Consider the following 139,316-nt stretch of genomic DNA (forward strand, 5'->3'; position numbering starts at 1 on the left):
CCATGATCTAGTTGTGAGGTCTGTTGGAACAGGTTGGACTTGATGATCCTTGGGGTCTCTTCCAACCTTAGTTACTGTGATACTGTGACCAGCTTCACAACAAATGCTGGCCCTTATGGATTCCCAAACCAAGGCAGAAAGGTCTTGTGCACCATCTCATCTTGTCCAAGAAAAGCAGAGCACCACATGTTCAATTCTCATCAGTGTCAGGGGGGTTCACAACAGTGCTTGCTCTGAACAGGGAAGGGATTATTCACATTTAATCACACACAGATTGCAAGCCCATCTCAACTTGACCTCCAAGCAGCTGCTAACACCACTTTGTCAGCAGAAAGCCTGGAGGAGAAGAGCATCTAAAGGAAGATAAGCAACCCCTGAAATGCAAGAGGCTGCAAAAGGTGTGGTTTAAATCCCATAAGAGGTTTACCTGAAAGTAAAGACTTGACCAGACTTGCATTGTCAAGAGCATCTCCTAGGAAATAGGTGGTCACAGCATAAAAACATCAAGTCCTCTGCCTTACTCCTCTCACTTCAGGGATTTTGAAGGAAACAAACCCCTGACAATCTGAGCCAGTCTCCCTTGCTGGTGGTTGCTTCTTGTTTCTGCTGCCATAGAAAAGTTGTGAAGCAGGTGCTCTGTTGTAGCCTCTACACCCCCTGGCATCCCTTTAGGCCCTCATCAGAATTAAAGTGAACTCCTGACAGTGAAAGCAACTTCCATGCTGGTTTTGAGCACAAATACTGATTGCAGATCCTAGAAAGCATGTACACAGTGACCCTGCTTGATTACTTCCAACTTTTCCCTCCCCAGGAGGATGATTTTTTTCCCCCCTCCAGTTAGCAGAGCTTGATGCACCTGGCAGCACCCTTTAGTTTCAGAGATAAGAACTGGTCAATACAGGGCAGATAACTTCCCATTTTATGCTCTTATCTGAATTGTTAAAACTCATTAACTACTGCAAACCTTTCCACACATTAATAATACTCCAAATCACTTGGGGTCTGATGGTAAAAAGAAAAACTGATTTCCTCTCAGGTTTCCTGACAAGAATAAATCACAGGCTCACAGGGTGTTAGGGGTTGGAGGGGGCCTCCAGAGATCATTGAGTCCAGCCCCCCCTGCCAGAGCAGGACCATAGAATCCAGCACAGGTCACACAGGAATGCATCCACACAGGGCTGGAAAGTCTCCAGAGAAGGAGACTCCACAACCTCTCTGGACAGCCTGTTCCAGTGCTCTACAACCCTCACAGTGAAGAAGTTCCTTCTCATGTTGAGGTGGACCCTCCTGATTGCTCTGTGTGGAACAGACTCCATGCATAATAGGGAGGAGCAGATTTGAGTCAACGCTTCCTCACCTTTCAAATGTGTGCAGCAGGAGCTGCTGTGGCTGGAAGATGATGCTGCTCCAAACCAACCTGCATGATTCTCACTTGAGGGCCCATGCAAAAAGAGCTCCTGTTGTTAGCCAGGATGATTCACTGAGATTACCAAGACTGAGCCTCTCAAGAGCCCAGCAGAAGTCCCTATTGCATTAACATTTGAGTGGCCCTGACTCATCTCAGGAGATGAGTGCACTCCACGTACTGCACAGTGTTTACAGATTATCATCCTGCCACCAGTCCAAGGGCATGCCTCCCTCTCAGCAGAAGGAAAATCCTCCATCTGACAAACCCTGGTAGCAAGTTGAGGACCTTTTCCCCACCCCATAAACGAAAACAGAAGGAAAGCGCTTCAGAAATTTACTAACCAGCCCTCCCCCGCTGGAATCCACTCCTGGCATCCCAGCTGGATAACCGGCACCTTGGGAGTTTGCACTCAGCAGGGTGCTGGAGACGTCATCGCTGTGGAAAAGAACAGAGCAGATGACTTGTTTCATTCCTTCCTTTCATAACCGCTAGGAGGAAAAGAACAAAGGCTGCTGCTGGTCTCTTCTTCCGGGTGATTAGTGATAGAACAGGAGGGAATGGCCTCAAGCTGCAACTGGAAAGGCTTAGTCTGGACATTAGGAAACATTTTTTCATGGAAAGAGTGGTCAGGCATTGGAAAGTGCTACCCAGGGAGGTGGTGGAGTCGCCAGCCCTGGAGGTGTTTAAAAGGTCGTTTGGGGATATGGTTTAGGGGTGAACCTTGCAGAGTAGGGTTCCGGGTTGGACTTGGTGATCCTCAGGGTCTCTTCCAACCTGCATGTTTCTGTGATTCTGTGAAATAGGTATTTTTTAGAGGGAAGTATTTTTACAGTCTTGGTATTACAACCAGAACAGACAGGAAAAATGATTAAAAAAATAATCTGCTGGAGCCACTGGAGCAGGCAGCACAATACAGGACTGAGCAGACTCAGGCTTTGACTCACGGCTTGTGAAAGTCTGACACATCAAAGCAAGACAAGACTTACCCTTCATGGGCTGCTTTTCAAACTCACACCATCTTAATGCCTAAAAGCTGGCAACTTGAGAGTTTCATTTAGCTTGGAAGGAAGTGGATTGGTTTTGCCACCTTCCTGAACCACCTCCAAGGGTGCACACTGAAGGATCTGGGCTGAAATGCATACCCATGCTAACAGCTTGGCAGTATTTTGTCATAACCTCTGGAAATATGCCCACAGCAAGCACATAGTGTTGAGAACCAGGAGCTCTGTACCAGCAGCAAGCTCTCTGATAGCTGAATGTTTGGCAAGATCAGATATAGCAGAATAAAGACTCCGGATCCTTGTGGCCAAGAAGGCCAATGGGATCTTGGGGGGCATTAAGAGGAGTGTGTGCAGCAGATCCAGGGAGGTTCTCCTCCCCCTCCACTCTGTGCTGGTGAGACCTCACCTGCAATATTGCATCCAGTTCCGGGCTCCCCAGATCAAGAGGGACAGGGATCTGCTGGCAAGAGTCCAAGAGAGGGATCTACAAGGATGCTGAAGGGACTGGAGAACTGCCTGATGAGGAAAGGCTGAGAGACCTGGGGGTGGTTAGTCTGGAGAGGAGAAGACTGAGAAGGGAATCTGATCAATGTCTATAAACTGGGGTCTGGGAAGGAAGGAACAGGCACAGCCTCTGCTCCCTTGGATGCTGTTTCTTCTCACAGGTAATAAGTGGTAGAACAAGAGGGAACAGCCTCAAGCTGAGACTGAACATTAAGAACTTTTTTTTCATGGAAAGAGTGATCAGGCATTGACACAGGCTGCTTAGGGAGGTGGTGGAGTCACCAACCCTAGATGTGTTTAAAGGTCATTTGGATATGGTGATTCGGGATATGGGTTAGGGGTGAACCTTGTAGAGTAGGGTTCTGGGTTGGACTTGGTGATCCTGAGGGTCTCTTCCAACCTGAATGTTTCTGTGATTGGACAAGGGGCATGGGATGTAAACTCCAGCACAGGAGGTTCCACCTCAACATGAGGAGGAACTTCTTCACTGTGAGGGTCACAGAGCACTGAAACAGGCTGCCCAGAGAGGTTGTGGAGCCTCCTTCTCTGGAGACTTTCCAGCCCTGTGTGGATGCATTCCTGTGTGACCTGTGCTGGATTCTATGGTCCTGCTCTGGCACAGGACCTGGACTCAATGATCTCCAGAGCTCCCTTCCAACCCCTGACATCCCGTGATCCATTAAGAGGGACTGATGCACCTGTAGGTTGCTAGAGCAAGTATTACTTCACCTAGTAAAGCACACCCTAATGACACACTAGTGTCACAAAGCCACTCTGGTGTGCTTCAGCATTTCCCAGCCTTACATTTCATAACATTCTATCACCTATTCAAGATGCCTCAGTTTTACTTTGGGGGAACAAATGAGATTGGATCAGTCTAGGGGCAGTCTGTAAAGGTAAAACAAAAAGGAAAAACCTATCAGCTTGGAAACAAGTGAGAAGCCAAACCATTTCCAGCAGAACAGAAAGGACCCAGAAAGGCTGAAAGAAGTGCTAGAGGTGAGAAGTGTACCCTGTCACAAGGCAGTACCCACACTTCCTAAGCTGCTTGTTCTGGGAGCCCAGTACATGCAGTGCTCTCTGTTCCAAGGTTTGCAGGATTTCTGGCCTCCATTTTTTTTTGCAGTGCGAGTTGGAGCTGCTCTGATGCTGGTTTGATCACATTAAGGGTTTCTCAGTGGCCAGGCTGTAGCCTGCTGATCAGAATGTCACATGTTGAAGCATGAACTTTCTCTCTCCAGCCCTTGAACACTCAGCTTTGACCAAGGATATGTGCCCAAGTACAAAACTTATCCCTGCTCCTCCATCAGACAACAAAGGATGTTTGTCAGTTTGAGAGGTCAAAAAAACCCAGAAGAAATCTTTTATGCTTCTGAATAAGTGTTTGCTAGAGAGAAGGAGGGGGAAAAAAAACAAGAACTGGTCCTCATTTCACACAGCCTTATGAAGGGATCCATGGCATGCTGTAAATGCCAGCTCTCAACATCAACAGTTGCTGAAACAAAAAAAAGGGCAGCTATTAAATAAAACTGAAGTGTCAGGCCTTGCTGTGACTACTCTGTGCTCCATTCCCAAAGTACAAACTGCACTAGGCTTCATCTAACTATAGTTTTTATTTTCTAAAGAGCAAACTCCCCTAAGAGCATTTTCTTCTGCTACTCTAGTTAACTAGAGCCCTAAAGAGAAGGGCAGGGATGGAAAAGTCTTCTAAAAGCACCACATTAGGTAGCAAATAAGAAACTGAACTTACCCCAGCAACAACTTCTGCCCAAGTTTAATTCCTCCTGAGTTCATGGGGCCAGCTCATCCAGCCCAACAGAGCAGACAGCAGCAGCTTCCACCAGAACTCTGATTCTTGCAGCAGCTTTGTTAGACATTCTTCCTCCCTTTTCACTTGGTGTTTGTACCAAAAGCAAGCAGTAACCTTTAAAGCTGCAAGGGAGCAAATAAGAGTGTAAGGAGCCCAAGTGCTAGTGCCGAGTGAGCAGCTGCAGGCAGATCAGAATTCTATGCCAAGGGGAGTGTGTGTCCTTGCAGTAAGTTTGCAGGGGGATCAGTTTCCACCTAGCTTGCAGGACACTAAGGCAGCTGCACAGCACCCCTCCTGACTTGCTTCTCATCCCTGATGCCACATCTAGAGTTACCCAAACTTTGCCAGCTTGGGGAAAATTCCCCTGGCAATTAGCAGGAGCTGTTTCAGAAGGAAATCCATGCCTGGTTTCTCACAGGGAAAGCATGACTGTGTCAAAGCCTGCATGAAGGTCTAAGCAAGTTACTATCTGACAGTATCTTAAGCCCAGAAGTTAGTCTCCAGCTGCTGCACCGTACAGCATACTCTGCATGAACAGACCATGCTAGCACTAGTCCCACCACATGGAAGCATGGGGAGTTAGTGAGAAGCTTCACTTCAAAAAGAGCTTTCCTGCAAAAGGGTCTTATCCAAGTTCTTGAAAACTTGGATGGACACTGGAACTTCATGAGCTGAATGAAATCCTCCAGTCAGCCCACCAGAAGAGGGCTGATGTCCTGCTGAGAATGACTTCACTGTTAAAGAAACAGGGAAGTGCATTGATACACAGGAGTTTGTTCCACAGCTGCACTTCAACAGCACAAAATGTTTTGGGAGGACAAGGTTGGTAAATTGTACTCAGCAAGAGCTCAAGATAGCAGGAGAGCAACTAAAGCAAGACTATTCATCAAAGGTGGCAGTTTTGCTTTCTGGGAGGAGTCAGCCACTCCTCTAATTAGACTTCTAGACTGGAGCCATTAAGGAGCCCCAGGCTAGCTCCATTCTCTACAGGCCATGGGTATTTCATCCAGCATTTAATTTTTCTTCCACCACTGCCTTATCCTTGTTCCTATGAAGTCACAGTCAAATTTTGAAGTTGAGAGTAAACAAAATCTTAATATTACCAAAGCTGGTCTCCAGTTCCAGCTGACCTACCTGAATTCCTTTCTACCTGCAAGGAAGTGGTTACAAAATCAGCACTTCTTGTCTGGAAAGCAGCATACCTGGCCACTTCATGCAGATCTCAACTCACTAGCTGCTGAGGTTAGGATGGAACACTCTGGTCTCTATCAGGACATCTCTCTGCCCTTGCTATCACAGTGCAGTGACCAAGGGAGGCAATACCCTAATTAGAATTGTGCCAAAGCAGAGCCTGATGTTCACAACCCTGGAAGTCTCTTCTGGTTGCCATTTCAAGATGTTTTTGCCCTGTTCGAGCAGAATTCAGCAAGAAATGGTCTGGCTTACCACAACCTCTGCTATGTTGGTGTATTTTAGTAGAGAAGATGCTAACTGCAGCATCTGCCTCAGCACAGGACTGAAGCTTTTCCAGTCACATAAACACAACTCCTGTAGCATGGCCTCCACCTGTGACACTGTGCTGGTGTGTCCAGGGGAGAGACCACAACTCCATTTTTCAGGGAACTGCTAAGCCATCCAATTCAGGTGCTTTGGTGCAAGCTTCCCTTCTGCTGCCTGACCTCCTCAGCCATCAGATGAAGAAACCTGCTGCAGCTGCTGGTGGTGTGTTCCTACTGCCCAGTCCCCATCCCCAAGACATTGAGACTAGAACCACACGGTGGGTACTGCAGTTTTACATTTATAGTTGGACTTTTATAATATTCAAGATTAGCACAAGATTCATAACCATAAATTATACATTGTTGTTATCTAGGTACATAAAACGTTAATGATACATGGATTGGAAGTGGCACAAAGTAATGATACATCCCTGTTGGCATTCTCAAAGGAAGAGGTGGGTGATGGAAAGGCTGTTGGCACCGCCGTGGCACAGCGGCACCGAGTCGCTGCAGCTTGGTAACTCAGAGGGTGCTGCCTCTGCCCACCAGCCAGGGTCAGAACGTGGTGTGGCAGGAAGCCAATGCCAGAATCAGTTAAAGGTGCAAATAAGAAGTCAGGATTATGGCCCTCCCTACTGCCTCAGTGTTTTAGCAGTGTGTCCCCCTCCCCAACCCTGACGCTGTGCTCTTGCATCTCCAGTACTTTGGCAGCCCATGCACACTCCTACGTTCACTTGCCACAGAGAGCTGAGGTTTCTTGTGGTACCACTGGACCTCAGTAAGTAACATGCTCTCTTCTTGTTAAATAAAAAGGGATCTGGGAAGTGTTTGCTCTCTGGCATGAGATTTATTTTCTTCAAGTCTCAGATCTACTCCAGAAAATGTAGAACCGACTCCCAACAGCTTTGAACCCCAAAAGCATTATTGTCCAGGAAAGGAAACCTCCCCAGTACTCCTCTAAACATTCAGAGCACAAATATTAGACAGCCCATTTGCTTCTGCAGGTAAGACTGCAAACAAGGGGGCAGTCAGCTGCACACCAGGTTCCAACAACTCCTGAACGAGATGCTTCACTGAATTGTTAACAACCCTGCTACTTCCGTAGCTTCAGCTGAAGCTTTAACAACTTTGTGCCAGGCAATTTCCCAGCTGCCTTCAACAGGCTTTGCAAAAGAAAGAAAGAAATCTGCTCTCTTCCCCCTGGCCTCAAGCAGTTATTGCTATATGAGTTAGTGAAATAGTGCCTTAACTTCAGACAAGGGTCTCACATTGCCAGTAACGAAAGCTGCCTTTCAGAGGTTGAAATGTAACCGGACAAGAATCAATAAATAACAGTACAGGCATCCTGTTGAGGTCTCCTCACTCAGCTGGGCAGCAAGTGTGGTCAGCCAACAGAAGGTCATCTGTGCCTTTGGGACCATTGTACACTTCTTGGAGAAGTTAAAAAGGGCCAGGAGGGAAGAGAAGAGACAGTGGAGGCCTGTCAGAGAGCGAGTTACATGTTGAAACCATAAACGGGCGGCTGGGTGAATCCTGGCGCTGTGTATCCATATGGGAAGTTTGCCTGGGGAGGTACTGCACTGGGGCCTGCTGTTAACATCAGCTGCTGGCCTAGAAAAGCACGAGAGCAAAAAAGAAAGTTAGTTTCAGAACCCAAGTGCTGGCTGTACTGTGGGACAGGATTGTGAGGCTTTAGCTAAAGATCAGCCACTGTGCAAACACACGCCAGCAACTCGCTGTTACTCAACATGCACCACAGGGAGGGCACCCAGGCCATCTGCTCTTGCTGCTAGAAAACTACCAAAGCAAGGTAGGAATGGAAGCAAGAGAAGTATCAACTGACCTTGGAGGCATGTTAAAGTGGCTTGTTTTGAAGGGACCATAGGGAAAGCCAAACAAACCAATCCTATTTAACTCATGCATGTTCAGAACTGAAAGGTAAGCAATTCGAGTAAATAGTTAGGGCTGTTAGGTCTCAGTCTGGAGAGTGCTGCAGGCAGCCTCAACATAATCTTGACAGATTTGTCTTCATCACTAGGAACACACATGCCTCATGCACAGGTTAAATTCAGGGTAACAATTACTGTGAACCAGTCACATCCTTCCCTTACCAGCCACTTCTAGGTGCTTGTTAGGAGAATGCCTCTTCAGAAGGGCTTCTAAAGTAGCAGCACACCTGATGACAGCCATGGGGTTTTTTTTGGCTGCACATACCTTAAAATGGGTGAGCTAGAAAGCCAGTCTGCCTTTCTACTTGAGAAAGCAGAGACATTCCTCTTAGACAGGAAGAGCAAGATTAAATTTGCATGCTCTAAGTTATTCCTGGGGCAGTCCCTGTCCTGTTACCCTACTGAAAGGCTATTCCTGTGCTTAGAGTTCTGAGCCATGTAAGAGGAGCAACACTTCAGCTGAAGAGGAGGACTGTAAAAGAGATGTCACTTCAACAACTTCTGCAGTTCATCCAGCAGAGGCAACCATTCTACCTTCTCCAGTTTATCTTGACTGGAGGTAGTCATTTACATTACCTCCTTGAGGAGACCAGAGTGATAATAGAGAACCAATTAAAACCAAACCTTTCACCTACCAAATACTATTGGAGTGGGTTCAGTTACTTGTTCCTCTTCTTTTCTTAGGCTTTCAGAAGCATCAAGTTTATCCACCTACGTGGAAGTGAACAGAGGATACATGAAGGCCTTGTCTAAGCATTGCACCACTGTGTGAGGCTTTTCATGGTCCCTTAGCTCTCAAGTGTTTATCAGTCCAAGCTAGAGCCTATGAAAGTCTGCATGTTGCCAGCATACTGGCAAACCTGCCCTCCCAATTGCTTTAGGCTTATTGCAACTAACAGTAGCTCTCAAGTGCAGCCAAGATAATCATTACCTTCCAGTGAAGCACTTTTGGGAGCCCTGTTCTAGTCACTGTTAACTCTGTGACCCAGAAAACAAGCCCATCAGATCACCCTTCCAAAGCACCCTCTTAAGTGGGCTTAATCCATACTTGTCTATTAACTTGCAATCCCATGCTTACCTCCAAGTGAGAGCACCCAGATATTTGCAGCTATTCCAGACCCGTGAAGTTTGATCTCAGCTAGGACTACAGCCCAACCTGGGCTGCAGAGTACTGGTTTAACCTTATTAGTGTTTGCATAAGCTCCTTCTAGAAGAAACTCTAGAACCATCATGGAGAGTAGTCTAGCAGCATCAGTTTCATCCAGATCCCAGCACTGAGCCAAACAAAGCTCTAACTCATGTTAACGACATTAATGAAGGTACCACAGTGATGCAGGAGCCCTGCACACAACTCTGAACTGGGGGTGGAGTAACTTGAGAAGGAAACAGTGCCTGCCTTCTTCTCAGGGTTAGGAAGTTGTAATTTCCATAAGAGAACCATTGAGACTGAAGACTGCAGGGCACAAAAGTCACACAGCTTCACATCCCAAACCAGGCAGCACCCACATCCTGGGCAAACCTATGCTCAGTTCAGTGCTGCCATTCTGGCTACTCCTCATAGAATCAGTAAGGTTGGAAAAGACCTCAAAGACCATCAAGTCCAACCTGTCACCCAAGACCTCATGACCACTAAACCATGGCACCAAGTGCCACATCCAGTCCCCTCTTGAACACCTCCAGGGATGGTGACTTCACCACCTCCCTGGGCAGCACATTCCAACTGCAAGAACCATGGTCTGAGCAGTGCTGCAGGAGGGCTCTCTGTTGTACATTAGGGATGCTCTCTAGATGTGTTGTTTCACAGCTTCCTGGGCTTTTTAAGTCCTAGCACAGCTGTTGAGTGGCAGTGAGGCTTTAAGTGGTTCATTTCTAGCTGTCAGCCCCTCAGGGTAACACTATGTACTGTGTTACAAATGCTGTTCGTATTCCTACAGATCAAAGCAACTTGGAGCTGCCAGTTTCAGACTAGTTGTATTACTCTACTTATAACCTGGAATTCCCACTCTCTTCTGGCTTAGACTTTGCTCTTCATTGCCCCTAAAGCACTGGGAGGCTTTGAAAAGTGCAGTCACTCCCTCTCTTGGGCAAACAGTAAGCCTGCTGAGAGCAGGCATCCTGAAGAAGGCACAGGAGCAGCCCTCCAGGAAAGCCTCTACAGCTCTCTGCTTCCTCAGCTGTTTCCTAATGAGTGTCATTGTGTTTGTGTGCCAGGTCCCTTCTGGGACAGACTATTCTGTGCTTTAACATCATCTTATGCATAAAAGAAAGATCAGCTCTGGAAGAAAACCATACCCTGTTGATGAACTAGTCTGTTTGGGGTTGGATGGGATCTCAGGAGATCATTGAGTCCACCCCCCTGCCAGAGCAGGACCATAGAACCCAGCACAGGTCACACAAGAGCACATCCACACAGGGCTGGAAAGTCTCTAGAGGAGACTCCACAACCTTTCTGGGGAGCCTCTTACACTGCTCTGTGATCCTCACAGTGAAGAAGTTCCTCCTCCTGTTGAGGTGGAACCTCCTGTGCTGGAGTGTCTATCCCCTTGTCCTATCACAGGGTGCAGGTGAGCAGAGCCTGGGCCTGCCCATTCCTTCCTGACCCCCAGCCCTCAGATGGGTCAGATCCCTTCTCAGTCTTTTTCTCTCCAGACTAACCACCCCCAGGCTCTCAGCCTCTCCTCACCAGGCAGTGCTCAGTCCCTTCAACATCCTCATAGCCCTCCCTTGGACTCTCTGCAGCAGATCCCTGTCCCTCTTGAGCTGGGGAGCCCAGAACGGGATGCAATATTGCAGGTGAGGTCTCAGCAGGGCAGAGTAGAGGGGGAGGAGAACCTCCCTGGATCTGCTGGCTACACTCTCTGAATGACCCCCCAGAATCCCCTTGGCCTTCTTGGCCACCAGGGCACATTGCTGTCCCATGCAGAACTTGCTGTCCACCAGCACTCCCAGGTCCTTCTCCACAGGGCTGCTCTCCAGTAGATCACCTCCCACCCTGTACTGCTGCAGTTTATTCTTCCTTCCCAGGTGCAGGACTTATCCTGTTCAACCCCAGTAGGTTCCCCTCTGCCCAGCTCTCAGTCTGTCCAAGTCTCTCTGTATGGCTGCACAGCCTTCAGGTGTCACAGCCAAGCCTCCCAGTTTGGTATTGTCAGCAAACTTGCTGAGCAGACTCTGTCTGTCCCCCCCTCAATGTCATTGATGAAGATGTTCAACAGGACTGGACCCAGCACTCATCCCTTCTTTTGTACTTCTGCAGTTAGTTACATGACAGTTTTAGACACAGCACATTTATGAAGCCCATTCTCTAATTCCAGGTTTTGCAGTTAATTCCACAGACTAAATTAGTTCCACTGTACACCACTTCCACCATGCAGATTTCTCTTCTGGCAGGTTATCCTGCAGATTTAGTACAGGTGATCAGCTTGTAAATCCAACCAGCAGTCCTTAAACCATGATTCCATGCCTGAACCTCACATGGAGAAGTCCAGGTGAACTGTCTGTGGCCAGTTTCCCCTCAGTGGGATCTGAGGAGGAGGCAGCCTTTCAGATCTGTTCAAGTGCTTCCATTGTACCAGCAGGCAAGAAGTTGAGAGCAGCTTTGTACTGGTTTGCAAGCTCACCCTGCCTGAAAGATTGCTCACTTCAGGAATTTGCAGCACAGGAAGAAATTGTTGCATAGAACACATCCTGCTACTTGGCAACTGCTTCTTTACATCAGAACAGCACTCTCCTTGCCACAAGATATCTGGGATATAGTGAACAGGAGTCCAGACACTCAAGTCCTCCTCAATCACTTGCTTCTGTTTCTCCCCTGAAGAGGAGCAGTCTGGTTGGATTTTCAAGCTGCTTGTGAATAGTTATCCTTTTAGCATTAGAAAGTGAAGAGGAAATGAGTTAGAGCTAAATTACACTGCTCTGCTGGCAGAAGCTACAGCTAGATTCCTGTGAAAGAAACCTAGGATATTGAGGGACACAAATGAACACAGAGAGGTGGAAATCAGAGTGTCACCTTATAGAACAGCCCATCAACCTGCAAGAAAATGCAGAGGGGAATACTTAACATGAGGCAGTCACTTTAGATTACTCATTTTAATGAAGTTCTTTAATCTGATGTCCTGTGCAACCCTAAAGCCTTCTAAGGAGGGATCTTTACTTAGTAGCTTGGAGCTGTTTGAGACATTCAGGACCACACACGATCAGAATCTCTCTCCTCTCCCAGTGGAGAACTAGCTGTTGGGAGCAGTACCACAGCCAGGCCACACACAAAGTCCTGCTTTCCATTTTCTTAAAAATAGTCAGAAGTCTATTCCTGACTCTCTGTAAGCAGAAAACACCACACTTTGTAGTTACACAAGGTAAGAATGACACAGGTCACAGGATCACAGAGTTGTTAGAGTTGGAAGGGACCTCAAGGATCATCCAGCTCCAACCCCCCTGCCATCAGCAGGGACACCTCACACTGGAGCAGATTCTCACAGCCACGTCCAGCCTGGCCTTCAAAACCTCCAGGGATGAGGCTTCCACCACCTCCCTGGGCAACCTGTTCCAGTGTCTCATCACCCTCCTGGGGAAGTATTTCTTCCTAACACCATCCTGAATCTATCCATTTCTAGTTTTGCTCCATTCCCCCCAGTCCTATCACTACCTGAAACCCTAAAGAGTCCCTCCCCAGATGTCCAATCTAGATCTCCCCCCTCTAGCTTGGCTTCTCACCAAGGACAACAGCTATGGAGCTTCTCCAGAAAGCACACAGTTGTTGCTGTTCACTGTTAAAAGCAGAAGCTGAACTAGACTTCCTCTCAGGTCCCCAAGCATCTAGTTATAAATTTTGCTAGCTAGTCTAGTGACTAAACCCACAGAACTTCATAGAAGACTTTATCTTTGAGAAATACTCCAAATACATGCAAACCTAACACTAGTCATCTAGCATACTAGAAAAGTCTGGACTTTTCAGCCTGTGCAATACTCACTTTGGTAAGGTATTCTCTCATCACTTGGATGAAATAAGGCATTGCAAAGTCCATGATGTTATGCCTCCATGCCAACTCGAGGACTACATCTGGGTGCAGCAAGTCGTAACACGTGAAAAGGCAGGCTGCAAAGCATTCCTGCTTGCCTTCTTCCAGGAACCACTGAAGCAGCTTCTCAGCTAGCTCTGCATCTTTGGACTCTGCAGCATACTGCATAGCATCCTACAGAAAAGAACAATGGTCAGACTCAACCCTTGCCTGTCAGCGTCCCGTTCTACACCCTGTGTGCATGTTACTGCTAGCTGGAGAAGCTGGGTATTTGGCATACCATGTAATTAGTCTTTAACATCATCAGACACGTTCTGTAGGAGCCAAGCTACAGTACATACACTCAGTTCTCCTATTTTGAGGCAACCCAGACCACAGGCTCACAGGATATTAGGGGTTGGAAGGGACCTCCAGAGATCATCAAGTCCAACCCCCCTGCCAGAGCAGGACCATAGAATCTAGCACAGGCCACACAGGAATGCATCCACACAGGGCTGGAAAGTCTCCAGAGAAGGAGACTCCACAACCTCTCTGGGCAGCCTGTTCCAGTGCTTTACAACCCTCACAGTGAAGAAGTTCCTTCTCATGTTGAGGTGGAAGCTCCTGTGCCACAGTTAACATCCCTTGCCCCTTGTCCTATTCACAGGGCTTCTGCCAGTCAGGGAGGAAGGCTGTATGAACTCACCTTGTAGAGATGGTCTTTCTTGCAGAGCTCCACGCTCTGCTTCCAGCGGTTGTTGCCTTTGTAGAGGTAGGCTGCAATCCTCCTGAACTCAATCAGCTCATGCTTCTCCAGCCGCTGGGCCAGAGTTATGTTGTCAAAGTTATCATAGGCATCAATGGAGGCTCTCAAACCCTGTTTGGGAAGAGAACTGTTACATCGGCTTCTAGATGGTGAGATCCTGCAACAGTTTGCCCAGGGAGGTGGTGGAAGCCTCATCCCTGGAGGTTTTAACAGCCAGGCTGGATGTGGCTCTGAGCAACCCGATGTAGTGTGATCTGTCCCTGCCCACAGCAGAGGGATTGGAACTGGATGATCCCTGAGATCCCTTCCAACCCTGAGAATTCTATGATTGTAGGGGAGAAGTAGAGAAGCATTGTTCACCCAGTGTTATTCACCCAGCTTGTTCACCCAGTGTTATTTCATGCATCTCTCCAAAAAGTGGTGTGGTTTTTTCATCCCTCCCCCACAAAGCGAGGCGCTTGCTTGGTCATACTGACTTCACCTGACAAAAGAGAAGAGCTATCTTTAAAAAAATACCAAGCATGTCTCCCTAACAGCAGCCAATGAGCCACAACCCAATCTGCTCACAGAAGTACAGCCCAGCAGAATACACTCCTGCTATTGATCTTTGCAAATCTGTTCTGAGAAGCACTGTGACAGCTGCTGTTTGCTAACCAGGCTCTCAAGGCTCCTGCCTGCACACAGCCCCATTCTACCCCCACCATCACCACACTGCAGAAGTTACCTTTTACTCAAGGGAATCACTCAGATGGGGAACAACCAAAGTAGGGCCTCTTTCTGTTGGAGGAAGAGGAACCTCCCTCAGGCCCAGCAATCTATTTTGGAGGGCTCACCTGGTAATCTTCCTCCTCTGTTAGAAGGTTGTTTAGAGCTTCATTAACTCCTTTGTTGTTGTGGTTCTGGACTGAACGCAGGTAAGGCTTTACTAGGAGTAGCTGATTGACCTGGAATGAAGAGGTTTTCATTACAAGGACACCAATTCTGACACTGCACACTCCTGAAACTAGTTCCCACTTCCTATTACAAGAGTTTGTGCTTATGACCACATCAGGACCCCTCAAGACAAAGCATCTTGTATCTCCAGAAGTAAGATATGAGTTTCCCAGGCCAGCTATACCACCTCTTCCAGTGTTTCCTGCATCAGGCCAGGATTGGGCTGGTTCTCAGCTCTTTGTACAGGAAGCAAAGCTACCTGACAGATATCAAGCCTTTTTTTCCAGCCAAGGACAAAAGTGTCTTGAGCAAGAGGATTTCTTGTTCATCTACCACCTCCCAAACTCACCTTTGAGAAAAAATTGACTGTCCTGGTGTGATCCAGTCGTGGAGATAATACAAGCAGGAGATCGTTGATCAACAGAGGTTTGTAGTCTAAGTAGAATTGCAAGGCTTTGTAGTACAGCTCCACATTGGCCACCTGCATGGTGAGACCCTAGTTAATACTTCAAGTCAGTCTGAGGTGCTTAATTCAGGCCACTTAACTCAAAACTTACCTGACTTAAGTAAAAGTTTTGGCCTCCTTCTAGAGGCCATAAATGTTACACTCACATGCAGAACTCTTGTTCAATCTTTTGATTGCTTCTCATGCTATCTGCTCCTAAGACAGCAAAGCCACCAACTAACAGGGCAGTACAACCCATTTCTAACCCATCCACAGCTGAGAGATACTGGCACAGGAGGCCCACTACAGTTAATGTGACTGTTGGTTGAACTCCTGAAGGCAATAAAGGCTGTAGCCTTAGCCAGGCTTTAAGCTGTTGCCTTGGAACTCCTGAAACCAACAAGAAAGTGTTCAGCCTCAAATCTTGTCTAAACTACTCCAAATTCACTGTTTTATGCTGTGTTCAAGGAATTGCCCACCCCAGTTCTTACACTGAAACAGCTGGAAACATTTGCAGAGCTCTTTCAAGAACAGTTACAGCCTCAGACAGCAGTCAGCTCAAAATTATTAAGGAGGTTATGCCTCCTGCTTATGACCTATGATCCTGAGCAGTCTCCAAAAACATTCTGTGCTAGCTGCTGCCACTCAACAGAATGTGCAGCACAGCAGAAAACGCCTAGTGCAAGATCACATTAATTCTTGTGCTGAACTGACTGGAAGTTGTTTCAAGTAGAGCAGGAAAACTGAATAGTAGCTTAAGCAAACTCATTTTCTAACAGCAGTTCTGTTGTGCATTTCTGCCTCTGTTCTCGAAAGAGCTTCCAGCCCTTTGGTTCAGTTAACTGGTTGCTTACCTTGGCAATGATGTCTTTAAACTGCCCTTCTTTCCAGGCATCAGTGGGATGATTCATCATAGTAATTATTGCATTATCATACTCCTCATATTTGTCATAGAGGAATACAAGTTCTGCCCAGAGATGAGCCTGTTCTGCAGCTCTGAGCACCTGATAAAAACAAAACAAAAATCAGTTGGATTCACTGACAGCTTCCCACCTTCACATGCAGTGTAGCCACCTTGCTGCATACCTTTGGGATATTAACTCTAGACCAGAAGAGCTCCAGGTGTTCCCTCATTTTCTGAGGCTTGAATTTGGAGTACAAGATGGCAAGCTCAGTAAACATTCCCATGTGAGCACGCTCAAGGCCCAAAGCAGCTTCCAAAAGGCCAATCAGCTCCTCAAAATAGCCACGATCCTGGATGGTAGAAAGATAAGGATGAACAGCAGATTCATGACCAGATGGCACTTGAAGCAAATACACAGTTTTTTTAGCAAGCTTGAATTCAACTTGCTTTACTTTTCTCTGCAGATGAGCCTGCTTAGATTTGTAAAGACACAGAAACATGGAGTTGTTAGGCTTGGAAGGGACCTTAAGAATTGTCTAGTTCCAGCCCCCCTGCCATGGGCAGGGACACCTCACACTGGAGCAGATTCTCAGAGCCACCTCCAGCCTGGCCTTCAAAACCTCCAGGGATGAGGCTTCCACCATCTCCTCGGGCAACCTGTTCCAGTGTCTCACCACCCTCATGCTGAAGAATTTCTTCTTAACATCGAATCTGAATCCTGAATTTCTTTTGTCCCATTCCCCCAAGTCCTATAATTAACTGACACCCTAAAACGTCCCTCACCAGCTTTCTTGTAGGCCCCCTTAAGATATTTGATCCTAATGAGGCAACAGAATTGTAAAGGAAGGGGCAATGGAAACTGTCACCTCTTTACTGTAGGAAAACCAAAATGCAAGCAGCTATTAGGAAACGGAGATGGGAGAAGAATGAATTTAACAATCAGCCCCCCTAAAGGTGTTATCTGTGCCCACTTTGCTGGCAAGATGCAAGTATACTGCCTAAAGTCTTCTAGGGTGTTAAGAGTGCTCTAACCTGGTAGTAACTGATCAGCTCCTCAAGTTCATCAGCATGGATGACTATGTGTAAGCCACAGATCTGTGCCAAGCGGAATTCCTTCCCATCCACGCAGGCGAAGCAAACCTGTGAGGGAAGACAGCAAACAGTCAGCAGAACACTGCAGTGTTTAATGGCCTTATGGTAAAGGGCAAGTTATTTAACAGGGCTTTCCCCAAATTTGAGGCATTTCCATAATGCTTGTTCTAGGAATTAAAAGCCTCGAAACATTTGTTTTTATTATTGTGGTAGTTTCAGGCTGTGCCTGGAAAAATCTTCCATAGATCACAAACAGAAAGTGATAGAATGTAAATAAATCACTATTGGATGTGAAAAGGAAAATAATGATTAAGGTCTAGATAATCCCACTGGACAGATAACAAACATAGAAGCTAGTTGTGTATATTAACTTCCTCTCTTTTCACTTCCTTCACTCTAGCAGATGCTAGCTCTGGCTTCTGCTAGCTTTGCTGACCTTGCCTGCATTGCTTTGTTGTGGCCGAGTATTAACAAACAACACTCTGCTCTTTCTCTTGTCTCGTGTGTACGGGGGGGAGGAAGGGAGCAGGGAAGCTATTAGCAGCTGCCTGGTTTGTCCAGGCACAAGAACTGTATTGTTTATAAATTGCAAATATTGTACACATTCATTGCACTTCATTTCTGGATTGTAGTTTTGCTTGTCAATACAGCTTCTTTTGCTTCCAACTGAGCAGGTCTGGCAGTTTCATCTTGGGGGGAATTTTCAACCCACCACAATCACCTTGGGCTAGAGGACAGCTTCTAAAGCTGCAGACCTACTCTGCAGCCAGCGAGCTCCTGTCACAGCTAAAGCGGCCTGCTCAGGGGTAACAGCAGAGCACATTCTGCATTCGAGTTCAGTTACCTCCTTCCAAGTCCTGGTGCTGTTGGCTTTGCGGCCACTGTCCACCGCTGCCTGGTACTCCCCCAGGTGCACCAAGGTGGAAGCCAGGCGAGCAAAGTTGGAGACATTGTTATAGAGGAGCTTGGCTGCTTCGTACATCCCCTCCTCGTAACAGCGATCGCCGACCTGCATGAGGAGCCCAAGGCACACAGAGAGTAACAGCAAGAATCAGGGCTCAGAGGAGCAGCGAGCCAGAGGTGGGAGCTGTGGATCAAGACATACCTGTTGTATATGGGCATTATTAGGGCCACTAATAAACTCCTCCAGTTCTGACAGACGATTAGTTTTTGCCAAAGCAAAAATAAGTTCTGTCTCTACATAAGACTCTCTAGCCTTCTTCCTGGCCATCTGTAAGAACTTGACTAGGTCCTCCCAGTTATCTTGAAGAGAGAAGAGATATTCAAGATCCTCTGTTTAGTCACTCTGCATTGCTCACCTTAGGAAGCGATCTCAAAGAGCATCCCCACGGTGACACTAAGCCATTTGCATTTGAGTTAAGGAATTCCCTGCTAAACGCGAAGTCACCTTTGCATCAGGTTGAACTTCTTGCAACTCTGCCACAATCCAGCTGGCAAGCCCCTCTGCCACACACAGAGCTAAATAAATACATGAGACTGGGTTGTATTTTAGATGATAACACTCCCAAATTATCCCCACAGGAAGGTCTATCCGTGGTGTAGCAACACAGACAAGCTTGTTGACAGGAATCTCACTAAACATTGACTCATCCTTTCCATGCACTGACTGCTCCCTTTCCCTCTGAAACAGAATTCAGAAGTCTCATGAATCCCTGTGGCTTGATGAAGCTGCAATAACCCAGTTCACACCCAAACCATTTTAAGTTTGAGGATGTTTTGTCTTACCATTTCTATTAGCCGCTTGCACAACTTCCATATAGGCAGAGGGATCATCTGCCTTTATATAGGAGTCAATAGCTTCTTTCACCAAGTCCTTCTGGAGCTGTGCTCTGGCTAGCTGGCTCCATACTGCAGGCTCATTGCATCTCTCTGCAAATTCATAAGCACGGTCTAAGTTGCCAATGTGCTCAATCAGCACCTGTTTGAAATTGAAGTTGCAAGTTACAAATAAAGCTTTGTCCCATTGTCCTTTCTAACACCCCTTCAAGTGTAATGCTGTTTTGTGGAAGCAACATGAAGCCAACTGCTTTTAGAGCAGCCACTTCTGTTTGGCGTAGTAGAGGCAGAGAGAACAAGACTCTTGATGCTGCTGTTTCTCCTCTGCCTCACAGAAGCAATACCAGCCTAAAGACAATGCCTGGTAACATTTGTTTTTCATGCACCTTTCAAGTAGGAGTCTCCAAGACAGTCATTCCGAACCAAATGCAGCACAAACAATTCAAGCCACAACCAACATTTTTAGATTACTTTGACCAGGTCAGCTGCTGAAGCCATTATTTTGACTGTTTTGCTATATCATGTGGGAACCATACTCTTAAGTCTCACTAACTTAAGCGATAATGACTCCTTGATCGCAGGATGTTAGGGGGTGGAAGGGACCTCTGGAGATGATTGAGTCCATCCCCCTACCAGAGCAGGGCCATAGAATCCATTACAGGTCACACAGGAATGCATCCAGATGGCGCTGGAAAGTCTCCAGAGAATACTCCACAACCTCTCTGGGCAGCCTGTTCCAGTGCTCTGTGACCCTCACAGTGAAGAGGTTGAGGTGGAACCTCCTGTGCTGTAGTTTCTATCCCTTACTCCTTGTACCATCACAGGGTGCCAATGAAAGCCAATGTAACTACAAGCTTGCCCTTCTCCATTACCAGCATTCTATACCCTCATGAAGGAAACAGACCTCACCTGAATAGCTGAAGTATTAACATCAAATTTCCTAAATATAGCAAAGGCTTCTTCGTAGAGCTCATTGCTGATGGCAATGTTGGCGATGTCAGGGGCATCATAGTTGTCCAGCCGGTTGATGTATTCCATCACACGAGTGCGGTCAGCCTTAATGGCAGTCAGGATCAGCAGGTTCTGCAGATTCCTTGGGGTACCAGAAGACACAGGCTATAAGCAGTGCATGGCAACACCTGCTCTAGTGACACCCTGCTCAGGCAAGAAAATGCACCCACCACCTGCTGCCACTAGCAACAGCCTTTCATCCCCAGGCTGAGAAGCACCAATACTTGCCTCCGAAGAGAAAGGGCTTACAGACAGCAAAGTTCTCTTCTCTCAGCATCTCACTGCAAACTGCACAGTGTGAGCTAGTTCTGTTCTTAATGCACAGAACACTTCAAAATCTGCTTTTTCACCTGATTATACACATTCAAGAGTTCTCAGGTCCTGCAACCTAAACAAAAGGCAATGAACAGACCAAGCTTCTGGACAACACTATCCTCTTACCTGTGTTCACTGAATACAGAATTATCCAAGACAATTTTTTCCAGTAACTCAATCAGCTCATTAGGCAGGTCAGCAGTCATGAAAGCTTTCACAGTGACAGAAACCTCCTCAGGATCCTGTGTCTCTGATAAAGCTGTTTGAACGACCTGGATTTGAAGGCAGGAAAGCATTAAGTGTTTTCCACAAATGACAAATTTGCCAACCTATTTCAGAAGAGCTAGAAATTAAGGCTTCAGAGCTGTATTTGGTCAAGGCAGTAAGAAAGAGCTACTTCTGTAGTGGATATAGCTATTAACAGCACACCTTAGGTCTGTGTAGGAAACATTCACTAGAGGTAGGTCACTCCACAGGACAGAAAAAGTATCTTGCTGCTAACTTAGTTTTCTAACCAAGAAGGGAAAAATTCACAACTGCCACTCAGCCTCTTCGAAATTTCTGTGTGCTTTAGATGAAGCCTTCAGGGACTTTGGGGGGAAAGAATAACAGAATTTAGGGGATGGAAGGGACCTTGAAGATCATCTAGTCCAACCCCCCCAAACAGAGGAGGATCACACAGGACCACATGGAGGTGGGTTTTGAATATCTCCAGAGAAGGAGACTCCACAACCTCCCTGGGCAGCCTGTTCCAGGGCTCTGTCACCCTCACAGGGAAAAACATTTTTCCTCCTATTTCCTTGGAGCTTCCTATGCCTCAATTTCCACCATTGTCCCTTGTGCCGTCACTGGGCATCACCACGCTCTGCTTGGTGTCATCCTTTTGGCACTCATCCTGCACATCTTTATCAACATAAATAAGGACACCCCTGAGGCTCCTCCTCACCAAGCTACAGAGCCCTTAGCTCCCTCGGTCTCTCCTTGTAAGGAAAATGTTCCACTCCATTTTTGTGACTGCGCTGGACTCTTTCAAGCAGTTCCCTGTCCTCCTTGAACTGAGAAAGCTACTTTAATGCTTCACCATGTTTCTGAGACCTCCTGAGGTCTCCTCATACTGCAAGTTTCAGCTCTGTGCTGTACCTGGTCAATAAGTTGCCTCCTGAAGGGGTTGTTTTCTTCCAGAACATTTGCCCAGAGCTCGGGGTCCTTCCTGCGCACCAGATAGCGAGCCTCACTCTTGAACAGAGAGTTCTCATTGCACACCTGAAGGAGAAGTCACAAATATTGGTGCTCATGTTAAGGGTCACTACCACAAGACAGGTTTAGCTAGCTAAGAATCAGACAGTCTAGAAGACTGACTAGAACTAATTGCTGACCAGTGCTAAATGCCACAGACAAGTTCTTACCCAACCTCTGATCTGGAAGACTGATGGAAAAGGTCTCCAGCAGGAACTCTATAGCTTCTCTCAGTTTTGCCTGACACACAAATATTGTGACAGTGGCTTCAGAGTACCTATTTGCTTCTGTTTGAAGTGAAGACCAGTTTTAAGTCTAGAAAGGGAGCCACTTGCCTGGGCAGTGTTAAGTAGTGAACTTGAGGAATGGAGCTGGTGTTTAAAGCTAGAAACAGGTCACGGAACTGGTGTCATTAGCTTTACACCACAAGCGCTCAGAGCAGCAAGTGCCTGTCAAAGTGTTAAGGGTACAGAACAAATGTGAAACCTCTATAGAAGTACAGCAAGGAAGAGTTATGAGCTGAGAGCCTTTAAGTCCACTAGCTTTGATTTCCAACTAGAACAGAAACCTGAAGGCATATTCCATCTTCTACAAAGAAAGCATCTTTTGTAAACATTCAAATTAGCTCTTGCACAACCTCGTTGTACATCTATTAGTTGAGGAGTTGAACCCTCTTTCTTGTAAGGCAGAGGTCTGAAGAGTATTTTTTGCAGGTGGAAGATCTTTCCTCCATAATCAGAAACAGTTGCTCAGAACAGTTCAAGGCACAAACTGGTACTGGCAGGATTTTACAGTTAACCACATGGTTAAAGCTTATCCTAGCAAAGTTTCCTGGCACAACTCCTCAGAGCCACCTTCATATCCTGAAAAAAAGGTGCCAGCTGTAGACAGTTATCTTTTTACAGCTACAGAAGAGGTACTACTTAAAAAAAACCCCAAAACTAAAACCAAAAGACAACCCAGCTGCTTTGAGCTGCAAAGCCATTTACTTCCAGCAGCAAGCCTAGATTACACCACCACACTGTAGCTGGCCTTGCCAGGGAGCAGTGCTTGCTTCCTTTCAAAGAGGGCAAAGCCAGCTAGTTCTTGCCCCTACACAGCTGACATCCTTTGCATCTCCTAGCAAGGCAGAGCAGGGAGGAGGAGGATGTTTTCTTTCTCAGCAGCCACAAGCAGTACAATCTGGAATTCAGATGGGTTTAGAAAGCTCTGGGAATTTCACTTGCCCTTGAACTTCTGAGGGAGGTTTTAGAAATCAACATGTTTATGATAGGAGAGGAATGCTGTCAGAGTAAGTCCTTGCAGTTTGACTGTCAACATTTATTTTCCTCATTCCTAGTTAAGCACTGGAGCAACTCTAAGGGTCAATCACAAGAAGGGAAAATTACAAGCAGTGCTCCAGTTTCAGGGAAGTGTTTCTTTCTGCTGTAGAATCAGGCTAGATGATAGCCTAGCCCCTTCTGATCATCAAGTGTTCAAGGCTCAAAAAACTGTCAAACCAGAAGTTTAACAATAATTCATTAGCTGAGCCCAAAAAACCAATTTCATTTTGAGCAGTCAGTGGATGAAAGACAAGAGTGGTACCTTAAAGTTGCAGAGCTGTACAGTTTTAGCTCAGACACAGCACAGGAGTTCCTCATCAGGATAAAATAAAGTAAATGAATCCTGTTTCCACACAAGAAGAACCCTGCCTACCTCAGCTCCTAGGGGAGACTGCAAGACAGGATTCTGCAAGCAAACGGCCAGCTAGGCTTCCACTTCAGGCAGCAACCAGTTCTGGAACATGCCTACAAACAGAGCCTTGCTAACCTTGATGAGCTCCAGATCACACTGCCCTCTCTCATAAGCAATGCAGGCCAGGTGAGGGTCCCTCTTCTCACAGTATTTGCCAACCACACGGCTATCGTAGTAAGGGTTCTCGCGGAGGAAGCGCTCGGGGTTATTGTTGCTGTCAATATAGATCTTGGCCAAGGCGTTGTGAGTCGCTGGCTCTTCACAGCCTTCGTGAATCCTCGATTCCAGCCACGGCAACAGCAGCTTAAGCCTTTGAAGAAGCAAACACTTTAGGTTTAGAAGTCAGACTTGACAGCTGCCCATTAATAGTTAGTCTTCACAGAATCAACCAGGTTGGAAGAGACCTCCAAGATCATTGAGTCCAACCAATCATCCAACCCTATCTAATCAACCCTATCTAGACTCAAAGTGAGGAGAAAGTTCTTCACTGAGCGAGTCGTTCGTCATTGGAATGGGCTGCCCAGGGAGGTGGTGGAGTCACCGTCCCTGGAGGTGTTCAAGGGGAGATTGGACGTGGCACTTGGTGCCATGGTCTAGTCGTGAGGTCTGTCGAGACAGGTTGGACTTGATGATCCTTGGGGTCTCTACCAACCTTAGTTATACTGTGATACTGTAACCAGACCATGGCACTAAGTGCCTTATTCAGGCTTTCCTTAAACACCCCCAGGGATGCCGACCCCACAACTTCTGTGGGCAGCCTGTTCCAGTGCTCTGTGACCCTCACAGTGAAGAAGTTCCTCCTCCTGTTGAGGTGGAACCTCCTGTGCTGGAGTTTCTATCCATTGTCCCTTGTGCTATCACAGGGTGCAGGTGAGCAAAGCCTGGCCCCTCTCTCTGGACCCCCAGCCCTCAGACACTTAATAAATCCCGTCTCAGACTTCCCTTCTCCAGACTAAAAAGCCCCAGGGCTCTCAGCCTCTCCTCATTGGGCACATGTCTTTCAGTCATCCTTGTAGCCCTCCTTTGGACTCTCTCCAGCAGATCCCTGTCCCTCTTGAACTAGGGAGTCCAAAACTTGGATGCGATATTGAGGGTGTGGCCTCACCAGGGCAGAGTAGAGGGGGGAGGAGAACCTCCCTTGATTTCCTACACACTCCTCTGAATGCACTCCAGGATCCCATTGTTCATTCTGGGTATAGCAGGGTCAGGGAAGCCCAACACTGCTGCCTACAGAAGCCATTTCCATTACCGATTTCTCTTTTCCACTTCAGCCACCAACTCATCTGTTGAGAACTGGCCTCTAACCACCATGATCAAGTTCTTAATGACATCTTCAGAACAATCCACATCAAGAAGCCCTCCAACCACTGCTGGTATACGGCTAGGATTCACCTAGAATAAGCCACCATCAATGAAATTGGTTATTAGAATTATTAATAACCCACCCCCAGTCTTCTCTATGAGGCAGGGATAAGTTAACAGTTTTAACTGTAATGCAGAGAACTGAGTTTTAAGTTGCTAACAACATTGGTATACACATCCCAGGAAATGCTACACTTCGAGGCTTGAATAGAATAGGATTAACCAGTGTGGTGGTTTGAGCCTTAACTGGGAGTTAAGAGCTCAGATGGGGGCAAGGCTGAGAATCTCCTCCCCCACTCGCCCCTCCTCCCTCCCAACAGAGAGGGGGGAAAAAAGGAAGGAGCAAATCCACCAAATAATAATTTGGAGTCAGCTGGGAAGTAGAGAGGTAAAGAGTTGTCGTTAAACAATATATATATGTAACAATAACAGGTAAGGTTTACAAGGGCAAGGAACAAGGATGGATAGGAGGGGGACAAAAAAAAAAGAATACAAAACCAGTCTCTCTCTGAAGAGGCAGCAGGGAGAAGGATCAGGTCTGACCACATGGCAGAGGAGCAGGAGGGCAGCTGCAGTAGCTCTCATTCAGGCGAGGCAGGAGCCAAAAGGAGACCTAATAGCTGCAATGCTCTGCTTTTTATACCCCAGCTAGGCAGGGAGGGGGGAGTGGAACAGACTCAGCTGCCCTGAGGGGGGTGGGGAATGACCTTTGAGATAATTGAGTCCAACCTATCACTCAACACCATCTATCAACTAAACCATGGCACCAAGCACCCCATCCAGTCTCTTCCTAAACACCTCCAGGGATGGGGACTCCACCACCTCCCTGGGCAGCCCATTCCAGTGGACAATCACTCTTTCTATGAAGAACTTCCTCCTAACATCCAGTCTAAACCTCCCCTGGCACAGCTTGAGGCTGTGTCCTCTTGTTCTGGTGCTGGTTGCCTGGGAGAAGAGACCAACCCCCACCTGGCTACAACCTCCCTTCAGGTAGTTGGAGACAGCAATGAGGTCTCCCCTGAGCCTCCTCTTCTCCAGGCTAAGCAACCCCAGCTCCCTCAGCCTCTCCTAACAGGGCTGTACTCCAAACTCCTCCCCAGCTTTGTTGCCCTTCTCTGGACACCTTCCAGCATCTCAACATCTTTCCTAAATTATAGGGCCCAGAACTGGACACAGGACTCAAGGTATGGCCTAACCAGTGCTGAATCCAGGGGCAGTATGACTTCCTTGCTCCTGCTGGCCACACTGTTCCTGATCCAGGCCAGGATGCCATTGGCCTTCTTGGCCACCTGGGTACACTGCTGGCTCATGTTCAGCCTACTATCAACCAGTACCCCCCAGGTCCCTTCCTGCCTGGCTGCTCTGCAGCCACTCTGACCCCAGCCTGTAGCACTGCATGGGCTTGTTGCAATAGACGAAAGGCTTATTGAAAAGCATCTGTACTAGCAGCACAAGGATAAAGGACAGAAGAGATTCTGCTTCAGGCTACTAAAAGGTCAAACTCCTTCCAAGGAAGGAAAGAGTAAGAGCTTAAAACTGGATTCTCCTTACCTTCTGCACATAGATCTCGATATACTTCTGCAGGTTGTTGCGGTATAAGTAGAGCACCAGGTCATGAACAAAGTCAAATCGATCACAGACAATGATCAGAGGCAGCTGGTCGGTGAGCTTTGCCTCCTGTATTTTGGGGAGGGAGAGGGGAAGCAAACACAAACAAAAAAAAAAGGTGAGCAACCACTATTTGTTAAAGTGTTTTCAAAGCAGAAAAGTCTGACCAAGTTCCCCCAGTGCTGTAAGTCACAATGCCTTCACATTTAAGACACTGACTTCAAAAGCAAGTTACTCGCTAGGAGTTATCACTGAAGCCTCAGGTTCTTTTTGTGTGAAGAAGTGTCACATTAGGCCTACCTTTCTAACTTCAAAATTCAATTCCCCTATCAGTTCAGAAGTCAGCTGCTCAGACAAGCACTTCACACACAATGAAGTGTTATTAAAATCCTATTTTACCAGTCACAAAGCATACAAAGTGGTGTAGCACACATCTTAATAAGCTTTCAGTAGCCAGTATCCTTGGAAAAGCTCCTACTGAATACTTCAGCATTGTCTTTCCTTCTGCCTGCCTGGATTCATCTACTGTTAGGTGATAGTATTCATGAGTTTGGTGCAAGCCATTTTTCAAGGAGTGGTGAATTTGGGCCCTTTCTCCCCCAGAGGTAGCCTGGAATGGGATCAGACTCTTGTTCTGGCTACATAGTAGACCACTCACAGCCATGCCAGCTAAACCTTGAGTTGGTAATTCCTTCCATTAGAAGGCTGTAAGCAGCCTTTTGCTGCTACCCAGAACTACAGGGATCTGCTCAGCCCCTTGCACAGAACACTTGCCTTCAGAAAATTCTTCACCCTCTCTGGGTTATAGCAGTTGCTTTCACGGCAAATTCTCTCCACTTCCTTTATCTGACCAGTCTTACAAGCTGCCTGGATGTACTTGAAGTGAACATCTGGATCCTGGCTGAAGTTTACAATGGAACCCAAGAAATAGAACAGCCCTAGAAAAAGTCATGTGTTTAAGATAGTTAGGAGGGTAATGATGCAAGTGCAGACTGCAGCTTATGGTTTAGCTCACCCTTGCTGAGGAAGCAGCTTCCATTCAAGTGCAGGAAAAAGCAGGACAACTTTTCCCCTCTTTCAGCTTTCTTCCCAATCTTTACTCAAGAGGGTTAAGAAACTACCTAGAACAAAGCTACCCCTAGGACTCACTGTGATGATCTCATTTTGATAAATGCATCCTGAGGATGAGGTGCAGCTGTGTGACCTCTCCCATAAAAGCTACAATCATAGAATGGTCCAGGCCAGAAGGGACCTCTCCAAAGGTCACTCAGTCCAACCTCCCTGCAGGGACATCCCCAACTAGATCAGGCTGCCCAGGGCCTTGTCAAGCCTCACATTAAATATCTCCAGGGAAGGGGCCTCAGTCACCTTCCTGGGCTACCTGTTCCAGTGTTCCATCATCCTCATATTGAAGAGCTTCTTCCTGATATCCAATCTGAATCTGCCCTTCTCTAGTTCGAAGCCACTGCCCCTCACTCTGTCACTGCAGGCCCTTGTACACAGTCTCTCCCCATCCTTCCTGTAGGCCCCATTATTAGCTTCAGTCAAGCAGTGCTTCCAAGGAAGCTGCTTCCCTTCCCTACTGTACCTTCGTAGCTTTTGAAAGATTCAAAGAGCTCCACAAGAGACTGGGTACCAAGCTGCTCATGGTACTTAGAAGCAACTTGCACACAGAGCTGCAGGTTTTGCCTAATGTTGGCTGACAGCATGGCACGCAAGCACTCCACAGAGTCTTCAACTGAGAGAGAGCCAAAGAAGTTCACAAGCCACTGCAAAGAGAAAGAAACTTTACTTAGTAACTTCTACAGGATCTGACCAACTTCTAAGATGTGGCAACTCGGCAGAGTTTCCACCCTAGCTACTAGGGAGAAGTCTATGTGCTAGGATCAAAGAACTTAAAAGAAAGACACCATCTTTACAACTGCAAAAACACAGTTTGCATGCAAGACCTGAAATGCCCACCTGGGAAACCGAGGTCAGATTTAAGCCATCAAGACTATAGATGATGTTTTAATCACTAACTAGATACATAGTCTTGAGTCATAGCTACATATACTACTACGGTTCCTACAAACTGTCTTTATAGCAGCTGCAGGGACTTTATGGCAGCTACAGAAGTGCTACAGAGTATCTAAGTAAGCTTTCACTTTCTTCCTCTGTGCAGCAATCTTACCTCAGGATTCAAGAGGTGAGTGTGAACGACAGCACGTTTGATGTCATAGAGATCGGTGTAGTGCTCCAGAGCTCTTTGGAGCAGGCCTGCCTTCTCACACAGCTGGGCAACGTGGGCACGATCATAATGTGTAAACATTTGGTTCCCAAGAATGGCATCTGCAACCTAGGAGGTGACATTTCACATTCAGACTCTCAGAGGATTACAGCAGCCCAGTTTAGAAGTTGTTGAAAAATCACAGCAGTGATTCTTTTGGGGGGTGTGTGTGTCAAAGTATTATCTGACATTGCTAAACTGCTTCTGGATCTCAGCATCAAATACATGAAGCCAGTGCAGAGGAGGGCAAGGAAGCTGGGGAAGGGTCTGGAGAATAAATCTTATGAAGAGTGACAGAAGGAGCTGGGGCTGGTTAGTTTGAAAAAGAGAAGGCTGAGAGGAGACCTCATTGCTGTCTACAACTACCTGAAAGGACATTGTAGAGAGGCTGGTGCTGGTCTCTTCTCCCAGGTAACTAGTGATAGAACAAGAGGGAACAGTTTCAATCTGCAACAGGGTAGGTTTAGGCTGGACATTAGGAACAATTTTTCAGGGCAAGAATGGTCAGGCATTGGAAAGTGCTGCCCAGTGAGGGGGGGAGTCACCAACCCTGGATGTATTTAAAGGTAGTTTGGAGGTGGTGCTTGGGGATATGGTTTAGGGGTGAACCTTGTAGTTTAGGATTCTGGGTTGGACTTGGTGATCCTGAGGGTCTCTTCCAACATGAATGATTCTGTGATATTCTTGTGCATGCTGGCTACTGTCTCCCCTTCACTTCAGTAAGTTAAGAGGTCTTACCTGCGGGGCATGGATCAAATTCATTTCCAGGAGACGAGTCTGAAGGTGGCCTTCTGCAGGGCGGTTGTTTTTCAGGGCATCCAAGAGGAAGGATGTGCACTGCTGAATGAGGCTGTTCTCCATGAACACGTCCACAATCTGGGGAGAAGGGCCACCTTAGAGGAGGTCCACATTTATCTGTGCACAGTTATGGCCTGGCTGGAAAGGCAGCTCACCACAGAACCTAGTGTGCTATATCCTCTGTTTACAGAGGATTACTACCAGGCTAACAGACAAGTTTCACACTTCAGAGAACATAAGCAGCACATTACTTTGAGCTATTATGCCAGATTTTGCCACCCACTCTAGTTTTAACACAGCATGCAAATCCTGTCTCCTTGTTGGGGGAGCTCCTACATGAAAAGCAAAGACTTTAAGTAGCTTGAAATATTTAAATAATGTAAATTGTTGCCTTATTGCTCTTCCTGTTTAAGCAGAAGTTAGGCAGGCAGCATTCAGGTTGATTTGTTCATCTTCCTCTAAAGTCCCTGCACAGGCAGAGTTAATACATGCTTCGCTAAAGCCAACAGCAGGACAGCACACTTGCCTCTGAAATCTTAATGATAACCAAGCAGGACTAGAATAGTTTAGTCTCTTTTCTAACCAAGCCAAATAAAGACCTGAACTGACCTTACCAGGCCCCAGAATGGTTCCATACTATTACCTCTGTCTAGAAACCGAGATCAGTACTCTTGCTGTAGGCATCACCTGGTTAATGTTAGCCAGTGGCTCCTCATCCTGTACTAGCATCTGAGAGAACTGCAGGCCTTGCTCTGGACTGACTCTCATCACACTTCTCAGCAGGAAGATCCAGTCTGGGGTGTAGCCAACCTAGAGATTTCAGAAACAGACATGCATGTGTAGGAAGCTTTACACTTTTTTTTTAGCCTAGCAACTGCTGTGAGGTTGCTGTGCCCATCTTCCAGGGGTTCTCAGGCAAAAGCATTGCTTGTCTGTTCAGTATTCACCTACTACCTAGTAACTGAACTTGCTCCAAGGCATGAGTCTTGCAAGGCAAGAAAACTGCTAGAAACAAGTCATCCACCAGCCTGAAGACACTACCAGGCAAGGTCCTAAACTTAAAAGTGAACATCAGGCAAGTGGTTTTGTAATCCAGACAAGAGAAAAAAAATCTTATGAGTTTCAGAAGAATCCTGTGTTTATTCTCTAGAATAAGCCTGATCCAGTCCATTAATTGGTAATTCATAAAATCCTGCATGTTGTGAATGTAATTCTTTGCAGGCTGCTCAGACCTTAGTCATGCAGCAGGATGTGCATTGTGACAATGAGGAAAACACCGCTGCTCAATCTTACCTACTTAGCAGTTTGAAGTGACAGGAATCAAGCTTATCTCATGGAAGATAGCTGAAGAATGCACACACAAGATAGAGTCTAGCAGTTTGTGATAAACAACTTTACCTTTTTAGCATACAGCACTATTTTCTGGAACTGACCAGTTTCAGCAAAGCACTGGATCACTTTGTTTGGCACATTAGCACGAAGGTAGACACTGAGTGCAAGGGTTGGGTCAGCAGCCTTCACCAGGTCTCCCAGCTCCTCTGAGCACTCCAGCTGAAGTCAGAAGTGGCAATTTCAGCAAGCAGACAATTCAGAGATATATTATCAATGAAAGTATTGCTCACACAATTGTTACAAGGCAATAGAATTAAGCTGGGTGTCGTAGAATGATAGAATTGTTAGGGTTGGAAGGGACCTCAAGGATCATCCAGTTCCAACCCCCCTGCCATGGGCAGGGACACTTCACACTACATCAGGTTGCTCAAAGACACATCCAGCCTGGCCTTAAAAACCTCCAGGGAAGAAGGCTTCTACCACCTCCCTGGGCAACCTGTGCCAGTGTCTCACCACACTCATGGGGAAGAGCCTCTTCCTAACATCCAATCTGAATCTACCACTTGCTACTTTTGTTCCATTCCCCCCAGTCCTATCACTCCCAGACACCCTAAAAAGTCCCTCCCCAGCTTTCTTGTAGCCCACTTCAGATACTGGAAGGCCACAACAAGGTCTCCTCAGAGCCTTCTCTTCTCCAAACTGAACATCCCCAGCTCTCTCAGTCTGCCTTCATAGGAGAGGTGCTTCAGCCCTTTGATCATCCTCATGGCCCACGATGGAGCCTACCTTGTCTTCCTTCAGCCACTTCTCCAGAAGCTGCTTGCGGCCCTGCTGTAGGACAGGGCGGCACAGCTCCAGAGACTCAAATTTGTTCAGCTGCCCCTGGTCAAGCAATATTCCAAAGTACTGGAGCAGGGGAGAGGCCTGCCCAGGTTGAGCTGGTACACTCTGGAACTTCCTGATGGTGTCACTGGTACGCAGAATTCCCTGCAGGGGCACAAGATAGAGAGCAGCAAAGTTTAACTGGTGGAGGCTGAACAGTATCAGCTGACAGTAGGTGTCAAGAGGTACACAGAAGCATCTAGTCCTACATTCTAGCAACAAATGTTGGTAGCCATGGCAAGTCCAGTCTATGGTTGGAAAAAACCCAAACCAAACAACAAACCAGCAGATGCTCCTTTATGAGATAAAGGAGAATATATCAGTCAGCACAAGAACTGAACTGCAGAGGACTAAAGCTGGTCTTGCATCACCTTGGTTTTTGAACGCCAGGTACTGAAATGCAAGGGAGCTAAGCAAGGCCTCTAAGCTAGGCAAATCCCCAGGACTTCTAAACTTTACCTTCAGGAGTTAAATTACCTTTGGTGCAGAGGCAGCCACTTTAGCAGCATCTGCATAGCTTCCTTGAGCAAACAGTGTGTTGAACTTCCTAGCAAATAGCTCCTCTGCCCCAGCTAGATTGCTACGTATCGCCATACGCAGGCCCAAGTCAGGATTCTGGAGAACATTTGTAGCATAGTTCACTATGTTGTCTTCCTCAACACATACAGAAAGCACCTGGAAAGGTAAAAAAAAAAAAAGCATATTAAGTACTGTCCTTCCTACAACTACTACAAAATATAGCAACCATGTGGTTACACAGCCCATCAGTGAAGCAGCAGATTATCAGAACCCAAGTTCCTGCCCAAGCAGCATTGTGCTAGGAGAAATGAAGAACTGCCTAATCAGTTGCTTGCTTGCTCCCTTCTAGGGCTGTTGCATCAAGCCGCTCAATAGGTTTGTTACATTGCATCTAAGCTTCAGAAGGCTCCAAAGCAGAACACTGGGCTTGTTACCTGTCCTTTTTTGTTCACACCAATAATGCCTGAGGTAGGTTCATGAGGAGCTGTGACGAAGATCGTGTCGGCACTGATGCGGTTCATGTAGATGCAGACACCAGACTCCAAGTCGTACATGTGGATATAGCCATACTTGGTGATCAGGTAGATAACACCATGCTTAACTCCAATCTGCCAAAAGATCAGTTTTATTAGCCAAGACTAAGACTGTCAGGGTCAAGAGAGCTGCCTTTAGCCTAGTCACAAGACACTGTTGCAGTGACATGTCTTTGCGCTGACACCAAGAACAAATACAGCTTTGGGCTTCTGCCTTACAGACTCAGAGCAGCCTTGCTGGCCTTTTGGAGCCACAGCTCCACTGAACAGAGGCTGAAGGAAAATTAAAATCCATCTACAGCAAAGGACATCATCCTTAATGAGCTAGACTGAGCAGAAAACTTGGGGCACAACTATCCATTCCAGCCTAGATGTGTCACTGGAAGCTTCTGTTCAGAAATACTGATGACAAAATCCCACTCTCTTCCAACAAGGCCTCCCCAAAGCAGCAGCAGAACCTAAACCAAGCCCAGCTACTGAGTAGTCCAGTTTACCTGTCATGTCATTGAAAGCCTCCCCAGTTTAAAAAAAATGGTCTTCAAAGAAGTACTTTCACTTTGGAACAAGCCTTCAGATGTTTTGTTAATTCAGTCACAAGTTGGAGTACAGAACCACATGAACCCTGCCACGTAGACAGCTGCTTGCTTCACATGAGTTGAAGGCATCCCTTGGTTCATTTATGAAGCTATTAGACTGGGCAGCAGCTGCACGCTCTCAGAATCTGCTTTTCTTACAGAGTTTCTAGTTCTGCAGACATGCTAAGTGAAGTTTGGCCTCTCAAGGCAACCAGTCACATTCTTTCCTAAAAACCCTCCCATGAATGTCCCAAAATGACCTTTTCTGTGTCGCTGCTATAGGAGCTATGCTGATACAAGACTCCTTACTCTCTCGTAGTGAGATCTACTGTAGATGAAAAGTCACTTTCACGTGAAGCTACATCAAGCACCAAAACTGGAACTTTGAACTGAAGTTCACCAGCCAAAGCAATGTTAGATATTCTACCAGAAGACACTGTTGAGGCTTTTTGTTCTGGTTGATTTATGGGCTGGGGTTTTTTTTGGTGGGGGTTTTGCCAGGCCTTTCTGTTTGCCCTCTCTTCCCCCTCCCTTCCCCCACCCCCTTTATTTATTTATTTATTTAAAAATACAACCTCAAACCAACATATCTGGACAAATTCTGAAGCAGCCTACATGTTTGAGTGACTGTTTTAATGTCCAGGCTACCTCCCACAAATCTATTATTAACACCCCTCCCAGAACGAGGAGGAATGTCAGCAAAGCAATCTTTATGACACAGATAGCAGCTACCTGCCAGGCTACAAAGTTGATTTGGGGGAGGTCAAACATTTACCTGCATTGCCACAGGAAAGTCTGTCTGTGCCTCAGGTGGGAAAAACACATCAACAGCTTTCTTAACAAATGGCTGGTTTCCAGTAGCTGGCTGACCTACTTCAATTATGTGTAGCTAGGAAGAAAAGAATACAAGTCACAAGACTGCCTGCAAGTACAGCCACATGGAAGAAGCTCCTCTCTTCAAATATGCTACTGAGCTGTCTGCCACACTTGACTGAAGAATCTGCCCAATCCCAAACCACAATTTGAGGAGCTGTGCTCTAGTTATTTAATCAGAGGGAGAAGTTTTCCAGCACTTGTTAGAGTGAGAGTCATGGTAAGACCAAAACCCAAAAGCGTTCATGCTTCCTACACAAGGAGACTGTTTCTACACAGGACAATTAGTCCAAGATGGTTTGAGTAAGATTTGTCTATTCCTTTTTGCAGGACAAGCCTGGAAAGCTTAATACATTTGAGTGCTACCTCAGCTCTTCACAGACTGCAGCATATCAAATGCTACTGAATTCCACTATCAGTTTGGTACAAACGACCTGCCCACAGCACTGAGGCTTACCTAGTCCCTTTCTGTACTGAATTCAAGACATGAGGCTGCTTAATGATTTAACTTCACACACAAAACCCCACATGGACATAAACCAATGCTCTAACACCCTGAGCTCATTTCTCATTGCATCTACATTTGCTCTTAGCTCCAAGTTTCATGCAAGCATCTCAGACTTTCTGCAGTTTCTATCTACTGAAAGCAAGCATTTTGATGCTGACACATGGTTCCCCAGATGCTTTTCACAGGCCATGCACTGAACTGTGATCAGTGAAGGTCTGAGTACAGCGCTCTGCTACAGCAGAGCAGGGGAACAGTTGCAGACTTTACCTTGCCTCCAGCAGGACTCCTCACAGCAAAACAGAAGAGGGTAGAAGGTTTGGCATTTCCCTCTATTTTGAATTCTGCAAAAGCTGCTGCATGGCCCTCTATAGGTTGGGAGACTTTTCTATCAACTGAGTACAGTTGCATTGCACCAACCACACGATTTTGCTAGGAAAATGTAATAATAAAAAGAAAGGTCAGCTTTTAGAGACAAGACTTCACATGTTTATAACAAGAGGTTTGGGACACTAAACTAGAGAGCAGCAAATGCCCACCCTCCCCCTTATCCACCACTTTAACTGCATTATAGGTCAGATTATTCCTAGACAAAAGACACTCCTGAACTTTGGTTTCTATAGATCAAAAATTAAGTAACTACAGCAGCTATTAAGTCAAGTGGGGCCAGGCTTTCCTGACTGCTCATAGTATTCTGTTTCCAGGTAACTTACCTGAGCTGAAATTCCTATCAGCAGCAGCCATTTTTGGTGTTCATCTGTTCTGTAGTTGATGATTTGGCAGCCTGCAAGACTAGCATGTCTGTCAAACATCTTTTGGGGTTGGGATTCTCCCTCCATGCTCCAGTGGTAGACTGCTGTCTCTGTCACCAAGGCAACTGTATTCACAGATATCCATTTCCAGAAGATCACTTCCTCTGCCATTGTGTGGGCTTTCATTTTACTTTTCATCTCAATGTTAAAGATCTGAAGTGTTTTCCCAGCTAGTATGACAAAACCCAAGAAATATCAGAGATAGATTATCACCATGGCCAACCTCTGGTCTGCCTATTTACAAGCACCCTGTTTAACCCTCTACTCCGCTGATGTTACAGACAGGGTTAGGATCTTGTCAGATCCCAGCCTCCTTTGATACTTGACTCTTAACAGACTCCCCTCCCCACTCCCAACACCTCTACCATCCCTGAAGCACAAAGATCTACTTTTTATGGACACTTACACAGACATTCCAACAAGGGACAAGCAGAGACATTTTAACCATCTCTAAGCCATAGTTACAGGACAGCCTAAGCTACAGAGCTTGTGTCAGCTCTGGGTTTGGTATACCCAGTTATAGGTGCCTGGGAGATGTCATTCAATATCATCAACAAAGAAGGGCTCCAGTTTGTGCCAGTTTAGTAGCTGCTGTAGATAGTCTGGGTCCAGTCCAACAGCACAAGACTTGCAACAGCTCAAGACAGCCAAAGACCACAGCTTCCACTCTGTATTTCTGCCAAGCAAACTGTGTTCTTCACTAGGAGGAGGATAGGCTCTGTACAACAGTAACATGAGTGCTTATTGAAGAGGACAATCAGAAGGTCAGAAAGATTATAGAAAGGTTTGGAGCTTTAGCTCCAGTTACTCCCTCAAGATTTAGGTAGCTCCACTGCAGGTTTAAGCTTGATTTTAGGATTCCTTTTAACTACCAGAACCAGGTAGTAGGCATAGACTTAAAAATAATGTTAAGTGAGCCAAGCTACAAAGAATAAAGGGCTCTGTTCCTTTCAGGAAATCAAAGTGATGTTTTACTTCACTGCAGCTCTAGGAATATTGTTTTCTGTTCACAAGACACCCACTCAGACTGCTAGAGTATTGGCTTGTAATGCCATTATTTCTATCCAAATTTCTGAAGTGTTTTCCCTGCTAGTAACACTTCTGACTGTCAAGCGTAGATGTGCCTTCTGCTGGGAAGTTTTGATAGATGATTGCTGTTGGCCACTATAGAATTGTTGTTGAGAGACACTAACATCAAACTGATAGACATCTGAGACTGCTCTGTAACACTGCAGCTTAGATTTATGCAATAAACATCCCATTAGTATAATGTAGTTCTGGGAGACAACTCAAGGCTTTACAGCTACCACATGCAGCACTTATGTTCCCTGCATTAAGTGCACAAAGAACTGTTCACCTGACCAACTAGTTCCTGGGCCAGCTTGCTGGCATTCCTGGGACCAAAAGCAGCCTGTTTCTGCCCACCTTGCTCCAGACATGCTGTTGACTATATTCTACATATGCAATAAGCCCAGACCTAACACTCGTTGTAAGCTGATAGCTGGACACAACACATTTCTTGTATTGGACAACAATTTGTCCAGCAGTGGACTGGTGCTATCAAGGGATTGATTTTGGAACTGCCATGGTGTGCAGCCTTGCATGCAGAAGGCAGGCAAGTATTTCTGGAAGAACTCTAGTCATCATTTCAACAGGAATACCAGTACATCCATACAGAAACTGGTCCCAGGCTTCCCTTAAAGGAAGCAAGATGCCCTTCCTAGTTTTAAGAGCACAGAAGAAACTGATAATCTAGCAGAAAGAGCTGAAAACTCAGCTTGCCTATCATCTAGATTAAATTTGACTGTTGTGTGTTAGCCATGGCTTTATAAGCTTCACCAAGATGTAGGTGGCCAAAGGAGCCATAGCAATACAGTTTAACTTTGGCAATAACTTTGAAGTTCAGAGCTCAAGAAAATCAGTTATTTGGAGTGAGAACAGACTTTGCTATAAAGTCAGAGTGAAGGCAACTGTGACTTACATCCCAGGGAGGTGGTGGAGTCACCATCCCTGGAGGTGTTCAAGAGGGGATTGGACGTGGCTCTCGGTGCCATAGTTTAGTGGTCATGAGGTCTTGGGTGACAGGTTAGACTTGATGATCTTTGAGGTCTTTTCCAACCTTATTGATTCTGTGACCTACTTGAACACTTTCTCAGACCAAGATTCAAGGCAAAAAGCCAGGCTCCTACATAAGTTTTTCTGATCAAGCTACCAGACTGATCAACCTACTTCCACTATTTTCCACAGGTGTAGTCAGGTTTGAACACTGGCACAAGAATTTACTTTTCAGTTCACTGGAGCATGAAGTTTCTCCATTCCACAAAGAATGGAAGCATCCAAGTACTGCATTCTCCATTTACATTGACTGGGGAGTACTCTCAGTACAGGACAAAGCAAGAGAATCATGAAACACAAGGACACAGAAGAGACTTTGGTACACCAGGAGAATGCCACATGCAATCCAGAAATGAAATTGTGCATCCTGCATTTGTTTAAATCAAGAACCATTTCATTTCTTTTTCTGAGGGTGGGGTTTGGATGTTTATTGCTCAATAATCCTCAGATCATGAGCAACTCCCAATCACGGCACACAGTCACAATGTGCAACAGTTTTCACTACTGAAGCTTCAGTCAATCAGCAGGGAAAGCCTAGAATGACAGACTGACTTAAATCACAGAGCAGTTCACTGTAGTTCTGTTGATTATTTTGGGTGACAGCATACTGGTTAGGTAGCTCTAAACATCCTCTTTTCTACCCAACCCTTTGATTATTACATTATTGATAGAAGAGAAGGTCATTAAGCTTGCAATACCTGACAACACAGCTTTGCATGTCAACGTGACATCATTTACTCAACCTTTTTCTGTTCAGAGGAGAAGCTTATTCCCTCTGCATGGACAAGAGATGGACTCCTTTTGAGCAAGAAAAAGCTGTACTCTTCAAAGCTGATGATAACCCATTTAGTAGGTTAGTTTAAAACCAGAAAAGTTTCCTTTTAAAAGCTTGATGAAGCTCTGATAGTGTAGAGAAGGCACTTTCCTTGCCAATACTTAATGGGGTCCAAGATTAAGGACAGTGAACTCTACAGATCTGAAATGTTGGGTGTGTTTTTTTGGGCTTCCCCCCCCCCATTACCTTTACCCACACCCCAGGTAAGGCAGCCCTTTGCAGGATGTGTAAGCATCAGAGCTGAGTCAGATTCAGCTGAAGTCAAACATTAATAAATTAGTTTTCCCCTGATGTCAGTATAAGCCTGAGGTCAAAGACAAGAAGTTACAGACTTTGTGCCAGTTCTGAGGACAGTTATTTCTTGGACCCCTAACTTCACCATGATTTTTCACAATCAAAAACACACTGAGGCAGAAATGAATAGCACACAGGACATGCTAGCAGAGGTCTCTCATAAAAATATTGCAACTTGGTTTTTGTCTATCAGCTGTACTTCCATCATATAAACACACATACACACACAAACATTGAGAGCAGGCTCCTCTCTTTCACTCAGTACAGTCAATAGTCAAAGCAACCAAATGGTTGGTAACGAGCCAATGGAGAACACTTTCAGTATGGTACCAGGTGAGGAGTAAGATCTCCCACCTGGCTATGAAGTGAACTGTCAAATGGCTACCTTCAGTTCAGTACTTTTTATGAGATGAGACCATTCTGTACTACTGAACATAAAAAAATGTCATGACAAAGTTCACTCACCATCTGTTTAGATAGATGCAGGAAGAAAAGTACATAGTCAGTAACAGTTCGTGAAATTAAATACCAGAAGAAAAGAGCTAGAGATGTATTACAAAGAAAAATACTTGAGCTTCAAGTCCTACTTAAAGGTAATAACACTGGTAAGCAGAGTTCCAATCTGCAAGGCCTCAGGATTGCCAAACTCAACATGCTTGTACACTCAGACTTGCAGAATTACTGGACACTCTTATGACATTTTGGTGGCATCTAGTAAGCTCTTCAGTGCTAGGAGCAAGGGCCAGGACAGAGCAGGGACTAAGAATGGCTTCACACTCCTATTCCTCTATAGGAGTGTCCACTATGCTTACAACACCTGTTTAAAGGGCAAATATACCATATGTTGACCTGGTCCTCAGTGAGACTAGGAGGCTGCAGTGCCAAGCCCAAGCACCTCACACCTACCTGAAGGCAAATCATCCAAAGATTACTGAAAAAAATCCACTGCCAAAAATACCTCATGCAAGTTCAGGCAAGAATTCCCCATCCTCATTCTTAGAAAGTATAAGTAAATCTTCAGCTTCAGAGCATAAGTAAGCAATAGTACAGCTAAATAGTAGGTTCCAGACTGCAGCACTAAAGGGTTACTCACCTTTTAGAGCAATTACTTTGGAGGCTGGATTCATGATGGCACTTTCAGCAGAAATTGGCCGTCTGATGGGTGTGGTTGGATCACTCATGTCAATTATCACTACTTGTGCCTGCTCTCCCACTTTCTCCCTGATGCAGATGAACTTGTCAGATTCCATTGTTAGGGTGCTGAATCCAATGTTTGCTGGGTTAATGCCCAAGTTTTGGAGCTAGAAAGACAGGAGAGTGTTTTATTATGCTACTCAAGTTGAGGGTCTAAAGTCTCCTCCAGAAAGACTCAGGGAATCGTCAGGGTAGGAAGAGATCTCAAAGATCATCCAGCTCCAACCAGCCTGCCATGGGCAGGGACGCTTCCCACTTGATCAGGTCACCCAGAGCCGCATCCAGGCTGACCTCAAAAACTTCCAGGGATGTGACTTCTACCACCTCCCTGTTCCAGTGTCTCACAACCTTTATGGTGAAGAACTTCTTAATGTCTACTCTAAATCTCCCCTCCTCTAGCTTGGATCCATTCCCCCAGACACTACCTGACACTCTAAAAAGTCCCTCCCCAGCTTTCTTGTAGCCCCCTCCAGATATTGGTAGGCCACAATAATGTCTTCTCAGAGCCTTCTCTTCAAACTGAGCAACCCTTGCAGCCCTTCTCTGGACATATTCTAGCACTTCCAGATCTTTCTTGTAATAGGGGCTGCAGAACTGGACACAGTGCTGGGGTCTCACCAGAGTGGGGTAGGAGGGGGAGAATTGCATCTCTCAACCTACTTGCCACACTTCTCTTGTTGCAACCCCAGATACAGTTGGCTTTCTGGACTGCAAGTGTCCACTGGCGGCTCATATTGAAAGCAAATGCAAGATTGGCACAGGACAATGTATTATGGAACTACACTTTGGCTTCCAATTCTCTCAGTTCCACAGAGATACACAAACCTCAGCATTCAACTCCTAAAGACATTCTGAAGCTGTATTACTGGTGCAAAGGAAAAGGGGTTTTATCTGAAGCACTTGTGGCTAGAACTAGGTTAAGCAATGACAATCAGTAGCATCACCATTCCAGATTTAGCAAGGCTGGTAAATCTGGTATTAAAAACATAAGAAGCAGAACTACAACATCAGTGGGTCTTATGGAAAGACCTAATTGCCCTTATGCAGCTCACTCCCAGGAACGTTATGGAAGCAAGTCTGCACAAAAGGTCTCAAATGGCCTGTTTTCACAAGTGGGTTTGTTCCCCTTGCTTCTTGGAATCTAATTCTTACAGGTGAAAAGAAAGAAAGATAGATGTGCTAAACCATTCAGCCAATCCATGCCTCCTAACCTAAGATGGCATTTGGTTCAGCAAGGGCAGGGATCTCAATGCAGGACACCTCCCAGCCTTATGGCCAACTCTCAAAACATAACCTGTGCTCAATCATGTGACACTGGGAACAGAGCAGTTGCTCTTAATGTATCTTAATTGTGTGTCACTGAATGAACTGCCCTCGCAGATGGCTATTTCTCTTTTCCATCCTTTTTAGTCTGTTTCCATTCATTTCCAGCGGCAGGTCAGCAGGGGGCAGCGGCACTGAGTGTGCATCGCTGTTCCAGTGGCTCGGCAGTCAGATTTACCTGTATGTACTCTACAGAACAATAACTGCCACAAGCTTGAGCACCTGCTTTATGCCCCAGAGCAATGCTTTTCAAGCAGAGGAACTGTATCAGCTTCACTGAAGCTAAAGGGATTAACCTACACCGCTTTTCAGTGACTGCAAGTGAAAAATGACTGCCCTCGAGGAGTCAGGACAGAAACGACCATCATCATCGAGTCATTAGACTCCTTTGATAGGTACCACCGGGACCTAATAGACTAAAACCCCTTGGGCAACAAGTCCCATCACGGTGTTACAAGCACTGTTTTAGTGTATTTTGATGTGGCTGATCACGGCTTGTTACAGCTTCTGCAAAGCTACTCACTAAATCATAAATGGAGTATATAAGGGAGTTACCTCAGTGTGGTGTGTCAGGACTGTGCCCAAGAATGCCTCAGAAGTTGTTTGTTTTTCATTCAGCTCACTAATGAAGAGCTATTCAGCCCAGGAACTGCTAATCTCCACGCACTCAAGTTTCAGCAATGCAAGCCAGATATACGCATGTGTAAAGAGACCCTGACTCCCTCCCACAAGTCTCTCTCGGCAAAATCGAGCTCCATTCAACCCAGCACTACACTCCACAATTTGGTGCTTCAGTGCACACTAGTCAGCTTCAGTAGGTGCCATTCACTCTAAAAGAGAATCCAAGTTTTGGCACAAGAACATCAGAAGCTGCTTGCAACAAGTTTTGAAAACAAGTCCAGCAGGCTTCTGTGTCAGAAAGGAAAGAAGTTTCCATGTCAAGGCAGCTCCTGTGATTTTTGCATGTAATGCAGGAAGTTCTAGTAGCCAGCAAACCTGCAAGTTAGAGCTGCATCAACTTCTGTGACCTCAAACAGAGGAATAAATGGACTCCTAATTCCACTGTTCTTGGTCACCTGCTCTAGGCTGGACAACTTCCACTTATTGCAACAAATTACATGCTCAGAGTAGACACTTGAGCACTTCAATATTGAGCATGACCCAAGTCCATCCACCAACACAGTTCAGTCTAAGAGACTGATTAAATATTGCAAGAGTGGCCAAGAGTGTTAACTGCAGCATAGCCAAGTTCCTGCAAGTATCAGCCCAACTTCTCTTTACCCTTTCATGCCCTAATGCCCCTTATCAACACATACAGCACAGAACTATCTTCTTTATCAGCTGAAATGAAACAGATAAAGATCTTTGCTTCATTGATATCTAGCAGGCTGAATTGATACCAAACCTACTTCTAAGCATCTTCTAGATACCAAAAACTTGCTGACACCATAGAGAGGATCTATTATTTGATTCTCAAGCTGAATGATGACACACAGGTGACACTTAGGGTGAAATACAACTATTAACTGAGATGCAGTCTTTCCCCATTCTACTCCACCAGCATGGAAACTTTTGCTAAGAAATGAGTCAAGATGTTTTCACACAAGAGTTCTACTAAATATCACCCTTTCTAATGCATTTCCCTTTCTGTGGGCTGCAGTGATCCAGACCAGCTCAGATACTGATATTGCCAGTCTTCAGTTGGTTTCTTAAATGGGAACACTTAAGCCTAGCTTACTGTCTGACACTGACATGCCAATACTTGGGATCTAACATCAATTAAATGCTGGAGTCAGAAGAACTCCAAATTTAGGACCCCTCCAGTGTTCAGTAATATCCCACTTCAGCTTTCTCCCACACAGCTCTAGTGGAAATGCTTCTTGATGGTGATCATTACTTGTTCCTCTATGTCTGATGAGGATTAGATCATCCATTAATTGAGTCTCCCGACAACACCTAAGGCACTTCTTAATCCAGTCTCTTCCACACTTAAATAGGTGGATCAAGTCATGCCATTCAGCCCTACCTTTTGAATACGAGTCCAAAAAGTCATTTACAGCTTGCAAATATCCTGAGTGCTTTTAAGTCGACATGTCTAGCCAAAACAAATTCCTGAAAGCCATTAAACTTCAGCTCAGTCATGTCTATTGCACAACAGAGAGTATTTCTTAACAAGACATCTCAGACTATCCAAATAGAAAGTGTTTTTTCCTCCAGAAAAAAAGAGACAATAAACCTACATCCTTTACATCTGAAACCAAGATACCTTAGCTTTTCAATGATGCAACAAGACTCATAAAAGGCATCAAGAGCATGTTAAGCAAAGAGGCTTCCCTTCCTCCCCACCCCCCCATTAACTGGCTGTGCTCAGGAACCTGTATTAGTCACTTGGCAGAAAGCAGAACCCTGTCTGAAGCTCCACGTCTACCCATCTATGGGATGAAGCCCCCAGCTTCAGGCCTGAAGACTTTGTATAAGCAACAACTTACTCTGCAGGCAAGCAGAGATTTTTGCTGGTTAAAAATAAATAAATAAATAAAAAAGGCTCCAAATAGGACAAAGACAAGCTTTGAAGAGCAAACCAATGAGTAAGGAAAGGGAAAGTTTAATTTTAGATCAAGAACACTTTGTACACTGAATTCCAGGAGCATTGCATCCAGTCCATGTACCAGTATATTTAGTCTTCTACAGCATTTTTACTGTAACTTGCAGTTCCCTTGGAAGAGTTCAGTCTGGTCAGGAATTCATCATTCACTGCTTCAACAGAAACACTAGAGTTAAGAATCTGACTAAATCCCAGCAGCTTAAGTAGTGTGCACCAGTCCTTCACTGGCAGGGTTTGCAGCTGGTCAGCCCCCAGACAGACACAAACCAAGTCCTCACCTTAGTCCCCTCCCTTGCTGTGGGATGGAACTGTGAAACACTGGGGGAAGAACAAGCCAGATGCAAGGTCTTTATGAATGTGAAGGCTCAGCTAGAGCTGACATGTAAAAACAACTGCTCAATTGCACTGAAAAGGGAGTTAACCTCAACTTCATTCTCAGCTTGGCTACTGCCGCACCAAGACACGGATATCTTTCTCTTACTGCAGCTATTCTCCATCTTTCAGCTCACTTGGGACTCAAATTGTACATTCAAGTACAAGCTACCACAGCTTCCAAATTTAACGTGCACTGTGACTGGAAGCCACTCCTCCTGCACAGGCTTGGAGCTGCATTTCAGTCAGGAGGATGATCAACATAAGGCAAAATGAGCTTCACAAGGAATGTAAACAGTCTGCTGATCCCTAGTACTCCTCCAAATCTATGTGGACCAGGATCCCGGTTTCACTTCACACTATCATTTATCCACTTCCAGCTAGAGAGAGTGGGAGAGAAGAGTTCAGTATTTGTCACTGCAACTTTAGTTTCTCTGGAGAGCACTTTCTGCATGCTTCAGTTCCTCTTTACTATTAGTAAAGTACATGCAACTGTCTCGGGAAGATTCTGAACTTGAGTGAAACAGTGTTTCATCAGCACCAGGGCAAACCTGGAACTGAATAATTATGATGCTAACAGCTACTCTAATCACTTAGAGCCTTTTTAATTACATTTGGTGCAGGTATAAACAGTATGGATTGGCTTAACACACAAAAATATTTAGTGTAGGATCACAGAGACTGCACAGTTCCAAGGAATTGTGACTTCTTTGGATTTAAGATCATAAAGCAGTATGGTAGATCCATTACAGTTAACTTTTAAATATGATACTTTAACCAGGGCCAAATCAATTTCTTGGAAGTAGCATGGGAAAACAGGAGAGCAAGACAAAGCTGTTAAAGGTAAATATGGGTGAGAGTGAAGCATTATGAAGAGTGAAGACTGAATCTCCTCATTAATTCCCATGCAGCCAACAACAAGCACCACATGCTCATTTATTCCAGACTCTGGATGTTTACAACACAATAGTAAGCTAGAGATGATAAAACTGTACTGCAGACATCTAGCCAGAACAAACACTACCCATTCCCACATCCCTTCTGGTTTCTCCCACCAAATAAAGACACCTGCAGAAATATCACTAAGGAGGCTGACTGCATTCCTCCTCCCAGATACTACTAATCTCAGTGTCGCTTTATCAGAGTACTGCTTTGGAGCTACTGCATTCCCACTGCAGGGAGAAGCAGGAATGAGTAAATCCTGATTAATTTGGTCCTCTGTGCTAGCAGCAGGGGGACCCAAGGCTTTGCCTACTTCTCTATGTGGCCTCCATGCTGGGGAAAACCCCTTAAGCACAAGTTTAGTCGTTGCAATAAGATCAAGTTATTCAAGACCAAAAGCAGGTGGTAGCAAATAATAGAATGTGACTTCAGTACAAAACCCTCGGGAAGCTGCTAGCCCCCCACCCAAAACAAAAGCACTCCAGTGCTAACCCTGGCAATGCTGCAAGACACACAATCTCAGCCACCACACAACCAAACATATAATATGCAAAGCAGCACATTAAAACTTATAGCACTCGAAGTGTGATGTGCTCCAAACATTGTTGTACAGACCAAGAGGCAGCAGGATTGGCTACATTTGCTAGTTTAAACCGTAAGAACTCTGTGCCTCCTCCTCAGAAGAGTGACATCAAACCCTCTTTGCTCACAGGTTTCTTACTCAAGACAGCTGTAGTGTAGCTCTTCAGAATTCATTTGAGGTTACTGCAATCACCACTACACTGGACATAGTAGGGAAGGGAAGGAATCAACTGAATAGTTCTTTTTCACTATGTGAAGCTCTCCTAACTCATGACAGCCCTGAGGAGATAGTTGCCCGCTCTCCTTGCCACAGAGATCAGGTATTTCTGGAGTTCACTAATCTTACAACTGTTTCCTCAGACTAAGGCTTGTTCCTTCCAAAGTGACCAAGACAGTTCTTCCTATCAAGCAGAAAAAAACCAACCCACCACCACAAAAAAAAACCCAAAACCACCCACTACCCAAAGGGTGCTGGAAGGGGCAATAACCATCTCCCTGGCTGAAATGCTTGAAGTGGCACAAAATCCACAGTGATGTGTGATACCCAGCTCGCATTTTGAAATGGATGCCTGATTTGACATCAAGGGGCGGTGCAGAGGCAGAAGGATGACTTGCCAAGTCCACTTCCTGTTCTCTCATTCATTTAGCAAATTCCTTTAATTCCTGCCTCAAACTGCATGCTCCGAGACTGCTGTTCCCTCACTCCATTTACAGCCCTCCCTCGATACCAGTTCACAAGGAAACAGATAAACCGGTTTGTCTGTGCTGCATCCATTAGTCATGGATCTTTTCCAGTGCTGGCATTCGGGCTTTCACAGGATAGTAAGAACAAAACGATGTCATTTTTAGGGAGGGTTTTCTCATATTGTTGTGCTGGGATGAGACAGAGGCTGAGCGGCTTCCGAGTCCAAACGGTTTCTTGCACCTCATCTTCTTAATTTCCTTCCACCTGGCAGCGGCACAGAAAGAGGTCCCCAGGAAGCTCGGCGATCCGGAGACCGATGGCCGTTGAGGTGAAAGAAAAAGAATCCCTCGACCCCTCTTGCAGAGACACCGATCGCAGCTGAAGAGCCCCGCGGCGAGCAGCCCGGCCCCGGCCCGGCGCCTCCCCCTCCCTCAGGCGGCGACTGTGACTCTGCACAAATCGCGGCCGCCCCGCACGCCGCGGAGAAGCGGCCCCGGGGATGGAGCGACGGACGGCGGCAGGCGGCAGCCCGGGAGCCCGCACCGGTGGATCCCGCACCGCGCTCCTTCCCGCGGCGCCCAGCGGGACGGCAGCCCCGCAGCGGGCGGGCGGGCGGAAGAGAGGGAAGGAGAGAGAGGGTCTCCCCGCCACAGCGGCCGCGGGAAGGTCTCCGCCGGCTCGTCCCCTCCCCTCCCCTCGGCATGCCCCCAGCCCCGGCTAGGCCGCGGGCCCCACCTTGGCTGAGGGTCGGGGTGAGGCAGAGCAGGGGGAGCCTCGTCCCTGCGCCCCCCCCCCAGCTGCGCTCACCTGGAAATGCTCCTGGAAGCGAATGGGCAGTATCTGGGCCATGGCTAGGGGCGAGCTCCCCGGGAGAGGGGCGCGGGTCAGGGAGCGGCGGTGGCAGCAGGGCAGGAGCCGCTGCACCCCACACGGCAGCGGGGCGGAGGGGAGGGGGAGGCGGCGCAGGCGCAGTGCCCCGGCTGGGCTGGCGCCCCAGCGGGCTCGCCTCCCTTTTCTGCCTCAGCCCGGGGCCGCTCACTGCGGCGGCGGGATCACTCCGCACCTCCCCATCAGCTTGCCAGGGTCTCCTCAAATAGTCCGTTACCGCGGCGCCTCTTCCCCCTACTCCATCACCGCCCCTTGCTTATCGCCCGCCCTTCTCCTCTTCCGCCGCCTTCCTCTCTCCCGCCGCCCTCCCCAGTCGTCCTGAGGGGCGGGCCCGAGGAGGGGGCTTCGAGGGCAGGGGGGCTCCCCCCTCCGCGGCTGCGGTCAGCGGAGAGGGACGCGGGAGGGGTTGCGGAGCCCAGGTATCCTTCCGCTGCTGCCACACTCACGCGACTCGGTCCCCTCCCCAGCGCCCTGCGGTGCTGCCGCCCCCCAGCTCTGCTGCTCCTCACACGGACCCCGAGAGAGCCGCCCGGTCCCGCCGGTTCCCTCCCGCCTCCTCTGCAGCTGGCGGGCGATGCTCCCTGCATGGCCCCGGGGCTGAGGAGAAAGGTAGGGGGCTCAACGGCGCTGCTCTGCTGTGACCCTCGGTGGGCACTGGAGAGCGGGAGTAGGCCAGCGCCTGAGAGCCCTGCGGCCTGCCCCGCACCTGCCGTCGTGGCTGGTTGTGGTGAACAGCGATTCTCCTCCACCGCAGGTGGACACCGTTTGTTCCAGGCATCAGGGGAGCAGAGGGCCACACGGCCTTTGACAGACTGTCCCCAGGCTCAAGCCAGGAGAGCCAGGGCGGCCACTGCAGCTCAACAGCCCTAGGGAGCCCTAAGGGGCTCAGCCGGTGCTTGGGTCTGGCTGGGTCCTGCAGATCTTGGCGCGGTGCCACACAGGCGCTGCTACCTCCTGCCGTGCCCAAAGGTGAACCAGGAGTTTTGTGCCCAGCTGTCATGCGTGTTTGAAAAGCCATCCTGCTGTCCTGCCCTGCTGGGCTTCCAAATATAAAGAGGGTTCCTTCATGGTGAGCTGACATTGTAAAATTCCTGACTAACCCAGAAGTGCAGGGTCTGACATGGAAGTGGTGTATCAACCTCTTTTTTAAACCCTCACTCCTGGCCATCCCCTTAGCTTCAGATGAGGGAGGTGAAAGTGACATCACTGCTATTCTGCTTCTCCTAAATCACAGTAATCCTGATGGATGCTGCTATGGTGTTGCTAGCTCCAGTGGTTTTATCCCTGGCGTGGTGCTGGTGGTCACATTTTCCCATTGAGCCCAGTTCTGAGAAACAGATTACAGGAGAATGAAACTCTGATGTCAGGTTTTACAAATTAGTTTCTCATGCTGTGGGTTGCAAAGAAAAGGTAAGCAAGGCACCATCACTGCAGGTGTTTAAGAAGAGACTGGATGGGGTGGTTGGTGCCATAGTTTAGTTGATTAGATAGTGCTGGGTGATAGGTTGGACTCGATCTCAAAGGTTTTTTCCAACCTGGTTAATTGTAATAATTTCTAATCAAGGGACCCCTGAAGAGCCCAAACCAGAAGGCAGATTAAAACAATTCCAAATACATTAAAATTCACAGCTTTGTTAATTTTACTTCACCTCATTTGTTTTTAATACGTGGAGCAGGCAATTACCAAACCTGGGGTAGGTTTCCTAATGAATCATAGGCATGGCTCTGCTGAGACAGCTTGGTTCCTATTGGCATGCACAATTGTAGGGTGCAGCCATTGGGACCTCTTTGCCATACATGGGACACCTGAAGGTCTACAGCTGGACTGAGGAAACCCTGAACAGCTTGTTGAACAGGTGGCAGAAGGTGCTGGGACTGAGGTGCCACTAAAGCCCCATTCCTTGGGAAATCTCAGATCTGTAGCTCTTCCCAGAGGGTTCACAACTGGGCTTAGGCACCAAGGTCTGTTGTCTCAAGAGCAAGCAAAACTGGAGCTGAGGTGAAGGACAACTTTTCTTTGTTTGAGTAGTATCTAGTCCATAGGTCTCTTAGCAGCAGCTTACTTAGGGTGGGTTAGCTACAGCAGGCTCTAAATGAGGGCAAGCCAACAGTGCTGCAGAGACATCAGTGGGACAGCAGGATGTGATCTGTCACCAACCCATTTTGGTACAATCAGCTTGTTCTGTGTTTGCTTCTGTCAGCTGCCCTCCCTCACAATTGCTTTATGGATGCTGATTATTTCTATCCAGATCTCTAATTGCTAACTTTTCCATTCCAATTGATAGCTAACTAGCTCTGATTGAAAAAAAAAACAACCCAACAACCCACCACCCAAACACAACAATGAGCCAGAGCCTTTCACCACATATGTACATAGTCATAGGATAGGTATTTCTAAATCTTTTCTATTTTAGAGCAGATTGTGACAAAGGCTTGTCTCTGAGACATTTTTATGAGCAAGAATTACAAATGCACAAAAATCCTCATGTTCTGTGTGCAATCACAGTAGTCTGGCACAATGCTTGACATGAACTAGAGAGATCACTGGCTAAGGAGATCAAGATTCATTTAAAGTATAATTAAAATTAAGGGTCTGTTATATTTCTCCAATCCAGTTTTAATAATATAATGCTTCATGCCCACTCCCAGCTGGCCAAATCCTAATTACAACATCCCATAATTTCTGTAGTAAAAAAAAAAGAAGGTGGCATCTCACTTTTACACACAGTGCCTTGCCACACTTTTGTCTGCTGATGTCTTTCTCCTTTGTACCTTTTACCACCAGGCTTTGCTGGGCACGGGGCTTAGGTTCTTTGCAGGTGTGATTGGCTCTGAAGAGCCAGCTGATAGTGTTGGAAATTTTGACCCAAATTAAAAACAAATAATTGACAAGTATACAGAGGAGAAGTATTTTGCCACCTTTTCTCCACTTTGCAACCAGCTGAGCTTCCACAGCTAAAGACACTGACCCTCTGCACAGCCAGATGGGTGCACCCAGGTTTTAACTGAGCCTGGAAACTTGTTTTCTATATTTAGTTTGGGATCTCTCAATGGAAAGGCACCACTGGCCTTATTTAAGGTCTATGAAAAGGAAATGTAGAGAGTCTCAACTGTCTGCTGTGCACCTACCCCTCTGATTAGCCAACTGCTATGCTCTTCCTCCTTTATAAGAGGCAGAGCCATGGCACTGAGCAGCTGAGAAGGCTGCAATCCCTAGCAGTCCTTTAACAATGAAAATGGAAAAGTGCCTAGGAAATTTTTCTCTGTTTTCTCAGTGGTTGCTTTCCTCCAGATGTTTGGTTTTCTGGCTTCTATGGATGGCAGCCTGATGCCCTCTTCCAGTCTTTGAGAAGAGCTGCATGTTTGCCTTGGAGAGGCTGTCATTTGTATACAGAACTCTAAGTATTGTGCATGTTCCCAGTCTTCTGTCCCCAAGACTCAGCCAAGGAAGTCTCACTGCAAAAGCAATGTCCACAGATATGTGAAGGATGAGTGCCAAGAAGATGGAATCAGGCCCTTCTTGGTGATGCCCAACGACAGGACAAGAGGCAGTGGGTGGAAGTCAAGGCATGGAAACATGAGGAAAAAATTTTTCACTGTGAGGGAACACTGGAATAGGCTGCCCAGGAGGGTTGTGGAGTCTCCCTCTCTGCAGATATTAAAAACCCACCTGGATGCTTTCCTGTGTGATCTAGTATAGATGATTCTGCTCTGGCAGGGGGTCTGGACTGGATGATCTTTCAAAGTCCCTTCCAACCCCTAACATTCTGTGATTCTCTTAACCAAATCACAGTTTAACTACAGAAGTGTGGAAGTTGAAAACGAGGCACTAGCACACATTCTGGCTGCTGGGAGATGGCATCCAGCTGCTGACAGCAGGAGACCTGCCTGAGTGTGGACAAATAGAGCTCTTAAGTGACACACAGGCTGTGAACTGGACTTGCACATCCTTGCAGCTGACCACTACTAACTGCTGGAGAGCTGCTGCGTGTGGCACAGCCTTGGATGCAGGGAGTTTGATCCTCACTTTTTCCCAGCTGTGTGCTGACTGTTTTGCCTACATGTGAATGCAAACCTTGGGAAGCGCTGCAGCAGCACTCACAGCACAGAGATGACCTGATGAGCACAGGCAGAGTGTCACAACAACTCCAAAAGCTCTGGTTTGTTCTTGGAGACAAAATTGACATTTCATGCATCTCAAGGTCCTCACTGACTGCCCTGTTTGCTTCAGGATCCAGTTTGAAATTGTACTCCTTGTTTTTCAAACCACACCCTCACTCCTTGGACTTCTTTCCAGCTTGTCTCCTGGAGACGGTGGAGCCCTCCCCTTTCCTCTCTGCTCTCTCCTTCCAACAGGCTCCTCTCATCATCTCTCATCCAGAGCTGACTTCTTATACATCTCACAGTCATTCTCCATTTTAATGCAAAATTCCATTCAAATAATGTTCTCTTCCCCTGGAATTCAATTCTCCTTTTCCCATCTGCTCTTCTTCTTACTGCACACATACCTCTGGGTCACACAAAGCACTCTGAGGCTCTGGATGAGTTTCTTCTGTGTTTTTTTTTAAGTCATTGTGCAAGCTCCTGAAGAGCAGACTGGTAAAAATTGTAAATGTGATGTCTTTGAGGGAATGATTTGAAATGTAAAGATTCTCTTGCAGAGTTGTTCAGCATGTAACTGTTTAATATTTAAATTCCCTGCAGTTCATTCTCTAGCAGGAGAATGTCCTACACAGTTAGCACTTAAAGAAAGTCCTCTGTTGTGGTGGATTTAACTCCCGACATCTTCTTGGTCATTTTATGAATTTAGTTGGCTGTGTGAAGCCCCATCCCATACCCCCTGCTGGAGATGATAGATTCTGATAACATTTAATGTCAGAATGGACAGAAGTGTCTAGAGGCAGTGGAGGACTGGAGGTCTTTAGATCACCCCCATACATAGAATACATACATAGAATAAACCAGGTTGGAAGAGACCTTCAAGATCATCGTGTCCAACCCATCAACCAATCCAACACCACCTAAACAACTAACCCACGGCACCAAGCACCCCATCAAGTCTCCTCCTGAACACCTCCAATGATGGTGACTCCACCACCTCCCCAGGCAGCCCATTCCAATGGGCAATCACTCTCTCTGGATAGAACTATTTCCTAACATCCAACCTAAACCTCCCCTGGCGCAGCCTGAGACTGTGTCCTCTTGTTCTGGTACCGGCTGCCTGAGAGAAGAGACCAACATTCTACAACCTCCCTTCAGGTAGTTGTAGAGAGCAATAAGGTCACCCCTGAGTCTCTTCTCCAGGCTAAGCAACCCCAGCTCCCTCAGCCTCTCCTCACAGGGCTGTGTTCCAAACCCCTCCCCAACTTTGTTGCCCTTCTCTGGACACGCTCCAGCAAGTCAACCTCCTTCCTAAACTGAGGGGCCCAGAACTGGGCACAGTACTCGAGGTGTGGCCTAACCAGTGCAGTGTACAGGGGCAGAATGACCTCCCTGCTCCTGCTGGCCACACTGTTCCTGATGCAGGCCAGGATGCCATTGGCCCTCTTGGCTGCCTGGGCACACTGGAGGCTCATGTTCAGCCTACCATCAACCAACACCCCCAGGTCCCTCTCTGCCTGGCCGCTCTCCAGCCACTCTGACCCCAGCCTGTAGCTCTGCATGGGGTTGTTGTGGCCAATGTGCAGAACCTGGCACTTGGATGTGTTAAATCTCATGCCCTTGGACTCTGCCCATCTGTCCAGCCTATTGAGGTCCCCCATGCCATAAGGATGCATAATTTACTTGTAGCCTGCAAGCAATATGCCTTTGTTCCATTTCCATGTGAAGAAGCCATTGCTGTCTGTGTGCAGAGTGCTGACATTCTTGCTCTTGGTGCGTTCTGATGGTGACTGGGCTCCTCTCTGGACACTTGTGTTTGTGTTCTCCAGGGTCTGCATAGTGCAATTGCTGTGATACTTGCAGGGCAGCACAGGAGCTGAAACTGCATCTCCTCCAGCCCAGCCTTATGAAAACAGAGGTCTACTGGCCAGTGACGTAAGGCTGAGCAGAGGGCATAGGAGTCAACGTCTGTCTTTAGATTCGTGACAGATGGGTCAGTGCTACTTGCTACATCAACCTTTTAAGAAGCTGAACTCCTCCAGAGTGTTTATTCTGGCATCTGTCAAGTGGATAGATGGTGAACATGTTCTTTGAAAATATAACTAATGGAAAGGAATGAGGTAGCTGATATGAATCAAGTGTGCATCTGTTGCTAATTTCACTAGTTTCTGGAATAACAGGAACCAAGCTACCCTCATAAACTGACTACAGGAAATCTTAGTCTAATTGGTCTGAGTGGCTAAGTACCATTTAGGACCATGATTGGTAAATGTGCATAACTAGGATATGAGAATAAAAGGCTGGAAAGGACCTGAAGGGGCCTTTGGTTATTACCTCTGTCCCACATCAAGACTGAATGGACATGGGGGTCCTAGAGGACAGAAGGATAACCATGAGCCAGAAATGTGCCCTTGTGGCCAAGAAGGTCAAGGGCATCCTGGGGTGGATTAGAAGGACTATGGTTAGTAGGTTGAGAGAGGTTCTCCTTCCCTCTACAACTACCTGAACTACAACTACGTCTCTCTACAACTACCTGAAGGGAGGTTGTAGAGAGACGGATGTTGGTCTCTTCTCCCAGGCAGCCAGTACCAGAACAAGAGGACACAGTCTCAGGCTGCGCCAGGGGAGGTTCAGGCTAGATGTTAGGAAAAAGTTCTATACAGAAAGAGTGATTGCCCATTGGAATGGGCTGCCTGGGGAGGTGGTGGAGTCGCCATCACTGGAGGTTTTCAGGAGGAGACTTGATGGGGTGCTTGGTGCCGTGGGTTAGTTGTTTGGGTGGTGTTGGATTGGTTGATGGGTTGGATGCGGTGATCTTGAAGGTCTCTTCCAACCTGGTTTATTCTATGTATTCTATGTATGTATTCCCCTGTACTCTGCCCTGCTGAGACCACATCTGGAATATTGTGTCCAGTTCTGAGCCTCTCAGTTCAAGAAGGACCTCAGGGAACTGCTTGAGAACGTCCAGTGCAGAGCCACAAAGGTGCTGCAGGCAGTGGAACATCTCCCTGTGAGGACAGGCTGAGGGAGCTGGGGCACTTCTTGCTTTTCTAAAGGCCTGAGAGGTGCCTTGCACCATAAAAAAGTGACATCAATTTTTGGCACTCTGTGCTGTTCCAGATAGGTCTCCTTAGCAAATGCAAAAGTGAGAGGGCACACATACAAAGTGCCAGTTGGACCATTTATTTGGCATTTGGGGGTTGAATGTCTTTGCAGATTTTTTGGTCCTCATCATAGAAAAATGAAAGCTAATAAAGTGCTAATTTCAGTGCGTGGAGGTCCAGTTAGGCCATGGGATTAAAAGACAGTCTGAATCCAGCCTCATGTATAATACAGAGTTAAACATTAGGCAATGGTCTGTCCCTTCCCAGACCACCCACTCTTGATGCAGCTGGGTTTCCTAATGATACCAAGATTCTGGTAAGCTCTTGACATGGTCCCTCTGGTTAGTCAAGGCTTCCTGATTTGTTTCACTGGGGTGCTACCTCCTCAGCTGTTGGGTTATGAAGCAGTAAGCCAGCATTTCTTGTAGTGCTGATCTCAGGTATCACTTTCTCTATTCATGTCCACTCATAGTTCCATATGACATGCAGTATTATTTTCAGCTATATTTGGCTTGCATGTAATCAAGCTTTCCAGCTCTTCTCTGTATTTTGTACATAGAGCAGCAGGCAGGAGAAGCCTTTTGTCCCCTTGTATCAGGAGGATATGCTGAACATCAACATGGACATGTTCCTGAAGACCAAACTGGGAATCTGCTCACAGATTTCCTTGTCCATCTGTTTTCTGTGCAATGTGGTTATTTAAAGCAACAAAGTTCACTTCAGAGACATTGTAGAGTAGCTACTGTTTATGTTGATATTTCTGTTGAGGCTCAATTTTGTCTCTTTTCCATTATATCTCAACACTGCCTGTAATTGCCTCTTTCCACCAGATTTCCATATTATCCCTCCCGCCTGTTCACACACAGACTACTTTCCTTTACTTGGCAATCTTCCAGTCACTCCATGCTGCAGACAGAGGTACCAAACCAGAACAGCAGCTGATCAGAGTCAAAAGAAACTGCAGCAGGTTACACTATATGGCCTGCAGAAGACTGAACAATCAAACCATGGAGCACCCAAGGCTGTCATTGGATGTTCTCTTCTTAAGACTGGTCATCTTAAGTACTCTTAGGTAGGTAGGTAACAAGGTTAATAGAGGCTTAACAAATGTCCCTTCAGATGCATCTTCTACGAGGGCTGAGGGAGCTGGGGTTGTTCAGCCTAGAAAAGACTCTGAGGGGACCTTAGAGCTGCCTTCTAATAGCAGAAGGGATCTTCCAGGAAGGCTGGAAAGGGACTTTTCCTAAGCATGTCTAGAGACAGGACAAGGGGGGAATGGTTTGAAACTGAGGGAGAGCAGGGTTAGATTGGAGCTTAGGAAGAAGCTTTTCAGTATGAAGGTGGTGAGACTCTGGAATAGGCTGCCCAGGGAGGTTGCAGATGTCTCCTTCAGGCTGGATGAAGCCTTGGGCAGCTGAGTCTAGTTGAGAGGCGTCCCTGCCCATGGCAGGGAGGTCAGAGTAGCTGATCTCTAAGGTCCCTTCCAACTTGAGCCATTCTACGATTCTATGAAATGTTGTCTATTTCCATTGTTTATCACTCCTCCAAGGAAGGATAACTTGAAATTATTCTCTCATATAAAATGAAAATTGTTCTTGCAGGGATCAGCTTCATAACTTGGACACTGGAGCCACCTGGGGAAGCAGAAACATTCCATGGAGATTCATGCAGATCATTAGTGCAGCCAGACTGACCCAGCAATACATCTCCATGTGTCCAACTGCAAAAACAGAAGGAAGCATAATGGTTTCAATGTGATGTTCAACTTAAAACCTCACCTTCTGCTCAAGTAAGTACATTCTTGAATTAAGGCTCTACCTTCTTGCCTTCTAGTTCCCTCAAACTCCACAGTTCTCACTGCCAATAGCTGCTGGTGGCCAGCAATACATGGAAATGGGCAGTATGCTGCTGTATCCCATGGTGAAGAGCTGCTTTGGTTCTGCTGTTCATCTTCCCTCACTTGGGCACAGGTGAAGCCCTCAGGCTTCTGGCAGGCTGCCACTGTAAACCCAGCGTAGCACGTGTTAGCTTGAAAGGGGAATAAGGCCTCAATATTGCATTTCAAACACTGATTAGTAAAGCAAGCAATTGAAAAAAAAGTGTTTATTTAGCTTATGGAGATCCTGGAAAGGAAAACAGCTCCAAAAGTTCCAAGCTAGAAAGGCTAGAGCTGTCAGGAACATCAGATTCCTAAGAATAAGCTTCCTTCCCACCACCTTCAGCTGCAAGGATGACAGTCTGAGTGCATTGTCTTTCTCAGATACTGCACTGGACAAGCAGTTCAAATGCAGTTCACCCAAAAAGCCATTCAAAAGGGTCAAGAGCAAGGATTCAGGCAGCAAATAAACACCAGAAGATGGGAAAAAAAATTTGTCTCTAGTTTTCCTCTTACAGTTTTGCACTCCTTGTGCCAGGAAATTATTAAATCACCCAAATTTCACTCAGAAATGCATTACTTGGATGAGACATGAAATTGCTGAGGGATATTGCTAAGGGGGAAAAAAAAACCAACAAGCAACTTCAAAGTCAGTAGTGATGGACAGAGGAGCCGGAGTCCAGCTTCTAGGGGCTTTTGAACACAGTACTGGTAAGAAAAGGCATTCCTGATTGATCCAAGTCAGCATGTAGAGGAAGTGTGTGCATAAAAAGCAGAGGAAGCTCTGGTTAATATTTTCTGCTGCAATTTAGCACAAAGGGTCCAGGAACTTTTATTTTGTTCAACAGGAGAGACTCTGCCACCCAATTAGGAGGGTGAGAAAGCAGACCCACTAATGCTCTTCCGTTTCTAGGAGGCCATCTTTGTGTCTTTTGGGAACAAGGCTACTTTTGCTGTGCCACAAATGCCAGTTCATAGCACCCTAGAGTTTTCTGTAGCTTAACAGGGTTTGATGCATTGATAGCAGGACCCTGCCAAGCCAGTTTTGTCACCTGCACTTCGCTTAATGTTGCAGTTCAGTTCATCTCGCTGAACGTACCAACAAAAATTAACCCATTGCTGCAACCAGGTCATTTAGGAAAGCCCTTCCTCCTCTCCCTAGTGCAACACAGCATGGTCTAGTATTTTCTACCTGGCTGCCATATTACTGTGTGAATGAAAGTAAATGACAGAAATGTCAACAGCCTGGAACAGAACAATGCACAGTGAAGCAGACAAAATGACACAAAGCTTTCATCTGCAGTGTTGTTAGCAGCCTAAATATTTTTTAGGGCAGAAGGGTGCAGATATTATGATGGGAGGGAATCATAGAATGGTTTGGGTTGGAAGGCACCTCCAAAGGTCATCTAGTCCAAGCCCCCTGAAGTCAGCAGGGGCATCCTCCATCAGATCAGGTTGCTCAGAACCATGGAGATCTCCAGGGATGGGGCCTCAACTCTATCCCTGGGCAACCTGTGCCAATGTTCTCATGGTGCAGAACTTGTCCCTTACATCCAATCTAAATCTGCTCTTCTCTCATTTCAAACCCTTGTCCCTCATCCTGTCACTGCAGACTGTTGGAAACAGTCCCTCTGCAGCCTTCTTGTAGCCCCGTTCAGGTACTGGAAGGTTGCCGTTAGGTCTCTCTGGAGCCTTCTCTTCTCTAGGCTGAACACTCCCAGCTCCCTCAGCCTGCCCTCGTAGCAGAGGTGCTCCAACCCCCTGATCATTTTCATAGCCCTGCTCTGGACCCTCTCTATCAGGTCCATATCCCTCCTGTGTGGAGGGCTCCAGAGCCAGACACAGCACTGCAGGTGAGGTCTCAGCAGAGCAGAGGGGCAGAATCATCTCTCTCCATCTGCTGGCCACGCTGCTTTTAGCGCAGCCCAGGCGGCCATTGCCTTCTGGGCTGAAGTTCACACTGCTGGCTCATGCCCAGCTTCTCACCCACCAGCACCCCCAAGCCCTTTTTTTGAAGGATTGTCTAGTGAAGCAGTAACCAAAGAGTGTGGGGAAATAAATGGAAAAACTCTGAATTAAGAGTAAGTACTTTTATTGATGATCTTACATTTCAACACTCACTGCATTAAGTCTCCTAAGCTGCTGAACTGTAGTCCACTTCAGTGTTTCAATAAAAGAAAAAGCTCTTTCAGTTTATCTTGTGGCACACAATTAACACACTATTTTAATAATAAAGCCATAGACACAAATAATCCCTGCCTGTGATTTGAAAACCAACCTGCCTGTATTTCCAAGTCAAAATGAACACATCTCTTTGATATGATACTATGCTTGTAAAAATGCCTACAAAAAATAAATCAGTTTGTTCAGAAGGCCTCTAGAGTGGTTGGGAAGTATTTCCTCTTTCACCATTTAACAAATGGCATCACTGCACAAAACCTACCAGGCAACAAAATATTGCAGATGAATTTCACACAGGAAAGCCAACCCTGACGCCATACAGTGTCCCAGTTTCAGCAGGACAAGGGAGAGTTCAGCACAGCAACAAACCTTCATAGTGCATCATAAAATTCAGCTGTGTGACATGTGGAACAATATTTAATTCAGTGCTCAGGAGATGTAAACAAAAAATAATGATCAAATACACCTAGGATTCTACTAGTCAGACACTGGTCATTCATTTGTTTGGTTGTTTTTTTCCCCTTGCTGTTTTCAGAGTATATCTTATTCTGTTCTAAAGGATCTGCTATTTCCCAACTCTTAAAACCTCTTGAAAAGTGGTTTATAAAAGATTTTTCTTGCTTCTGAAAAAGTTTGCAAAGAATCATAGAATCAATAAGGTTGGAAGAGGCTTCAAAGATCATCAAGTCCAACCTGTCACCCAGGACCTTATGACTACTAAACCATGGCACCAAGTGCCACATTCAATCCCCTCTTGAACACCTCCAAGGATGGTGACTCCACCACCTCCCTGGGCAGCACATTCCAATGGCTAACAACTCTCTCTGGGAAGAACTTTCTCCTCACCTCCAGCCTAAACTTCCCGTGGTACAGCTTGAGACTGTGTCCTCTTGTCCTGGTGCTGGTTGCCTGGGAGAAGAGACCAATCCCCTCCTGACTACAACCTCCTTTCAGGTAGTTGTAGACAGCAATAAGGGCTCCCCTGAGCCTCCTCTAGGCTAAACAACCCCAGCTCCCTCAGCCTCTCCTCGTAGGGCTTGTGCTCGAGACCTCTCCCCAGCCTCATTGCCCTTCTCTGGACAGATTCAAGTGTCTCAATGTCCTTAAATTGAGGGGCCCAGAATTGGACACAGAAGACTTTGAAGTTTTTTTATCAGTAAGACTTAAAATAGTATTATTTTTTGTTCTTCTGACCCTAACATTAAACTTCCACTCAAGCCAAGAAGAATAAACCCAAGCAGAGCTATTTTGTTGCAAGGATGCTGACTTCTATGCCATCATGTGTATTTAGGCAGAAACTTTTAACTTCAAGCTAGCATTTGAATGCAATTTCAGTTTCTTCTGGAATTCCTACACCTTAGACAGTTTTTTTCAGTGTTACTCAAGAAATAAAACTCTGAGGAAGCAGTAGGAAAACCTACTGAACTAAGTCCTTCATAAGACATGCAAAATGGCATTTCCTGGAAAAGCAAAAATCATATTATGTAGATTTTTTTCCCCCTCCCTTTAAATTTCCCCTTTCTGCAGGAAGCACAAAAAATGCATCACTGTTACAAAAGAGCCTTGTCTCGTGTTACTGAGACTCAAGTTCTTTATCAGCATAAAGCATCTGTATGAAAGCTGAAAGGGAACTCAGCTGGCAGCAGAAATTCAGTTATGCACAAACTTTTATTCCCCACAAAAGAAATCCAGTGTGGGAAATAATCCTTTCAAACAAGGCCACTAAAAAAAAACACCCCAACAAACTCAAACCAAAAATAATAGAGCAGGAAGGCACAAGGACAGATATACATCCCTGAGACAGTGAATGGGACTGTGAGGAGAGATGGAAGTTAGACCTCTGTCTAATCTCCACATGGCTGAGATCCTGCTTTTTTTAGGCTGCTTGAATCATGAGGTTCTCAATGCAGAAACAGGGATTTATGTATTTTTTATGCCCCTTCCCTGCCTGTGTTTTTAAAGGCATCAGAGATATCCAGGGTGCAGTACACATTTCATAAGGCTGATACAACCAGTTGACACAAAACGTTGAATTTGTCTTGTGAAAACATGGAGATTGAAGAAATGGAATAGCTTCCATCACAGAGACACCACACTTCACTCTTAAATGATTTTTTGCTTGGATTCAAGCTCCATACTTATTACACATAGCACGGCTAGATCCTCCAGCTGCATTTTCCCTCTGCGGGCCATAACTTCGTGGAGAAAGCCTCAGCAGCCATCCAAAGTCTTACCTTACCTGCTGTTCCCTCACTCCATTTACAGCCCTCCCTCGATACCAGTTCACAAGGAAACAGATAAACCGGTTTGTCTGTGCTGCATCCATTAGTCATGGATCTTTTCCAGAGCTGGCATTCGGGCTTTCACAGGATATTAAGAACAAAACGATGTCATTTTTAGGGAGGGTTTTCTCATATTGTTGTGCTGGGATGAGACAGAGGCTGAGCGGCTTCCGAGTCCAAACGCTTTCTTGCACCTCATCTCCTTAATTTCCTCCCACTTGGCAGCGGCACAGAAAGAGGTCCCCAGGAAGCTCGGCGATCCGGAGACCGATGGCCGTTGAGGTGAAAGAAAAAGAATCCCTCGACCCCTCTTGCAGAGACATCGATCGCAGCTGAAGAGCCCCGCGGCGAGCAGCCCGGCCCCGGCCCGGCGCCTCCCCCTCCCTCAGGCGGCGACTGTGACTCTGCACAAATCGCGGCCGCCCCGCACGCCGCGGAGAAGCGGCCCCGGGGATGGAGCGACGGACGGCGGCAGGCGGCAGGCGGCAGCCCGGGAGCCCGCACCGGTGGATCCCGCAGCGCGCTCCTTCCCGCGGCGCCCAGCGGGACGGCAGCCCCGCAGCGGGCGGGCGGGCGGAAGAGAGGGAAGGAGAGAGAGGGTCTCCCCGCCACAGCGGCCGCGGGAAGGTCTCCGCCGGCTCGTCCCCTCCCCTCCCCTCGGCATGCCCCCAGCCCCGGCTAGGCCGCGGGCCCCACCTTGGCTGAGGGTCGGGGTGAGGCAGAGCAGGGGGAGCCTCGTCCCTGCGCCGCCGCCCGCCCCCCCCCCAGCTGCGCTCACCTGGAAATGCTCCTGGAAGCGAATGGGCAGTATCTGGGCCATGGCTAGGGGCGAGCTCCCCGGGAGAGGGGCGCGGGTCAGGGAGCGGCGGTGGCAGCAGGGCAGGAGCCGCTGCACCCCACACGGCAGCGGGGCGGAGGGGAGGGGGAGGCGGCGCAGGCGCAGTGCCCCGGCTGGGCTGGCGCCCCAGCGGGCTCGCCTCCCTTTTCTGCTTCAGACCGTGGCTCTTCTGCCAGGGTCTCCTCAAATAGTCCCTCCTCGCGGTCCTGCTCTGGCGGGGGGGGCTATGGGGGGGCGGAATTTGATGATCTCGGGAGGTCCCTTCCGATCCCTAACATCCTGTGATGCTGTGATCAAGGCTTTGAAATAAAAGCCTATAATGGCTCCAGTCCTATCCTTCCCGGCCACCTGTTTGTCACTATAGCAGATGGGACAGGGCTCGGAGTGTCGGCGCCGGAGCGTGGCAGACAGAAGCAGCCAATAGCCTTTTGTTCCCCGAAACGTATGGACCCTTTATTTATGGGGATGGCCCTGCACGTTTCCAAGCAGTGGCCGCCACAGCTGCTCGGGTAGATGAGAGCAGAAAGCTTACTTTTGGAGGGAGTCTCCTAGTACATTCTCCACTTACAGTCAGGACCATCCTAACTCGGAAATCAAACCGGTCGTTGAAGTATGAGACCATGCTGATGGCAAGAGATGGATCTCACTCTGACAGTAGATGGCAACCTGAATCCTTCTCAGTTCCTCTATGGGAAAGGGGCCAAAGGCTGAAGTGGAAGAACAACGCTTGTGCCGCTGCAGCCAAAGAGGGAAGCATGAAGAAAAAGGGTGGACTGTGATAATAGAGTAGAATAGAATAGAATAGAATAGAATAGAATAGAATAGAATAGAATAGAATAGAATAGAATAGAATAGAATAGAATAGACCAGGTTGGAAGAGACCTTCAAGATCATCATGTCCAACACCATCTAATCAACTAAACCATGGCACCAAGCACCCCATCCAGTCTCTTCCTAAACACCTCCAGTGATGGTGACTCCACCATCTCCCTGGGCAGCCCATTCCAATGGGCAATCACTCTCTCTATGAAGAATTTCTTCCTAACATCCAGTCTAAACCTCCCCTGGTGCAGCTTGAGACTGTGAAAAAGAGATGAGGGAAGTGATTTTGCTTTAGCTAAAAGCTTAAGGATATAGAATGAGGATATAGGAGAATGGGGAGAGTGTGTGAAGTTCTGTGTCTCGACCTTGGGACTGGAGCCAAGGATGTTTTGTGCTCGGGTGAGGGATGACGGCATAGCAGCAGGTGTAGTGTGCATGTGTGGGACACTTGAGTTCAAAAGTTTCAACCACGAGGAAGACAACTGCCTTCATCCATCGACCACCAGAATTCCCCTGCTGGATGTGCACAGGAAGGAGCTGAGGGCTGGACTGGGATTTTGTTGTTGTGGGGCAGGCTTTTGCTTCTTGGATCCAACCAGGCTGTTCTGGGATGGGGTTTATGTAATCAGAGAGTGCTGGGGGTGCAAGGGGTGCATGCAGGCTTTATTATTTGCCTCACCGACTTTGTTCCTCAGAGAAATTTTCAGGAGAGTGGGCTGGTTTCTCACACCACACAGGCTCTGCCACCTCCTGCCATGCCCAAAGGTAAACCAGGAGTTTTGTGCCCAGCTGTCATGCGTGTTTGAAAAGCCATCCTGCTGTCCTGCCCTGCTGGGCTTCCAAATATAAAGAGGGTTCCTTCCTTGGTGAGCTGACATTGTAAATTATGAAGTTCCTGACTAACCCAGAAGTGCAGGGTCTGACATGGAAGTGGTGTATCAACCTCTTTTTTAAACCCTCACTCCTGGCCATCCCCTTAGCTTCAGATGAGGGAGGTGAAAGTGACATCACTGCTATTCTGTTTCTCCTAAATGACAGTAATCCTTCCTGATGGATGCTGCTACGGTGTTGCTAGCTCCAGCCTGCTCTCACAGTAAGGTCGATGGATAACTATCAGCAATTTGCTTCTCCCAATGCCTTGTAAAATGAGCAGAGGAGCATGAAGGATGTGTTTATTTCATGTCAGGTGCTGTCAGTTTGGATTTGTCTCATAGTATGTGAAAGTTGCTTCTACTTTTTGAGATTCCCAGAGAGAAACGGCAAAGGAAGGCAAAGACACCACTGCTAATTTAGGAGGGGCAGGATTTAGAGGGAATTTTCTGTATAATTTCACTTTGAACTCTTTTAAAAACCTCTCTTGAGTTCCTGTGAGGACAGACAGTTGAGAGCCCCTATTACAAGAAGGATCTGGAGGTGCTGAAATGTGTCCAGAGAAGGGCCATGAGGATGATAAAAGGACTGGAGCTCTTCTGCTATGAGGACAGACTGAGAGAGCTGGGGATGTTCAGTCTGGAGAAGAGAAGGCTCCAAGGAGACCTTATTATGGCCTTCCACAATAGGGGAAGGGGGCTACAAGAAAGTTGGGGAGGGACTTTTTAGGGTGTCAGGGAGTGATAGGACTGCGGGGAATGGAGCAGAACTAGAAATGGGTAGATTCAGGCTGGATGTTCGGAAGAAGTTCTTCACCATGAGTGTGGTGAGACACTGGAACAGGTTGCCCAGGGAGGTGGTAGAAGCCTCATCCCTGGAGGTTGGATGTGGCTCTGAGCAACCTGATCTAGTGTGAGGGTTGGAACCGGATGATCCTTGAGGTCCTTTCCAACCCTAACAATTCTATGACTTCACTTAGCAGCTAGGGTCTGATCACTTTATTTGTATCAGCACCTTGCAACATGAAGGGCAGCAGCCTACCACAAATGAACATCCACTTTCCCCTTTCCATAGATAAAAGAACCACTGCTCCCCAGTGGGAATGGTATCAGCTGGTCCTCTCCCACACCACAGGCACTGCCTGAGGACTCCTGGTCCATCTTCTTGCAGTGTCTGGGCTGCTGCCTTAACATGTGACCAACCCAGACACTCAGTCTCCCTGGTGCTTCATGCTTGTGTCCAAGAGAGCTGTTGATGACATTAACACAGAACATGAGCAACATAGAGGACACCAGAACTATTGCACCAGTGGTTTGGTTCTTGGACAGCACTGGAGATGGCAATGCAGCTGCTCACGTCATCTCTGCGTCATGAGGTATGCAACATGCAATGAACTTTAGTTTGGGAAGTGCCCACCTCTGGCATGTTCGCTGCTTGCTCCTCTAGTGCCACAGTTGTGCACTTAGCTGCCTGCTTTCCCCCAGTTTTGGAACTTGTTGTTTTGGTACAAAAGCAGAGTTTTTGAATCCAGTTCCACTGAGCCGCAAGACTATTCTCCCTCCCTCTTCTCTCCCCTCCTCCTGTCCCATCCCATCCCAACTCATCCCATCCCCCATGCTCCCACCAACACATACCTCCTTCCCCTCCCTCTCACCCCGGTCACACAGCAAATATCCTGATGCTGCAGTTCTAAGCCATGTGTCCGCCCCAGTCTATGTGATCCAATGGTCTCTGACCAAGTCCCTTTGTTCAGACGTTAATGCAAAACACACAATAGGAGAAAAACCAAAACAAAAGGAGCCAGACACAAGAGGGAGACACACTGCTGGGCTCCGGCTCTGCCTCCTGAGCCCTTCAGCTAAGCTTCACAGCACCTAGGCTCCTTCCATACTCAAGGCTGCAGGTCCCAAGGTTTCCAAGGTGCATAGGAAAAGGAAGAAAGGAAGTAAACTACAAGCCTATTTCTGTTCTAGGTTCCCCCCCATCCCTTTCCCTCATCCCAATGGCTGCTGGAGGATATTCTTGACTCCGACAGCGAGACCCTGCCCGGGGACCAGGTTCACTGTAAGTCACCGGTTCCTCTCTGGAATGTGGGTGATGGGTTTGGCAGCGAGGGGAGGGAAGGGAGCACGCTGTGAGGGGACGACAGGCTTTGGTCTGACAGCAGTTGGGGGGCAGACATCAGGGAAGGCGAGAGGGTAGAGCCAAAGGAAGCTGACAGAGCTGGCCCTCTGATGTCAGCATTCAAGGCTTCTTCTCCTTGGGGCGGCTTCAGTGCGCCAGCCCTGACCCACTGCCGCCCAGTCACCTCTCGCAGCCCTGCTGAGGAAAAGCACGTGGCAGGGCGCTGGCCACCGCTCCGCTCCCTGGCTGGCTGCCCTCGTGCCCGCCGGCGCTCTCCGAGTCGCAGTCGAGCGCCTCGTAGATGGTTGGCAGCGTGGTCTGCTGGCTGAGGCGCTTGCGCAGGCCCACCAGCAGTGGCTGCGGCATGCAGGAGACATCCACGTTGTTGCCCAGGTCCACCCAGGCCAGGCGAGGGAACTTGCTCATGTCCTTCACGGCGTCGGTCAGCTCCTTCATGGTGGCCCGTGTCAGCCGGTTGCCGTTGAGGGAGAGGTGGGTGAGCTGGGGCAGCGCCCAGAGGAAGGGCAGCAGCAGCCGCACCATGTCGTCGTTCAGCTCCGTGAAGCTCAGGTCCACGGAAGTGAGGTGGTGCCCCTTGCTCTGCAGGTAGTAGGCCATGCGGTGGACGTCCCGCATGCTCAGCGGGATCCCCGACAGATCCATGCAGCCCTGGCTCACCTTCTTCTGCAGGCTGGTCTTCAGGCTGCCGGTGGAAAGGGGGCAGAGAGGTCAGTGAGGGGACTGCTGGTGACCCTCTGTGACCCAAGGGGAGAGGCTGTTAAAGAAGATGGGCTACAGCACTCAGCAAAGGGTTAATGGATCTCACTGAGGGAAACAAGCACAAGGTCTGCACCCTGCTTCTGGGCAGGCTTTCCTGTGCCTGCTCAGCACTCGCATACAGACTTTGCCAGGATGCTGAAGTGTCTACCACTGGTGCATTGCAAAGGGTCTGTCTATGTGTGCAAGTGCAGACACCCAGGCAGAGAAAGCAAAACCAACCAAGGCAAGCAAGCCCCTCAAGGGCACTGCTCTGCAGGGTGTGGGGGGCTCCGCCTGTGCCACCTCTCCATATCCATGCCAAGCTCTGTTGCAAACAGACAGCGCTGCAGGGCTGCTGCAGAGGAGAGCAGTGCTAAAAGGCTGAGAGGAACAGCTCTTTTCTCAGGAAAATCAGCTGTAGCCAAACTGCACTCCAGGAGCAGATGTACTGCATGTCCCTTTAAAAGCCTTCCCAAGCAGCACTCAGTCAATAAGCAGCACCAGTGGCTGCCTAGTTGGGTCTCTGTGGTCAGCAGATCAACTGGGATCTGCCGCAGCTGTGAAGAGGCGTGGAGGGCATAAGGGTGTTACAAGAAGCCCAGGGAGGTAGTTCTAGCCATTTCTTTTGTTGTCTGCCTGTGAGTGGAGTGAGGAGGGCATAGTTAAGCTGTGCAGCAGGCTAAAGTTGTGCTGTGGGGCTGTTGGGTGTGCAAAGGGAGAGGGCTGTGGAGCTTTATGGTGGACTGTGGGCTGGTGAGAGTGCTGTGAAAAGTGGGAGCTGTGGGGCTGTAGGACCTGGGGGGTGTGTGGTGGGGGTATGTTGCAGGAGTAAGTAGAAATGTGTGTTGGTGTAACATAGGAGAACCTCATTTCTCAGCACAAGTGATCCTGGTCTGGCTGTCCCTTCTGACATAGCTGGCTTGAAGGATAGGGGAGCCCTCAGCAGGACCTGCACTAGTGTCATACATCATGAGCCCAGGGGTTCTGTAAGTGCCTTGTTGAGCTTGGGAGGAGCAGGGTGGGTTAAGAATTAATCACCAGTCTGAAGGTCCCCACTCTTCCTATCTGGCTCTCTGTAGTGTCCTGCACACCTGTGGCACAGCCAGTCCCTGAGAGCAATGGGGACATGAAATTCCCTCGGAGGAGGCTGCAGCACCACAGGAGCTTCGTGGTGGGCGAGAACCTCCCTACCAGCCTCAGTGTTGCAGCTGTGGGCAGGGCATGATGCTGCCTCTAGCTCTTGCCTTGTACATACAGTTTATGGTCTCCTGGCAATCTCAGCCCTTAATAATCCCCTGTGGGCAGGTGGAAACACGTCTGAATAAATGTACATCAGTGCAGGCAACAACCTTTCCTGGACTCCTTTGACACTGGCAAACCTGGAGCTGTGCTTCCTTGTGGGAGTGTGAGGTGGAAGCCCTTGTGGCCTTTCCTCTCAGTTCTCAAGCCTGCAGATTCCTGCTTCAGATTTAGCAGCACTTTGTTCAGGCTGCTTCCTTGTGCTCTCCTACTTCCCATGGGAATTCGCTGTGCAAAGCTGAGTCTGGGTCTGCAAACACTTCACCTAATGAGCTCTTGTGGCAGAGAGGCAATCCACGTGGAGGATGCAGACCTCATGGTCTAAAAGAGCTTTAGGTATTACCTCATATTTGAACCTTACATGACTTCCAGACCACTCCTCAAGTGGCTCATGGAGGGGCAGGTGCAGTGTTTGTCTGTCAAACAGTGGTGGCTGGTGTACTGGTGAATCACAACTGGTCTGTAGCACACATAAGTTCCCCAAAGGGCCACTTGAAGGTGGCACTCTAGATCTCACCACTACTAGGGCCCCATGGGCAGGATCATGAAGAATTAATCAAACACACTGCTTGTAGCAGCAGTGCATCTCTCCTAGCTGTTGCAATAGCAGTAGGAGCTGTGAGCTCCTATGTGGTGCAGTCTGGATAGCTCTGGGCTACTCTCCCCTTTCCTGGCAATCCAAGGAATGCTTGGTCCCAGCCCAGGCTGCCTGGGAGCCTCTATTCCAACTCTCCTGGAAAAATGGGGTGTTTTGGTTTTTTTGGGGGTATAGTTTGTCAGCAGCCACTGGCAGTGGTGTAGCACAGCCTACCACAAAAGAGGATTCAGCTTGTCATGGACTGGGTTGAGAGCTGAAAGAGTCTCAGGTTTGCCCTGGCAGGCTGTAATTAATCCCTTTACCTGTGCCAGCTGTTCTATCTGGGAGTTTGAGGAGTACTCCTTTCAGCAAAAGCACAGTGCAGGTGTGCAGGGACAAATCCATCTTGAGCAGGAACCTGACTGAACAGGGGAAACAGCTCCTAGATACAGTCCAGTGAGCGCTGCTAAAAGAGGAGATGACATTGAAGCCTTCTCTGGCCCATACTGGTTTAGAGCAAGACTTTGTCGGGAGTGTGGGAAATGCAGGACTGGCACAGAAGCGACTCTGTAATTCTGTGCCTGTTTGTGCAAACACAGCCTGTGGCTCCTGGAAATCCTTCTCCTCAGAGCTGTCAACCCGTAGCACATCCTGGGGAGGGAGAGTGGCATAGGAAGGAGGCACAAACGAGGGGAAACACCAGCCGCAGTTTGGTGTGGGGACCACTAGAGGGCAGGCCTGAGCCAGCGCCGCTGCCTCTGCTGGGTCTCGGCATTCCGGTGCCCTGCGTCCTGCCGCGGCTGCAGTAGAGGCTTCCTTACCGGGGAGGGGAGCAGCTTTGAAAGCCCCTTGAGGTCCCTCCTGAGCGACTTGGCTGCGTCTGCAGACAGCGCTGAGCGTCGGGAAATGTCAGAAGGACAAAAGCGATCTGCTTGTCTGTCTCTGCCCCTTAAGCTTCCCCTCCCGTTGCCTGCCCTGCGTGCTCTGCAGCAATAAGTCATGGATTGTGCTCTGACCACAGCGGGTACCTTCTGCTGCTCTCCCCAGAAACAAGCCAATACCCCAAGGAGGCTTTAATCAAGCAGACAAATTATCTTCCCTTAATTGATTCTCCAGACTGGACTGCTCCTGGCTGAGTGTGCTTAAACCCTCTTGCCCTGTGCCAGAGCCCAGCCTCCCTCCCTCCTTTGCTGGCTCGTTTTTCTTTCTTTTCCTGTGGTTTTTTTTTCCTTTTCTTTCTTTCTTTTTTTTTTTTTTTTTTCTGCTTCCTTTTGCCCTCATTGCTGTACCTGCCAGGGTGACTCCAGGCCTCCTGTCTCAGCCCTGTTTGCTCCTCCTGTGTTTAAGTTCTTCTCTTGCCTATAAAAATGCCTCTGGTAGGGATGTGTCTGTAGAAGCCTCTCCCTGGTGGACATAGTCCCTCATGCTGCAGCCAAGCCCTCAGCTCTCTGGTAAGTGCTGAAGCATGAGATCTGACACCCCAGGCATGCTGTGAACTCCAACAGCTCTCCTCCTTGGTGCTTTTTCTGCAAAGCTCCAAGAGGAGAAGCTGAATGCCATCCCTGGGACAGGGCACAGAAGAGCTGCCCACTCCTGCTCTGTTGCTGTTAGAGGTAAATACATCTGCTGGCAGCAAAGGGACAGGGTAGGTGCTTTACTCTGAATTATCTCGTACTTGGTAAGGCTTGTTGAGCTCTGCTAAGCTCTATTTCTTTTGGAGGTGGGGAGCATGCTACATAGGGCACGAAGCTCTCAGACACTCCTGCAGCAGCTGAGAAAATGCCACGTTTATTTCCAGGGAAATGGGTCATCTATTATCCCCTAATTTCTGCAAGCAAAATAGGCTTAAAGACTGCTTCAGCTGCAGGAGCTTTTCTCTTTGTGTGGAACAAAACAGCTACTTAGCAGTGTGGCTCTTGATGCCCATGGGACTGGTGGGCAGAGGACTGCAAAGCACTGGAGGCTGGATTAACCTCATGCTGCTGCAACTGGTGCTGTGTGTCTAGATTTGTAATTGTGGGGATTTGCATCTAAGAAGGATCTGGACCCTGGCTGGGGGGAAAGCAGATTGTGTTTGTATTATCTGCAGCAAGCTTAGAGAAGAAACAAACCCCCTTCTCCCTCAGCTGCTGCAGAAATGGCTGCAAGACAGAAATTCTGAGTAACTCTGAGCAAGAAACAAGGCTATCAGCAGCCTGTCTGCACCTAGATGCAGCAGCCAGTGAGCGTTGGTGCCTGCCTCCTCCTGTGTGTAAGGGCTGTGTTCTGCTTGCAACCCCTCCCGAGGGCTAAGAGCTCTTCTAGGTTCCCCTTTATCTCCTGTGGGGAAAAAAGTTGTTCCTTGCATTATTCCTCAACTCCCTGCTGGGGTCTGTCCTTTCTCCCACTTATCCCTTCCCTAGATGCCAACTCTACTCTTCAGCAGGCATCAGCAAGTGGTCCCCAGGCTGGACCATGAGCTCTTGGCCATGTGAGATCCACCCAGGATCAGTCTGCCCCGTGCAGGGGTCTGAGGGCCCTGCAGGTGTCAGAAGAAGGTTTTCTCTCTCTTTGTCAGAAATGTGGGCTGGGAAAGGGATAAAACTATCTTCTGTCTCCCTTGTTTTTTTGCCTAAAGATCTTCCTTTTCCCAGGTAAGGCTCAGTCATTGTTCCTGACTCGTGGGAGCAAATCTCAGAGCTGTTTCGAGATGAAACAATTAGGAGTCCTAAAATTAACTGCTGTCTTTTTGTCTCCAGGACCTGCCCCAGGGGACCTAACCCTTAAGCTTCAAAGCTCTTCCAGGCTTAGAGTCCATGCAGCTGAGGGCTTGCACTTTTTCTCTAGCACTGAATCCCTTTAGCTTCTTGCTCATCAGCTTCATTCTTTGGTGGCTGTAGGGGTGGCAGCAGCTCCTGGCTGTTGCTCTGGGTGGAACTTGCACCAGTCACAGTAGGTGCCTCACCTCCTTAGCTTTCTGGGGTTTGGAGGAGCTTGTGTAACCCATGAATGTCCAGGTTCCTGGAGTCTCAGCCTCATTTCCTTGTCTCTATGCTGTGGAGGGATGCTGGCAGGGCATGGGAGAGGACTCCAGTAATGAGAGATGCCCACCACTCCCTGCCTGTCTTTAGGGAATTGCCATCTTTCTCCCCCATCTCCCTCTTACTTTTATGTTTCATTTGCTTCCAAATGCAAAATTTTCCTGGTGCCAGAGATTCTCAGCACGGTGCACCCCCTCCTTCATTAACAGGCACTGCCAGGAGTGGCTAATTAGCCATGAGTTGGGTATTTCTTGGCTGCTCTTCCTTGTGCAGAACCCAGCAACAGGCACCTTTGAATGGCTCTGTGAGCAGTGGTTTAGGGAATGGACTCCAGGAGCTCAGCCTAATCCTTAACTTTGCTTCCCTGTGGCACAGAGTGCTGCAGGGCAGGACTGGCTTTAGCTGCCCCTAGTGGGACACAGGAAAGGACAGAGAAGCCTCAAAAGCACTGACTGAGACTAACCCAACCCAAGCTGTCCCAAGACTGAGAGGCAGAGCACAAGCAGGCCACTTCCATCAGAAGCCCCTTACCTCTCCATCCTTGCATTCAAGCTCTTTTTGACCTCAACCATGAGGAGAGCCCTCACTGTGGAGAGAAGGGGTACAAAGGTAGCCTTTCTCCTACCACCCTTCTTCTACAGCTGGTGTGGGACATGGATACCATTAGATGATGCAGCCGAGTGTTCCTCCTCCTGGCTCTGCTGTCGTCTTCACTCTGTCCTTGAAGCTGCTTTTGTCCTCTGTTTTTTTCTTCTTGTTTAGGTCTATCCTGGCAAAGCAGGGAATAATGCTGCCTCCTCACTCTTAAGTGTCATGTATTGGTCTATGTCCTTGTCACAAATTCAAGTGTGAAGGAGCCACGAAGGCAGAAGGTCTCTGCTAATTCCTTTGAACTGGTATCTGCAAGCCAGCCTCCACTATTTCACTCGGTATCACAGTATAACTAAGGTTGGAAGAGACCTCGAGGATCATCGAGTCCAACCTGTCTCCACAGACCTCATGACTAGACCATGGCACCAAGTGACACCTCTTGAACACCTCCAGGGATGGTGACTCCACCACCTCCCCGGGCAGCACATTCCAATGGCGAATGACTCGCTCGGTGAAGAACTTTCTCCTCACCTCGAGTCTAAACCTCCCCTGGCGCAGCTTGAGACTGTGTCCTCTTGTTCTGGTGCTGGTTGCCTGGGAGAAGAGACCAACCCCTTCCTGGCCACAACCACCTTTCAGGTAGTTGTAGAGGGCAATGAGGTCACCCCTGAACCTCCTCTTCTCACTGGCTATCTCTCTGCTAGAGTGTCCTGTTCCTTCTGCCTGTCAGCCTTGGGCTTTTCCTTCTGCTCTGTGACAGGGCAGTGTCAAGCTGCTGGATAACCCTTTCTGCTATTTCCAACAGCCTTTGCAGATGTACTTGCCTCTTGATGCTGCTGGGAACCCTGGTCATGGGCAGTGCGTGGGTGTCTCTGTGCTGTAAGATGAGAGGAGGGGACAGTTTCTGCCTCTCTCCACACAATTTATTCACCAGTTCTTGTCTGTCTGTCTGGCATCTCTGAGCAGCAGCTTCTGGAAAGCATTGTGTGGGGCAGTTCCTGTGCTCCCATATGAGATGGGAGTGTTACCATGTGGCTTTAGTTAACTGATGGCATTTTCTAGCTTGGCTTCCTACCTCTGAAGTGGGAATCGTGGTGGCTGTTTACCCTGTTGCATAAGGGTGACCTGAAACTGTAGTTAATATTCACCTCATGCCATGTGAAGGCTAGGATCTGCTCTGCTCTGCCAGGGCTGTCAGCTGCTGCCCTGAGTGATGCTTTCAAGAAGAAGGAGGGGAGAAAAATAAATAAAAGCTCTAAAGCCCTTTGGAGCTGTTCCCTTGCAGCCTCCTCACCATGAGTGCTCTCATTGCATTCTGAAAGTGTCTCCAGTGCCGCAGTGGCTGAGTGCTGCACATCAATAACTGAGAGCCAGAGGAATGAACCCAGAAGGGATACTCAGTTCTGCACTCAGTTTGGGTTTAGCCAATGGAAACTCGCTCAGATGAACAAAGTGAAGCTGCAGTGAGGCTTGTGAGAAGGGAGCCCCAGCTGTGTGTGCGCTTTGGGCGTCAACTCCATGCACTCTGCTGCTTTTACTCTTCCACAGCCTCTTCCTGTGTGATAAATCTGGGGTGGGGTGTCTGTGCTAGGAGCACTCTGCTTCTAAAGATCATTTTCTGTGTGCTGCCTGCCTGGCTTGTGGATTCAGGTCTGATTGTCTGCAGTAGTTACACTGAAGCAGGCAGCCCTGGGAATGATGCAAGTGGAAAATAAATAAAGGTCCCTGAGGTGGCTTTGCCAAGATAAGTTAGTTGTAATCCACAGATCCTGGTCACAGTAAGTGGTTGCAGTCCAGCTCCCAGACAAAGGCTGCCTTCTCCCTCTCCTCTCTGAATTGCAGTCCAGTGTGGCTTTGCTCTCATAGTACACCCCCCTTGGATTCAGGGATGGAGGTGGTGGCACCTGCACTAGGACGTGTAGTTCTGCAGTGCTGAACTAGGGAACTCTCAAGATGTCTGAAAACAAGAATTAATAAAATGCCAAAAATGCTGCATCTGGCAAAATACCACAGAAGTGGTGCTGCTGACAGCCTCAAAAGCTTATGGCTGCAGGGAGGAGCATCTCTTAACCCATTACTCTTTGCACTAAGGTGGAGTTACACAAGGCTGCAGAATGTATTCTACTTGTGGAGTGAGTGGCCTAAACAACTGCAAAGTGGTGCTGAATCTGAATTCCTGCTAGGATGGAAGGGACTGACAGTTGTGCAATAAAGACATGCTGGCCTTTGCTGTACAAAGCTTTTTAGCTTTTCATTTTATCCACCCTGGAGTTAGAGAGGACTGTTTGGTTAGGCAGCCGACCCAAGCAGGAGCAGCTGCAAGGTGCAGGCTGTTGATGGGAAGCTGCACCCCTGAGGCAGGGTTTTGCAGAAAAGAACTAAACATCTTGCTTTTGATGTGGCAAACCTGCCTGAGCTGAAAGAGTCTCTATGGGTGACTGCACAGCTGGGACACTGCAGGCAACCACTGTCAAGCACCCACAGGAGTGGATGCAGAGGGCAAAGTGTCTTCCAGCATCACCTCTGAGAGAAGAGAATCCAAATCCAGCTGTACCTCTCCTGCTTGCTTCAGCTGCTGTTGCCCTGAGCCCTCTGTGCTGCAGTGAGTGTTGTCCTTCCATGTTTCTGTCCAGACTGCTTCTGGCCTGGGCATTCAAGCTGGTGGCAGCATGTGGCCTGATGTCCCTCAGATACAGGGCAAAGAGCCTCACTGCAGTCACTGCTGTTGGTAGCTCCTCAGAGGTGTGGCTAGACAAGACACACAGCAGCCTGCTGTGTCCTGGGCACAGCGCATTGCACCTCTGTGCAGCCACAGCCCCAGGCTGAACACAGCGGTGTTGAAGTGGTATTGGAAGCAGGCAGCACCTCTGGCTTCAGTGGGGAGCAGGATTGTGGTTAAGGAGGTTTAGATGCATGTCTGCAGTCATGGTTGGTGCTTTGCTGACTTTGTGGGTATTTGGTATCTGCTTGGGCTCTACAGCGTGGAGAGCATCAGACTGTTGCTGCTTGATGGAAGTGTGATTGCCTCTGAACAGAGGGCACAGTTCCAACTGTCCTGGCATGGCTGTGTACTGAAGCAGGAACCACGAGGATGATGAGGGGATTTGAGCATCTCCCCTGTGAAGAGAGACTGAGAGCCCTGGGGCTGTTTAGTCTGGAGAAAAGAAGACTGAGAGAGGATCTGATCAATGTCTATCAGTACCTGAGGGGTTGGTGTCAAGTGGAGGGGGCCAAGCTCTTTTCAGTGGTGCACAGTAATAAGACAAGGAATAACAGGTACAAGCTTGAACATAGAAGATTTCACCTCAATATGAGGAGAAACTTCTTTACAGTGAGAGTGACAGAGCACTGGAGCAGGCTGCCCAGGGGGGTTGTGGAGTCTCCTTCTTTGGAGGCTTTCCAACCCCACCTGGATGCATTCCTGTGCAGACTACCCTGGGTGACCCTGCTCTGACAGGGGGGTTGGACTCGATGATCTCTTGAGGTCCCTTCCAGCCTCTAATGTACTGTGATACTGTGAGTGCTTGAAGAACTGTGCCTTGTCCTTGCTGCTTTGTTAGCCCCTGGGAGGCTCAGGTTTGTACTCCCTGGGTGTTTTGATTCCTGCTGAGAGGAGATGGGGTCCTAACTATAGCTGGCTTGTTTCTGACCCAGTGGTTTGCTGTTTGGTGCTGGGAAGGAACACTTGCTATGTGATCTTGCTGCAGTACTGCAGGTCTTTTCCATCTCCCATACACCTCTCCATAACAGCCCAAATGTAATTAAAAGCTGGCACATGCTCTAAGCTGCCCATATGGCTGGGTGGTTAATTATCTGCTGGACCCATCTGACAGGCTGCCGGGGAGGGGAAATCACATTGCAGGAGAGGACAAGGGGGACCCTGCCTCACTTCTATGAAAGCCAGAAACCAAAGCCCAGGAGACTGCAAAAAGCCATGAAAATTCCTCCCTGCTGACCCAAATCCCCACTAGACTTCTAGAAATGCCCTCGAGGTCTTGCTGCTACACCCCTGCCTTGGAGGGCACCTTGCCAGGGGCACAGGCTCAGAGGCAGCTTATAGTAGAATACTCCCACAAGCAGAGGGGAGTGGAAAACTCAGCCCAGGTGAAGACAGCCTTGCCCACACTAAGCCCTGATCCCTCCACAGGCAGCAGCTATTTCTTGCCTTCCATCTTCCTGCAGCAGCCTCAGATGCCGACTCTGCAGGCGCCTCTTGATGCAAACTGCAAACCAGTTCCTCTCCAGCCTTAAGAGAGGAAGCTCTGCTCTTTAATATTTAATCAGAGTTATTTTGTGCCTTATGTAACACCTTTCAGCAGGGCCTGGCTGCCAGGCAAGGGATGCCCATCTCAGACCTGCGTTTCCATCCATCACCCCTTAGCTTATTGCCTGCTCCCTGACTTTGCTCACAGGTGCTCTGGACTTGGCCAAGGCTTTGGGCCTGGCCCCTCTGTGTGGGGTTCAGGCTCCTGGGGTCCAGAGCTCTTCCTCTGGCCACAAACCTGTTTCTTGTGCTGATTTTGCAGCAGGCAGCCCTCTGCTCTCCCTGGGCTGACCTCCAGTTTGACTCCCTAGTCTGGAGCCCAGCTGAGGAAGAGATTTGGTCTGCCAAAACACCCCACAACCCCAGCCCCAGGAATGTGGGGGCAGAGGGTTAAGTTAAATAGGGACAGGGAGGGATTTTTCACTTGGAAAACCGGAATGAGTCTGGATTTCAGCAAAAGGGAGCTTGGAAAAGAATGGCGAGAGCCACCCTCTACTGAGCTCTCCCTGCTTCCAGCAATTCTCTTTAAGCCTCTCTATCTTGGAGAGGAGAGGGATGAGGTCAGATCTGCTTTCTGCATCCTGCATCTCCAGTGCTCTGCAAGATTCCATAGGGAAAATGTCATCTGAGGGAGTCTGGAAGGGGACTTGCTCAGCTCAGGCCCCCTGTCCTTGTTCTGTGCCATTGTAAACTGGCACTAGCAGTGCTGAGGGTGAGAGCACTGAAACTTGGGAGGCTGGTGGCCTGGAAATCCTGGAATTAGGGGTTTATGCCTTAAGCTGCACCAGGGATCTGCCTCCTAGAATGAAAGGTACAATGGCAATGTGGGTTCCCACAGGGGCCTCTGTGTTGCTGGTACATGCATCAAAGCCTCTGGAAGTCTCAGGGAAGCCCAAGGCCATTTTCAAAGTGCTGCCAATTCTGCATTTCTTTTTCTCCAGCCCTGTGTTTATTCCTGTGAGGCTAATGGGGCTGACAGGAGTTCTTTTCTTAGTCACTCCTCTGTCCTGTCTTCAGCCCTGGTGAGCTGTGTCACAGGAACAGGCTTGGCTTGGAGAAAAGGAGGAGAGTTGGTGTGGATTTAAAACAAGCAGGGCTTGCTCTTTGTCTGGTTAGAAAAGCCAGTATGTGTCAGGGAGAGAGTCAGGGTGGGTGTCTGTGGGGTGGTGTCTGTGACAGTGCAAAGCAGCAGCCACCTGTGGCCAGTGTGCCTTGGAGTGGGCTCCCTCTGTGAGGCTCTGCTGTCTACAACTACCTGAAGGGAGGTTGTAGCCAGGTGGGGGTTGGTCTCTTCTCCCAGGCAACCAGCACCAGAACAAGAGGACACAGTCTCAAGCTGTGCCAGGGGAGGTTTAGGCTGGATGTTAGGAAGAAGTTCTTCATAGGAAGAGTTATTGGCCATTGGAATGTGCTGCCCAGGGAGGTGATGGAGTCACCATCCCTGGAGGTGTTTAGGAAGAGACTGGATGGGGTGCTTGGAGCCATGGTTTAGTTGATTAGATGGTGTTGGGTGAGAGGTTGGACTTGATGATCTCAAAGGTCTCTTCCAACCTGGTCTGGTCTGGTCTATTCCATTCCATTCCCTCTGGTCCCTCTCCTGGTCCTGGCAGAGGAGTGGGAGGTGATTAAGGAGGGTCACCTCTCTGCCAGCCACCCCAAAACCAGTTTCTACTGAATAGTGGTGGTCAGTTTGTGGTACTGCCTCGTAATAGGAGACCTTTCCCCTGGGCAGGGAATTTGCCTTGGGGTAGACAAGAACAATGGTCCTAAGGCCAAACATGCTGCAAGCCCTACCAGGATGTCCGTCTGTGCTGTGCAGCATTGATTTCAGTGCACTTGGGAGAGGCTGAGGAACTGTAAAACAGCTTAAGAAGTAAATAACAAACCAGGTCAAGGAGAGGGCTGTTGGCACTGCCCTTCTGCTGTCTAGCTGGGGCTTTTGAAGAGACTGAGGTGGCTGCCATGCAGGCTTTCGGCCCTGCTCTCAGAGAAGGGCAGCAGTGGCAGGTTGGGGTGGTGCCTGGCTGCAGCACAGTTTCTCCTGGCAGATTCCATCCCCCCCCCCCCATCTCCTCCATGCCCATCCACACTGTCCCTGCCAGGCTTCTTACCACATCTGGGACTTCCTGCGCGGCATGCCGTGCCGGTGCCATTTGGAGTGAGGGGTCAGGTGGTAAATCAGCTGCCTGCAAATCCTGTCCGAGGACTTCCAGGGGTCATACTCCTGAAAGCAAAGGGACAGCTCAGACCACAGCACCACAGGGAGTGAGGGTGGGGACAGAGGGAGCTGGGAAAGAAACAGAGCTGGTAGTAGAGGAGGGACATGCATGCAAGGAAGGAGTTGAAGAGAGGTAGTGGGAAGGGCTGAGATGCCTCTGCCACACACCATCTCCTCCTGGGGTGGAAGAGGAGCAGTAGGAACCCTCCAGCTGCGGTACACTGTGCATCGAAGGGTTTGCTAGGTAAACACATAGTAAAGCTGTCAGGGAATATGCTAATTGGCTCTTTATTGCCAGCAGTTCAAGTGCTGCTCTGTGGGCCAGCAGCTGCACTGTGGCTTTCTTAGGCTCACTGAATCAGCTGGATTCCCCAGGCACACACTGCCAGCCTGTGGCTCTTCTGCTGTGCCAAGTGGAGAGGGATCCCAGCCCCAGTGCTCAGCCAAGCATCCCCTGATCCCTGTCCCAGCTCTTCTAGGAATCCCTCAGGGCCTGGCCAGTGCATTTGGGTTAGGTACCTTGCTCTAGACTGGCAAGGCTGCAGCTGGCAGCCTGCTGTCACCTACAGCAGCAAACCTTTCCAAGTGGGTGCACGTGCACGGAAGCTGGCACAATGCTCTGTAAGCCTTTGCTGGCTCACAGCTGAGAACTACCCTCCTGTTTCTGCCCATGTCCTCACTGATTTAATTTCCACTGACAGACTGGGAATTACACTCAGCCTGCTTGCCTCTAATGCAGTTACCCCCACCAGATGCTCAGCCAGCCCTGGAGAGGGGCCTGCTGCTATGTGTGCTGGGCAGGGTGCTGAGCCTCTCCAACCCCTTTAACTACGCTCCTGTTGCCTCTGAGGGGCAGCTCAGCTTCTCTTCTTGCTGGAAAGCAACTGGAGCAGAGGAAATGGTTTCAAGCTGCACCAGGGGAGGTTCAGACTGGATATCAGGAAATATTTCTTTAGTGAAAGGGTTCTCAAACCTTGGAACAGGCAGCCCAGGGCAGTGCTGGAGTCACCATCCCTGGAGGGGTTTAAGCAATGTGTGGACCTGATGCTGAGGGACCTGGTTTAGTGCTGGATCAGGGGTTGGACTGGATTGGCTTGGAGGTATCTTTGAACCAGATATATTCTGTGATTCAACATCTTCCTTGGGAAGATGCAGATAGGCATGTGCATCTGCAGGGCAGGAAAATAAAGGGGGGGGGGCTGTGCAGCTGCATAGAAAGTGTGGTCTGTAACCTGCTAGGCACTTAGGTAATGTCCCCTCATGCTGCCATCCCTGAAGGGCACTGCACATCATGAGGTTGGAGAAGAACTCAAGTGATATGTGGTTAAGAGGTCCTACTGTACCCTGGCATCAACTTTTGCCCCCCAAAAGTCAATTCCTGCTGCAAAGTGGTTTTTGAGCTGAGGAGAGGGCTTACCTTTTTGGGACACTGCAGATCTCTAGCAAGGCTCATCAGCAAGTCATGGGAGATGGGATCCACCAAGTTGAGGAAAGTTGCATTTTTGTAGAGCACTTCATTGAGGAATGTTCCTTCCAGTCCCAGGTCCTACAAGAGAAACTGTCAGGCCCATGGGCGTCCTTGGAGCTGTAACCATGAGGTGTTTTCAAACCAGACAGTAAACCTGATGAGGTGCCAGCTGGCTCCTCAATGGAGGAGACTATCCCAAAAAAGTGAAGCAGCTGCCTCTGACCCAGCATTCCCATGATGGGGGATGAGAGGAGCCAGCAAGCTGAATGAGATGCAGCACTAAGATCACCTAATCAGCCTAGGCATTGCCTGCCACCCCATCCCACCCCATTGCCACCTGCCACAGGAAAGTGAGGGCAGTGCCATTCCCAGCCTGGCTGGAAGCCAGAGAGAGCAGGCTCTGGAGAAGTTCAGTTTTGTCAGCCTCTCTGTGTGAATCTCCTGAAGCAGCTGAGCAGGAGGGCTGGCTCTAAACCTGCTTCTCCAGCCTCAGCTTTGTCAGGTGTTTGGATGCTTCCACACACTCCGGTAGTGGCAGGCTGAGCGAAAGTCCTGCCCATCAGTATGAGCTTAGCTGTGCTTTGACTTTCTCAGCAAGCACTGGCAGTGCTGTCTTCTGGCTGTAATGGTAAATTCATAGCTACACAACACTCCTGGGGAGTCCTCTTCCCTTCTTCCTCAGCGTGAACCAGGACAACCTCTGTGGTCTGTGCAACTTACCTGCACAGGCCATGGTGTGAGGCACCTTTGGACATGCTGAAAGAAACCTCAGCATCCTTGGGGACAAAAAGCCTCCCCAGGGGCCAGATGGGTGTACTACAAAAAGACCCCAAGCTGTTTCTTGCTAAGAGGGAAAGCTAAGATCTAATATATGACACAGTTATTACAGTCAGGAGGTTCCAGAGAGCTGTGAAGTAAGCATCTGGGAAAGAGAGAGATCCCACACTCACAGGAAAATACCCTGAGGATGGCAAAACATCCCCAGGAGTAGAAATGCAGAAGAGGAAAAACTCCCTAATGCAGATAGTGCTGGGTTTGCTTCAGCTGACAAGGAGGGCTCAGCTGAGAGAGGAAACAAGTCCTATGCCCATTCTGTGTGCTGCTGCCAGGAGAAATGAATAAGCAAGAGGGTGTTACATATGTTCACACTGCTCCAGGGAGTGTGCTGCAGGCAGCACCCAGCCAGAGATGCACTGAGAGCTTAAAAAAAGAGAGAGATGCTAAAGGAGTTAGGTGTACACACAGACATCACCAGCAGGGGAGGAGCCAATAGCTGGTAGAGGTGTGAGATCTTAAACCTAAGCAGCAATCAAAGCCAGTCCTGCATCCACTCTCTCCTGCTCTAGACAGGCGTGGATCAAGCAGGAAACAGAGTAGCAGAGAGAACGCTTGGCTACAGTTCTGGTGGAGAAAGGGAGAGTCATAGAATTGTCAGGGTTGGAAGGGACCTCAAGGATCATCCAGTTCCAGCCTCCCTGCCATGGGCAGGGACACCTCACACCAGGTCAGGTTGCTCAGAGCCACATCCAGCCTGGCCTTAAAAACCTCCAGGGATGAGGCTTCCTCCTGGAGAATTAAACCAAATGCTTTACAGACCCAGCCCCCTGTGTACACAGAGGGCAGCCACAAGGAACCCAAGCAGTGGAGAATAAATCCTGTGAGGAGTGACTGGGGGAGCTGAGGCTATTTAGTTAGGAAAAGAGGAGGCTGAGGAGAGACCTCATTGCTCTCTACAGCTACCTGAAAGGAGGTCATAGAGAGGTGTAATGGGCTCAAACTACAACAAGAGGCTGCTGCTGCAGGTGGTTAATGATAGAAAGAGAGGGAGCAGCCTGAAGCTATGACTGGGTAGGTTTAGGCTGGAGATTAGGAGAAGATTTTTCCCAGCAAGAGTGGTCAGGCTTTGGAATGTGCTGCCCAGAGAGGTGGTGGAGTCACCAACCCTGGAGGTGTTTAAAGGTGGTTTGGATGTGGTGCTTGGTGAGGTGCTCTAGGGGTGAACCTTGTAGTTTAGGGTTCTGGGTTGGACTTGGTGATCCTGAGGGTCTCCCAACCTGAATGTTTCTGTGATTCTGTGGATCAGTCTTGAAGGACAGCCAGCCAAAGCTGGCTGTGGGCCAGGAGCACCCCAAGGCATCATGCCAATGTCTTCCTGAACCATAAGGCTTCAGGGAAATGGAACCTCCTACACCAAGCGTAATGTGCATGGAGGAAGAAAGCTGCTGAGGGTGGCACGGCTGGGCGTGCAGCAGGGGATGACAGAGAGGCATTAGCCTCCCCCAGTTGGAGCTGTACCACGAAGATGAATCTGCACACCCATTATAAATCCTGCCTGCAAGGGGGTTATAAATAATGCAGCTGTAAATATCTACTTCACATTGACAGTCCATAAATTCTTAGCCCAGGGGACGTTTTCTGCTTCGTTTTACTCAACTTCCCCCTCCCTTCTTTCCTGGCAAATTTGGCACTGCCTAAAGGGTGGCTGCAGGCAGCAGCATGTTCTGAGTCCTGCCAGCTGGGCTGGCTTAGTGCTGTTATCTTGAAAAATGACCATGTCTTGGCACAGGGAAACCAGGCTGTACCAGATTTTTGCTGGCACAAGGCTCTTGTCCGCCCTGGCTTGATGTGCCACGGGAGCTGCCCAGGGGTGCCTGCACAGAGCAGGGGTCCATGAGGGGCTCAGCTTCACAGCTGCTCTCTGTGCAGTCTTCTAACGTGTTGGGGTATTGCACCTCTCTTGGTGGATCTGCCTCTGCCTGGCTTGCTTTACTTTATTGCTTTGGCAGGGGGGGATGATCTTATCGCTCTCTACAACTACCTGAAGGGAGGTTGTAGCCAGGTGGGGATTTGGTCTCTTCTCCCAGGCAACCAGCACCAGAACAAGAGAACACAGTCTCAAGCTGTGCCAGGGAGAAGTTTAGGCTTGATCTTAGAAAGAAGTTCTTCACAGAAGGTGTGATTAGAATGGGCTGCCTAGGGAGGTGGTGAGGTAGACATCCCTGGAGGGGTTCAAGGAAAGCCTGGATGTGAGGCACTTAGTGCCATGGTCTGGTTGATTAGTTAGGGTTGGGTGATTGGTTGGACTTGATCTTGGAGGTCTCTTCCAACCTGGTTGATTCTGTGATCTCCAGAGGTCCCTTTCAACCCCTACCATTCTATGATTTCACTCTCCCAACATTGTAGAAGCAGTCTACAGCTCTTTGGAGTCTGCAGCTCACAGGTCAAGGGCCACTTGCAGGTACAACTGATACCTGTGGGGGCTATCTGCAGGGCTGGATGAGGTCGGTGTCTGCTGGGAGCAGCAGGAGGTACACATGGAAGTCTGTCTTCTGGTCTTGCTGACCACCTCTCCCCACCTGAGGAGACTACAACTGTGGTCCCACCGTAGCTCTGGGGTGTTTGCACCCTGGCCCAAGGCACAGAGATAAGGTGCAGTGTTAAATGTCCTCACTGTCCACTGGACTAAACGAGGTATCTCACTTTTACAGGTAACAAGCAGAGTCTCACCTGGGCCACGTTCATCTCTGACTCCTGAGAGTGTTACTGCCAAGGTAAGCAGCCTGTGTGAGGAAGGACGTGCTGGGGGATGAGCCAAGGGCTGGATTCAGCTGAGGAGTGAGGGAGACTTGTAAAAGAGGGGGGGGAAAAAGCTGATCCTAGTGCTCTTTGAAGCAGGCACTGCATGTGTGAGGAGGACTTGGTGGGATTACACCAAGTAATGTTGGGTTGGGATGTTGAAGGGTGTGGTAGATGTTAGCACTGTAGCCCTGGCTCTGAAATCTCTGAGGACACAGCAAACTGGAGGCTTTGGATTGGTGTTGGTTGGGTTCTTGTCTTGCTTTGCAGGAAGCCTGTGCTGTGACTGCTACAGAATGCATGTCCCACTGCTCTGTCATGAACAGAGGGGCACTGTTCTGACATGGACAGGCATGATGGGGAGCAGGGGAACTGGAAAGGCAGTAGACAAAATGTGAGTGCTCAAGACATGGTAATTCTCAGCACAGATGTGGGGAAGCTGACTACTTAACTGATCCTGAAAGGAGCTGTCAGGCTGCACTGTGAGGAGAGCTTAGAGAAGCCCCTCTACTCCAGATGGCTCCATGACTTAGCATTCAAGCCCTGTCTGCTTACAGATGGACCTTCTGGAGACCTCCAAGGTCTGCAGAGGATTTCAATGCTTCAGCCTCAAGGAGAGGTGCTGAGCACGACAGAAAGTGACATTCTGTAGTTCTGGCCTCTGGCATACCCTACAACAGTCTGTTCCACACTGGTTAAGTGAGTGGTTGCCTCTTCTTCACAAGCTTCTTGTAACAGCTCCTTGCCAGAACTGCCTCCTTCAGCCCTTGCCTGCCACACTGGTGCACATAGACAGGTTTTCTGGTGAGGGTTTCTCTCTCTACACATGCAGCAAGAAAAGTGTTTGGGTGCTGGGAACAATCCTCATGTGAACACCAAGGCAGTGGATAGGGAAAATGGAGACATGTTTTGGTCCTGTAAATTCTGACTTAGGAGTGTGCAGCTTGACCACCATGGTTGATGTGTCGTAAAACCCAGGGGTGTTCAGAGACAGGGCTGTGAATGCAGCACCTTGCAGCTGGTGGTGTGGCTGTATGAGCTGCCCAGCCAGTCCCTGCTGCTGTGTACCTACACCAAGAGGGTAGATGCCACTATGGTGAGGAACGCGGTGTGCTCCCAGGAGGAAGTAGGTCACTGTCTAGTGAAGAACACGATCAGCTAAGAGCTGATGGTGGTTTATGCCCAACTCAGAGGGAGGATTTGTCTCCTGTGCTGCTGATTGCAGGGTTGCCTGCAGCTTGGGGAGCTGAGTTTGCCTGGAAAGTGATGGTAGCACTGAGCGATGGAGGAGGTGGCTCTGTTCCAGCAGCAGGGCTCTGTCCTCAGTATCAGTTTGGCACCACACTGTCTGCACAGTGGCTTTTCTGTTCCTGAACGCTGGCAGACTATAACATGCTCCTGCTGATACACTGACCCCTTTACCTCTCAACATTGACTGTCCCAGAGGCCCTCTCCAAAGCCAGTCTGGCTTTTCCCAAAGACAGATCTTGGCCATTCTGGCTCGGTGGGCACAATGGGATGCGGCAGCAGCGGGATGGCAGTGGCATTTCTTTGGGGCTCATAGATCCCGAGCACGCTCGGGAGCTGGCTTGGAGGGGTGTGGATGGGGACAGTTGAGGTCTGCAGGCCCTTTTTCCTGTGTGCAGCACAGCCCTTTCCCCAGCTGCCTCCCAGCCCTTCTCTCCTTGCTCCCAGCAGCCCGGCCAGGTGCCCCTCGCCCGGGCGGGGACAGGGAGAAGTGGCACGGAGCCAGGGCGGGTGTCACCTGCCGCAGCCGCTCCAGCCTGCGCTTCGGAGACCCGCACAAAGAGCCCCGGCCGCATCTCCAATGGGGGGGGGGGGGAGGGAGAGTGTGGGGCGGCAAGCCCACACCTCCGAGGAGGGGGCTCGTAACCCCCAGGCTCCTTGCCGCACACCGATGGTGGGGGGAAACTGAGTCGCCGGCACCGCCCGCGCCGCGCACAGACCTTTGTTGCCCACCCTGCTCCTCCGCCCCGATCCTGCCCGCGATGCCCTGCTCCTCTGCCCTAATCCTGCCCGCGATGCTCTGCTCCGCTGCCCCCATCCTGCCCTGCCCTGCTCTTACCGCTTCCATCCTGCCCTGCCCAGGGGCGGCGGCCCCGGCTCGCCCGCAGCATTTACCTTCCGAAGCAGCCTGAGGATGTGCACGGCGTGGTCCCGCTTGTGCTCCCGGATGGTGGCCTGGATCTCCCGCAGCCACCCCACTCGCCGCACATAGGGAGCCGGCGAGGCTTTCCGCAGCACCCCGGGCAGCTTCTGCGGGTGGAGGAGCAGGGAGGAGAGGTGGAAGTCACCCCGGCCGCTCTCCAGCCTGCCGGCGCTGGGTTCCTCGGTGCTCTCCTCCTCCAGGCTGCTCTGCCGGCTCAGCCGGGAGCCCATGGCCTCGCTGCCGCCGCGCCGCGCTTCGGACCGGGCGGGCACCGAGCTCGGGGCCGGGGGAGGTGCCGACGGAGGAAGGGGTCCGGGCCTCCCCGCCTGGCCGGCTCCGCCCCTGCTCCCCGGATGGTGGTTCCCGGCGCCCCCGGAGAAGCTACGCCCCAGGGGTATCTCATTCGCTCGGGTCCCTGCCCCGGCACCCACTGCCTCTTCTTCCGCAGGCGCCTCCTCCTCCCGGGGCTGTTCTGCCAGGAGATGCCTGGTGCAGAAGACAAAGAGAAAAGTGTACGCTGCCGGATGCTCCTTGCATCCAGGCGTTCTGGGGAGCTTGTTTGTTTGATTGGTTTGGGGTTTTTGTGTGTGTTTGGTTGGGGTTTTGTGTTGTTGTGTTTTGTTGTTTATTTGGGTGTTTGTCGTTGTTACTGTTTGTCGTCGTTGGTTTGTTTCTGTGTGTTTTTTTGGTTGTTGTTTTGTTCTCCCCCTCCCCCTCCGAGCAAACTCGAACAAAAGGGTGTCGCGATTAAGGGTAGTTGAAAACATGCCATCTGGCTGGGACTGCTTCTGTGGGCTGTGTTTTCTATCAGTCTGCCGTCGGCCCCAGGGGAGGTGTCTTTATGAATCTAGAAGGTGGCAGGATTTTTGCCCACCCCCACCAGTCGCCTGCAACTGATAGTACAATGCTGGCACCGTTCCTTACCTGCTGTGGTTGGAAGTGTTTTCCCCATATGCATCCCTCCCCCTCCAGCAGGGCACAGCAAGTCTAGCACATGCTCTTCCTCAGGCAGAATCGCTGCCGTTCGACAGTGTGGTGAAAGGCAAATCCTGGATCCTGTCATCCAGACACTGAGATTTTGTAGCCAGCTGAGTCATGTTCCCAGTTGGAGCCGTGGGCTCACTTCTGTGCAGGACAATCACCACAATGAGCCCATGACAGACCACGGGTCCTGCACACAGGTCTGGTAGCTGTAAGATGAGGGCACACAGCTGTAGGAACCAGTCTGGGGTTCCCACTGCCGTGTGCAGCCATTAGAAAAGTATCATCTAATGCATGCCCAGAAGAATTCGTTCTTGTGGCCACTGGGTCCTGATGCTGAGGGGATGAGGATGAACATGGCTCTCCACTGTACAGAGCCAGCAGGGTTCACTGTCCTTCCCAGTGCTCCTCGGTCAGGAATGGGGATGGAGATGTGGGTGTTCTGCAGCCTCTTCTGAAGACTGTGAGGGTGACCTGAGTGTGGCTTGAAGAGACAGGGACAAAATGAGGCTGGATTCTGAAGCAGCCTGCCCGTTCTCAGAGTTTTACACAAGGTTTGAGCAAACAAAAGCCTTGACTGGTCTTTTCCCTGTTATCCCCCTCCCTGCTCTAGCTAAGCACCTTGCAAGAGAAACTGACGTGGACAGATCCTGAGATATTACTGAGCCTGACTCAGGCTGATCTTATTTGCAGCAGATGCTGAGTAAGGACTTCAGGGTCTGGTGGGAAAGCTCTGAGTGAGGCTGGGTCGAGAGAAAGTCACTTGTGTGGAGTGCAGTGTTGTGGCTGCAGGAGTGTCACTGGGAGCACAGGGAAGGACAAAAGCTGACCCACGGTGGAGAGCCGTGGGTAAAGGTCTATGGATAGTTGTGATGTGGCCTTTCCCTGATGTCTGGCACCTGAACAGGCTGTCTCAGAGCCATGCTTCTGCCTGCTGTGTTCTCTGAGTGCTGCTGAACGGAGAAGCAGGAGTAGCAGGGTGTGTAACCAAAGGATCAGTTTAATGGCAGGATGGCTTTGTGTGGCTGAATTGTCTCACACTTTATCTCTGGGAGTCGGGAGAAGAAAACCTAATCTGCAGTTTACACTGAGAGACGGTGAGCATCGCTCCGAGGCAGGGGGAGCACCAGGGCAAGCAAGCGTCTCAGAAGACGTCATTGTCACCAGGAGACCTCTTTCTCTGTGTGGGACTTCAGAATATCCCACCGCGGAGCAAATCCTCTTAACAAACAGCTGCGGGAGCAGTTCAGCTGGCTCTTGCCTGCGTGCTTTAGAAGTGGGAACAAAACAATGGCGAGAAGAATGAGAGCTAATGAGAGACACCGGCGCTCTGCGGGCTTTTGCTGGAGGAGAATGGCTGGCTGGCTGGCAGCTCTTGGCAGACCGAGAGATAATCCTGCCCTATCTGTGTGTGCTTCCCGAGGGCCCGTGACAGCGAGTGGGTGTAATTCCACGGCTAAGATGATCAGCCAGGTTTGCTGTACACAGTGGGAGGAGGCAGGAGTTTGCTTGGGAGGAGCAGACTCTGACAGAGACTGCATCTTCTGGTCCTGAGCAGCCCTAGGACTGAGCCAGTAGATGAAGATGCAAGACTCGGGGAGACACTCCTGTGCCCCCCACCTCCCCTTTCGTCTTTGCTACCGTGGCAAGGGCAGCTGAAAGCTGTTCAGGGAGAGAGATCAGCTCATGAGCTTGTTGGGTAGGACAGAGTGGGAACTGTGGGGATGGCTCCAGTAGATCCAGAGAGGTGATTCTGTCACTTTGCTCTGCTCTGCTGAGTCCTCACCTGGAGTACTATGTGCAGGTCTGGAGCCCTCAAGATAGGAAGGACATGGACCTGATGGAGAGGGTCCAGAGGAGGGCCTTAAAAATGATCAGGGGGTTGGAGCAGCTCTGCTATGAGGACAGGCTGAGGGGGTGTTCAGCCTGGAGAAGAGGAGGCTCCAAGGAGACCAAATAGCAGTCTGCTAGTACCTAAAGGGGGCTGCAGGAAGGATGGAGAGAGACTATTTACAAGGGCCTGGAGGGACAGGCTGAGGAGCAAATGGCTTCAAACTAGAGAAGGGCAGATTCAGATTGGGTATCAGGAAAAAGCTCTTCATTATGAGGGTAGTGAAACACTGGAACAGGCTGCCCAGGGAGATGGTTGAGGTCCCATCCCTGGAGATATTCAAGGTAAGGCTTGATGAGGCTCTAGGCAACCTGATCTAGTTGGGGATGTCCCTGCTGACTGCAAGGGGTCAGACTGGGTGAGCTTTGGTGGTCCCTTTCAGCCCAGAGCATTCCAGGATTCTATGGTCTCAGAGTGTCCACAAGCTGTGGCTTGGAAAGGGGATCCCTTCACCCCACCAATACTTCTCAGAAGGAAATTAATTTGCTCCTAACATGAACACAGCTGCATGTGGTGCTGCCAGCTGCAGCCAGCTGGGTGTAGCATGTCTGAGTTTTACCCAAAATCTCTCCTAAGGTGAGAAAGGGGAAAAACTAGAAAACAATCTGAGATCTTCTTGCCATTCACCCAAATGCTGTGCTGTAAGCACATGTCCTTGCTGTCATCTTAGTGTCCAGAAGTGGGAGCATTCCCAGTTCTTGGCCTTTCAGGCAAGTAAGGAGAGCTCAGGTCAGTGCCAAGAACTGAAGAGCAACTGTACTGGATCAGACCCCAGGACTCTTTCTGCTGAGATCCTCAACTAGCAATGTTTATTAGAAGGTGCCAAGTGAGGAGGATAAGAACAGGAGGATGCAGGTGGATGTGTTCCTGAACACCCTCCTTCACCATCATTCTTCTGTAGTTTGGGGATTTCCTGAGGTGGGGATCTTTGCATTTGATAGTCCTTTTCCAGGTTGTTCCTAAACCTTCTTTGAGCCTCAGGAAATTTTGGGCATCCACAGCATCTTAAGGCAGGGAGTTCCACTGTTAAGCTGCGTGCTGTGTGATGAAATGTTGACTTTGTTCTGAATCTCTCCCTTACTGTTTTCATGGGATGCTTTGCAGCTTGATTACTCCCTTCTAATTTTCTCTATGCCACTCTTGAATGAGAAGCCTTCTGCTGTGTTCTCTCTCAGCATTCTGTTTCCCAGGCTGAAGAGCTTTGTTCTGGTACAGAAGCCATTTCAGACTTCAGATCATCCTTAGCTAGCTCCTTGCCCCTCCTCTAGTCAGGATGCAGATGCACAGCAAGGTTTGTGGGTTTGCCCTGTGTTTCTCCTAGCACTCACTTTGCTTTTTTGATTGCTTTTGAGGTTTGGGTTGCTGTTCTTCTTGAACACTCCTGGCTTGCTCTTGCCATTGCACAGCAATACACAGCCCCCCATGACTCCCTTTGCCTGGCAGTAGGCTGGGGAGGGGATAATAACTGTTCAGCCCTTACAAGTTCACAGTGGCAGCTGTGGTAAGTGGCCAAGGCCTCTCATTTCTGTGTTGTCTCTTCCCTGCAGAGCCTGTGTAGTGCTAGGAGATCAGGCTCAGGTGCTCAGGTGGCAGCCGATTGTAGTTTCCTCCCTGCCACAGCTGGAGGGCTCCTTTGTGCTTGCAGTGTGTGCCTTTGCCCTGTCTGGGTAGAGCTCTGACTGCAGAGGCTGCCAGGATGGGTCTCTGCAGCCTCAGCTCATGCCCCTATCCTTTGCCATGCTGTGCCCCGTGGTGCCTTTGCTGTGCCTGCAGTTCCAGCAGCCCCTGCCAGGGAGGAGCTGGGCACTGGCACTCTGAGCCAGGTGGGTCTGCTCTGGGTGCTGCTGCAGCTGGACCCCAGTGGCAGTCCTGGTTGTGTGTGATGAAGGCTGTGTTTGTGACTGGTGTGGCTGAGCTGGAAATGTAATTGATTAATTTAGTGTTTAAGAAGGAAAAGAGGATTAAGGGGGTGGTGAGGTGGTGCTGCCAGACACTGCATTGACTGCCTCCTGCTTTCACAGCTTCAGCTTTTGTTTGCCTGCAAACCAGCTTGTATGAGCTCCCAAGTTGATTTTCTGTGTGTGTGGCTCTAAGCTCTGGCACATCCCTCAAAGCCAAGCCCCCTGGAGGGGAGGGAGCTGTAGCCCTGGAGGGATGCATGCAAAGAGCTGTTCCAGGTTTAATTCCATTATCTCTGGGGGGGGGAATTCATTTGCTGTTTGGCCATGATGTGCTCAAGGAGAAGTGCATCTGGGGAGCTTCACAGCTCAGGCATTTGTCAACCCTTGAGTGACCAAAGCAGCACAGACCTGCAGCAGGTCCACCTGCCCATGACAATGCAGTTCTGGGGAAGAAATCCCTTTAGTGGCTGTGCAGAGTACATGGTAGCTAAAAGAGGAACACAGCATCCATGGGTTGTGCTCCTAGTGAGCTCCTGCAGTGTCAGTGCTGGCAGCCAGGCACTGCTGGGACTCTGCACTTGATGGAGAAAGAGCAGCCCATCTAATATTGGTTAGGTCTCAAGCCTTTTGCTTCTTGCAGCTGAGGCTCTCTTTGCAGGTCATGAGGCCCCTTGGTGATGTTCTGGGTCTGAGGCAGGCATCTGTGCAGTGATGGCTCTCAAAACTGATTGAGTACTCCTGAGTGATGATGGACACTGCTCTGGCTCCTTGCTGGGCACAGGAGTCAAGCTCTAGCAGGGCCATAAAGCAGATTTGTTGGCCTGCATGCTGCCTGCACAGACAACCTTAACAACCTGTGATCCTGTGGTCATGGGTAAGCTGGGCATTGCTGCAGGAACTGGGAAGGTCAACAGTGACATGTGACATTAACTTGACTTCTCAGCACAGGAGAATTCTGAGTTCCACTGCCCCCATGATGAAGGAATTAGGTGCCAGAGGCATATGGAGGATTTCTGTTACCTCCAGTCTGAGACCACACTGCACCCATTCCATGCAGATTAGTTTTATCTTGATTAAATTAAGCTGGGTTGTGAAGCTGGGTGTTGTGAGGTTTGGGCACGGCTTCTTGTGCTGAGCTGCTGCAGTGGCAGAAAGGCAGAGCAGGTAGCTCTGAAAGCACCACCAGAGACTCCTGTCACAGCTCTGGAAGCACTGGGGCTAGCCAGGTTCTGCACAAAGGCCTTTCCCTTCCTGCCCTGTCCCACTTGGGAAGTGAGGGATATCTTGTTCAGCATTCTGTGGGGTTTCAGAAGGAGGTGGTGGGAAGCCCTCACTCTTAGAATACAATAAATCAGGTTGGAAGAGACCTTCAAGATCGAGTCCAACTTATCGTCCAACACCATCTAATCAACTAAACCATGGCACCAAGTGCCTCATCCAGTTTCTTCCTAAACACCTCCAGGGATGGTGACTCCACCACTTCCCTGGGTAGCACATTCCAATGGCCAATCACTCCTTCTATGAAGAACTTCTTCCTAACATCCAGCCTAAACCTCCCCTGGTGCAGCTTAAGACTGTGTCCTCTTGTTCTGGTGCTGCTTGCCCGGGAGAAGAGACCAACCCCCACCTGGCTACAACCTCCCTTCAGGGAGTTGTAGACAGCAATAAGGTCTGCGCTGAGCCTCCTCCAGGATAAGCAACCCCAGCTCCCTCAGCTGCCCCAGACCCCTCCCCAGCTTTGTTGCCCTTCTCTGGACACCTTCCAGCAACTCAACATCTTTCCTAAACTGTGGGGCCCAGAACTGGACACAGGACTCAAGGTGTGGCCTAACCAGTGCTGAGCACAGGGCACAATGACTTCCCTGCTCCTGCTGGCCACACTGTTTCTGATACAGGCCAGGATCCAGAAGAGCCCTTGGCTCTTCTCACATTCTAACCCAGGCTTGCACTTCCCTGCTCTTTCCCTCCACCTTCTCCACTTCTCGGTTGCCGGCTGGTCCTGCACATCTTGCCAGACACCTTTTCTGTCCTCCCCAGCTCTCTGCCTTCCCCTGGCAGACCCACAAGTCCCTTAGGAAGCCCTGCAGAAAGGGGAGGGAAAGTCACCGGCACACAAGGTTCCCCCTGTAACACCTTGTGCCTTTGATCAGCCTGTGGGAGGGGGGCAGTGGAGTGAAACCGAAGCAGAGCAATTGCAGTTAATGAAGCAAAGAGGGAAAGTGAAACCTCTGGGGCACTCTGTGGCCATTCAGCCACTTGCCTTTTGGGGCCCAGCGGTGGCTGCTTGCCTGCTGATGCTTTCAGATGGGAGGTGTAGGGGAAAGCCCTGGGACCTCTTCAGGCATTTGACCATTTGAGAACCTGATCTAAGACATGATGAAGCCCTACAAGGACTTAAAATGCTCTTTACCACAGGGCTCTCCTGTTTCCACACTTTAAGAAGCAGAAACATCTGCTCTGCTAGGTCCCTCTGGACTCCCTTTGTGTGTGTCTCAGAGATATTTCTGAAGAGCTTTCAGAAAGCCTGACTTAGAAGGAACCTCCACAGTTTAAGCCTATGGGCTGGAGCTACAGTGTCATAAAAGAATTTAAACCTTCTTAAGCCCATAGAGGAGAGACTGATGACAGTGCCTGGTGCTGCTAAGCTTCTTGTGGAGTTTGAAACCACTAAGTACACAGATTGTGTTGGCTTTGAGCATCTTAAGCAGCAGAGCTGGGAGCAACCTCAAGCCTGCAAGGGACTGTCTGGACCAGTGCTGGAGGGCAGCCAGCCAGAAGGTGGAGGTCAGATCTGAGCAGGCACAACATGTGCCTGCTGGCAGCTACTTTCATAAGCTCACAGGATGTTAGGGGTTGGAAGGGACCTCCAGAGATCATCAAGTTCAATCCCCTGCCAGAGCAGGACCATAGAATCCAGCACAAGTCGCACAGGAACACATCCAGATGGGGATGGAAAGTCTCCAGAGAAGGAGACTCCACAACCTCTCTGGGCAGCCTGCTCCAGTGCTCTGTGACCCTCACAGTGAAGAAGTTCCTCCTCCTGTTGAGGTGGAATCTCCTGTGCTGGAGTGTCTATCCCCTTGTGCTATCCCAGGGTGCAGGTGAGCAGAGCCTGTCCCCTCCCTCTTGACCTCCAGGCCTCAGATATTGATAGACATTGATTAAATCCCTTCTCCTCTCCAGACTAACCACCCCCAGGGCTCTCAGCCTCTCCTCACCAGGCAGTGCTCAGTCCCTTCAGCATCCTTGTCACCCTCCCTTGGACTCTCTCCAGCAGATCCCTGTCCCTCTTGAGCTGGGGAGCCCAGAACTGGATGCAATATTGCAGGTGAGATCACACCAGGGCAAAGCAGGAGAAGAGCCTCCCTGGATCTGCTGGTCACATTCCTCTGAATGCTTTGAGCTGTGTCTGTATGGGAGGCTCAATGCTCTCAACCCTCAGTGTCTCTGGCAGAGTGAACCCAGTCCAGCCCATCAGGATGACACATCAGATGTCCTCCTGCTGAGGAGGATGGCAGCCACTGACTCAGGCTTTCATCTTCTCCGAAGACCTCAGCACTTTTCAAAGTGCTTTTAAAAAGAACTTGTTTACAGTTCCTGGCAGGCCTGGAAAAGCCACCAGCTGGGTTTATTTCTCTTCAGCTTGACTGGCTTTTCTCCTGGTGTAATCAAAGGCTAAAAGGCATCTCTCAGCTAAAATAACCCAAGCACTTAAGGAGCAGTAGAGGAGTAGCAGAAGCCTGCTTGTAACACCTCTGTAACACCTTGTGCTTTTGATCAGCCTGTAAAGGCTTGAAGTGGGAACTGGAGCATAAAAGCCTTCTCAGCATTTCCTCCTCTGGCCAGGAACCTTTCAGAGCCTGCTTGTTACATGCCAGTAACTCAGCATCTGCACTGAGATGCGTGTTCAGAAGCTGGTCTCCAAGTTTGTCAGTGAAAGCCCAGTGCAGCAGGGGCTTAGCTGGCTCTTCTGGACTGCTCAGCCAGCCTCTGGACACTGGCCTGGAGCTGCTCCTTGGAGCTAGCCTGAGCCTCCCTCCAGCTTGAGCCCTGGTCACCAATGTCACCCACTCCAGATAAGATGAGAGCCACTGAGCCAAGCTGTCCTGCTCCCCTCTTTACAGCACTGATGGATCTGGATCTCATACAGCTACTATCTGATGTTTTGTCTCTTCCCTAAGACAGCCTAAGGGATTCACCCTGTGGGGTTTCAAGCTGGGAGATCCCTGGAGCCACTTCATTCTGCAGGGCAGTGCCATGAGCAGACAGGAAAAGGTAGTGCTGCCCACCTTGAGGTGCAGTGCAGCCTGCCCAGTGCTGTTGCCTTTGGCATGCAGCCTCTTTCTGGGAATCTTTTCTGTGTCACTAATCCCTGGCACCGCTGAGATGCTCAGCACAAAAGCTCTTTTGGGCTTTGCCAGGTTCAGGTTTGGTTTGGCTAACCCCAACATGTGCCCCTTCTGCCTTGTGAGCTCGCTGCTCACTTCAGTGCCGTCCGCAGCATCCCTCGTGTGGTGCCACAGCTGCAGCCTTCCCAGGCAGGCTCTCGGAGCCTGTGATCTTCACCAGGTGCAAAACCTTCCAGGTCAGGGCAATTTCTCACATCAGAACAGCAGAGGCAGCAGGCAACCTTCACCTTCCTCCACTTGTTTCCTCACCAAAGCAATGGTTTGGCTTTTCCTGTGCTGACCACAGCAGTTTGCCTCATCGCGTCGGGCCACACAGTTCACTTGTCAGGAATTTCATCCACACCTTAGAGAAATGGAGGAAGAGGAGGCTGGGAAGGCTCCCAGACACAGCTCCTGCCTCATTGACTGCAGGCAGCAGTGCTGAAAAGGAAGAAATCCAGAGGGAAAAGCGAGCTGCTTTAGAGGAGCTGACCTTGTAAAAGATGGTTGTGGGAGCAGTGACCGAGCACCTCCCTGCTCTGAACCATCAGCCCACAGGGCAAAGAAAAGGTGCCAGGATGCTGTTCCCCAGACCTACCCTGAACCCAGAGGGGCTGCTGAAGGGTACCTGGCCCTTGGCATCACTCCCCCCACTCCCTGGAGTCAGGTTCAGCCTCACAGAGACACAGAGCAGCTGGTCCCAGGGAGGATTCCCACTCTCTTTTTGATGCAGCTTGAGCCCAGGGGTTGCTCTACGACCCAGGTGTTTGCCAGCCTGTGCTTGGTGAAGAACAGCAGGTCCCATCCAGGAGGCAGGGGCATGGTTGAAAGCCATGGCCCTTGCAGCTTTGGTGCAGCACGGGAGACCCCTGGGCTGGACAGGATAGGGTGGGATGCTGAGGGAATGCTGCAGAGCAGTGGCAAGTGGGGCACCCCGTGGAGGGGATCCCCCCAAAGGGCTGCTGTGGCAGCCACCTCTTTTGGACAGCTGGCAGACCCCCAGCCGCAGATGGCAAGGCTGGGTACCATTGAATTTCCTGCCATCTGTGCCACCTAGTGCCCGGCACAAGAACTGGGACTGACCCAGCCTCTCCCCCGCAGGGCACAGCCCGGCGGCTCCGCAGAAGAGGCTCTCCCCTCCCTGTGCTGGGAGGACCCCTCCGATGCGGCGCTGCCCGCCTGCAAAAATCCCAGGTAGGATCGCAGCGCGCAGGTGTGTCTGGGAGAGCCACCCTGCCGGGAGGGAGGCTGGAGGTGAGGCGAGGCTGGCTGATCCCACGCTGCCAGAGCCTGTAGGTCGCTAGAGGCAGGCTCGAAGCTCCCGGGAATCCTGCGCTGCCGAGGCACGCCGGGGTGCTGCACACGTGTGCCAGGGACGGAGTGCCGACCTGTGCCAGACAACTGACCCGTGCCAGACCGGGAATTCTGCTCCTTGGAGAGATCTCAGTGTACTTGAGTGAGCTCCCCAGCCCATGACCCACTTTGAGTTTCAGTATGAGCACAGGCTGGGGGCATAACCTTTGTGTTCCACCATTTCTTAGGTAAGTTGCTTGGACTCTGCTCTTGCTTTCTCAAAAAGCTTCTCTAGCTGCTCCTTGGTTTGCCAGCTTTGATTCTGAACCTCTGCCTCTGTCCTCTTGAGCCTTTTCAAAGGAATACTTTTCCTCTTTACAGACCCAGCTTCATGTGCAAGCTCTTATGAGAGAGGATGAATCAGGAGCTAACAAATCCCTGCTTCCTTCTTGCTGCATTTCTTCTCACCACGGTGCACGAGATATTTAATGGTGGTGAAACTGAGCTCTCACAGCTCTAACCCATCAGCATGTATCTGTCCTTCAGCCTGGTCTATTACTGAGCTTCATCTGCTCTCACTTGCTGTTCATCTGCTCTTACTTTCACAGCTGTTTTCGAGTTTTCCACAAACTCTTTGACAGTTCCTTTGCTAGATCCAAACAATGCTTTCTGCCATTTCATTTGCTGGGCCACAAGTAAATTAACATTGAATATGCTGGACACCCACTCAGCTTCTTCCCCATGAAGAGGCTGATCATTTGGTCTTCCCTTGTACCTTGCAACTGGTCTGATCTCTGCTTCCCACACCTGATTCGTGACCTTAGGGAGTTAGCAGTGAAATCCATTCAAGGAGAAAATGAATATATTCTTGTTCTCAGGACCACATCCAGGAGTCTGTGACCTCTGCTCCTCTTGGTTTGTGGGCTGCATCTGCTGGGTTTGCTCCCTGTGAAGGGAGCAGAGGCAGGTTTGCCTCTCCAGGATCTATTGCACAGGCACATCCTGCCGTTTCTGACAGGTACCACGCCTACTCCTTTGCTTTTTGTCTCCGCACTTAGAAGGAAGCCTGATTGCCTGGGAAGCCTCAGTGGCCTTTTCACAAGTGGAAAGACAGAGCTTCCCCTCAGCATCTGAGAGGTGATTTGCTGTACTGAGAGCTCAGTGGGTTTGGAGCTGGCGTGCTCTGAGCTCTCCTGGGGCTGCTATTGATCTTGGCACGTTACTGCTTTTGAAGGGACTCGTCTTTGAAACTGGGGCTCCAGGAAGTCATTTAAGGATGTGTTTGCATCCTGCTGAGCACTGAAACTGTGAGGATTTCAGTGGGAAGGAAACCCATCTTGAAACAGATACCAGCGTTTATCTGCTTTCCCTAATCAGTGCTCCCTCTTCCTGGAGGTGGTGTCCTCCAAAGCATCCCCTCCACAGCTGGAGGCCAGTGCTGGTGGCAGCCCCAACCTGCCTGAAGCTGAACTGGCCCCAGCTGTGCCCTGTTTCTGAGGGGCCTGGGCTCAGGGGCTCCTAGCTCTTGGCACACCTGCAGCTGCTCTTCTCCTGAGACCCACCAGTTCAGGGCAGGATGGGCTCTCCAGCAAGCTCCTGGCTTCTCACAGGACTGTAAACTCCTTTGCTGCTGTCTCTGAGTTCTTTGGGACTCATGGTCTCCAGCACTTCACACCTTCCCTCTGTAATTCACTGTCATGACTGTTGGTGTGCCAGAGTGCTGTGTTGGTGTTCATGTGAGAGATGTGCCAGCAAGAGGCCTTTCTGTAGTCTGTCCCCAGGGCCCCTTAACTGACAGAGAAGCCCCACATCTCTGTTCTGCATGCAAGGAAATGGAGGCTCAGACAGGCAAGTGATTTATTGCAATAGTTTAGCAGCAGAAACAGAAGCCAAGCCCCTCTCAGTCCCCCAGCCTCAGTGCCAAGGCTGTGTGCTTCCCTTCGCTCAGCCCCCGCACATGCAGCAGAGCCAGCGTGGGTGCCCAGCTGTAACCAGAGCACTCATGCCCCTGTGCTGAGGAGATGCTCAGCCTTGTGTGCATCATCTTCTAGTGTGCCTGAGTACCATGGAGTGGTCGGTGCCAGGGCAGGGCTCATGGCTGAGCCTGGCTCTGGCCAGCCTGGCTGGTTGGAGCGGTGCAGGGAAGCGGTTATGTGGCAGCTAGGTCCCGGCTCCCCAAACGTGTGTCCCAGCTTTAATTACAGTGACACTGCTGCCTGGGTGTAATTAGCAGCTGAGACACTCTGAGTGTGATTTTAATAAGCTGAGAGTAATGCAATTTGTCTTTTCTATAAGAGATGCTTTGCAAACAGGATCAGTCATTAAAAAGCAGGCACAGAGGGCAAACAGCAACCAGGCAGTGGGGAGGTTCCTGCTGTGTGCAGCACGTCTGGCACACAGCCTGACCTGCTTCCCCTTTGGGGCAGTCTAAATGATGTGATTCCTTGGGGGGGGGGGGCAACTTGTAAAGCCTGCAGGATTTGGCTCAGTTGTGGGGTTTATAAAAGGCTCTTCCCTGTCTTTGATATAGCATTGTTCCTTGATAAGGCTGAGTCTCCTGGGCATCATCCTCCCTGTTGCTCTTCATTCCTGTTACCATTGTGTTCCTGTCCTCTTCTCCAGGAGCCCAAATTAGCCTGAAGCTGGTGGGATCTCGGTGGCAGAGGCCAGTGAGGCAGCCAGGGCAGTATGGAGGAGGCAGGAAGCCCTTTCAAGAGCAGCCAACGTTTCTGGTAGCCTCAGATCTGAACAACCAGCCTGAGCCCTGGACTCTGCCCCTCTTCCCTGCTCCTTCCTGCTTTCTTGAAGAGACAATAAGGAGCTTCTTTTACCTAGTCTCTGTCTCTGCACAACCCTGCCTTGCCCTGATGGAGTTCAAAGTTGTCTTCTGGCCAAGGGAGCTCTGACGTTGAGTCCCCAAAGTCTGTTTCCCTCAAAGCTCCCATTACACACCAGCAAACTGCTCCACTTCCCCAGTGCTGCCAGGCAAAGATGCAGAGAACAAGGTGGGGAAAGGGAGGCATGCTGACTACCAGAAAATGGTTAAACCATCTTCTTAGGTATCAGAGAGCCAGAGCTGGGAATGTACACCTGAGAGATGGGGGAGGGCAGTGCCTGGGAATATCACCCCAGCCTGTGGGAAGCCCTCTGTCTGCCGAAGGTGGTGAGGGACTTGCCCTGGAGAAGCTGCTTGTCCCACTCTGCAAATGCCCACTTGTGCCTGGTGGCACTGGCTGCTGTGGCTCTCATGATGCAGGGGGTGCCTCTGTTTGTAGTACCTCTTCTCTCAACCTGTGGAAGACATCCTGGTCTTTGAAGGTGCAGAACTAGAGAAAAGCCTGCGATTTCCCGAGGCTGTCATCTGCTGGGGAGCAAACAGAGTGTGAGGTGCTGAGAGCTGCTGGAATAGAACAGATGTACGTTCAGGTTCTTACAGCATGAGCCGTCTGGCACAATCTTCCTGTGCAGTGTTCTGTGAGCTGTTTGTGCTGCTGCTGAGCACCCTCCTTACCGGCCCACAGCAGGCAAAGGGGTCCTGGTATCAAACAGAGCTCCCCAAGCCCTTGAAACTCTTGATTCTGGGTGTTCACACCAAAGCTGTTTGTCCTGTGGAGACTGGTGGAGGCATAGTGACAAAGTACACAGCACACAGCCCCTGCACACTGGGTGCAGGTTAGTGCTTTCTTATCTACAGCCTTCTCAGGGACTCAGTGCAAATTCTTCCCATGCAGAACCTGAACAGCCAGCAGTGGCTCCCTGCTTCTGCAGCACCCTTGCAGATGGGTTGATTCCCACCACCCTGTCAGCCAGGTGGCCGTGCAGTGGTGGAGACAGGCACCCACAGACCTGGGGGGGGGGGGGGGGGGCAAGGGGAAAATAACACATCTGGGGATGGCTGCCTTGCTTCTTGCCCCTGCTGCTTTGCCCCATCCCCCTCTGAGAGGCTGCCACCCCGACCCGGTTTTTGGGGCAGGAGCTGCTGAGTTGTCCGGTTGAAAGCTTGCATAGGAAGGCTATCAGGACTGATTGCTGGCTTACCAGGATGTGCTGACTTTTGTGCTGCGAGTTTCCTTTGTTGTTCAGAGCTGATCCTGCAGCATAACCTGCTGAGAAGGAGACAAGAAGTTGTGAGGCTTCCCGAGGAGCAGGGCTCTCTCTGGGGTGAGGATTAGGGGGGGCCTGCAGAGACCTCTGTGGGTCTGAGCTTCGGCTCAGTGTTGGTTCATGTCCTGGAATCACTTCTGAGGCTCACCTCTTTGAGTCCCACTGATCCTTAGGCAGAATGGACAAGCAATTTGTGGAGGTCTGTCCAGTGGACCTTGGCTCTTCCTGGGAGCACTCCTTGCTCCTCTGGCTTTAGGGCCCTCTTGCTTTAGTTGGACTTTAACAGCAATTAGTCACCCAACAACTTTCTGCAATGATCTGCCGGTTTTCCATTAAGTGGCAAACACTTTGAACTTCTTCCCAGCCCCTCTGCTGCAATCTACTTTGCTGTCATTTTTTTTTTTTCACAAGAAGCCAGAGCTACCTTCATGTTTTATTCATGTCCTGTTTACTGTGGGAGTTAGAAAGCAAAGCCAGAAGAAACTGGGGGGCAAACAGCAGCCCACAGAGCTGCAGGCAGCATGCAGGCAGCTCCTTGTCAGTGCTTGTCACTTCCAGCTGCCTCTGGGTTTACTGAGTGTGCCAGACACATGGCAGGGAAGAGAGGTGATGTCTGGCCACATGCTTAAAGGAATCTGAGGGGAAGACTCCTTATTGCAGCCCAGGCACTGAGATGCTCAGAAGCCTTGGCTGAGGCTGTCTCTGTTGCCCTGTCTCTAAAGTGGTTTGTAAGGCTCCCTGGCCCTCAGAGTAGCTCAGCAATGCTGTTAAGCAGTAAAAAATGTTGTGGTGTTGGTGATAAGAATTTAGCAAACAGGAGAGGTTATGGAATTTGGGGATCTGCCTGTGAGTGCCACTGGAGGCTGCTACTTGGTAGGCAGCTTTGCACGGAGTCCCCAGCAATCTCTCCCTCTCTTTCCATGGATCAGTGGAGAAATAAGGGAGGGGGACCCCTTATTCCTCTTGGTTCTTACAGGTTGGTTAATGCTCTTTCTGCCACTCTCCCAGAGCCTTTAGGCTGCCTCCAAACTACCCTGTCAGAGACACACTTCACCTTCAGCACATGCGGAGCTTTCCTTGGGGTGGATGGAATCTGCTGCAGCTGTGTCCCATACTGAAAAGTGCCTGCCAGGGGAGGTGTGGATTTCTTCTCTGGATAAGGATATCAGAACAATTCCATGTGAATGGCTTCTGATGAACTTAGAGGTCTTTTCCAACCAGGACAAATTGATGATTTGATCCCAGACAGCAAGCCAGCCCCCTCCAAAACAACAGAACAAGAGTTTTCTGAGACCATGTTGATGTGATTTGCAAGGGAATGCAAATACAGTGAGCAAATCTTGCTCACTGTGACAGCTGCTTTGTCCTAGATCCGAAGAGAAGCTCTTATGCAGCCCTCCTAGCAGTTAGAAGGAGATCCATCTCAGATATGTACTTGCTTTGGAACTCCTTGACACTGTGAGGGCAGGCCCATTCCTTAGGGTCGTGATTTGCTGGACAGGAACACGCCTTGCAGAGTTTTAAATGGCTCCCTCACCTAGGCTGGGACAAGGGACTAGCAGAAAAATAAGCTGGGGAGGGATAAAAAAAGTAAGGTGGTTCTCCAGCCCAGGTCACTCTGCATTGCACAAGCAGCTCTGCTTGGAAGAGTCATTTCCACATCTGCCTTCCCCACCCAAACCTAGCTGTGGAGGTTCCTGTCAGTGCAGGATTTCAGCTCTGTGAGCTGGTGGCCTTTGTTTGGCTGCTGTTACATGATCCTGCAGATCTTGGTGCCCTTGCTGGTAGGTGACAGCAAAGCTGTGAATTCCACGTTGGAAAAGCTTGGGCTGGCTCCTGCCTTTTCCCATTGCCCCTGCTGAGAAGCCACACGCACAGCTTCTGGCAGACTTGGCATCGCCCTTCTGCGGCTCTTCCAGAGGCGTTTCAGGAGCTCTGAATCAGTCCCACCTTGTGCATGGCTTTGCATGGTCAAACCAGCCCTGCAGGGAAAGATCAACAGCCCTGTGGTGAAGGAAGTTGCACATGAGTTATGTTCCCTTTGGAGAGCAATGGTACACCCTTGAGAGATTTCCTCTCCATTCACAGGCCACAAGACTTCCTCTGATGGAGAAGGGCAGGATGTGCCTCTCAAGAGCTTCCCAGGTCAGTGTCCAGCACGCTGCCTTTTATGGGATGCAGGTTCCTTCTCCTCCACATTGCTCCCAGCCCCCGTGGCTGTGGAGCTGGGCAGCACTCCAGTGCCAGGGAGCTTTGAAGGGCGCTGGGATGGGGTTTGCCCTAACAGGGTGGGCATGGGGACAGGGGACGAGGCTGCTGCAGCGCAGAGGCTGTCCTGGCTGCCAGGGCTTCCACCACGGGCAACACCAGCAACTGGCAGGCTATTGTTGGATGTGTGAAGAAAAGGGAAGAAAGAACTTTGGCAGCACAGCTCCACTCCTGGGACTACCCAACATCAAAGTATTGTCTCCGTTCAGGGCAGAGCTTTCCTCACCCTCCACCCTCTCTGCTGCTGCCTTTACTGTGAGAAAGTGCAGCACGGAAAGCCTCTGACCACGGTCCTCAGCTTGCCCTGTGAACCAGCAGCCCTGCAGGGACAGGGAGGGGGGAAGGGTGGCATGCCTTTACTGCTCCAAGATAGGACTTCATTACATCACGCTCCCTCCCTGACCACTCCCATATATAAAGCCTTGTGGCCACTCGGCTCTGTGTGGCCAGCCTTGCTTTTGAAATCCCTGCTTCTGGCCACCCTTGAGGAATAAGGGCCAAAAAACCCCAAGGCAGAGCAGCCTGCTGTTGGGAGTCACCAGCTGAAGGTGATCTGCACTCAGGGAGAAGAGAGCCTTTCAATCGTGAGTAAACAGCATGACTTTACCTGACTGCCTCCATGCTTTGGTGGGACTGGGGTGTGAAGGAGACCTTTCTTTCCCTTCCTTAGGGACTTTTCCAGATCATAGAATCACAGAATTGTCAGGGGTGGAAGGGACCTTGAGGATCATCCAGTTCCAACCCCCCTGCCATAGGCAGGGACACTTTCCACTAGATCAGGTTGCTCAGAGCCACATCCAATCTGGCCTTCAAAACCTCCAGGGATGAGGCTTCCACCACCTCCCTGGGCAACCTGTGCCAGTGTCTCACCACCCTCATGGGGAAGAAATTCCTTCTAACATACAATCTGCATCTACCCATTTCTACTCTTGCTCCATAAAATCACTTCACTGCAGTGCACCTTTGTGTCAGAAGCCTTCAGGCTCAGGTCCGAGGAGCAAGTGTCTCTCTTCTATAGGGATTACCAGGTCTTGGTTCTACTATGTTGACTTGGGATTCTCTCCATTCATGAAAGCCAGGTTGCAGGCAGCAGGGTCTCTCTGTCCAGGCAGCCTGAACAGCCACTGAGTCACCTTTTAGAGGAGCATCTTAACACTGTGGCTTGATAGAGTCAGCAGGACATGATGGTTTCAAGAGGAATTGGGGTTTCTGGCAGAGCCTGAGGTCAGAGAAAAGAGCTGGAAGTCTGGTGACCTGGCATCTCCATCAAGTCATCTCTGCATGGACCATTCAACCCCTCCAAGGTGCCCTGTGTACCACCACTGTGTGGGAGAAAGATTTCTTGAGGTCCTAAAGATGAGAAATTCTTACTAAGGCAGTGTCCTGCTGGCAAGTGGTCCTCTTCAGAGACAGCTGTGTCTAAGGAGTGAGCTGAAATCCACACACCTTCCATGCCTCTTCTCTCCACATCATTCTGTGCTTCTAAGCAGTAACTTGGAAGATGCAGACCCTCTTGGGGTGGGCAGTCGAGCCCTGGCAGGTTTCTTTCCTAGCAGGAAGGGGGAAGGGCAGATGCAGAGCCAGAAAAGCTGCAGAGTGGAGTGGAAGAATCATTCTGTGGGAGGGAACAGAGCTCCTGCTGCAGAGCAGGGAGAGCACTCAGCAGAGGCTGTGTCAGGGGAGTAAGCTGGCCAGTGGAGAAGAAAGAAATGTCCTGAAATAAACCAAGCAGACCAGGTTGAATTCTTTGTACAGGAAGGTCTGTTGCAAAGACTATCAAGAAGAACTGTATTTCTGTAAGAAAAAGCAGATTCTATTCAGGAAAAGGAATATTTAGGCACCTGGAGGACCAGAACAGCCCCTGGGAGACTGTGTGCTCATCACCAGAGCAAAAAGAATGGCCCTTTCCTGTGTGTGCTTCAAAGCCAGACCTGCTCCTGCTCTTGGCTGGTTCTCATGCTATGATATCTCCATCTTATGCAGATTATTAAAGCTGAATCCAACATCTCTGGTGCCTGTCTTGTGGCAGAAGGGCATCACCCCCAGCAGAAAGCCACTCAGCCCTCATATGGCTGTTTCGTTTGTGCTGAAGCCCTTCTGACACATCAGAGGGCAGCTCTCTGGGACCAGGGCTCTCCTCTCTAATTCAGCACAAGGTCCCAGTCCTGGACTGCATCTCCTGATCTGTCTGCCACAGGAGAGGCAAAGTTATTCCAAAGAGCTCAGCAGCATTTCAGACACTCAGCTGTCCTTGATTTAGCAGCAGCAGGTGGATGTAAGCAGGTAGCTAAGAGTCCTTTTCATTTTCTTTCAGTTGCCACCTGAGCTCTTTCCCATGTTCTGCTGGAGTCTATGGGAACCTCTTGAGTGAAAGCAGTCCTGAGGTTTTCTTTTGTTTCATAGAATCAATAAGGATGGAAGAGACCTCAAAGATCATCAAGTCCAACCTGTCACCCAGGACCTCATGACTACTAAACCATGGCATCAAGTGCCACGTCCAATCCCTTCCTGAACACCTCCAGTTTGTTACTTCCCTCCCCCCCATCCAGATGCTCTACAGTCTATAAAATAAATAGCCACCTGCTATGTCAACAACATCAAATAAACCCTCTGCAGAGCAGCAGAAAGGTCCAAACTTCACCTGTGATCTGAGAACTTCCATGTGTCTGTGAGGTACAGGTCCAGCTGCAGCAGTCAGGCTAAACTGGAGGAAGCCTCCAGTCTTGTGAGTGGCCATCATTTACTTTTCCCTCTTGGTTTCCCCCTTTCTTACTTTTTAGGGGCTTTTTGTCCTCCCATCCTTTGTTCCCTCTTCCTTTGTTTCCCCCTTCCATCAGCTTAGGTTTTCTTCTTTCCCCCATGTTATTTCCTCTTCTTTACCCTTCTCTTCCTTCAGGAGCCCTCTCCCCTCTTTTATTCCAGCGTGGTGAGGTTGAGGGGAAGCTGCCTGGGCCTGTGGCTGAGCTGGTGCTGGTGCTGCAGGGAAGGGCAGGTCTGAGAGCTGCAGAACACAGCCCCTTTGGTGGCCTGGCAGAAAGGCTTTGCAAAGATGGAAGGTCTTCATCAAGCTAGCAAATAAATGGTGCAGATTGGTGCAGGTTTTGGAAACTCTGGAACCTGAGAGAAAGTTTATGAGTAAAGGCTGAGTCTACACAGCAGAAAGGTAATAGAGTGAGGAAAAGTGATAAAAGGTGACAAACCCTGAACAGAGGACAGCCACCTTTTCCTGGAAGGGAGGAGTGGAAGCATTTATTGTCAGATAGGCCTTGAAATTAGATAAATGTGAATGAGCTGCTCTTTGCTGCTGTCATGCTGAGTTATTATGAAAAGTAATCAGAAGATAGGGAATAAAAGTTAATATCCTTTATTATATCAGCCAAGGAAGTGCTCTTGAAAACAGAGCACCAGCAGTAAGCTGCTACTCCTTTCACACTCCATCCTAGCTGCCTGGCAGAAGAAGATGACACAAGATGCAGAAATACCCCTGCAAGGAGAGCTCAGGAACGAGCTCTTTGTGCTGCCCCTTCTCAGAAGCTGAGATGTGTACTCTATGCCCCAGCAAAGCTGTCCCAATCCATGTGAGATTTCTACACCCCTGTCTAATCATCACCTTCTTTAGGTTTAGATCTCTTTCATAGCTGGAATAGCATTAGGATTAGAATCACTTGACAGGGATCAGAATCCACTGGCTTCATAGCAGCTTCATGGATATGCCAGCAGCATGAATCCTTGATGTGAGAGAAGCGCAGCTTCCAAAGGCTTCCTCACCACCACTTTCTCCCTGTGAGCACATCCCAGTGGTCTCTGTTAAAGGAACCTCACAGTCTCCTCTGCAAAGCAATCAGCAGCACCCAGGAGCCTCCTCAGCTGCCACACCACAGCACACTTTCAGCCACCTGTGTGGGGAGAAGAACACAGAATCACCAAGGTTGGAAGAGACCTCAAAGATCATCAAGTCCAACCTGTCACCACAGACCCCATGACTAAACCATGGCACCAAGTGCCACGTCCAATCCCCTCCTGAACACCTTCAGGGATGGTGACTCCACCACCTCCCTGGGCAGCACATTCCAATGGCTAACAACTCTCTCTGGGAAGAACTTTCTCCTCACCTCCAGCCTAAACTTCCCCTGGTACAGCTTGAGACTGTGTCCCCTTGTTCTGGTGCTGGGTGCCTGGGAGAAGAGACCAACCCCCACCTGGCTACACCCACCCTTCAGGTAGTTGAGAGAGCAATAAGGTCTCCCCTGAGCCTCCTCTTCTCCAGGCTAAACAATCCCAGCTCCCTCAGCCTCTCCTCGTAGGGCCAAGCTGCTGGCAAGGAAGGCTCAATCAATCCCCAGTTACCTTTCTTTTCACTTACCTTTGCCCCAGGGAGGAGTCTGCCCCTCGGGATGATGATGGGAAGCCAGACCATAGAATGGGGCTTCAGTGGGCTGCTTCTCCTTGAGCAGGTGCCTGACAGTGGAACATCCTCTCCCTGGAGGAGGGGGGAGATGCTTTGGCTGTGGACAAACATCTGCTTAATTAATTCCAACACTGAAAACCACCTACTGTGCCTCTGCTCTTAGTCAGTTTGACCTATTGCACGCAGGGCAACTTCTGCAATTTCTAAATCACCTTTTCTCTTCAAAGTCTCCTGCAGTGACTCCTTTCCCAGGGCTTTCCCAGCACTGATCTCTTGTGCATCAGTGCTTCTTTTCTGGTATTTAGCTTAAATTAGGATCCATGCAGCTGGTGCTTAACTCTGAAATGTGGAAGAGTGCAGCAAGGGGTCAGAAAAGAAACTGTTAGCTGGTGGGATGAAGCCCCACATGCTTATGGACACCTCTGGGCACTCAGGATCCTGGCTGATGCTCATGTTCAGGCAGTGTTGGATTGCAGCATTGCTCTGCTAGAGGGAAACGACTTCCTGGTGGGGAAAGCTGAGGACACCCCAAACAGCTTCAGTTCCGATAATGCATTAGTTAAACTGCCAGGAAATGGAGACCTTGGGTTGCATGTTCTGCCCTGAACGGGAGGAGTCTGGGCGAGGGCTGTGATTGTGTGATCTCTGCTGGCTGAGTCGCTGCTGGTGTTGCTTCATGAAATTCCTGTGAAGGAAAAAAAATCAATGGGGGGTGTGGGAGGAAGCAAACACAAAAAGCTCCCCAAAGTGCCTGCAGGCTGCCTGATGCTTTCCAGTATCTGCCAGCGCTGTTTCAAGAGGGCACTGCCTCATGACTGACAGGAGGCTGCACCCTGCTGCTTCTGTGCCACTGTAACTTGTGGATGAGGTTCAGAAGAGGAGTCCTGGTGGGCAGCAAGTTCTGCATGGGACAGCAATGTGCCCTGGTGGCCAAGAAGGCCAATGGGATCCTGGGGGGCATTCAGAGGAGTGTGTCCAGCACATCGAGGGAGGTTCTCCTCCTGCTCTGCTCTGCCCTGCTGAGACCTCACCTGCAATACTGCATCCAGTTCTGGGCTCCCCACTTCAAGAGGGACAGGGATCTGCTGGAGAGAGTCCAAGGGAGGGCTACAAGGATGCTGAAGGGACTGAGCACTGCCTGATGAGGAGAGGCTGAGAGCCCTGGGGGTGGTTAGTCTGGAGAGAAAAAGACTGAGTGGGGGTTTAGTAAATGTTTATCAGTACCTGAGGGCTGGGGGTCAAGAGGGAGGGGCCAGGCTCTGCTCACCTGCACCCTGGGATACCACAAGGGGCAATGGATAGAAACTCCAGCACAGGAGATTCCACCTCAACAGGAGGAGGAACTTCTTCAGTGTGAGGGTCACAGAGCACTGGAACAGGCTGCCCAGAGAGGTTGTGGAGTCTCTGGAGACTTTCCAGCCCTGTGTGGATGCATTCCTGTGTAACCTGTGCTGGATTCTATGCTCCTGCTCTGGCAGGGGGGGTTGGGCTTGATGATCTCTGGAGGTCCCTTCCAACCCCTAACAATTCTGGGATCTGTGATCCTGTGAGTGTGTGTGGTGGGTTGAAATCCCCTCCCCCCCCCCCCGAACATTAGACATGAAAAGTGGTGGCAAGCCCTGCGGGAGGCACTTCTGGGTTTGTTGTTTGGTATTTACTAATGGGTTGAGATGCTGAGATTAACAAAGCAACAAAGCATCAGACGTAACTGTTTGAGGTGTGGTTTTGCTGCTTGAAACTTGCAAAGCTGGGATACAAACAGGGCTGTCTTTGTATTGGTGCCCAGGCAGAGCTGCTTGACAGTTCCCAAAGGCTGTGTGCAGCTGAAGTGAGGTAGCTGTGCAGAGCACAACCTGGACAGGGCAACCTCTTCACCTGTCAGAACAAGAAACCACAGCTCCGGGTTTCACAACTTTCTCTGACCCCATCTTCACCTCTGCTTGTGCAGAAGTGAAAGAGTAACTTGCTGAGGAGCATCCAGCTTGTTCTGGCTCTGTGCTGATGAGAACACACCAGGGAATGAAACTCCATTGCCATTGAAGAAAGACCTAGCAAAGTGCTTCATTCACAGGCTCACAGGGTGTTAGGGCTTGGAAGGGACCTCCAGAGATTACCAAGTCCAACCCCCCTGCCAGAGCAGGACCATAGCATCCAGCACAGGTCCCACAGGAATGCATCCAGATGGGGATGGAAAGTCTCCAGAGAAGGAGACTCCACAGCCTCTCTGGGCAGCCTGCTCCAGTGCTCTGTGACCCTCACAGTGAAGAAGTTCCTCCTCCTCTTGAGGTGGAGCCTCTTGTGCTGGAGTTACTCTCCATTGCCCCTTGTGCTATCACATTCTGGTGGCTCACTGTGATAAACTTTCTCAGTGGGAGCAAAGAGCAGCAGTTGGAGAATGATGATATGGAGCAGGGGGTTCTTAGAGCTACCAGCCTGTCCACCACACACATGCTGAGACAAATGCAGTGACAAAGAGGCACTCTTGTGCCCTAGTCCTGCTTCAGGGGCATAATGTGAGAGCCCTGCATTTGCTGTGAAGTGCAAAACAGGCCCTGCCATCATCTCTTCATCATGGGGCTCACATCAGTAAGTTGGGTCCACGAGAGTGGTGTCACTGCCTGAACCTGGCCTGGACTCTGAGCTTCAGACTGCTCAGATGCAGCAGGATACATCCAACCCTCCTGAGCCTGCAGAGAGTTTTCTGTGCCAGTCTGCTGTCCAGAAAGCTTCTCTTTGTGCTCAAGATCTCTTGGTCCTCTGATGGGACCTGCCCTCTTGATGCAGTGTCTTGAAAGGAGTGCTTGAAGGTCCTCTGAAGGATGGGCAAGTGCTAAACCCCTTCCAAACACCTCCTGTTTGATAATGCTGGTTCCACCAAATGCAAATACTCAGCAGAACTCCACTTTGCTGTTGATACAGAAAATAAGATGTAGTTTTAATATGGTTTATGTGCTCAAAACCTTTAACTCCTGGAGATAGGCCGAGCTTTGTTAATGAGTCATTGTGGTGTAGCTACCATCCCTCTGAATGCAGTCATTGAAGATCCAGTGAACCAAAGCCTAGATTCAGGCAGAGGGACTGGACAGGTCTGGAATTAACCACTTGACTGCCCCTGGTAGGTCCAAAGACAGCATCCAGCAGTGCTGAGCAGCACCCAGGCAGACTTTGCTTCTTCTTGTGTTTGCAGGATGGACTTCTGAGTAGGAATCAGGCTTAGGGCACGTGGCCTTGAATCCTTGCTGAATCACCAAGCTGTGATGCTCCCATGCTGGGTCCTGGCAGGGCATTTATCTCCTGTGTTCAAAGGTTGCTCTGAGGTCATAGACATCAGCAGTGGCAGAAGCCTTGGCAGCCAAGTCCTCAGAGTCTAGAGACGAGTTTGTGCAGCTCTCTCCTTCGCCCCTGGGGTTTGTGCTGCACTGCTTGTAGTGTTCAGCAGCAGCTAAACTGCAACCTCTGAGCTGCAGCTGTGCTCCTAGACCTGGCAAGCAGACTTGTTGCTTAAGGGCCTCGGTGAGGTTTGGTGATGGAGGGCATGTTCCTTCACCCCTGCCTTCCTGCTCTGCCATTCTTGCTGCCAGAGGGTGTTGCTCTGGGGGCAGAGCAGGCTGTGCAGCTGGAGTATTAATCCAAGATAAATCCAGGGGGGAAAATTTCATGGCAAGAGTGGTCAGGCATTGGAATGTGCTGCCCAGGGAGGGGGTGGGATCGCCAAGCCTGGAGGTATTTAAAGGTGGCTTGGATGTGGTCCTTGGGGATATGGGTTAGGGGTGAACCTTGTAGAGTAGGGTTCTGGGTTGGACTTGGTGATCCTGAGGGTCTCTTCCAACCTGAATGTTTCTGTGATTCTGTGTTTCAGTGGTAGTTTGAGGCAGGATGTAGCTGTGATTGCCTCAGAATAGCTATGTGAGCCGAGCAGGTGCCCTTGCAGTGCCAGGCAGGCAGTCATGCTTGGCAGAGAGCTCAGTCCCAGCTGAATCTGTCAGGAGTGTCTGGGTTTGAGCTGCCAGGTACAGACACAGTGCAAATCCAGTCTCTTTTTGAACCACAGCGTTACAGTTGGTTAGGCAAGAGGAGTGTGAGGGTATGTGGAGGTGGCTTCTACTTCAGGTGAGCACAGATTTGCTCAGCTGCTCTATCAGCACTTAAGAGCTAGCAATGAGGTGTGGTAGAACTCACACTTGCACCATTTGGACAGAATGATCCTGCTGGTGACACACGGCCTTTGGGGATGCTAAAATCTGCATTTCAAAAGGTGTGGGCTCTTGACTCTTCACCCAGTCAATGATTGCTGCGGCATTCCTCTGGCGCTGTGGGTCCAAACATAATGAGTCTCCACGGGTTCATCTCGGTGAGCAGAGCAGTGCAAGCACCAAAGGCACTTTGGAGAGCTTGGGAAGAGAGGGAGGGGTTGCTGCTGCAAGGATGTAGTGTCCCTAGGAAGGGGTTCACTGCTTGCTGAAGGATATTCAAAGGGCAACAGTAGGTAAGGATACGTGCAGGAGGACAGCACAGGCTTGCAAATACTCTTGAGAGGTACTCCACGGCAGCACCACTCTGCCAGGTTGCCCAGATGCACTCTTGTTAAGAGCTTTCAGTTTTTCTGGCCCCCACTCGGGTCCCAGAGGGCTGTGTGGCAATGCAGTGCAGTGCCCAGCAGTGGCTCTTTCCTCACTGCAGTCTCTCTGCTTGCTCCTGCTCCCAGGGGTGTGAGTCCTACCACTGCCCCAGGGGCTGGGGGCAGGCCAGGAGCTGCGCCTGAGGCTATGAGGTGGGCTGGAGGCCCCCTCCCAAGGTCTGTGCACTCACCAGGGTGCTAGGAACTCAGAGTGGAGCTCTTTTGGGTCTAGGAGATGGTCATGAGTGCCAGCCAAATCCAGAGAGGAGGTGAAAGAGGACAGAGGTACCGCCTCAGGCTCCCCCTTCTCCTCTCCTGCTCTCAGAATAACTTTCCTGACGAGGCAGAAAACCTTGAGAAGAGCCTGGCAGTGAGGCAGGAAATCTTGAGAGGAGCCTGGCAGTGGTGGAGAACTGCACAGCCCCAGCCAGGAGCCCAGGGGTTAACACAGCAGCCACGGGGCTGGCAGGACAGCCCAGCATAGAGCAGCCTTCAGATGAAACAAAGTACCTCCTGCCTAGCTGGGGCACAGATAAAAGATCCCCTGGCACTCCTTGTGAGGCCTGGAGGAGACTGCCAGTGCTGGAGCTGAGCTCTCTCTGCCAACAAACAAAAACTGCCTTTAAACTCTCAGCCTGTGTGTGAGCTATTGTCGGGCACATAAAGGCTCCTCTGTTCTCCTGCACAGTCATTGCTCCTCAAACACTCCACTGGGCTCTTTTAGAAGTAGTTGAGTGTAAATCAAGTTCTAGAACCTGGGAAGAAGTTTCATCCATTTCTCTTTGACTGCCCTCAGCTGACATCTGTGTACAGCACAGCACCCCCAGGAGATTTACAGCCAGGTTTGAGCTGCTTGGCTCAGAGAGGGACATCTGCAGTGCTCAGGCTGAGACTCACCAGGCTGTCTCCTGTTTAAATGGCAGCAGTGGGGGTGAGGTGGAGGGGGACTTGTCTGCTGATCTCCCTCTCAGGAGAGTTTTGGCTTGGCCTGACCTGTTTTGTTTAGTTAGCTCAGAGCTGGCACTCACACAGCTCCTTCTGTTTGTGCTACTGCTGCAAGGCACCAAGCGTTGCTCTGGCTGCTGGGATTTGCTCTGCTTTGGGCTGGGGAACATCCCCAGAGGGTGAGGCTGGTGGCTCCTCTTGCAATGCCATGGGTGAGGCTTATGGCTCCACCCGCAGAGCCATGGGTGAGGCTGGTGGCTCCATTCACACCACCATCGATTGGCCTCTCTGAGGATGGAGGCGGCTCTGAACAGAGTGATCTAGTGTGAGGGGTCCCTGCCCATGGCAGGGGGCTTGGAACTGGATGATCCTTGAGGTTCCTTCCAACCCTAACAATTCTATGAATTCTATGGTTCTATGATGGCTGAGGCAAAGGGCACCTTGGCTGCCACCCCAGCACTCATGGCAAAACCCAAAGCTGCACTACACAGGGAGAAGTCAATGTGATGAGTTTGGATTTGTTTTGCTGGAACAGGCCAGGACACCTTGAACATTCCCCTCTCTGGATATTCCACTCCAAAACAGGACATCACTTTGATGTCACTGTCAAGGCCAGAACTGGGCTCACACCTCTCCTGGCCAGTCCTCCCCAGCTGCCCTTCATGTGCAGAGCTGTTGGCTGCTGGGGGTAGAGCAGGAAACAGTGGATAGGGAAGAAGGTGAGTGACAGGTTCTGGATGAAGGTAGGTGACACAGGTTCTGGATGAAGGTAAGTGACACAAGTTATGGATGAAGGTAGTGACACAGGCTGTGGAGGAAGCTGGGTGACACAGGCTGTGGAGGAAGCTGGGTGACACAGGCTGTGGAAGCAGGGGGATGAAAGGACTGCTGTTGTGCCTGGTTACCTGCTGATGGTGCTGTCTCCTCCCCAGGAAGATGAAGAAACGCTGTGTGGTGGCCGGGGTGCTGACCGCAGCCCTGCTGGGGCTCATCCTGCTGCTGGGGCTGCTGCTGGGGCTGCGCCCAGGCTCGGGGGACAGCCACATCTACAAGAGGGCAGCTGTGGCCACGGATGCAGGGCCCTGCTCAGTCATTGGAAGGTACCTACTGCTTGTGCTGTGACTTGCCTTTGCTCTGCCAGCTCTTGCTCAGGTCTAAACTGCTCCTTGACTGATGTGCAGGTGCAAGCCTGGCCATTGCCCAGCACAGATAATCTCCAATCTCCCTGTAGAAAGAGTTTGCCACAGTAAAAACTGAGCTTGTCCTACGCCTGACCAGGATTGCTGCAGCTGTTCAAAGGCAGCAGGGCAGGCAAGGATTCCCCAGATGCATGAACAAGGGGAAGGACAGAGGCTTTCCAAGCTCCTTCAAGGACCATTTCTCAGGCTGCCCTGCAGTTGTAGGTGTAAGGTGCTGCAGGTTTCAGGCTCCTCAGCATGGTTGTTTCTCATGTGTGAGGGCTGTGTCTGGAATGCCTGTCCTCACTCAGACACCTCTCCATGTTTCCAAGCTAGATTGGAGCTGTCTCTAAGTGAGGACCAACGTGGTCTGCATCTAAGCCATTAGGATCTGTTCTCAAAGGTGACAGCAGCTCAAAACTTCCTGAGGAACCTATAGGCTGGGTGTGGACAAGCACGCATCAGAGGCTGTGTCACAGCTGCTCTGAGGAGGTGAATCTGCTGCTCACAGGTAGCTGAGGCACTGTAACATGTCCCCATGTGATGCTTTCTCTTCTGCTGCATAGGGACATCCTTCAGCAAGGTGGATCAGCAGTGGATGCTGCCATTGCAGCCCTGCTTTGTGTAGGACTCATGAATGCTCACAGCATGGGCATTGGAGGGGGCCTCTTCTTTACCATCTACAGCAGCACAGGTAAGGGACAGGGCCATGCACATCTGGAACAGTCTGAGAACTGTTTCTCTAACACAGGTAATTTTCCCTCCCTGAGGAAGGTAAAGGACTGCCTCTCACAGCCTCTGGGGGAACATTCTGGCCTCAAAATCATTGCCAAGAGAACAGCTGACATTGATCAGACTTCTTCAGCAGGGGCCACGCCTGTGTGCTGAGGCCAGAGCTAAACATCATCTTCCTTGCTCTGTCATTAAAGGAAAAGTGGAAATCATTAATGCAAGAGAGGTGGCTCCAAAAAATGCATCGGAGGACATGTTTGGAAACAACACCCAGACCTCTCTGAAAGGTATGGCAAAGGCTTTTCCACTCACAGAGCCTCTACCTTAGCTGCTTCTGACATGACTCAGTTTCTTAGGGCTGGGTTCTTGTATATCTACAGCTAGAAATATCCTCTGCTTTGCACAACCTGCAAACTCCATCCTGGCAAGGAAGCTAAAGTTAATGTCCTTCAAACCTGTCGCTCACCTCAGCATCTCCTGCTTTTCACTTCAGAAATCCCAAGCACAGAGTGTGACCTGTGCCATCCCTGCCATCCTTCCTCTCATACAAGAAAGCTGGGGAGGGACTTTTTAGGGTGCCAGGTAATGATAGGACTTAGAGGGAAAGGAACAAAAATAGAAGTGGGTAGATTCAGATTGGATGTTAGGAAGAAGTTCTTCCCCGTGAGGGTGGTGAGAGACTGGCACAGGTTGCCCAGGGAGGTGGTGGAAGCCTCATCCCTGGTGGTTTTAAGGCCAGGCTGGATGTAGCTCTGAGCAACCTGATCTAATGTGAGGTGTCCCTGCCCATGGCAGTGGGGTTGGAACTGGATGATCCTTGAGGTCCCTTCCAACCCTAACAATTCCATGATTCCTCTTTGAATGAATCTTTGTGGAACACCTTAGTTCTCACCCATTCAAGCGTCCTCCCTAAATATCTTCTGTGGTGGCTTAAACTTTTGTGGTCACCCATAGGCTCCAGAGAAGAAGTCATTTTCTTGCAGTTCTTTCATAACTAGAAATATGAACTACTTCTCTTCCTGCTTCCTCCTGTAACCAGGAAGGAACAGCACCCTGGAGAGAGTTTGAGAAGTGTGTTGAACTTCTGGGCAGGGACAATAAACCCAGGACTGGAGCAAGCTTCTTGCACCACTGTGCAGCGCAGCAACCAAGCTGCTGCACTAAAGGCATTTGCTTTGCTGTGTCCGTGGTCTGTGCCCTCTTAGTGCAGCCTGCTCTCCCCTGCAGGACTGCAAGCTGCAGGCAGCTTCTGTGTTCTCAGCAGCTTCTCTCTGGTGCAGAGCCTGCTGAGGTGAAAAGACCCAAACCCTTGAGCTAGCAGTCAGAGGACAGAGGTGTTCCAGCAGTCCAGAAAAGGCAGGCAGACAATTAATTCTGTCAGCATCACGTCCAGGAGCTGGCTGGGTTGTAGTAAACATAACCCCTGCCTAAGGTCATAGTAAAAATAATCCCTGCCTAAAACAGGGCTGAGGGAGAAGCCTGTCCTACCTCCTCCTCCATTTATCACTTCCTTTCATGCCATGGAAGACTAATCCCTTCCTTATCTGCTCCAGGAGGACTGTCCATTGCTGTTCCAGGGGAAATCCGTGGGTATGAGCTGGCTCACAAACGTCATGGCAAGCTGGCATGGAAGGACCTGTTTCTGCCCAGCATCAAGTTGGCCAAAGAAGGATTCCCTATTGGGAAAGGCCTTGCAGCAGCCATCAAATCAAGACAGGAAGCAATAGAAAGCAAGCCCTCACTGTGGTAGGTAGAGCAGAGACCTTCCTAGCTGAGGAGTCTGTGTTTGTGCCAGGCAGTGTCTGTGAGCAGCCTGCCTCCCCTCTGGGCACTCTACTCACCCTCCCTGCTGATGTTATTCCACCTACCTGAAGGTGCTAAATCATGTGGCTAATGTTAGGAACGTTCAGTTCTGACCTTCAAAGGAGATAAGTTCTGCTCTTGAAGTCCTTTTGCCTGAGCAGGGTGGAATGAGGGCACCTGCTGGGATGCCCAGACTGATGGCAATGTGTTTCCTGACCCCCACGCTCTCCCTCACTCTGTCAGTGCCCCCAGCTGACCTTACCTGCATTTGGGGCAGGTGCATGCTCCTTGAGCATCTCATGTCAGGCAGTGGGGACTGGGGACATCTGTTGTCCTCAAGCAGTACCTCTGGCCATCCACTTTTGGCAGTGACTACGAACTGGAAAGGTTTTAAATGCTCCTCCACCACTTCTTGCAGTCAAATCCTTCATGTTTATGTCCAGCCCTGCTTGAGGTCATGCTTAATCCTCTCTCATCCTTAAAAATCTCTGCCAGCTGTGGGTTAGTTTCCAGTCCAATTGGGAGGTACAGCCTGGGTCTATCTCCTGAACATCCATTTGGCAGGTTCACATTCACTATCTGTCATGGAGCAGCTGGAGAGGAAACTGCCTACCTTGAAGTGCTCTGACAAACAGGGATCAAAACACATTCTCCTGGACTCACCGGAAGCTTTGAGCCTCATAGCCTCACAGTCTGTGCCCTGAACTGCTTCAGTTCAGGGACTATGGCCCCTCCTGGGCATCTTGAGGCAATTGTGGGCCCCTTGGGCAGGGAGGGAGGGTGGCTGCCTCTGTGACAGAGATCAGCACTCCCTACTGCAGGCTTCACTGAACATGCTCTGAGCAATGTGGAACCTCGGGTCAGAAAACACTTTTATGCCCCAGTGCAAGACCCCAGGAGTGCTGGGGCACAGCTCAGGCAGCAACTTTCTCTCCAAGGAGCCTGGGGCATGAACCCTCAACCACTATGCCATTTGGTACAGCTGCAGGGGGCTTTGAGCTTGCCTCACACCTGACCTTCTTAATCTCCTTTCTCTGTCAGTGAAGTGTTCTGCAGAGGAGGGAAAATTCTGCAAGAAGGAGACATCATCAAGATGCCCAAACTGGCCAGCACCTATGAGACCATAGCCATGGAAGGAGCTGATGCCTTCTACACAGGCAGCCTGGCCAAGCAGATCGTGGAGGACATCCGCAATGCAGGTGAGAACCAGGACTTGGTTGAGGGAGGTTCTCCTCCCCCTCTTCTCTGCCCTAGTGAGACCTCACCTGCAATATTGCACCCAATTCTGGGCTCCCCAGTTCAAGAGGGACAGGGATCTGCTGGAGAGAGTCCAAGGGAGGGCTAGGAGGATGACTGAAAGACTGGAGCACTGCTTGGTGAGGAGAGGCTGAGAGACCTGGGGATCTTAGTATGGAGAGAAGACTGAGAGGGGATCTGATCAATGTCTGTAAATATCTGAGGGCTGGGGGTCAAGAGGGAGGGGCCAGGCTCTGCTCACCTGCACCCTGTCATACCACAAGGGGCAATGGATTGAAACTCCAGCACAGGAGCTTCCACCTCAACAGGAGGAGGAACTTCTGCACTGTGAGGGTCACAGAGCACTGGAACAGGCTGCCCAGAGAGATTGTGAAGTCTCCTTCTCTGGAGACTTTCTATCCCCATCTGAATGCATTCCTGTGTGACCTGTGCTGGATTCTATGGGGTTGGACTTGATGATCTCTGGAGGTCCCTTCCAACCCCTAACATGCTGGGAGCCTGATCCTGTAACCCTGCCCAGCACAGTCTGAGAGACCCCACGGCTGCAGCTCAGCACCCACATGGCAGCTGCCCACCTGCCACAGCCTTGGGAGCAGCTGGAGCTTGCTGCCAGCAATGCTGCCTCTGGGAGCTGTGGCAAGAGGCCAGCAAAGACAAGGCATTAGCACTGCAATGGATGCTTCTGGGACTCGGTCAGACATGGATGTATCTTTGGATGTATTTTCTGTGCATGTCTGTACCCTGCAGCCTAGCAAGCCTGGGTGTTGCTGGGCACAGTTTAGTCGATGCTGCTGTTCCAACAGGATTCTACCTAGAGCACCACGGGCAGGGAGCTGTGAACTCGGCTCCTTTAATCTCTCGGTACCACTAGATGGTGGCAGTGTCCTGTCACAGAATCACAGAAACATTCCGGTTGGAAAAGCCCCTCAGGATCACCAAATCCAACCCAGAACCCTACTCTGCAAGGTTCACCGCTAAACCATATCCCCAAGCAACACATCCAAACCACCTTTAAACACATCCAGGGTTGGTGACTCCACCACCTCCCTGGGCAGCACATTCCAAAGCCTGACCACTCTTGCTGGGAAAAACCTTTCCTATTGTCCAATCTAAACCTACCCAGACGTAGCTTGAGGCTGCTCCCTCTTGTTCTGTCACTAATTACCTGTGAGTAGAGACCAGCAGCAGCCTCTCTGCAATCTCCTTTCAGGTAGCTGTAGAGAGCACTGAGGTCTCCCTCAGCCTCCTCTTTTCCAAACTAACCATTCCCAGCTCCCTCTGTTGCTCTCCATCAGATTTATTCTCCAGGCCCTTCACAGCTTCCTTGCCCTCCTCAGCACTGGCTCCAGCACCTCCACATCTCTCTTGGACTGAGGTGCCCAAAACTGAACACCATACTCGAGGTGTGGCCTCACCAGAGCTGAGTACAAGGGCACAATCCCCTCCCTGCTGTCCTTCCCAGCTGGCATTGCCTGGCTGCGGTCAGCCTCACAGCAGCACAGAGCTGCTGCACCCAAAAGCTACATCCTTCTCCTGCAAACTGGACTCTGAAGGACATTTTGTTAGTTGTCAGTGCTGGTGTCCTTTGGAAGCCAAGGTGGATCCGCAGGTTTGGGGCTGCTGTAAAGCAGCCCAGCTCCGAGCTTAGGCTCTCCAAGCCTCTGGTGGCTGTGTCAAGGAGTGACTGCCTCTCCTGGGTGCCCATCTCTGCTCTCCTCACGAACTTTCGGATTTGTCTGCGTGCCCCGCTGTCCTTGCTGTGCTGCAGGGTGAGGGACAGTACCCTGTCCTCCCAGCAGCTGCCACACGAACCCACAGCCGCACTTCGCTTCCCCTCTGCAGGGGGCATTGTCACTCTGGAAGACCTGCGGGACTACAACGCCACAGTCATCGAGGACCCCATCCAGATCCGGCTTGGGGACTTCACCCTTTACACCCCCAGTGCCCCCCTGAGCGGCCCGGTGCTCGCCCTCATCTTCAATATCCTGAAAGGTGAGTGCCCCTGGGCAGCAGGGGCCGGGGGAGCTCCAGGCAGTGCCCCTTAGCTGTGAGAGCTGGGCCTCCCTGGATAGCCCTCCAGCAAGGTGAGAAGGCTGAGAGCCCAGGAGGGGTCAGAGGTACTGAAATATTCCTCTTCTGCTGTAAACCCAGGCATGTCTCCTTCTTACTTGAAATATCGGTGCTCCTGTCTGGGGCACTTCCCTGGGCCCTGCATGGGTGGAAGCTGACTGTGTACTTGAGGCTTCTCTGGGAAAACATTTCTGCAAGGACAAATCCTGCTGGTGCTCAGCAGGTGCTCAGTGCTACCAGAGCTCCCGAGTCCTCCACGCAGAGACTGGGATAGTCCCAGGGACTGCACCTCTCTGGAGGCTGGGGTTCAAGGTTCTTCCATTTGACAGAGGGTTTTTTCAGCAGCCCAGTGACCATCTGCTTTCCTTTGTGGCCACATCCTTTTGTCTCCCGTTGGCAGGATATAATTTCTCAGCTGAGAGCATCCAGTCCACGGAGGAGAAAGGTCTGACCTACCACCGCATCACGGAGGCCTTTCGGTTTGCCTACGCCAAGAGGACCTTACTGGGAGACCCCAAATTTGTTGACATCACAGAGGTACCTGGCCCAAGCCTTTGCTCTCTGAGACACCAGGGCTGCCTGCAGCTTGCCTTAAAGGGGTTTCCTAGGAGTGGACTTTTGTCAGAGATGCTCTGTGCCACCTGCTAGTGACAGGCACTGGAATGTCTCTGAATCAAAACCTGAAGTCCTCTGTGGCTCCTGGCTGAGCTGTGAGACATAAAAGTGGAGGAAACCTCTCCCTCCACTTTCTCTCTCCCCTCTCTCCCCTCCCCTCTCTCCTCTTTGAAGCAAGCATAATGATGCTTGCCTACACCTTACAGTGGTGTGAGAGCAGCTTTCCATGGAACTGCATTCTGCCTCAGATCACAGATCACAGGTCACAGGCCCACAGGATGTTAGGGGTTGGAAGGGACCTCCAGAGATCATCAAGTCCAACCCCCTGCCAGAGCAGGACCATAGAACCCAGCACAGGTTGCACAGGAACACATCCAGATGGGGATGGAAAGTCTCCAGAGAAGGAGACTCCACAACCTCTCTGGGCAGCCTGCTTCAGTGCTCTGTGACCCTCACAGTGAAGAAGTTCCTCCTCCTGTTGAGGTGGAAGCTCCTGTGCTGGAGTTTCTATCCATTGCCCCTTGTCCCATCCCAGGGTGCAGGTGAGCAGAGCCTGGCCCCTCCCTCTTGACCCCCAGCCCTCAGATATTGATAGACATTGATTAAATCCCTTCTCAGCCTTCTCCTCTCCAGACTAACCACCCCCAGGTCTCTCAGCCTCTCCTCCCCAGGCAGTGCTCAGGCTCTTCAGCATCCTTGTAGCCCTCCCTTGGACTCTCTGCAGCAGATCCCTGTCCCTCTTGAACTGGGGAGCCCAAAATTGTCTTGAGAGACAGAGGTGCACCAGCCCTAGAGGACCCTCTTCAGCTTAACCTCATCTGAGTGACTGCTTTGGCTTTCCCTGGGCCAGGCCCTCAGGAACATGACGTCGGAGTACTTCGCGGCCGGCCTGCAGAGGAAGATCACCGACAGCAGCTCACACCCGGTCGGCTACTACGAGCCAGTCTACTACACTGGAGACTCTGCCGGTACTTCCCACATCTCCATCGTGGCTGATGATGGCAGTGCTGTGTCCGCCACCAGCACCATCAACCAATAGTATGACCTCAGACCTTACTTCCCTATCAGGCCCTTTGCCATCTTCCCTAGCACTGCTTCTGTGGTTGGTATAAACCATCCCTGGGCTCTCACCGCTCTAAGCAGGGTAGGGGTCACAGATCACAGGACGTGAGGGGTTGGAAGGGACCTCCAGAGATTATCAAGTCCAATCCCCCTGCCAGAGCAGGACCCTAGAATCCAGCCCAGGTCACACAGGAATGCATCCAGATGGGGATGGAAACTCTCCAGAGAAGGAGACTCCACAACCTCTCTGGGCAGCCTGCTCCAGTGCTCTGTGCCCCTCACACTGAAGAAGTTCCTCCTCCTGTTGAGGTGGAACCTCCTGTGCTGGAGTCTTGACCCCCAGCCCTCAGATATTGATAGACATTTACTAAACCCCCTCTCAGCCTTCTCCTCTCCAGACTAACCACCCCCAGGGCTCTCAGCCTCTCCTCATCAGGCAGTGCTCAGTCCCTTCAGCATCCTTGTCACCCTCCCTTGGACTCTCTCCAGCAGATCCCTGTCCCTCTTGAGCTGGGGAGCCCAGAACTGGATGCAATATTGCAGGTGAGGTCTCAGCAGGGCAGAGTAGAGGGGGAGAAGGACCTCCCTTGATCTGCTGGACACTCCCAGCCCTCAGATAGTTATAAACATTTATTAATGTTTAATAAATAATGGTGTGGTGGCTTGAAATTACTTCCCCCCCACGCCCCTCCAAAATAAAATTGCTGGGCCAGCTGAGTTGGAAGCAAATGAAGAAGCTGTATTTACAAGCAAAACTACAACCTGGAGATGTGGAATGCAATGAGTATGTACCAAACATACAACACTTACACATAGTGACAGCTTGTAAGCAACACAAGAACCCCTCCCAGGCAAAACAAGGAGGTTACCAACAGCTTCCCCCTCTCCCCCTCCCCCAGACAAGGTGGGGGGAGGGAAGAGAAGAAAAGCAGAGAGTAGCTTGTTAGTACTGAGCCACAGCAAAGACACACAACCAAGGTCAGAAGCAACCAGGTAGTGTCTGCTGGAGACAGGAAGCAGAAAAGAGCAAGAGTGAGTTAGCACAACTAACTTGGTGACTCAAACCCATGGGATTATTTAGACCTCATCATTATTTTCCCTTCTACATCCAATGGTAATTTATTTACATGCTACCACCATTTATTTACATTCCACCGCTTTTCTACTCAGTCTATGGGAAATTTTCCTAGGCACAGCCTGAATCTCCTACAGCTGGCTGGAGCTGTTGCTGGGCACCTCTCCTGCTGAGCTCACAGCTCACTGCTGAAGGCTGTCCTGGGTGGTTGGGTCAGGGGGCAGGATGTGTTCTCCTTCACGCTGGGTTCAGCCACCAAGAAACCATTCACTGCCTCTGGGGCTCATCACCAGCAGGGATGTAGCTACTGGCTCTTGATTTCTCAGGCTTCTGGAAGGAATCTGAGTTCCTGCAGCTGGCCTGGAAGTGCAGGGTTTGGCTTTGAGTGCTGTCAGGAAGAGTGTTCCATGTGTGTGTGCTTGAAGCTGGGGGTGGAAGGTTCTGGAGGTTCTTTTCTCCACCTTGACACAAGTCAGCAAACTCCAGTTGCCACATATGACAGCCTCTGAGCCAGGCTGCCTCTGAAGGCAGTGCAGTGCTGCCAGGCTGGAAGGGGCAGTGGTTGTACTTAGCTGGTGGTGCCCATGGGGTCCTTGCAGGGGAGCTCTATGGCAGGGCTCTGGGCTGCCTTTCCTCTTTGGGGTGGCTGTGTGCTCATGGTACAGACTGCTTCCTTCCTCCAAGGGGTGGTAGAGTTCCTTAACAGGAGGGAGTGGGGAGATAGTTGCTCCAGTCACATCCCGGGTTTCACATTGAAGTAACTCACCTGAAGCTCTTCCTGGCTGTGCTCTGGTTGTGACTTGTCTGTACCAACTTGTTTTTGTCCAGCTTCGGCTCTGATGTACGATCCACTGTGAGTGGAATCCTCTTCAATGATGAGATGGATGACTTCAGCTCCCCTTACATAATCAATGGCTTTGGGATCCCTCCTTCTCCTGCAAATTTCATTGCACCAGGTAGCTGTAAATTACCTTCCTGACTCAGTCTGTCAGCTGCACCTTGCATACTAACACGGTGGTGTCTGCAGGGTAGCTGCAGCACATCTGCAGTCAGGCACAGACCTGGGGTTTTCTGCAGGGGGCAGGGTGAAAGCCACTCACCTGGCACCCCTGCCAAAGGCACACAACCAGCTGCCCCTGGGGCACCCTGGACCAGAAGAGGCTGTCTAAAGAAAAGCTCTTGTGCATCCAAGCCTCCTTCCAAGAACCAGGAATCCTTCCCCAGGGAGCTCTGCACCTGCCAGATTAAATCACCTGGGGCTGCAAAGATTTCTTTGATCTGATTTAAGAAGGTGGAAGGCAGCAGCAGGATCTGACTGCAAGATATTGGACAGCACTGCCCAGCCTTCTCCCTGTGTTGCCTTGGGGGGTGTAGGACAGTTCTGGCTTGACCCAGTTCATGCACCTGACCCATGCACCCTGCCTATCCCACCACTGCTTCCTGCAGTCCCATCTCAGAGCTACCAGAGGAAGCTGGGATGCTGCTGCCCTCCTGTAGCCCATGCTCTGGAGGAGGAGAGGGAGGTAGAAAGACTGGAAGGGAAATCTCATGGTGTGTACAGGAGGCAGCTGCATCCCAGACAGCCCCAGCTGGCTGTGGAGGAAGGCACCTTCAGCCTCTGCATCAAGGAACCTGTATTAAGCTTTGTACTCCAGGAGCAAGGAGATGGATACAGGGGATAGTGGAGTTGCCAAGGGCTGAACAAGCCCTGTGAGCTGAGACAGGAAGGTAGATATTGAGGCTCTGGGTTTAGACATGAAGCAGGAGAGGGCAGTCTGTAAGCTGGAGGTGGGAAGCTGAGCCTCTGTTTTATCTGTGCTCCCCACAGGCAAACAGCCAATGTCCTCTATGTGCCCCTCTATCTTGGTGGATAAAGAAAAGAAGGTCAAGATGGTGGTTGGTGCATCTGGAGGAACAAAGATAACCACAGCAACAGCACTGGTATGTGATGGTCTGGGCAACGTGGAGAGAAGGCTGAGGCAAAACAGGATGAGAGAGAGAGAGAGAGAGAGAGAGTGCTTGGGGCAAGGGGCTCAAGGCTCCACCTGTGATGTGACCATAGCTGGGGCTCCCTGCAGGGGGCCTAGAGCCTGAACGAGAGGTTCCTGCCTGGAAGCTCTGAGGGCCAGACCCCCAAACACCAGCTCCTGACAGAGATAAAAGGGTCTTGTATTAAATTATTTCCTTCAGTGACTCCAGGATTTTGCCTTTGGCAAGTTGTCCTTACCATCTCTGGAAGATCTGTGACATCAGTTTAGCTTTAACTTCTGTTCCGTGGATCTCCATGATCTGGTCTCTTGAGCTGGTTTAGAGCCATTCCCATCCAACATTCTAAACTTTGGATGAAAGTCACCCAGAGGAGCTAGAAATCAGAGCTCAACCCAGGCATGGTGTCAGGCCACCTGACAGGCAGCCACTCCAAGTGCCCAGCTTGACCAAAGGTGACTGCAGAAGAAAGCTGGCACCCGTGCCAGCACACACAGCAGTTCAGAGCACCAGGCTGGATCCTGATTTCTGCTGAGGGAGAGGATAAATCCCAGAAAAAAACACTACAAGCAGTTTTCTGTGTTCTGAGGCTATTTTCTTTTGCCAGGGACTCCAACCTGCAATTGAAGCCTGCAGAGGTGAGCCAGGCTTAAGGAACCTACTTGCCAGCAGCAGGAAGCTGGAGCTGTGTGTTCGCTGCTTGATTGCTGCATGCTAGAGCTGGCAGCAGCTTCATTGCAGCAGCATAAACCCAGCAGCCCACAGCAACCAGAGGATCTGATCCTTTTTCTGTGTTACTTTTAGTGAGTTTTGGCCTCTCTTTGCTGGAATCCTCCTGAGCACTGCTGAGCTGCTTCAGTGTATCTGCATTTCACTGGGGCAAGAAAGGGACAGCTGAGAGCACCAATTACACCTTCTGTGTGCTCTGGTGAACATCCTCAGCCATCTCTGCCTGTGTGGCTGCAAGAATCAGGCCTCTCTGAAGGCCAGTAACTAACTTTAAGGGTTTTTTTGCCTCTGACAGACTATCATGAACTCCATCTGGTTTGGCTATGATGTGAAGAAAGCAGTGGAAGAGCCCAGATTTCACGACCAGCTGTTCCCCAACATCACAGAGCTTGAGCTGCAAGTAGAGAAGGTCTGTCCACCCAGGGTGTGGGGTGTGAGCTGGGAAAGCATGATGCTCCCAGGGGAGCAGTGTTAAAGCTGGCACAGGCCAAATGCAGGGTCACAAAAAGCTGTTCTAAGTGTACCCTTAGGCTCAGTCCCATGGGTTTAAAGCCTGGTGCAGGCAAGTAATGCTTATACCTGGGACTGAGGGTCTGCATCTTCCAGCAATGTTCTTTGGTTCAAAGGGCTTCCAAAACAGCAAACCACATCAAGCCCCACACCACCCAGCATCCTGGGGTAGATTAGAAAGGCTGTGGTTAGCAGGTGGAGAGGGGTTTGCCTCCTCCTCTACCCTGCCCTGGTGAGGCCACATCTGGAATATTGTGTCCAGTTCTGGGCCTCTCAGTTCAAGAGGGACAGTGAGCTCCTAGAGAGAGTCCAGCATTGAGCCACAAAGATGATTAGGGGAGTGGAACATCTTCCTTATGAGGAGAGCCTGAGGGAGCTGAGGGCTCTGTAGCTTGGAGAGGAGGAGCCTGAGAGGGGACCTCATTCATGTTGATAAAGATGTGCAGGGTGAGTGCCCAGAGGATGGAGCCAAGCTCTGCTGGGTGATGCCCAATGCCAGCACAAGGGGCAGTGGTGGAAGCTGAGGCAGAGGAAGTTCCATGGAAACAGGAGGAAGAATTTTTTCACTGTGAGGGTGACAGAGCCCTGGAACAGGCTGCCCAGGGGAGTTGTGGAGTCTCTTTCTCTGGAGACTTTCCAGACCCATCTGGATGCATTCCTGTGTGACCTGTGCTGGATTCTATGATCCTGCTCTGGCAGGGGGTTGGACTTGATGATCTCCAGAGGTCCCTTCCAACCCCTAACCTCCTGTGATCATATGATCTGAGGCAGAATGCCCTGTGACCAGAAGCAGTATTGGCAGCCTGTGCTGAGCACTACAAATGCTGCACCTTCTCAATTTCCACCTCTTCAAAAGCAGAGCACCCCAGGAAGCAGAGGGGAGAGAAGCAGCAGAGTGTAGGTTTAGACTTATCTAATACAGGCACTCACTGCTGGGGCAGTCACAGGGGATGCAGCTCACAATCTGCAGCACAGGGAAAGGCTTCTCACTCCTCCTGTCCTCACTGCCTTCTGCCTTGCAGGATGTAGAGGAGGAGCTGAAGAAGAGGCGGCACGACACGACCCGGGTGAGCAGCGGGGCCGTGGTGCAGGCTATCCTCCGAACGGACGAGGGCTGGGCTGCAGCCTCCGACTCCCGCAAAGGAGGCTACCCTGCAGGCTACTGACGCGGCCCAGCTCCTTCTGTCGGGGGTCTGGTGGCACTGAGGTGTGTTCAGGGGGAAGATCCTTTAGGTCTGCAACTCAGGGACTTCTCACAGGAAAGAGAACGAATTTACCTGTGGTTCTATTGCCAGAGCTGGGACAGCTCTTTACAGCCATGACTGCGGTGCCCCCCACCACGGCAGTCTGAGATAGGCATGTCTAGCAGGACGTGCAATACTTACTTGAAGAGTCTCTTCTGCCTGGAAGAGCTTGTTCCCTGCCTCCTCTCCATCCCATGAAGACAGCTGGGGTACCCAAAGTTTCTGAAGAAGGTCCAGCTCGCTCCAGCTGCAGAAAGTGTTTCTCCTGCACAGCGTCAGCTACCGGGAATGTGCCTGTCCCTTGCTAGAGAAGAAATTTGTTTCCTGTTGAGTAGATGGGAGTTATGGGACTCTGGGGGTTCTGAGCTACCCACTGATAGATCTGTGCCACAGCAGGCAACCCAGCTCCAGCCTGGGGTAAGCCTTCACACGCTCTCCACTCTTAACAGAAGGTGTTTCTGCTTTTCACTTGGGTTGGTTGTTGGAGCTGAGTGTGGGGAAAGGGCTGCAAGCTTTTTTTTTTATACATATATATATATTTCTGTTGAGAAGGTCTAAAGGGAAGATGCTACCTGTACAACTCTGAGCACAACTGAAATCAATAAATATGGAATCACTCGTTAGGTTTTTGCCTGCGCAGGTGCTACTGTGAAAAGGGCTGGGGAGAGCCTGTGTGAAGGGAGCTCTCTGCAGGCTGTGGTTCTTTTCTTCATGCCTTTGAGTGAAAAACACCACATTCATTAAATATTTAAACCCAAGCCTGGTTTTTTTTCCCCAGTTTGCTTTTTCCCCACCTCATACTGCAGGCCTGAAATACCAGAGGAATTTGAGGAAAGGAAAGCTCTAGAAAGGGCTTGGCTGCAGCTGCTCTGGTTTGGAGGTAAGTTACCGTGGCTCAAACAATTGATGACCTCTCTGACAGCTGACATGAAGCAGCCAGGAGTGTCTGTGCTCTATGCATGAGGCCTTTGGGGGCTCACCTGCCACAGGGATTCATGCCTCACAGCAGATAAACAGCCTAAGATCAAAACTGAATTTCCAGGGTGTCAGGCCAGGCTCTGGGGATATCTCTGAAATCCTTGAGACACAGCTGACAGTAACTGAGCTGATGTGTTTGGCTTGCTGATGCTTCCTGTCCCTGTGTAAGAACCTTAACATACACAATGCCCCCCAAAAAGCAAATGAAAGGCTGAAACTGTAAGTATCAGGCATTCTTCCCCAGTAGTTCCTGGAATGGAGGGGAGCCTGGTTTCAAGGAATAAAGCCCTGGCCTCTGTGTTTTCCAAGAGTGAGATTGGTTTGGGGGCCAAACCTGCATCCTTTTATTGCTGAGCTGAACCTTGGGCTTCCCTGGTTCTTGCAGTTCCCCAGGAGATGCCCCTCTGTGGCAGCCTGCAGGAGGTTTTAGGAAGCTTGACTGCAAATCTCTGTGTGGAGCAGCTGCTGTTGCTCAGAACTATTGTAGCCCTTTGTACTTAAGACTGGCTGAGCTCTGCCTTGGCCACGTGTGAGCTGAAAAATAAACACAGTTACTGCTCAGCAAAGGAAGTTTAATGGAACCTTAGCCTAGAGTTAGTCAGAGTTTCACCACAGATAGCCTGAGCTAATCAAGGCTGTGCTCTGGAACTGGGAGGTGCCCATGTTCTGGGAAACAGCTGCTGGGCAAACCTGCACTCTGAAACCAGTTTGAGTAACTGGGGTGCTTCCAACAGCTCATGGTCCCACAGCATGGCTGTGAGTCTTACCTGCCTCAGTTTCCTCCAGCTAGTCAGAAAAACTCCCCTGTTGTTTGTAAACTTGGTTACAAAAACTTCCCTTCTGGCAACCTCTGATTTTGCCACAGCTGAAAAAACTCCTGGTGAAAACTAATCATTTTTTTTGCTGCATTTGAGTTCTTGACTCTGCAGAAATGGGTTGGGTGCTCTGACTTAGCAGTACCACCATTGAGGGTTTGAGGCAAGTGGGCTAAGGCTTGCACTTGCAGCCTACACTGAAAAAAACAAAGGCAAAAAAGGTATGGATAGAATCACTGAGTGGTTTGTGTTGGAAGGGATCTCCAAAGGTCATCTAATCCAGGCCTCCCCCTGCAGTCAGCAGGGACATCCTCCACTAGAGCAGGTTGCTCAGAGCCCTGTCCAGCCTGACTTTGAATATCTCCAAGAGTAGGGCCTGGCTGTCTCTGCATGCTGCAGTCATGGCACTTGGTGCCATGGTCTAGTAGTCATGAGGTCTTGGGTGACAGGTTGGACTTGATGAGGTCTTTTCCAACCTTACTGATTCTCTGATGCTATCTGGACATATCTATCTGTACAGAGGGCTTCTGCCAGCCGCTCTGATGCCACCTTCCACTACTCACACTGCACATAGGCTGTCTATGTGGCACCAGACAAAGCTCACTCATTGGTCCATGCTGCAAGCCCTCCCGATGGACACTGGAGGACATTCAGCCTGTCTGAACCGTTCAGCTACAGGAAAAGCCTTCCTCCTGCTTCTGAACACAACCACCTCTCCCCCCTGCTTCTGAGCAATCCCTTGGTGTGAGCTGTCTGCCACGGTGCAGGTTCTGGCGAGCAGCATGCGCTGAGGACCTCTGCCAGCTGGCCATGAACTGGAGGGTTCACTTCTTTCTCCTGTTCTTCAGTCTAACACCACCACAATTTTCTTTTGGCAGTCATCCAGCTTCTGGAAGGGCTACGTCTGGAAGTGCCAAATCCAAGCTGTGAGTGAGAAGTTATTGCTGGAAGAACCTGTGGGACCCTTGGCTCCCACACAAGCGAGAGAGGAGAAATTCCCCCAGACAGGCTTAGAAACACTTTATTAAAAATATAATTTAAAGACTTCAGTAGAAAACCACACAGCCCCTGTGCAGTGATGCTGCAGAAGTCCATCTACAGGTACAAAAATAATTGCTCTCTTGTAGGGTGTGAGTAGGGATGGGGACCGCCCCAGCTGGGAGGCTCTGGCCCCAACTGAGTTCCAGCAGCAGCGAGGAGAGGGCAAGAGCAGAGTCACCAAGGGAGGCAAAATCCTGCAGCTTCCCCCTGCAGGACTGGGAGTCTCTGCTGTGGTGAGAGATCTGCACTCTCCTCCTGTCTGCCTTGCAAATTAAAGCTGTGGTGGGGTTAAAGCTGCTTAGTTGTGCTCCCTTGCAATGTTAGTAACAAAGGAAATGGCAGTGAGTGCTGGGCTAGAGGTAATATTTCCATGGCTTCCTGGTGGGAAGTTGCTGTGACACTGCTGCACTGGAAAGGGGAAAGGTTGGGTTGCTCAGGTGTGCTTTAGCCTAAGGTAGGTTGGAGGCTTGGTGACTTGGTTTATCTGGCAGTGAAATACGAGGGGTTACAGCCAGGGAAGTGCTGAAGGCTGCCCTAAAGCCAGAGCTGTAGTGCCTGCCTCCAGCCAGTTCTTGAATGCTTTTTGATGACCTCTAAGCTCAGCTGGGCTAACTAGAAACAACCACAGCTCTTGCTACAGCCAGCATCCAGGCTAGGTAGGCCATCTGGTCCTGGAATGAGTGGCAGATGATGCCTGGTGCCTCTAAGTGCTTCAGTTGCTGGAAGGTGTCCAGAGAAGGGCAACAAAGCTGGGGATGGGTTTGGAGCACAGCCCTGTGAGGAGAGGCTGAGGGAGCTGGGGTTGCTTAGCCTGGAGAAGAGGAGGCTCAGGGGAGACCTCATTGCTGTCTCCAACTACCTGAAGGGAGATTGTAGCCAGGTGGGGGTTGGTCTCTTCTCCCAGGCAAGCAGCACCAGAACAAGAGGACACAGTCTCAAGCTGCACCAGGGGAGGTTTAGGCTGGATGTTAGGAAGTTCTTCCCAGCAAGAGAGATTGGCCATTGGAATGTGCTGCCCAGGGAGGTGGTGGAGTCACCATCACTGGAGGTGTTTAGGAAGAGACTGGATGGGGCAGTTGGTGCCATGGTTTAGTTGATCAGATGGTGTTGGATGATAGAATGGACTCAATGATCTCAAAAGTCTTTTCCAACCTGCTTGGTTCTATTCTAAGTGCTTCCCCTGTGACAGCTCTGCCATTGGTGAATTACTTCTGCCACCTAAAACCAATGCAGCCAGCATCTGGTAGCTGAGGTGAGGGAGATGATTGAAGCAGAAGACTTCAGCACATTGCCTTCCAGAGGCATGATTAAGGGCTTGTGGTTATGAGCTGGTAACTTAGGAACACTTTTGCATCAAGCGCTGCTCCAGCTGTGGTCAGGCTGCAGACTTAGTGTACAACTGCTGAAGGAAAACAGATGTCTGGCTCTAGTCAGCTCCACTCAGCCCATCACCAAAATCCAAGGCAAGGCTGAGGTTTGGTACAGTCACTTGGAGCTGTGGGGTCCTTTGCCTGCCCAAGGCAGATGAGTGAGGCAGCAGACTGGTGCTGTGCTGCAGTGACTTCAGCTGCCTCCTTTGGGAAAAGCATGGCTGCTTTGGGTGGGAAAACCAAGAGTAGGAGTTCTGCTCTCTTCCCTCTCCCAGCCCACTCTCAGAGTGCAGCAGCTTAAGAATTTCAAATCCTGACAGTACAGACACAACTTCTGAGACTCATCACCGAAGCAGTTCCTTATTTCACAGCACTGGGCCCCAGCAATGAGCTTTGTGTGGCAACAGCCTCAAAGAAACCAGTTCTGCTCTCAGCTGAGACCTTCCATCAGGAAGAGAAGATGCAGTTAGGTCATTTCACAGTCTTCCCAGTGGGCTTTGGAGCAATTTTCCTTTCCCACTTTGTGTTATCTTGTTCTGAATAGCTGATGTGCTCAGGAAAGGTCTTTTTAGGTAAGTAATGGAGTGTGTAGCTCTAACCAAGGCTGGCTGCCCTCTTCTTGTGGTGCCTGGAGGTGACTTGCAGCCTGCAGGAGGTAGGTGCAGACCCAAGTTTTGCCTGTGCTCTAGGAGGCATCTGGGAACAGGCAACATTGGCATGGCCAAGCCAGAGCATGCTCTGAATCTCTCTCTCTCCCAGGGACTGTGAGTTGTGATGGCTTTTCCTGCTAATACCCAGCTGATTTCCCCAGCTTCCTTTTATCAGAGTAGGCAGAGATGCATCGCCCTTCCCTGGAAATCCCCTGCACAACATTCATTGCAAGATAAGGTTTCTTCTCTTTATGTCCTCTTCTCAGCAGGCCACTCCTTACCTCCTGTAGAGGGGAGAGAAGAGGAAACACAATCCTAGAATCACAGAATTGTCAGAGTTGGAAGGGACCTCAAGGATCATTCAGCTCCAAGCCCCCTGCCATGGGCAGGGACACCTCACACCAGATCAGGTTACTCAGAGCCACATCCAGCCTGGCCTTAAAACCACCAGGGATGAGGCTTCCACCACCTCCCTGGGCAACCTGTGCCAGTGTCTCACCACCCTCATGGGGAAGAACTTCTTCCTAGCATCCAACCTGAATCTATCCATTTCTAGTTTTGCTCCATTTCTCCCAGTTCTATCACTCCCTGACACCCTAAAAAGTCCCTCCCCAGCTTTCTTGTAGCCCCCTTCAGACACTGGAAGGCCACAATTAGGTCTCCTCAGAGCCTGCTCTTCTCCAGACTGAACAATCCCAACTCCCTCAGTCTGTCCTCATAGCAGAGCAGCTCCAGCCCTCTGCTCACCCTCCTGGCCCTTCTCTGGACACATTCCAGCACCTCCAGATCCTTCTTGTACTAGAATGAATAGGGCAGGCACCTGAGGTCTTGGCCAGGTGTGTTTGTGGGGTCAGGTGAAGAAAGTGAGATCTAAGCAAGGAGGTTAAGCTAGAAGCCAAACACAGATTCTTTAGGTGAGTTGCAGGAGCAATTTCCTCCTCCCCAGAAGATGACAAAAAGATCCAAGCCAGGCCACTCACCTCACTGAAGTGTTCCTCAAAGAGAACAGTGTCACCTTCAGCATGCATGATGGGAGCTGCAATGGCATGTTCCAGGTCATAGCCAAACCACAGCTTGTTGATGATCGCCTGTGGTGGAACAGATCCCACCCTGACTGGCTGCAGACACTGAGCAGGCTCCATCCTGGTGCTAAGCCCGACCAGCTTTGCTGCACAGTCTGCCTGCAGGGTGCTGCCAGCCTGGACTACAGCAGGGGCTGAAGCTACCCCTGCCCTTGCCACAGAAGTGTCAGAGACAAGGAGGTGAGCACAGATGCAGTCTGCAGCAGGCCCTCTTCACTGCTGCCTTCCCCACACAGCAGTACCTGGAGCAGCAGAGCTGAGCTGAGGCCCCTGTGTACTCCCCTGCTGAGTGGAGCTGCCACTGGCTGTGGACTTACCATGGCAGTGGCACTGATGATCCAGCCCCCCCCTGCTCCTCCAATCACCAGCATGTCTCCTGTCTTGGAGAGGAGAATGGAAGGCACCATGGCTGAGGGAGGCTTCTCTCCTAGAGGAAGAGGCAGGGAGCATCATTCCTCACATAGGATCACAGGATGTTAGGGGTTGGAAGAGACCTCCAGAGATCATTGAGTCCAACCCCCTGCCAGAGCAGGGCCATAGAATCCAGCACAGGTCACACAGGAACACATCCACACTGGGTTGGAAAGTCTCCAGAGAAGGAGACTCCACAACCTCTCTGGGCAGCCTGCTCCAGGGCTCTGTGACCCTCACAGTGCAGAAGTTCCTCCTCCTCTTGAGGTGGAAGCTCCTGTGCTGGAGTTTCTATCCATTGCCCCTTGTCCTATCCCAGGGTGCAGGTGAGCAGAGCCTGGCCCCTCCCTCTTGACCCCCAGCCCTCAGATAGACATTGATCAGATCCCCTCTCAGCCTTCTCCAGACTAACCACCCCCAGGTCTCTCAGCCTCTCCTCACCAGGCAGTGCTCAATCCCTTCACCATCCTCATAGCCCTCCCTTGTACTCTCTCCAGCAGATCCCTGTCCCTCTTGAACCGGGGAGCCCAGAGGTGGATGCAATATCACAGGTGAGGACTCACCAGGGCAGAGTAGAGGGTGCTCTTAGTGGGGCTGGGGAGACACAGAAGTTCATCTATCCCACCCTTCCTGCTGCTCCTCACCCCTAAAGAAACTCAAGTCTCCCAGCACATGAGCCTCCTGGTGCTGCAAGCCGAGCTCACAGCGGGCAGAACCTTCATGGCACAGGCTGACTGGAAGCACCTCCTGGTGCAGGACATCCTGCAAGGACTCAGGACTTGCTGCAGCTGGTTCAGCACAGCTGGGGAAGCACTTGCAGCAGCCTGCCCTGGCAGCAGTGGTGTCCTCCCCCTTGCAAACCCAAGGGAGCTGTACATCAGGGGCAGCTTGCTTCAGAGCTGGGTCTGCATCGAGCCAGCTTTGTTATAGGACTCAGTGCCAGCCTACAGAATGTCCCAGCTGTGCAGGCAGCTACACACAGAGAGGCCTGAAGAGTCAGCAAGCTGCTCTTAGCAGCACTTCCTTCACTTCTTCCCTCCTCCCCCCATCAGTTAATAAGCTCTGCTTTCCCTGGCCAGAAACCAAAGCTCCCAAGTCTCCACCTAAGAGCATCTGTGGGTAGGCACAGGCACACTCCAGGGATTTATCCCCCCCTAGTGTAAAGCAAACTTGCCCTCATGCCGACCTAGGGAAGGAAGCCTGCAATTTACAGATGGTCCTTGCTCACTTGTCACAGCCTGCACATCTAGCTCCTGGCCTTGGGCTGTCTTTTGAGGGCAAAGATGCTCACCTGGTTGAATGCTTCTGTTGCTTATGCAGAAATCAGCCAGCTCGTTATTTAAAATGATCCCAGTTTGGTTGGAATACACAAAGGAGCCAAACCTGCAGGGGAGAGAAGCCTTTCAGTGCCCAGTGCTCTCCTGTTGTGGATGGTATTAACTGAAGATGGCACCCTGTGGGCTACCTCTGTCCCCTCCCAGCCTGTAGTTGCACCAGCTAAGGTGGTCCAAAAGGTAGTGGTGCTGCTGCTGCTATGCTGGAACCCGGGGGGGGGTTGTGTGTGTGTGCATTTGCCCACCCCACAGCCAGCAGAGCTCAGCAGGTTGTTGCACCCTGGTGAACTGTGATGGCACCTCGGGCTGGCGCTCAAAGACCTTTGGTGCCATGTGAAAAAGGCATTGGTGAGCAAGAGACTGCCCAAGGCTGTGAAACCCACCCAAGGGGTTTGCACTTCTGGTAAGCAGCCCTCGCAGGTCCCCTGGGAAACTGAGACATGGCCCCAGGTGATTCAGTGCACAGCTCACACAATGTTAGGGGTTGGAAGGGACCTCCAGAGATCATCAAGTCCAACCCCCTGCCAGAGCAGGACCATAGAACCCAGCACAGGTCGCACAGGAACACATCCAGATGGGGCTGGAAAGTCTCCCGAGAAGCAGACTCCACAGCCTCTCTGGGCAGCCTGCTCCAGTGCTCTGTGACCCTCACAGTGAAGAAGTTCCTCCTTCTCTTGAGGTGGAAGCTCCTGTGCTGGAGTTTCTATCCATTGCCCCTTGTGCTATCCCAGGGTGCAGGTGAGCAGAGCCTGACCCCTCCCTCTTGACCCCCAGCCCTCAGATTATTGATAGATATTGATTAAATCCCTTCTCCTCTCCAGACTAACCACCCCCAGGGCTCTCAGCCTCTCCTCACCAGGCAGTGCTCAGGCCCTTCAGCATCCTCATAGCCCTCCCTTGGACTCTCTGCAGCAGATCCCTGTCCCTCTCAGAACTGGATGCAATATTGCAGGTGAGGTCTCAGCAGGGCAGAGTAGAGGGGGAGGAGAACCTCCCTGGATCTGCTGGACACACTCCTCTGCATGCCCCCCAGGATCCCATTGGCCTTCTTGGCCACCAGGGCACATTGCTGACCCATGCAGAACTTGCTGCCCACCAGCACTCCCAGCTCCTTCTCCGGGGGGCTGCAGTCCAGCAGACCACTTCCCAACCTGTACTGCTGCAGTTTATTCTTCCTTCCCAGACTGCTCTGCGCCCTCCTCGCCCTGGGTGCCCTGCGCTCCCCTCGCCCTGGGGGCCTTGCGCTCCCCTCGCCCTGGGGGCCCTGCGCCCTCCTCGCCCTGGGTGCCCTGCGCTCCCCTCGCCCTGGGTGCCCTGTGCCCTCCTCGCCCTGGGTGCCCTGCGCTCCCCTCGCCCTGGGTGCCCTGTGCCCTCCTCGCCCTGGGTGCCCTGCGCTCCCCTCGCCCTGGGTGCCCTGCGCTCCCCTCGCCCTGGGTGCCCTGTGCCCTCCTCGCCCTGGGTGCCCTGCGCTCCCCTCGCCCTGGGTGCCCTGCGCTCCCCTCGCCCTGGGTGCCCTGTGCCCTCCTCGCCCTGGGTGCCCTGCGCTCCCCTCGCCCTGGGTGCCCTGCACTCCCCTCGCCCTGGGTGCCCTGCGCTCCCCTCGCCCTGGGTGCCCTGCACCCTCCTCGCCCTGGGTGCCCTGTGCTCCCCTCGCCTTGGGTGCCCTGCGCTCCCCTCGCCCTGGGGGCCCTGCACTCCCCTCGCCCTGGGTGCCCTGTGCCCTCCTCGCCCTGGGTGTCCTGAGCTCCCCTCGCCCTGGGTGCCCCATGCCCTCCTCGCCCTGGGTGCCCTGTGCTCCCCTTGCCCTGGGTGCCCCGTGCCCTCCTCGCCCTGGGTGCCCTGCACCCTCCTCGCCCTGGGGCCCCTGCGCCCCCCTCGCCCTGGGGCCCCTGCACCCTCCTCACCGTGGGTGCCCTGTGCCCTCCTCGCCCTGGGTGCCCTGCGCCCTCCTCGCCCTCGGTGCCCTGCGCCCCCCTCGCCCTGGGTGCCCCATGCCCTCCTCGCCCTGGGTGCCCTGCGCCCCCCTCGCCCTGGGGGCCTTGTGCTTCCCTCGCCCTGGGTGCCCTGCGCCCTCCTTGCCCTGGGGGCCCTGTGCTCCCCTCGCCCTGGGGGCCCTGCACACTACTCACGGGTAGTTGATGGTGCTGGTGGCCGCCACAGCGCTGCCATCTGCAGCCAGCACGGAGATGTGGCTGGTGCCCCTGCTGCTGTACCCCGGGTTGTAGATAGAGTCCAGCAGCTGGTAGTTCCTGAGGGGGTGGTCCCCACGGCTGTCTATGCGTTGTCTGACAAGCTCAGCAACCCTGTCTGACAGCAGGGTGCCCACACTCACCTGCAGGCACAGCAAGGACACTGAGCTGTGTGTCACCAAGGCACAGACATCAAGCTGTGTGACACCAAGGCATGGACACAGCTTCCTTCAGGCACACAGCAACCCCAGCAGCCAGAGCCTGAGCATCTGCACTAGCATCATGGAGCCCCAGGCCACTCTCACCACAGCAAATGGAACAAGCTCAGTGCTGAGGTACCTGGCATGAGCACAGCTACCTCATCCATCAGGCCTGCAGCTGAGGAGATCCTGCAGATGGCAGCTGGCCAAACCCTGTCTCTGCCTTGGCCACCCCAGCAGCATTGCTCTGGACCAGCAGCTCTAAGTATTTTCTTTCCTCTCATGGCAGGAGGGTGGCAGAGCATTGCCTGGGCCTGAAGCATTGTGCTGGCAGCAGCAAGACTACCTGAGGGCTTGGCACAGAGGCTAAAAGGAGTGGGTGGCAATGCAGGGTGGGAAAAAAAAAGCAGGAGATGGATTTTGCTGCTCCTGCTGTACCCAGCAGCAGTGTAGGAGCTGCCTTGGCCCTGGGTGGCTGTGGCTGTCCCTGGGCACCGTGCTGGCTCACCTGGGCTTTGGAGAAGGCCGGGTCACTCATGTGGGATTTCAGCATGTTGCCAAACTTCAGGGCCTCTGCAATGCGGTGGAAGGCTTCCACCTTCTCCTCAGGGGTGGCCAGGGATGCTTCATGCAGTTTATATGCTGCAGAGCAGCATGAAATGGTTTTGGTTATAGGCCCAAGATTATGTTTTTTTTCAAGAGCTCTTAAAAAACAAAGTTGAAAGGAAACATCCTCCTCCTCCCATCCCACCTGATGGAGTTTCCCCTTTGCTTTAGCAGTGTGTGAGCACACAAACAACCAGGTAATCATTTCTGCTGTGACTTTAATTCCTCTTGAAGCCTTGGGGAAGTCATGCATCCTTCAGCTGTGGTGATGCTGATCCCCTGGTAAGAACCAGCCAGGTCCTCACCCTGCTGCCCAGCAGGGGCACCCTGCTGCCCTTCTGGCTCACCAGCTCCATTCCTTCCCATTTACTTCTCTACTGCCCTGGAGCACCACTCTGCAAGCCTCTTGCTGCCCCCTCCCCTTTTCCCCAAGGGATTTACCTTCCAATACCTTGAGGATGAACATGAGCACGGCACCTCCCATGGGTGGCCCAGGAGAGAAGATGGTGGTGTGATTGTTCAGGGTAATGTTCAGAGCTGTGGACACCTCTGCTCTGTATGCCTGAAGGTCTTCCAGGGAGATACTGGAGCCTTCAGCAGAAAACCAGACATGGAGGTGGCATCAGTTCCCTTCTGCCAGGTGCTGTGGGCTGGCAACGTGGGAGCCATCGGTGCAAACTCCAAATGCCTTCTACCACACCCCCCAATGTCTCTGTGCATGTCCTTACCTACTGCCACATCCCAGGGCATCACAAAGCCTAAGGGAGCTGGAGAGGCCCAGTGCATGAGCACTGGGGGTGGCTGCTACAGCAGTAGGTGTCTCCCAGCCCTGCTCCTGAGCCTGAGCTGTAAGAGCTGGGGCAAGGTGGCTCCTTCCCATGCCAGCCACCAACCCAAGTGGCAAGCAAGTGGCATGTGCTCGCCTTCTCCTGCTACTGACTCCCTGTCAGGCACTTGCTGGGGCAAGTCCTGCCTAGGGTTATTAACTTTGGGTGTTACTCACCAGCCTTCCTAATGTCCTCCACCAGGGCCTTTCCTATCTGCCCCTCGTAGAACGCTGCAGCTCCGTTTTCCGCCACAGCCCGCAGGGTCTGCTGCAGCGCTGGCCACCTGAAGGTCTCTCCACGCCTCAGAAACCTCTGCCCCTCACAGATCAGTGGGCTGTGGAAGGAGAACATCCATCACACTGCAGCTCATTCTGTCCCAGTGCCCATCTCTGCTCCCCACCCAAAGCTGGTTTGGTTTCTCTGTGCTCTGCACTTCCTCAGCCAGTGCTACACTGCAGGCTGCTTGGAGAAGACCTCTCAGCTGCTTGCCACCCACAGCACCAGGCTCTCTTTCCCCACATACAGTCTCCTTCGTGGGACCTAACTAGCTCAGGTCAGTGAGGTTGCTCCAGCTGCTGCCAGGGGATGATTTCCACACAGGAGGAGGCAGCCAGCTGGTGCTCACCAGCAGATGTGCTTAGCAGACAGTTTTGCTCTGCCAAGCCACTCTGAATTGCAAAATAAAAAGGAACAAATAATAATAATAAAAAAAAGGTGCTGACAGAAATTTGCTTTCAAAAAGCACTTCTGCTGTTCCCTCTCTCTCCACAGCAAGTTTCTACTGAGTAGAGCTGGAGGAGCTGCCTGCACACCACGGCAGCACAGGCTCTGAAGCTGAGGGAGCAGCCATCCTCAAACTGCAAATGAATTAGCCTGAAGAAGAGGAGGCTCAGGGGAGACCTCATTGCTGTCTACAACTACCTGAAGGGAGGTTGTAGCCAGGTGGGGGTTGGTCTCTTCTCCCAGGCACCCAGCACCAGAACAAGAGGACACAGACTCAAGCTGCACCAGGGCAAATTTAGGCTGGAGGTGAGGAGAAAGTTCTTCCCAGAGAGAGTTGTTAGCCTTTGGAATGTGCTGCCCAGGGAGGTGGTGGAGTCACCATCCCTGGAGGTGTTCAGGAGGGGACTGGACGTGGCACTTGGTGCCATGGTTTAGTTGTCATGAGGTGTTGGGTGACAGGTTGGACTTGATGATCTTTGAGGTCTTTTCCAACCTTATTGATTCTATGATTCTATGAATCCCTGGCTCTTACCATAGGCTTTTTCCTGGGCCAGAGAACATTGGGTGATGGATGATCTTGTCCATGAC

The 139,316-nt window shown here is 50.3% G+C and overlaps 4 protein-coding genes across 12 annotated transcripts in view; 1 reads left to right on the plus strand and 3 right to left on the minus strand.

The window, feature by feature from the left end:
- Window positions 1-6,507: 6,507 nt before the first annotated feature.
- CLTCL1 (clathrin heavy chain like 1) lies at window positions 6,508-47,521 on the minus strand. Of its 7 annotated transcripts, XM_054173228.1 has the most exons (34): window positions 47,224-47,520; window positions 39,807-40,014; window positions 35,371-35,639; window positions 34,928-35,089; window positions 34,055-34,168; window positions 32,606-32,779; window positions 32,130-32,327; window positions 31,557-31,757; window positions 30,837-30,989; window positions 30,126-30,248; window positions 29,379-29,516; window positions 28,545-28,709; window positions 27,960-28,140; window positions 27,146-27,309; window positions 26,315-26,440; window positions 24,651-24,793; window positions 23,477-23,711; window positions 21,572-21,694; window positions 20,558-20,703; window positions 20,015-20,198; window positions 19,055-19,247; window positions 18,414-18,571; window positions 18,153-18,317; window positions 17,249-17,356; window positions 16,399-16,566; window positions 16,167-16,316; window positions 15,217-15,348; window positions 14,768-14,878; window positions 13,875-14,045; window positions 13,142-13,363; window positions 12,181-12,201; window positions 8,807-8,882; window positions 8,334-8,426; window positions 6,508-7,833 (listed from the first exon to the last, which is right to left on the minus strand). In XM_054173228.1, the coding sequence occupies exons 1-34, from the start codon at window positions 47,263-47,265 to the stop codon at window positions 7,718-7,720; spliced, it is 5,133 nt and encodes a 1,710-aa protein (XP_054029203.1). In that variant the 5' UTR covers window positions 47,266-47,520; the 3' UTR covers window positions 6,508-7,717. The 7 variants fall into 7 exon arrangements, with proteins under 7 accessions (XP_054029203.1, XP_054029198.1, XP_054029202.1 ...); XM_054173223.1 differs by lacking the exon at window positions 8,334-8,426 and having other exon boundaries at window positions 47,224-47,516; XM_054173222.1 differs by lacking the exon at window positions 8,334-8,426 and having other exon boundaries at window positions 7,730-8,153; window positions 47,224-47,521.
- A 16,677-nt stretch (window positions 47,522-64,198) lies between these two features.
- Window positions 64,199-85,837, minus strand: LRRC75B (leucine rich repeat containing 75B). Its single transcript, XM_054173232.1, has 4 exons — window positions 85,417-85,837; window positions 79,648-79,776; window positions 78,124-78,236; window positions 64,199-66,205 (listed from the first exon to the last, which is right to left on the minus strand). Exons 1-4 carry the CDS (start codon window positions 85,672-85,674, stop codon window positions 65,683-65,685), a joined length of 1,023 nt encoding a protein of 340 aa, XP_054029207.1. The 5' UTR covers window positions 85,675-85,837; the 3' UTR covers window positions 64,199-65,682.
- Window positions 85,838-95,715: 9,878 nt separating this feature from the next.
- GGT1 (gamma-glutamyltransferase 1) lies at window positions 95,716-126,854 on the plus strand. Of its 3 annotated transcripts, XM_054173192.1 has the most exons (14): window positions 96,089-96,146; window positions 102,091-102,147; window positions 113,174-113,341; window positions 113,986-114,113; window positions 114,349-114,438; window positions 115,705-115,897; window positions 116,996-117,153; window positions 119,054-119,203; window positions 119,682-119,818; window positions 120,747-120,934; window positions 122,862-122,989; window positions 123,862-123,974; window positions 125,044-125,157; window positions 126,281-126,854. In XM_054173192.1, exons 3-14 carry the CDS (start codon window positions 113,178-113,180, stop codon window positions 126,422-126,424), a joined length of 1,707 nt encoding a protein of 568 aa, XP_054029167.1. In that variant the 5' UTR covers window positions 96,089-96,146; window positions 102,091-102,147; window positions 113,174-113,177; the 3' UTR covers window positions 126,425-126,854. The 3 variants fall into 3 exon arrangements, with proteins under 3 accessions (XP_054029166.1, XP_054029167.1, XP_009909254.1); XM_054173191.1 differs by lacking the exon at window positions 102,091-102,147 and having other exon boundaries at window positions 95,716-96,146; XM_009910952.2 differs by lacking the exons at window positions 96,089-96,146; window positions 102,091-102,147 and adding an exon at window positions 110,874-110,933.
- Window positions 126,855-130,959: 4,105 nt separating this feature from the next.
- The window catches only part of GGT5 (gamma-glutamyltransferase 5), a 22,606-nt gene continuing 14,249 nt past the window's right edge, over window positions 130,960-139,316 (minus strand). Inside the window, exons 4-12 of the mRNA XM_009910951.2 lie at window positions 139,261-139,316; window positions 138,182-138,339; window positions 137,620-137,769; window positions 137,081-137,214; window positions 136,313-136,515; window positions 134,141-134,232; window positions 132,756-132,865; window positions 132,337-132,444; window positions 130,960-131,640 (exon numbers count right to left, since the gene is read on the minus strand). The exon at window positions 139,261-139,316 is cut by the window's right edge and continues 134 nt beyond it. Of these exons, the coding sequence (XP_009909253.2) occupies window positions 131,494-131,640; window positions 132,337-132,444; window positions 132,756-132,865; window positions 134,141-134,232; window positions 136,313-136,515; window positions 137,081-137,214; window positions 137,620-137,769; window positions 138,182-138,339; window positions 139,261-139,316 (1,158 nt within the window). The 3' untranslated portion in view covers window positions 130,960-131,493. The remainder of the gene's footprint in view (window positions 131,641-132,336; window positions 132,445-132,755; window positions 132,866-134,140; window positions 134,233-136,312; window positions 136,516-137,080; window positions 137,215-137,619; window positions 137,770-138,181; window positions 138,340-139,260) is intronic.

Source organism: Dryobates pubescens, chromosome 25 (genome assembly GCF_014839835.1).
Source record: "Dryobates pubescens isolate bDryPub1 chromosome 25, bDryPub1.pri, whole genome shotgun sequence".
Lineage (NCBI taxonomy): Eukaryota > Metazoa > Chordata > Aves > Piciformes > Picidae > Dryobates > Dryobates pubescens.

Bases quoted from the DNA above. Each gene is read 5' to 3' on its own strand.
- GGT1 (XM_054173191.1), top strand. From the start codon at position 96,100: ATGAGCACAGGCTGGGGGCATAACCTTTGTGTTCCACCATTTCTTAG. The intron at 114,439-115,704 runs GTATGGCAAAGG...TATCTGCTCCAG, and splicing joins CACCCAGACCTCTCTGAAAG to GAGGACTGTCCATTGCTGTT. The intron at 119,819-120,746 runs GTACCTGGCCCA...TCCCTGGGCCAG, and splicing joins AATTTGTTGACATCACAGAG to GCCCTCAGGAACATGACGTC.
- LRRC75B (XM_054173232.1), bottom strand. From the start codon at position 85,674: ATGGGCTCCCGGCTGAGCCGGCAGAGCAGCCTGGAGGAGGAGAGCACC. The intron at 79,777-85,416 runs GTAAATGCTGCG...TTTCTCTTGTAG, and splicing joins TCCTCAGGCTGCTTCGGAAG to GACCTGGGACTGGAAGGAAC. The intron at 66,206-78,123 runs GTAAGAAGCCTG...TTCCACCGGCAG, and splicing joins CGCAGGAAGTCCCAGATGTG to CCTGAAGACCAGCCTGCAGA.
- CLTCL1 (XM_054173228.1), bottom strand. From the start codon at position 47,265: ATGGCCCAGATACTGCCCATTCGCTTCCAGGAGCATTTCCAG. The intron at 18,318-18,413 runs GTATGTCTTGAT...CTCCTCATGCAG, and splicing joins ATAATGCCCATATACAACAG to GTCGGCGATCGCTGTTACGA. The intron at 12,202-13,141 runs GTGAGTATTGCA...ATTTTCTTGCAG, and splicing joins TGAGAGAATACCTTACCAAA to GTTGATGGGCTGTTCTATAA.